The 121,896-nt window shown below is 39.8% G+C and overlaps 2 protein-coding genes and 1 pseudogene across 3 annotated transcripts; all 3 read left to right on the top strand.

Moving 5' to 3' along the window:
• The first annotated feature begins 225 nt into the window (after positions 1-225).
• LOC110197239 (uncharacterized) lies at positions 226-47,814 on the top strand (annotated as a pseudogene).
• Positions 47,815-57,730: 9,916 nt separating this feature from the next.
• Positions 57,731-67,955, top strand: RNF7 (ring finger protein 7). 2 transcript variants are annotated; one of them, XM_020970970.2, is made up of 3 exons: positions 57,731-58,065; positions 64,104-64,151; positions 66,341-66,461. In XM_020970970.2, the coding sequence occupies exons 1-3, from the start codon at positions 57,898-57,900 to the stop codon at positions 66,395-66,397; spliced, it is 273 nt and encodes a 90-aa protein (XP_020826629.1). In that variant the 5' UTR covers positions 57,731-57,897; the 3' UTR covers positions 66,398-66,461. The 2 variants fall into 2 exon arrangements, with proteins under 2 accessions (XP_020826629.1, XP_020826628.1); XM_020970969.2 differs by having other exon boundaries at positions 57,737-58,072; positions 66,341-67,955.
• A 6,621-nt stretch (positions 67,956-74,576) lies between these two features.
• Positions 74,577-118,843, top strand: GRK7 (G protein-coupled receptor kinase 7). The gene is made up of 4 exons (XM_020970940.2): positions 74,577-83,528; positions 84,237-84,674; positions 109,950-110,224; positions 116,173-118,843. The coding sequence occupies exons 1-4, from the start codon at positions 82,929-82,931 to the stop codon at positions 116,507-116,509; spliced, it is 1,650 nt and encodes a 549-aa protein (XP_020826599.1). The 5' UTR covers positions 74,577-82,928; the 3' UTR covers positions 116,510-118,843.
• Positions 118,844-121,896: the final 3,053 nt, after the last annotated feature.

Genomic DNA, 121,896 nt, shown 5'->3' with positions numbered 1-121,896 from the left:
GAAGGAAACGGCAGACCACTCCAGTAATTTTGTCAAGAAAACCCCTTAAGCAGTCACAAATAATTGGACATGACTGAACACCAACTACCTCTGATTCTAGATGTGATTGTTTCCCTTTGTTTAATGAATGTATAATTGAATTTAGTAATAGTAAATCTGCTACTCATATTTCAGGATGAGCAAATGCTTACAGCCATCAAGAAGATTCTCACAGAATTTTAGAACATGCCAAGGACAAAGAAAGAAAAATAAAAAATTAGAGGAGCTTTCTTATCTATTGTCTCTATTCTCACAAAGTTCCTGAAAACGTATGAAAAGCACTGTGTGCGGTCTCAGAGTTCTGTGTGCCCAGCTGTCGAGAAGGCTTTGAAAACCAGCATAGAGAATGAGCAGATTCTCAGGAAGGTAAAGGAGTGTTCCAGCTTGCCTCTTTCCTCTCTGAAAAGAATCGATTTTCCCAGAGTCCACCCCACTCAAGGACGTGCCCTTTCAGGTCTCCTGTCTCCAACCTCACCTACTCACGCATAACTAATTCAAGGCTACAGCTGATTGCACTCTGCATGATTCCATATTATTTCATTGCAATACTCCTCATTCTCACAACAAAATATACTCGGGAGGTTTTCTTTGTAGTGGCAGTATTTGTTTTTTTTCTTACCTTTCAGCTGATGCTCGTAAGCCCTGCCGTCTCCCCAACAGGCTTCCCAGAAGTTTCTCTTGAACCTTTGCTCAAGACAATTTGAGATGAGCGTTACATGCTGGGAAGAGAACTTTGCATCTGAGGGATGAAGCTGAAAAATTCAGATGCTGCAAGCCTAGTAAGTTATGGGTTTTAAAAATATTTATATAACTGGTATGCCAATTGGGCTGCAACCTCTGACGATAGGCAATAGGGTAATCTTGGGTGCCTCTCTCAATAACAATCTCTATGCCTCATGTCTATATTCAGGGCTTCATATGGAAGCACCATAATTTGACTTATATCTCTCTAAGTTGTCTCAGATCCTTTACAAGAATTTGGGCTAACAAGATATTGGGTACAGGACAGGTTTTATTAAAACACATACATGGCTTCATCCTGAAACCCCTCAACAGACAGAAAAATTTGTTTCCTTTTTCTGGAAGGTATCAAGGAAACCTCTCTTGTGACTCATGCTATTTGCCAAAGTTCAAGATGGCCCTCAGTTCCCACTGGGCCCAATTCTTTTTTCCTTTTAGGGCTACATGGATGGTATTGCCCTGTGGGCCTCGGTGCAGGTCTAAATGAGCCTGGATATTCCTGGATCCTCTCCCACATACTCTGATTTGGGGACTCTAAATCTTCCTTCTCCTCTTCCTTCTTCTGAAAAATTTGCCTGATATCTGTATAACCCCACTTTGGAGAAGGTTGACTGTGAAAGACAGCCCTGTGATGCCTGTGTCTCCTTATTGGGTGAGAGACCTCTAAGCCCGTGATATGGTATAGGAGATGTGACTTCTTATAGATAGGGGGACTTAGGAGGAAACAGAAGTATGTGTACATATCTTGGTGTGTATGTATATATATATATATACATGTGTGTATATGTATATACACATATTTCTTTTTTTCCCCTTAATAGTATTTTATTTTTTCCAATTACATGTAAAGATAGTTTTCAACATTCACTTCTATAAGATTTTGAGTTCCAGATTTTTTTCCAATCCTCCCTCCCTCCCTCCCCTCTGCTTTCCCCAAGATGGCAAGCAATCCGATATAGGTTATACATGTACGATCATATTAAACCTATTTCCACATTGGTCATGTTGTGAAAGAAGAACCAGAGCAAAAAGGAAAAAAAAACATGAAAAAGAAAAAAACAAAAAAAGTGAAAATAGTATGCTTTGATCTGCATTCAGACTCCATAGTTCTTTCTCTGGATGTGGACAGCATTTTCCTTCACGAGTCTTTTGTAATTGTCTTGGATCATTGCATTGCTGAGAAGAGTTTAGTCTCTCATAACTGATCATTGCACAATGTTACTGTCACTGTGTACAATACACACGTTTCTTAAGAGAGAAATGGTATCATGACAGGAAGCTGGTCCTGAAGCCAGAATCCTGCCTGATACATACTGGCTGTGTTTCCCTTGGCAAATCACTTAGACTCTCAGTATCCTAGGCTCTCTAGAATTTGTTGTTCTTTATACCAATGAAATCATAAGTCTAGTTCCTATCTCCTTATACTACTTAATAAACAATCTCTCTCTCTCTCTGTATGTATGTATATATATGTATGTATAAATACAAACTCACAATCTTCTTATATAATCTTCTTTGCTCTTTGTGTTTATTGATAATTATTAAATTCACAATAAAAAAGAACATTTTAAAGTTTGGAAGGAGTGAGGCCAAGGGAGAGAAGGCAGCATAGGTGATTGGGATTAGAATAACCAATTTCAGAATCCCCTGTCACAGAGACAAAAAAAGGTAAGGGTGATGATGAGACCAAAGGTATGAGCATCACTGCATTTGGCTGAGGTGCATTGAAGGTGCAGGTCCTGGGAGTCAAGCGGGTTAATGAGCTAAGAGGCCAAAGTATCTAAGCAGACAGTAATGTGTAGATTCAAATTCCCAACTATGAGGAAAGGAGTTGGGATCTGCATCACTGGAAGGAGAATCCATATAGAAAAGTTAGCAATCCCTTGAAGTAATGAAAAATCCCAATAATGAGAACTCTCTAAAGTAGAATGGACTTCCTAGAGGCTTCCCTCCATCGCTCAAGAATGACTCTACTGTAGAGGGGATTTCTATGCATGCCTATTTTGTCCTAGATGACCTCTGAGGTCCCTTCCATATCTGGCATTCTATTATTTTGACTGGCCGCTGGGGTCCCTGGAAACATTGGCACCTTCAAGGTCTTTTATTTGTGTCTTTTTTTATTTTTTTAAATAGATTTTTATTGACATCTCTTCTCCTTATGCCTTCTTAATCTAAATATTCCATATATCTTCCCTTCTCAGAGAGCCATCTCACATAACAAAGAAAATATCCTTTTTTAAGTTTTTCTGTATCTTTACGGCTTTTAATAATAAACATTATCTCTAAAAACAGCCTCCTTTACAAGTGGGATGCTGCCACGGATGCTGGTCCATTTCTGCAGTCCAAGTCTGTGAAACTGAGGCCACAGCAAGGATTTGACTACTGTTTCTGTGCAGTGTTCTCCACCCTGCTTTGGCTGCACCTGGCACTTGCCTGTCTGCTGACTAGGCTCTGTTGAACTCAGCTGGGTACATTTTGTGCATGGCAGGCTTTTAGCATCTGGAGCTGGTGTGCCACATCAGCTATTCCATCAAACAGAAATCCAATCTAGCACTCAACAACTGGGGATATCCTTTCATTAAAAAGCCCTCCTAGACCCACTCCATAGTTAAAGAGTTACAGGAGCCTTTTTTATTTCTGACCAAGTTATATTTCCAAACCCTATATCTAACCCACATATAATTTTCTCCCAAAAAACCCACCCCTCAATTCCCCCTACAAAGCCACAACCTCTTTTTCATTTCCAAAACTTCTGACTTGAAACAGCCTTTGGGTTTCTGTATCCCTAAGATGCTCAGAGAGGGTCTACATGCTCTTATGATTTGTGGTTTTAAATAACCTCCCATATCAGGATAGGGTGGTGATCTAACAATGGTGATTTTCTGTTACCACAATGTATTTCTTTACAAATTCTGCCCTTTTGTTCTGATCCCAGGAGATGGAAATATTTCCATACAAATACTCACAAAGCTATGTAGTACAGGGTTGAGGCAACAGGGTGTCATAGAAAGCATATTAGCTCTGGAATAGAATCCTGTTCCTGCTTCTTGGACCTTAGGCAAATGCTTAACCTCTCTAGCCCTCAGTTTCCTCATCTGTAAAATGAGCAGTTTGGATGCCTTGACCCTAATGATGATTGCTTTCAACTCTAACCCCAAGATCCTATTTTGCTACCACATGAATGTTATTGGTGCATTTTGATATTTCCATTTGGTCATCGTCCAGTGTTCTAAAGTCCTCTCTCTATTTCTACATCCTATTTCTTGTCTTCAAAAATGGCACTTCAATGTGTTTATAGGTATGCCCTCCACTTGCACAGATCTAAACCCACTAGAAACCTGCCTCTGACATTTATTATCTGTGTGACCTTGGGCAAATCATTTCACCTCTATAGGCCTCTCCATTTGTAAAATGAAAGATTGGACTAGATAAGGGTCTTTTCTAGTTCTAAACTTGTTATCCTATGACCCTTCTACCTCTATATACATGAAGGCTGTTTCCCCAGAACCTTCCTCTGCCATACCTCCTTGACCCACAGTTGGAGTAAAGATTTTTGAACAGTGATTGGGAAGCACATTTTTGCACTGGCATGAAAGATTAATTTTTTTAATGATTCAAAACACTGAGGTTTAAAAAAACCCCAATAGCAACAACATTATAAAGGCAAACAACCTTGAAAGACTTAAGAATTCTAATCAATGGTGGCACAGTGGATAGAGCACTGGCCCTGGAGTCAGGAGGACCTGAGTTCAAATCTGGCCTCACACAGTTACTAACTAGCTAGTTGTGTGACCCTGGGCATGTCACTTAACCCTCATTGCCTCTTTTAAAAAAATTTTTTTAAATTAAAAATAAATAAAAACAAAAGAATTCTAATCAACACAATGACCAATCATAATTCCAGGAGACCAACGATGAGGGAGGACACCTAATTTTTTGATTTTATTAAATTTTTTTCAATTATCAAATTTTATTTTCTCTTACTCCTACCTCACCACCATTGGAAAAAAAGAGAACATTTTTGTAATAAATGCAATTCTGCATAATCAAGCAATTGGCCATGTCCAGAAATAGGCTTCATTCTGCATCTTGTGTCCACCACCTCTCTGTCAGAAGCATCTTTCATCACTGATCTTCGGGGATCGTGGTTGGCCATTGCACTGATCAGAGTTCTTAAGGTTTTTTGTCTTTTTGTAAAAATTGTTCTCTTGGTTCTACTCACTTCACTTTGCATCAGTTCATACATGTCTTCCCAGATTCCTCTAAAATCACCCATTTTATCATTTCTATCCTCACATAATGTGATTTGTTCAGCTTTTCCCCAAGTGATTGATATCCCTTAGTGTGTAGTTCTTTGCTACTACAAAAAGAACTGCTGTAAATATTTTTGTATGGGAGGGGGGAGGCGGAGAGAGGAGAGCTTTTTCCTCTTGCTTTGATCTCTTTGGAATACATCTACTAAAGGTGTTACTGGGTCAAAGGATATGCACAGCTTGATAACTTTTGGGTCACAGTTCCAAATTATTTTCTAGAATGGCTGGACCTATTCATATCTCCACCAAAAGTGCATTAATATGCTTATTTTCCCATAGCAACTCCAACATTTGTAATCTTTTTTTTAATCAACTTTGCCAATCTGATAGGTATGAAGTAGCACTTCAGAATTGTTCTAATTTTCATTTTTTTCTAATTATTAGTAACTTGGAGCATTTTTTTTCATTTGGCCATTGAGGGTAAGTTAAAGTTTTTGAAAATCATAGAATCCTAGACCAAGACATGGCAACAGCTGAATCAATGGAGCTCTCCAACTCTGGGCAGAACCACAACTAAGCCACTAAAGTTAAATGAAAATTGGAACAATAATGTTGAAATAATGTACCTTTGAGTACCATATTTAAGCATTAGCTCTCTTTCAGTTGTTAAATATTCATTTCTTAATTTGTGTTCTTAGGCCATACTTCTAGAGCTTCGAGGACGTACCATGTACCCATTTTCTACCCTAGAAATAATTAACAGCCAAATGGACCTGTGGTCTGTGGAGAGACTGAGCAAGTCTCTTCTTTCCAGCAATTTGCTCTCAATTGTATTGGATTACAACAAGTAATGAAAAATATGAAAGCTATGTTCTGGCAGCTAATCAGACCTGTTAGCTCTCTTGCCAGATAGAGTCATGAGTGGAAGGTAAGGTGGCTAGGAGGCATCACCAATGTCCTAGGAGAGTGAATCTGTCACTCAAAACCATTAAAAGGAAAACTGCAATCCACGGAAATCTGGGTCCTTGGATTCACAAAGCAGGGCTTCCAATGCATTTGGAAACCTCTTGCTCTTCAAATAATTGCTCTGAATATCACCCAGAAAAGCTAAAAAGGAAAATATTTCAAAAAATCCATTTAGATCCCAAGTCAACAGTCCAGCTTCTTCCCTGATTGAAATGAATTGCAAGTAATGTTAAACCCTTAACAGGATGACCTCTCTTTGGGCTGGGCCAAGTCTTTTCAAGGGTGGAACAATCTTCTATTCTTTCATTTTGCTCATTTCAGCAAATTCTGTTTGGCCAAGCAGAGTAGCCTGAAGTAGTAAAAAGTGCACTGGACTCAAAGACTTGGGTTTGAATCCTGGCCGTATCACTTATTAGTTGTGTAACTTGGAGCTAGTCATTTAATCTCTATGAGCCCCAGTTTCCTCAGCTGGATAATGTTAGTGGCATGTGTAATGGGAATTAAATACCAGGGCTCTCTTGTCTGCTCTGGCTAGAGAACACCCCATGGAATGCTGAGCCCTAATTGGAAATACAGCAGCTCAAATCAAGAATTACACTTTTCTCTCCCTTCTAAGGAGAAGCTTAAAAAATCATCAGAAGGTAAGGGAGAGAGACATGTAGAGGGCAGGGTCATTCCCTACAAGGTCCATGGAGTGGGTCACCCCTCTTGGCTTAGTAGCTAATCCTCTCTGACTGTAGCTTTGCTTCAGCCTCTCCCTTTCAGTCAAAAGGAGGTGGAGGATAAGTGACCATCCGGGATTTGCTAAGTCATCCCAAATCAACAAGCCTTTCATCACTGATCCACATTTCTCTGGAAGAGGCTCAGCGTTGCATGGTATGTGCTCTAACTAGACCAGACTGAGGATGGGGTCAGGGAAAGGACAGCTGTTTGCCCTCTCCCCTCTCATTATCCCTCTATATATAGGCTTTAAGATTTAGAGGAGAGTCCCTAGCCAGCCAGAGTCAGGAAGATCTGCCTCTGATAACATGCTGGCTGTGGGATCCTGGGTAAATCACTTAATCTCATAGGTTTTGCCTTCATGCCATCTCATGTTTCTGATTACTTCTCTCCATTCTCGTGACCATCACCCTAGTCGAAATCCTTGTCAACTCTTGCCTGGATAATTGCAGTAGTTTCCAGACTGGTCTCCTGCGTCCAGCTTCTCCTTATCCTTTCTTTATGTTTCTGTCAAGATCTCTCGAAAACACTTGATTAGCACAGTTTCTGACACATAGTAGGTGCTTAATAAATGTCTGTTGACTGACAGGCCTGACCCTGTGATAGCTGTGCTCTAAAATCTTCAATGGCTCTCTATTGTCTCTAGGACAAAAATCAAGCTCTTTGGCATTTTAGAGATCTCCATAACCTGGCTCCAGCTTACTTTTCCAGGTTTTATTTCATTCTATTCTATTTCACATATTACATTTCAGACAAATTGGCATCTTTGCAGTTCCCTGAATAAGGCATTCCATCCATCCATTGACTTCATGCCTTTATACTGGCTGTCTTCCATGGATGGAATGTGCTTTCTTCTCAACTCCCCTCTTAAATTACTTAGTTTCCTTCAATTCTCCGTTCAACCTTTCCTGTCCCCTCCTCAATGTTATTAATCTCTTCCTTTTCAAATTTTGATGTATTTTTAAAATCTGTTTACTCCTCCAATAGATTGTAACCTCCTTGAGGGCAGACACTGTTTATTGTTTATTATCTCTGGAACCCCAGAGCCTACCACAGAGTCTAACCCATTTTTGTTTTGTTTTATTTTTGGAGATCAACCCTTCATCTGGAACTGAAAGCCTTACAGAGTTGTCTGGGGGCAGAGAAATGTTAAATGACTTTCCCTCTATTACACTGGTAGTATGTGTCAAAGGCAGGACTTGTACCTGGATCTTACTGACAGGGAGACTGCTTCCTTCCTTATACATATTTGATATTAGTACACATTTGTTGAATTGAATTATTAAGCTGGGAAGGGTCTGATGTGTACTATATTTCATGCGTAGATCTGTCCAGCTAAATTCATTTTTACAAATTACATTTCATTTTACAGTTGAGGAAATGGAGGCAGGTGGAGATTAAGTGACTTGCTCAGGCTCACACAGCTAGGAAGTATCAGGGGTGGGATTTGAACTGGGGTCTTTTTTACTCCTTGTCTAGTACTCTAGGCATTGTACCATTACCTAGCAGAAAAGCTTACAACCCTTAATTCCTCATCCGTTAAAACCCTAGTGGAGGTTAGTTTGCATAGACCACCGAGTTTCAGATCCTGGAGAAAGGGAAGAAAGCAGTTGAATATCTTGGCACAGAGGGATTGGGACAGTCAGTCACTTGGTCCAAACCTTTAATTTTACATGCAAGGAAACTGATCCCAAAGGACGCTCAACAAAGCAGTTATCAAATGGGAAACGTAGAATTCAGAAGTAAATTTGGAATCTAAGAATCTGGGTTCCAATCCCTCCTTTGTTCCTTTCCACCTAATTATAATTTTGGTCAAACTGCTTATGCCTGTAGATTGCAGCTTCAGGAGACCACAGATTTAGAGCCAGGACATCCAGCCTACTCCCTCACCCCTCCCCTTTTGCAAATGAGAGAACTGAAGCCCTGAGGTGCTGAAAGGCAGTGAGCAACAGAGCAAAATCTTGAACCCAAGACCTCAGATTCCAAATCCAGCACTCATTCCATGCCATCACACTAAAATGAAGGAATCGAATTAGATGATCTCTCCTTTCCTTATCTAAATCCAATGATAAGTAGCTGATTTGTTCTTTCTCTTTTAAGGTTTGGAAATGAGGGAGTTGCTATTCTTATGGCTGGCCTGGAAAAAAACCAAAAGCTTAAGATTCTCAGCCTCCGTTATTGCAATCTGGGACCAATTGTAGGCTCAAAGCTGGGATGGGCAATTAGCCAAAGTGCCATTTGGTAAGGACATCCATCTAATGGCTAGAATTATTGTAGCCAAAGCCTCCAAAAGTTTTTGTTAATTAATCTTTGTAGCTTTCTACTCCTTGTTTCCAAACTTGTTTTTGAGTCTGCCTAATTTTTCTTCATGATCTTATTTCCTGTTTCTAGACTAATGGTTTAGGCTGGCTTGTCTTGAAATCAAGTTTATCCTTTTAACAAGATCATATTTCATATAAATTCAAATGGATCTGTGATCTCATCAATTTGGGCTCTCCCTCCAATGGGTAGATTGCAATCCATCCATGAGTCTCTTCCCATGCTTCTCTTGTCCATGTCCTCCCAGAAGGTCATCCAATGTGCTGGAGACCTTCCTCACTTTTTCCTGACATTGTGAAAATGCCCATGGAGCATTTTGGCTGTCTCCCTGATCTCTCTAGCCCCTGCAATGTATCTATCATATATTTCTGTGGTATAATCCCTTATACCTCCATTTCCAAATATGCTCAAGTTACTATAGATATCAATCAGTCAATAAATATTTGTTAAGCACCTACTATGTGCCAGGCACTGTGCCGTAGATACAAAGAAAAGCAAAAGAAAATCTCTATCCTCAAAGAGTTCACAATCAGCAGAGAACAGGCAAACTATGTGCAGATTAAATACAAAATAATTAACAGAGATAAGACACGAGAATTCAGAGGGATTGGGAAAGGCTTCTTGTAGAGGGTAGAATTTTAGATAGGACTTGGAGAAAGCCAGAAAAGGCAGAGATGAGGAACAGAGAGCTAGCACAGATGAGATCTGCACTGGATGAGAAGGTGAGGATGGGTTGCAGTCTGCACCACTGGAGATCTTGGATCCACTAGAGTTTATACTGAAGTCTCTGTAACGTGAAAGTGTATTTAAAAAATCCTCCTTTTTAGTTAGACTGCAAATTTCAAGAAATAAATATTTCTCCAGGATAAAGTTTCTTTCCAGGCTAACCTAGAGGAAGGAAAGTTTATCAGTACTTAATTAAACTTCTCAACAAACAATGCCCTGCACTAAAATCCTTTTTCTCAGGCCTGACCCTTTCTTTTAGGGAACAGTGTGAACCTGTGTGAACATGAGACCTGAGACCCAGGAAGATGGATTAACACAGTAACTAAACTCAGAAAGAAAAATAATGTTGGCTAAGATCTTTGCCTTTCCCATGCCCTAAGGAGGGATTCTATGACCCCACATAACCTCAGTACCTTCTTTCCCTATTCTGAGGGGATTAGGGTATTGATCCAGGAAGGTCTTTTTGAAACTGAGAGGTTATAGAAGAAGATTAAGTGACTCTTATTTTATTAGATGTTCTATTAAATGCAAAGTACGGTATTAATATTTTTTTTACAATATTGCTACAAAAGAATTTGTTGAGATTCAATTCAATTCAGTTCAACAATCATTCACTAAATGCTTCCTCTGCTAATAAATAATATATATATGTATATATATATTTCTGCATATAGTTGGTGCTTAGAGAGACTGAAAATAATATCACTTAAAACTTTTATTTTGCCTCTTTACTCTAGTGAACTTTATCTTAGTGGTAATTACTTACAGTGTTCTGGGGCCATGGCTCTCATCAGACACATGGCAGAATTTGCAGAAACCCAGGAAAAAGACAAAGCAACAAAGGCCTTACAAGGCAGGAGAAGTCCATCTCAACAAAAGCTTCAAGGTAAATTGAAAGTGAAAGAATACCAGGTCACTCTGGCACAAACACTCGCATAAGGATTATTTCTTATTAAATGTACATATTCACTTGTAAAAAAATATTATTTCAGGGCAGCTAGATGGCGCAGTGGATAGAGCACTGGCCCTGAAGTCAGGAGGACCTGAGTTCAAATACGACCTCAGACCAAACACTTAACACTTAACTAGCTGTGTGACCCTAGGCAAGTCACTTAACCCCAATTGCCTAAAAAGCAAAATATATATATATATATATATAATTTCAATGAGTCAGAACAGCATTACGGAAAAGTCACTAATGATAGTCAAGACAAGACAACAAGCATTTCATAAGCTAATACTACACAGCCAGGTACTATGCTAAACCCTGAGGCTACCCCAAAAAGCAAAAATAGTCCCTGCCCTCAAGGTGCTTACATTCCAATGGGGAAGATAACAGGTAAACAACTAGGCGGATTCTGTGTAGATAGAAGGTTCTTTGAAAGCAGGAAGGCTTTAGCACCTGGAGGGGCTTGGAAAGGCCCCCCCCTGGATTGGTGGGATTTGATTTGAATCTTGCAGGAAGACAAAAAAGTTAAGGAATAGAGGAGAGGTAGTAGAGCATTTTAGGCATGGGGGACGGAGATCAGAGACAGAATGTTGTGAATGAGTTTCAGATGTTAATAGTTCATGCTTGTATGGTCCTTGCATCACCAGCACTTAGCACCGTATTTGCATATGGTAGTCACTTAATAAATTCTTATTAAGTTGGATTAGAGCTTTCTTTCCAGTGATTCTGTGACTAGGTGATGCGAGTAATAACCCCACGGTATGGGGGGGATGGTAGTTGAGCTTCACTGAGGGGAAGAATTTCTTGGTCCCAGCTCCCTCAGGCAAGATAACTAGGACTTGAAACCAGGTCCTCTGACTTCCTACCTATGGCTCTTTCCTCTATAACATGCTGCCTCCTAAGCACATATGAGGAGAAAACTGACCCAAGGACCTTATAGACAACAGGTATATGCTTAGAAGTCATCCTTCCAATGGGGATTTCTCTTTCTGGAAATGACAAGAACCCCAAGAAGGAGGGCTTCCTAAACAATTAAGATTGCCTAAGCTCAGGCTAAGCAGATCAACCAACCCTCTAATTAATCAATGCTAATCTCACCCAGTTTCCCAGGGGAGCAGAATTTTAGAGCTCTTTATTCAAAGGAATTGCTCCAATGTCAAGAGAAATGAAGATTAAGAAAAGTCAAGGGCTAGAGTAAAGGCTTTGTGGGAAAGATATAAATATCCCTAAAGCTAATGGAAACAGGCAAGTGTAGTATTAATGGCCCATCTAAAGGGTTTTCAGGGATTTCTTTGAGATGGATGCATTTGTTGATTCTGAATAGCAAGCTCAATCCTCTAAAAGAGAGGGAAGGGAATTGGAAGGCAGTGCTTTATAATCATTCCCTCCTTTTGCGATTATTTCCAACATCATCTTGTGCCATTTTCCCCCTTTCTGGGCTTGGCTGATATTTTGCATCTCACAAATGGACACAGTTCTCTTTGTGGGACAAGGGCTTCATCCATCACTTTGAAGCTGAATGATGTTTTATCCAATCCTTTAAATTCTTGGCCACAGTCCTAATACCTGATGGCTTCTGCTCGCCTTTAGGGACTGCAGCCAGCTCTCAGGGCCTTCAATTAGTTACCCCAAACAGCCTGAAAAATCTGGGAATAAAGCAGAGGCAGCAATTTTCAGTTGTGAAAATGATCCCCGGAAGTTGAAGGGATTAGTCCCAGGTCATACAGATGGTTTTCAAAAGGAGAAGAGCCACTAAAGCGTACAAAAAGATCACTGTGGAACCCAGAGAAGTATGCCTATTTATATATTTCTTTTTAAAATTAATGTCATATAATACATTTTATTAATATATCTGGTGCTTAGCACAGTGCCTGGCATATAGTAGGTTCTTGATGAATGTTTATTGATTGACTGGTTAATTAATATCATCACATTAAAATCGATTTAAAAAATACATTTTAATCAGGTTTGGGTTGTACTCAGGAGCTTGATACCTTGGAGAGGTGGGCTTGGAATCAAGAAGACCCAAGTTCAAATGCTACCTCATACCCTCTCCCAGGCTCAGTTTCACCATTAGTAAAATGGGGATAATAGTAGCACCTACTTCACAAAATCATTATGAAAACCAACTGAGTATATACGTAATTGTTTACTTATTCAGTCCTGTTGGACTCTTTGCGACCCTGTGGACCATTATTACTATCTATGGGGTTTTCTTGGCAAAAATACTTGAGTGGTTTGCCATTTCCTTTTACTCAATGGATCACCTTTTGTCAGAACTCTCCACTATGACCTGTCCATCTCGGGCAACCCTTTATGGCATAGCTCATAGTTTCATTGAACTATACAAGCTGCCATGACAAGGCAGTGATGAGGGGAGGAGGGTAACATTTGTAAAGTGCTTTGTAAATCTTATAGCAATTATATAAGTACTACCTTTGAAAAAGCAGCCAGGTGGCATAGTAGAGAGCTAGATTTGGAATAAAGAAAACCTGAGTTTAAATCTTGCCTCAGATACTTGTCAACTGTATGAATCTGGGAGAGTTACTTAACCTTTCTCAAACTTAGTTTCCTCATCTGTAAAATGGGGATAATAATAGCATTACCACAAAGAGTTGCTGCATGGCTCAGATGAGCTAATGTATGTGTAAAGTGCTTTGCAAACCCTAAAGTGCTATATCAATCCTAGCTATTATTACTATGTGATTTGTATATAATATAATATGAAAAGATAATCACATTTTTTTCTTTTTTTCTTTTCTTTTCTTTTTAAAAAATTTTATTAATTTATTTTAATTTATCAACAATCACTTCCATATGCTTTTGAGTTTGAAATTTTTCTCCCCCTTCCTCCCCACCACCCTCACCAAGATGGCACACAATCTGATATAGGCCATACATTTACCTTCCTATTAAACATATTTTCACATTAGTGGTGTTGTAAGTAAAAATTAAAACCAATAGGAGGAGCCATCAGAAAGTGGAAATAAAACTTAACAGAAGAGAAAAAAATAGCAATTCAACTTTCACAGTTCTTTCTTTGGAGGTGGATAGCATTTTCCATCACGAGGCCTCTGGAGATGTCTTAGATCATTGCATTGCTGGGAAGGGTTAAGTTTATCAATATTAGTCATCGCACAACGTGGTTGTTATTGTATACAGTGTTCTCTTGGTTCTGCTCATTTCACTCAGCATCAGACCATACAAGTCTTTCCAGGTTTTTCTGAAGACTGCCTGCTCATCATTTCTTATAGCACAATAGTATTCCAATACATTCATATACCACAACTTGTTCAGCCATTCCCCAATTGATGGGCATGCTCTCAATTTCCAATTCTTTGCCACCACAAAAAGAGCTGCTACGAATATTTTTGTACAGGTGGGTCCTTTTCCCATTTGTATGATCTCTTTGGAAATAATCATATTTTATATATAAATTTGAGCCATATAAATAACTAGGACTTGTCACAAGAATAAATTCTCATTAATATTGCCAAAATTTGTTGAAGGGACACCCATCACCAGCCAGAACTGGGGGAAGCAAATTTGTAATATGTCAAAGGTACCCTTTGTCCTGGGGTTTCTTTATTTTCGGTGGAGACATTTTTGACCTGGACCTATAATTTCATTGGGGTATGGAATTCTTGGTGAGGAAACTCCCTCTACCAATACAGACCTGACCTTGTTCTGTGATGTATGGTCTTAGAGAGTTGCTGGGGTTGGGGGTGAGGGATGGGGGAGAAGTAGGGCAATGAAAGTGATTTGCCCAGGGTAACCCAGCAAATGTTTTAGAGACAGAATTTGAATCTAGGTCTTCTGACTCTGAGGCTGATTTTCTCTCTCTTTCCACTATGACACCTTGCTTCTTACATTGCCTGTTATCCTCTTATCTCTTAGAAACCTGATGATATTTTTCAGCTCAATTGGCTTAACATTTGAATGAATAATATGAGACTTTAGTAATCAAATTATGAAAAACTTTAATGATATACATGAAAACAGTGAGTGCCTGCTGTTGGACATACCTATCATCCCTGCTACCCTGAAGCCTGAGGATGATGCATCTCTTGAGCTTAGGAGTTCTAAGCTTCAGTGGGCTAAGCCATTTGGGTGTCCACACTAAGTCTACCATCAATATGGTAGACTTTGGAAGATGGAGGCACTCTAAGTTGCCTAAAGAAGGATGAACCAGCTCAGGTAAAAAACAGAACAGGTCAACCATTTTGAGTCAATCAGTAGTGGGATAGCCCTGGGACCAGCCACTGCACTTTCAGCCTGCATGGAATAGGGAGATGCAATCTTTAAGAAAAAATTTAAAACAGTGCCCATGTTTTCCTGTCTATGATACACTTATTGCCACAAGAGTCAAGGAACATTCACACAAGCAGGGGCTGTGCAGTCTTGTGCACAATCGTATATAACAGTCCATAATAAAGAAAAGTAGGAAGAGGAGGTTTGGGAGAATTTTCAATTCTTCATTTGGTCTCAGAAATTTCTTTGGTGAATGAATATGTCTTTATCATATATTATCAAATATGTCTTTAATCAGTCTTTAAATAGGTCAGGCTTCTATTCAGCTTTTCCCAGAATTACTTCAAACAGAATAGGGTATGGCACCAAACTAGTCTCCAAAATATGGCATGAAAGGACCAAAGCAGAACCTGTAAAGACCCATCCAACCTGGAGACTCTTAAAAGGCTTTGTTTTTCCTTTCTACACAATTGGACAAAGAGTAAAGTCAGATTTTGACCCAATTACAAAAATGCCAAGATCTGTAAAGGTGAAAAACACTTCAGGAAAAAAGAAAGCAAATCCTCCGTGTGTGTGTGTGTGTGTGTGTGTGTGTGTGTGTGTGTGTGTGCACGTGCGCACGTGTGTGTGTGTTTGGTTTTAAGCTATTCTTTTCAATTACTCTTTTTCAAATTCCATCTCTCTTTCAAAGATGTTCTGACTACTGACCAATTACCATATTCCTAAAGAGGCTGGTGGGAAAAGACAACCCAGTGGCTTATGGGCGCTATTAAATCAAATCCAGAAAATAGCCTATTGTGTCAGCCATCACTATACATCTGCCAAGGCTAAGATAGACTTATGGCCGTCTTGAACATTTAGGGGCAGGAATGCCATTGCAATGCACAACCAGCAGGAAATAAATTAGAGTTGGAAACTGCTTTCCACAACAGTTCCTTGGAATCAGAAACTGTCTTAGAAAAGGAATTTTAAGAGTCCATCCCACTGCCTCTAAGACAGGCTAAAACTAAATCAGTCCACGCACTTGAGAATCAATTGTATTGCAAAAATGTGTTGCAGAAAGTGACCGGAGAGCCAACAAAACCGGTTTCTAGGAGTCCTGTCTGTCTTGCAAACCATCTGTATGACCTGGAACTAGTGCCTTCACCATCTGAGCATCATTTTCTTCATCTGTTAATGGAAAGGATTGGAGTAGGTGATCTCTCAGATTTTTTCTAGCTCCAGAGCCTATGAATGTATGATTTTAAGGCTTTTTCCAGGTCTAAAATTCTATAGTTCCAAAGAGAGCCAATAGCCTTTCTTAGTTTCTGTCTTAGAGTGCTGCAATCCCAGTTCTTCTTAAAACCAAAAAAAAAAAATCTGTTACTCTTGCTACACTTTAAGGCTACCTGTTTTGTTTTCATCTTAATGGAGATAGAAGGTATTGGGGTTTGGTCTTCCTGAAGGCCTTTGTTAGAAGTCACTTTTTGGATTTCTTATTTTCAGGCTGATTCCCTAGAGTCTTTCCCCAAAGGCCTCTTTTTCTTTTTCCCTAACCCTTGTCATTCAGTTTCTTTCTAAACCCTAACTGAAATGGAAAAATGTGGACTTGAGCAGAGCAAAAAAGCTAGATGAAATCCTAAAACAAGAAAAGTACAGTTGATAGGCAAGACCCTGTTAGCATTGGCACCCTTTCAATTTAATCAGAATTATTAACATTTTCTTCATCATTTTCACAAGTCTAAGCCAGGGGTTGGCAAATGTTTTTCTATAAAGAGCTAGAGAGTAAATACTTTAGGTCTGTAGGCCAAGAGGCATAATAGAAGAGATTATGTAGATATTTATATAGTAAGTGAGGGAAAAATTTGCTTAGATGTTTTAGTGATGAAATTGAAAATGTAGTAATGATTTAATACAATTTTTGTAACATAGATCTACTAATAAAAAAGTGAAATTCTTTTTGGGGGAGGATAATGTTTCACATAATTGAGATTCAAAGTTAGTACGTGGCATATAATAAGTGCTGTATAAATGCTGGTTTTTATTATTATTATTATTGACAGAGATAGATACTGCCAAATGTCGATATCAATCCACAAGCATATAATTTTAATTGAGCACATTCATCTCTTGGAATGCATTTATAGAATTACATTAGATCTTCTCTTGATATTTGCCTTTTAGGATATCATTATATTACAGATTAATTACTTTCAATTGAAGGCTAGGTGAAAGCTCTTCAATTGATCAGTAAAATGGATTCTGAAATATGGAAAGTTCTTATATGCTTTCGTTGAGATCTGAAAAAATGCTCCTGGAACTATAGTTTGAGCTCAGAAAATAATCTGCTACAAATTTACATGAGAATGGAGATCTTACTTCTTGTTTTGACTTTTTACAGCAGAAGAGCTGAGTAAAGCAGCTTGACATTACTTGTGATTCAAATGCTAGTTGTCAAATTGACTTTACTCCATCTTCCATCCATTCTGAACTGACTTTCCCTGAGACATTTTAATCCACCTTACTTTCTTCTAAGCCAGGGATTTTTAACCTGGAATTCATAAAATTATTTTCTTTTAACATTTTGAATATTGTATTTCAATAAAATTGGTTTCTTTTGTAATCCTACATATTTCATTCTATACATTGAAAAATGTATTCTTAGAAGAGATTCATAGGTTTCACCAGACTGCCTAAGAGATTCATGACATCAAAAAGGTTAAGAATTCCTATTCTAAACTTTTGAAATATGCTTTCCTAAAACCTAGGTCACATGTCTGATTATTCCCAGATTTCTTCTTCTCCATATACTCTAGGATGAAGTAGCCACTTATTAACCACAAGGTTCCTATAATTTCAACACCAGAAGCCAGCTTTTTCCTGTTAGTAGGGTCTGATCCAGAATAGAATCTCCCCTTGTTTCCTCTACCTTTTAAATCAAGTGAAGAACCTATTAGTTGTCTACTTTTGGCAGGGAGAGAGAACTCTAATGGATGTTTTGGTAACTGAAGTTCAACATCATCACCTTAACATGTCTCTGTGCTAGACTGTGGTGTTTTCTAAAGTCCTCATCTATTTCCTCTTTCTGTCCGGGTGGTCTATAGTATAGTCAAATGACAAAATGACTTCAGTTTCTACATCCATTGACTTTCACCCAAATACTCTCTATTATATTTCTCCCTTTTGAGTCTAGAATCTCCTCATATGAGTATACCTTCTTATGATACAATGCTACCTTCCCCATCCCCTTTTACCTGTCCTGTTTCTTTTGAATAAGGCATATCCACCCAGAGCCATGGTCTAGTCATGAGTTTCATTCAACTAAGTCTTATGATATCTATGAGGCTAAATTTGACCCTTTACATTAATACTCCTTGGTCCTGCTGTTTATTATCTAAACTTTGGGCATCTTTGCATAGGCCTTTGAGGCTCTGGGATTTATTTCTGACCCTTTCTTGGATTTTGTCTCCTATCAGTTTCTGGGTGTATCTTTTTGGCATTATCTATGGCTTGTGGGAACAAAATGGAGTGATTCTCAAAATGGAGTAGCTCTGGATCCATGATATCTAACTTCATGTATATACTGTTACATTTGAAAATTAAAGTAGACTGAAGCACAAAGTTCTAAGCACATTCAAATTATTGGGAAGGCTCCTCGGTCAAAAGACCACGAGGCAGGGCTTACTAGCCTTCCATAGTTTTGGGAAATACAAGAGCACAAAGAACAAGAAGCATAAAACAATATCATTAGGTGATGGAAAGCAATGATTGGATGGAAATCAGGAATGCAGGACCAGCAACAACCCCTCTTTCCATCTTGTTGCTGTGGAGAACTCATTGGTGGTGTCCACCTGCATGGTTAGAGTCACAATGGTAACAGTCAAACCTTTCCTAAAGGACTGCCAGTATTGCCGAGATAACAGACCTCTTGGAACCCACCTGCATCTTGCAAGGCTTGTTAGAGAGATAACAGTTCTCTCTTAATTGTACATGGGCAATAAGATGTAGAGAGATAGCATATTCCTTTGTATTAAGGTGATTTATGGGATAAGTTAGCTCAGAGAGGAAAGCTAAACTTCTGAACTTAACTCGGAGATAAATATGGCTTAGACAATCTTACAACCTATTGGGGGTGATACAGAATGGAATCAAATACAAAATGAAATCAGAATCAACTTTATTTTTTCAATATAGAAGCATTCCTCCCGCATTCTTATTAGTTTAAAACCCTTTTAATTAGATTTGTAAGACACCCAGCAAAAACTATTCTTATTAGCCTTTGTTAGATGTACTCTGTCTCTGGCCAAGAATCTGTCAACTCTGTTCTATAAGCTGTGATCAAGAAATCCACATCCCTTCTCTAACGCCACCTTCTTAGCCAGGTGCTCACTTCCCAGCTTAACTTCTCTCTTCTTCATTCTTGCCTTTAATGGGCAACAGTGAGGAAAATACATTCTGTGACCATTCGCTCTTTAGTTTCTCGCCCAGGACTTCATAATTATCAGCAGCATTTTGGGGGTTCCTCCAAGGAATGTCATTTGTGCCAATGTGGTTCACAATGTATATAGGTGCTTGTCATCTTTCTGATGTACCGTGAGAGGCTCTCTGTTTTGTCTTGGATGCAAGCTCAATGAAGACAACAGAATCAAGCGTCAGAGAGTTCCACTGGGTGGGCACTTGCTGCCCCTTCTTGGTCTAAGATTCTATGATCTTAACCAGTGGCACAGCTAGAGTTTTCCCTCCAGACTGGCTTACTCTCCCAATCCTTGTAAGCCCCAGGTGGGAAGGCAAGTGACCTGTGGCCAGGAGCAGAGCCCACTTGGGAGTCTCCATAATGGGACTCCTACTTTACTTTCTGCTCCTGGAACCAGTCTCATTTGTTCTTTAACTATTTGCAGATGGGCTTTGCAACCCTTAACCAGCAACAAGCGACAAGCAGCAACAATCTTATGAATGTGGTATTCAGCCAGGAGAGCTCACAAAGCCTAGTGGTCATTATTCTTACTTTTCTTTTTTAAAAATTTCTTTATTTTATTCTGAACTTAAGAAATAAAGCAAGCATTTCTATAACATAGTAAAATAGGGAAAAAAAGATGATTGTACATGAAATTGCAAATGTTGACATTGTTAGTTATTTTTAAATTTATTTATTATTTATTTAATTTAATTATTATTACTCTATACTATGATTATGGACAACTTGCTATTCCTTTTAAATATATAATAGTTATCATGTAACTTCTTTTTCCCCTTCCTCCCCCACCCTAGAGATGGCTACTTTTAGACCCAAATGTATATGTGTGTGTGTGTGTGTGTGTGTGTGTGTGTGTGTGTGTGTGTGTGTGTAAAACCATCCTATACATCTATTTATTAGTTCTTTCTCTGGATACAGATAGTGTCTTCATACATCCTTTATAGTTAATTTGGGCATTTTTAATAGTGAAAATGACTTAGTCACTCAAAGTTGTTCTTAAAACAGTATCGTTGTCACTGTGGACAATGTTCTCTTGCTTCTGCTCATTTCATCACTCTTAGGAATAGAGTACTTTTTGATTTAGTAGCATTTATGGCAGAGGTAGGGAAAAAAGGGCTGGATTTTTACATCTTTAAGGTATTTAGAGTCCTTTTTATATACTGCAATGCCATTATCAACAAAAACACAGGAGAACTTAGCAAGACTGATAAAGAACTCACCATCTGAGTTACAAGTGTTAATAATAGGTGTCCCTACTGATTAATTGCCCGTAGTGCTCTGAGATACAGAACATATTCCAAAAATATTTGTCTAGCTGATCAGGTTATCATTAATTGGGAAAGGAGGCTAACTTATGATCCTGATATTTGACAACAACAGCTCTTGCTGTTAGGCTGATGACATAAGAGCAGAAAATTTCCAAAAGCTGGAGTTGCATGAAGATGCCTGGGACACAGCTGCTATTTCTGCTTTCTCTTGCATATCTAACCATATTGCTCATTTAATTGACCTGATTCCCGACAAAGAATTCTATAATTGGGCAGAACGAATTATCTCAAGAGCATAGAAAATGTGTGCACTCACAATTCTGCTCTATTTGATTTGTGCATATTATTCTATGTCTATTAATGTTTTCCCCCTCAGTATGTAGTTCATATAAACAATTGAAAATAAAACAAGTTATTTTTTTTTAAAGTTTTTCCTCCATCTGTGGACCAGGAAGGGGGTCAGAGGAAGGTCCTGGGTAAAGAGCATTCATGAAGTATGGGGATTCAGACAAGAAGGATTTCTAACTTAGGTGGTTTAAAGCTGGAAGGGACCTTAGGCGATGTTTAACCAAGCCTCTCATTTTACAGATGAAGAAAGTGAGACCCAGAGAGAGTAAGTGACTTACCCAGTGTTATACGGATTTGAACCCAGATCCTCTGAGTTTAAACCACCACTCCATTCTGCTTTGAGAAGAGAGAAAGGACCTGGAGGGAGGAATCCAGCATCCAGGACATTCAGAGCAGGGAGTGAGGCAGTGTTAAGTACATTAGACAAGGAATTAGGAGACCTGAGTTCTAGCCCCATCTCTGCTGCTAATTAGCTGTGTGACCTTGAGCAAGTCACTTCTCTCCGAGTCTCAGTTTCTAAGCCCATACAAATAAAAGCAACAATCCCTGACCTGCCTGTCTCAAAATGTTGTTGTGAATATCTGATGGAAAGAAGAATAAAACATACTTTGTAATCTGTAAGGAATTATATGCATGGAAGTTATTATTATTATGAGGATGGGGAACAGAGAGGCAGGGGGTTGGGGTGGGGGGCCCTGTAAACCAGAATAGGACTTAGTCTGGGCTGTGGACATTTTTAAACAGGGGACAGAATGAGGTCAGGTCTGGAAGGGGAGAGGGACCTATTCTTGGCTTTATAATATAGGAAAGAGAAAGAAATAAAAATTATTCCATTGAAAGATGCCCATATTTGGAAAAATGAGAAATGAGAGAACTAGACTCCTGGCAGTGTGTGGAATTTGGAGTCAGAAGATCTGGGTTAGAATCTTGGCTCTGCTTCTTACTCCCTGGATGACCTTTGGGGCCCTTTCTGGTTCTTAATCCCATGATCTCTGATCTGTGACCTGCTGCGGTAAATCATTTACACTCTCTAGGCCTCAGTTGCTTTATCTGCAAAATCTAAAGGGTTGGACTAGATGAATGGCCAGGTTCTTCCTAGCATTACCTACCATGAGCTGGATAGGATCTCAGAGAGCCCTTTCCGCTCTGACATTCTGTTGTCTATGTTCTATAAACCCCGACCTGCTGTTTCTTTGTTCAATCAATCAGCAAGCATTGATTAAGTACTCACTGTGTAATGGGTACTGTGATAAGTGTTGGGGATGCAGATACAAAGAATGAAACCAAACGTTCTTCTCAGGAAGCTTCCATGGTAATTGGGAGATGACAAGCATAGACATACACAAGCATGTACATGTGAACACACACTTGTATATCTGTATACATACTTTTAGGTGAGGGTATATGTGTGTGTGTGTGTGTGCATTTCTTGTTGTTCAATCATTTTCAGTCACATCCGAAACCCCTATTTGGGGTTTTCTTGGCAATGGTACTGGAATGGTTTGCTATTTCCTTCATATGTGTATATGTATATGTGCCATTTCCTTCTCATATGTATGTATATATATATATATACATACATATACTTGTCTCCCAGTTAGAACATACATAGACACACACATAAAAATACATACATATATGTGTGTCTATATACATGCTCATATATATATATATATATACGTGTGTGTATATATATATACATATATATATATATATACATATATATATATATATATACAGGATAAATACATACAGATAATTTTTGTTGCAGTCATTTTTTAGTTACATCCAACTCTTCATGACCCCATTTGGGGTTTTCTTGGCAATCACGCTGGAGTGGTTTGCCTTCGTATGTATGTGTGTGTATATGTATGTTTGCTATTTCCTTCATATATATATATATATATATACATATATATACACTTGTCTCCCACTTATAATATATATACACATATATAGACACACATATGTGTATGTGTGTGTATATATATATATATATATATACACATACAAAATAAATATAAAGATATTTTTGTTGTACAGTCATTTTTCAGTCATGTCTGACCCTTTGTGACCCCATTTGGGGTTTTCTTGACAGAGGTACTGGAGTGGTTTGCCATTTTCTTCTCCAGCTCATTTTACAGATGAGGAAACTGAGGCAAACAGGGTTAAGTGACTTGCCCAGGGAGACACAGCTTGTAAGTGTCTAAGGCCAGGTTTGAACTCAGGAAGATGAGTCTTCCTGACTCCAGACTCAGTATGTATCCACTTTACCAGTTAGAAAAATACCAAGTACTTAAATACAAGGGAGGGAAAGAGGAAGGGGGAAGGAAATAAAGGAATAAGCATTTATTAAGTGCCTACTATGTGCCAGGCACTTTACAATTATTACATCGCTTGATCCTCACAACAACCCTAGAAAGGAGGTGCTATCACTTTTTTACATCACTTTTTTTTTCTATTTTACAAGTTGAGGAAACTGAGGCAAACAGCAATTAAGCAACTTGCCAAAGATCATACAGCTGATAAGTGACAGGATTTGAACTCGGGTTTTTCTGACTCTAGGCCCAGCACTTTATCCAAGGTACTAAGTAGCTTCCAGATCTAGCTTTAGGTACCTACTCAGAGTCACTATGCTAGCATGTGTCAGAGGTAGGGCTTGACCCCAAGTTTTCCTGACTCTAAGATTAGTCTGGATCAGTTGTGCTGATTTTTTTTCTCTAAAAAATACTATTTGTTATATGGGATACCTCTCTGGGAAGGGGAGTTGGAGGGATAACTATGATGATGTAAAAAACAAAAGATATCTATAAAAAATTTATGTATAAAAAGAAACTGGGGAAAAGGAAGAAAGAATGGAAAATGACATCAAGGGGTTTTGACACTGGTGACAACCAATTCATGAAGACAGAAGATGGAGTGGTCTATGAGAGGAATACAGAAGGCCTTTCCTCTGGTTCTCAGCATGAAGGAGGGAGAGTAATGTCTGATAAGGCTGGAAAGACAGGCTGCAAAGAGCTAAAGGCAATAGGGAGCCTCTGGAATTGGTTGAATAGAAGAATGACATGGTCAGATCAAAGGTTAAGGAAAATGATTTTGGTACCAGTATGGAGGAGGAACAGTGATGGGGAGAGACTTGTGGCGGAAAGACCAATCAGGGAAGGGTTTCAATAATCTAGAAAGGAAGTAAAGAAGACTGAAATAATTCCTCAGAATCACTTTCTTCTAGACCAGAGAAAGCTTTCTGCTCCAAGAATAAGCAGATAACAGAGATAAGCATTAGACTAGGAATGCTTAACTTTTTTTCTATGCATTGACAGCCTGGTGAAGCCTATGGACCTGTTCTCAGAATCATGTTTTTAAGTGCAGATATAGGAAAAGCAAGGAAAACTCTCATGTTGAAAAAATTATTATTATAAAGACAAATTTATATACCCTAGATTAGAGGTCCCATTCTAACTGCTAGCTTCAGAAGCAGATTTCCCTTTTCATAAGTGCCCATGGTCTTTCCAGTTTGGGACCAGCTCCCCCCCACCCCACATTCTCACAACCACAGAATGTTGTGGCTGGTGGCAACCTTAGAAGTTTTGCCCTGATTTTCTAGATGAGACTCAGTAGGGTTCCCTTAGTTTTACCACAAGTCACAGATGCTGCCATGTCCATGATTTGTACTGAGGAAGCTCTTTGCCTTTAATCTGTGTAGATATCTTAACCATCTAATTATTTTTTGCATCATAAATCCCTTTGGAAGTCTGGTCTTCATGCCTTTAAATTGGTTGTCATCAATGTCAAAATCCCTTGACATCATCATTTCCATTCTCTCCTCCTTTCCCTCAGTTTTTTTTTATGAATAAGTTTTATTGATATCTTCTGTTTTTTATATCATCATAGTCCTTCCAAGTATCTCTTCTCCGCCCCCTCCCAGAGAGCCATCCCAAATAGCATTTTTCAGAGAAAAAAGTCTTCCTTCCCTTTTCAAGAAAAAATATATGTGTACATATGTATACATCTATACATACATACTTACATACACACACACACACATACATTGGTGAGGCAATGGAGTGAAGTGACATGCCCAGGGTCACATAGCTAGTAAGTGTCAAGTGTCTGAGCTCAGATTTGAACTCAGGTCTTCCTGAATCCAAGGCCTGTGCTCTATCCACTGTGCCGTCTAGCTGCCCAAGAAAATATCTTAAGTGCTTTAAATAAAATACGTAAGATTTCAATTATGCTGAAATGCAGTTATCAAAATAATTTAAAAACAAACTGAAAAAAACAGGTAGGTGGTATAGTGGATAGTGCTAGACTTAGAGTCAGGAAGAGCTGAGTTCAAATCATACCTCAGATATTGACTTAGCTTTGTCTCTCTGGGCAAGTCACTTAACCATGCTTTGCCTCAGTTTCTTCATCTGTAAAATGGGGCACCTACCTCACAGGGTTGTTATGAGTGCTTTACATATGTTTTCTCATTTGAAATAACATATATATTATTTCACTTTGAAATAATATTTAAAAAGTCAATTAATTCAAGTAATCAGTTGAAAGCATTTTGCAAACCTTAAGGCACTATAGAAATTTAAGTTGTTATATTCGTGGACCCCAGGGTAAGAACCTCTGATCTAGATGGATTTGGAGTCAGCAGACCTGGGTTAGACTTCCAGCCCTGCCTCTTACTACACTGTATGATGTTGGGCAAAAATCCCTTCCTTCTCTGGGCCTCAGTTTCCTTATTTAAAGCATGAGAGTTGCTTCTAGTTCAGTCTTATGATCCTGTGAAATCCAAGACAATTTATCTTTTGGTTTATTAGGACCTTTTCAGCGTTCTCACAAAGGTTTAAAAATGCACAAACACGCAAACAAAAAAACCTTATTACTTACATGACTAAAACAATTGACTCTTACAATCACTGAATTGTTTGCTTCTCCCTTGGTTGAAGGCTTAAGAGTTCCACTTGTTTCAAAATAAAAGGGTCAGACTGAGGTGATTTGCATTAACCTTCTGAGCTAGAGGTCCAGATGTTTTCCATTTGGTCCCAACTGGAAACAGCCAAGCTATTTTTATTCTGTATTCTTTGTTGACCATCGGCTTTTGGCTTGCTGCTTGGAAAGCTGTCACAGTTTTACTGTTCCAGTTAAAACCTCTTCGTTCAAGATCCTCTCTTTCCTTATTACTGGTCCCCAAATACTTAATTATCTGCATTTGACATTTTTCCATAAACTAGCTATTTATAAATTGATGCAAGAAAAAAAAATCCCACTTCTACACTAACAGAAATTAAACATCTGTTTGCTGAAACCTCAGATCCTGCCTCAAATTGCCCTTGACTTGAATAATCTTTGTTGTAAAGTACAGATTAGACACTGGCATGAGAGCATAGAATAAGGCTCCTGCAGTTTTCCCCTTGAAATGGAAATCAAATAGGAGATCAGAGCCTAGACCACAATTACAGTACATATCATTGCAAGGCCTCCCTGTCACTTGCGGACCCAAGCTGGCCCATCCTCAAGTCCCATGGCTCTGGAGGTGGATGATGCTAGGCCTAGAAAATGACTACAAACCAGATTCAAGCTTGTATACCCTGGACCTATCCTCAAGTTCTTGTATTTCCATATTCAAAGGCTCCGTTACCCTAACCATGATTTAATCGTTGTGGATAGCCTTCTACAGTTGGAGATCACAAACTCTCTCTGCCTCAACAGAGAGTCTTCATGAGTTTCTGTGGCCAAAATAATTCATCCCCTAGTGGCCTCTCTTCTGATCCTAAGCCTTTACAGATTAGCCCCCTAATGCTAACTTTGGAATAGCTCTTTGGAAGGCCACTGTCCTTCTCCCACAAGTGAATTCTTCCTGACATCTCCATTTTGTGAAGGGACTCAGTTGATTTTGTCTCCATACCTCTCCCAACTCTATTCCTGACTTTTTGGATTTCAAAATCATACCTCCAAGGCTGGATTCCTTCATTTCTGTCCCACCGCCAAAACCCTGCTTATTTTGGGCTCCCTTTTGTGTGTGCCTTCCCTCATTAGAATGTAAGCTCATTGAGGGAAGGGGCTATCTTTTTGTTTGTATTTGTATCCCCATCTGTTAGTGCAGGACCTGGCACATAGCAAACACGTAATAAATCCTTGTTTCTTTCTATCTAGAACCAGGGTTTTTAACCTGGGATTCATAAACTTTATATATTTCAATTTAATTGGTTCCCTTGGTAATCCTCTGTAGTCTAGTTTATGCATTTTTAAAAACATGATTCTGAGAAGGGGTCCATGACACGAAAAAGGTAAAGAACTCCTGCGCTTAAATAAAATACAAATTCCACTGTCTGACATTTAAAGCCCTTGACATCAGGCCCACCCCGCCTTGTCAGGCTTATCACACATTTCTGCTTTCTCTCATGCACTCCATGTTCCAGTCAAACTGAATTACTTCCTGCAGTCCGTACCATCTCAATGATTTTGCAGACGCTGTTATTCCCTTGGCATGAAATTCAAGATCTCCTCACTGCTGTATCTTAAAAATCCGTAGCTTCCCATGAGATTGTGAGCTCCTCAAGGGCAGGCACTCATTTTACAGTTGAAGGAACTGAGGCCTAATGACATTAAGCCACTTGCCCAAGGTTACACCACCAATAAGGTGCAGCGGTGGAATTTGAACCCAAATGTTCTGACTCCGTGGCTAGTGCTCTGTCCTTGTCACCACTCTGTCTTTCTTGTACCATACTCCATCCAAAATATCACCGGTGTAAGAGTCAAGATGTGTCTTTTCAAAATAGATTTACTAGTTCCAAAACAGGAAGTGACTAGATTGAAATCTGAGATTCTTTTGCTGGGTATTTAATCCTTATAACCGCAGAACAATGGAAAACTTAATGAACAAACTTCCAAGAACCCAGTCATGAATCACCCTATCGGTCTGTACTTTGCCCCCCTAAAACCTGTTAACAGCACAAACCTCCTCTCTGTCTTGTAAAGCCACCTCCAGAGACAAGAAGGACATGCTTCATATCAAAGGAAGGAAGCCATAAAAACATCTCTTTACCTGTAAAGCCTCTTCAATATACTATAGGATCACAGAATTTTGGAGTTGGAATGGAACCCAGGGGTCATCTAGTCTAACCTATACCTGACAAAGAATTTCTCTACATTTGACAAGTAGTCATTCAGCCTTGGCTTTGAGTCACTCTTCTGATGGAGGAGCCACTTATCTCCTGAGGAATAGCACTCTGCTTTGGGATAGATCTCATCATTCAGAAGTTTGTCCTGACATCATGCCCAAATTTGCCAGAGTGGATAGACTGTCTGGCCTCAAGTCAGGAAGGCTCATATTTCTGAGTTCAAATCTGGCCTCAGACACTAGCTGGGTGACCCTGGGCAAGTCATTTAACTCTGTTTGCCTCAGTTTCCTCATCTGCAAAATGAACTGGAGAAGGAAATGGCAAACCACTTCAGTACCCTTGCCAAGAAAACACCAGATGGGGTTATGAAGAGTCAGACATGACTGAAATGATTGAACAACAACAACAAACCTTGACTCGTTACTCCTAGTACTAATTTCTGGGGCCAGGCAGAATAGATCTAATCATCTTCCGTACATCATGCCCCACTAAGTCTTCTCTTCTTCAGGGAAAGTACTCCTAACACCTTCAGTCAATCTTCATGTGGTATAGATATGAAGCCCTTGACCGTTCTGACTGTCTTCCTTTAGACTGTCCCTAGATTACTGATGTTCTTCCTAAAATATGGCACCCAGAACCAAATGTAATACTCCAGGTACAGCCTAAACAGGGTCTGGTATGAAAGGAGGGAACCAGCATTTATTAAACATCTACTGTGTGCCAGACACTGTACTAAGCCCTTTACAAATATTATCTCATTTGATCCTCACAACAACCCTGGTAATTGCTATTACTATCTTCATTTTACAGTTGGGGAAACCAAGGCAGACAGAGGCTAACTGACTAGTACAGTGAGATTATTGCCTCCTAATTCCTAGATGCTCTATACCTGTCAATGTAGCTGATTATGTTGGTTTTATTGGTTTTATTATGTTGGCTTTCTTGGTTGGTTGCCATATTATACTGTTGACTTACCCAATCCACTAAAACACCAAGATCTTCTCAAACAATCTGTAGTCTAATCACAGCTTCCCAATCTTGTACTTGCGTAGCTGACTTTTTGAACCCAATTTTAAAACTTTACATTTATTCCTATTGAATTCCATCTTACTCAGCTCAGCCCAATGTTCTAGCGCTGACCTTTCTGTATATAGGAACTAATTCAATGGACTAATCATCTAATTGTGTAGTATGAAAAGTAGACATTCTTCATCCATTTGATCTTTTATCGGATGTTATCTTGTAGCTCTACTTTTGGTTATGGCATTCACTATCATTCACATGCACAATATGTATGACTGAATCAGTTTAGATAGGGTAATCAAGGGGAATTGTGATGGCTTTCAACTGGAAAGAGGCAGGAGAATGGCTTAACTCTAGCCCAGTGTTGCAATGACTATATAAAATAAAATAAAAATAAAAGAGAAGAAGGAAGGAACAAAGGAATGAAGGAAGGAAAAAACTGGCTACACAGTGTTGTGTATGGTTTCATTTCAGCTGGAGTTTCTTGGGTGGGGAGAGAGGCACTAGGTAGTTTAATAGCACTTGAGAAGACAATTGAAAGTAAACCTTGTTTTCCTTTGAGATGAAGAAATATGAGAATAGGTAAAGTGGGTTTGAGGCTAGGAATGCAGCTGGGGATCATTAATTATAGCCAGGAGCTGGTCTTGTACTCCTCTTTACTCCAAGAAATTTCTTTTAAATCCTGAGGAAACTATTTGATTCTCCTTGAACTTTAGTTAAAACCCCATAGCAGGAAATCCCGGAAATAAACAACTTAAGACACCCAACTTAATAACTGCAGTGCTGTAGCTAATTGCGATAGCAAAATTCCCATGTTTGAATACTTTATGCAACAAATATTTTTGGAAAGGTTTGAATAGCTTACGTATAATATAACTATGGTTTTCAAGTTCCTCTTAAAAATTAATGTAATATACATACATAACTTTATGAGTCCAAAAAAAGATAGCCATCAAAGCAGTTTGATTTGGGGGACACTTGAAAGGCCTTTCCCCCTTAAATATCTCCCCAACATCCAGTAAGATGGCTAAGTAAGAAGCTGGGTCTCAACTCAGCTTCCTTTCATCAGAGTGAGAGAAAAAAGTGCTCTAAAGCAAAAGAACATTTCATCGCACTGCATTTACTTTGTATGTATTTTCCATTTATTTATCTGTGTTGTTATTCCCCCAGTAGAATGTAAGGTCCTTGAGGATAAGAACTGTTTCATCTCAGTCAGGCAGTCAATAAACGCTTATTAGATGCTAATGCATCAGACATTGCACTAAGTAATGGGGATGCAAAGAAAGGTAAGGCAGGCCTTGTCTTTGCAGACTCACAATCTAATTTCTACCACAGTTTCTGGCACATAGTAGGCATTGAATAAATACTCATTGGATGGATGGATGAATCACCAGAAAAACATGAGAGAAAAAACAGTGGAATAACTAAAAGAAAAATGAGTAAGCAACCAAAAAGAGGCCTCAATAAAATGAATAAATATTTTAGAGCAAAAGAAAGTGATCTTCTTTAAAATAGAGGTATAATACTGATATAATAACAAAATGCTCAGAAATTATCATGGATCAATTGCATGACTCTTGGGAGTGGTCTAGAAGATCTGTAAAATTATTTGAAGAGGAAATAATGATAGGACTTAGGTCAGAAACTGGAGCTCTTAAAGGAGAATTCAAAAAGGTCAACAAGAGAATAGTTTAGAACAGATCATGGAGAATCTCTCTGTAAAAGAGAGGCTCTCTGAGAAAGAGATGAGCAGATTTGGACTTCAAAAACACCAAGAAAGAAGCAAGACAAAACCAAAAAGACAGCAAAAGTGGAAGAACACCTAAGGTCTCTAATACCAAAGCAACTTATCTTGAATATAGAATCCAGTGAGATAATTTGAGAATTAGTGGTTTCCCAAGAAAATACAAATAAAACAAAAAACCCCTATATACTACTTCATGAAGTAATGCAAGAAAATTGCCTAGAAGTGTTGGAAATAAAGAGCAAAGTATAACTTAATAGAACTCACGCATCATGGATTGAAAGAAACCCCAAATTCAACTCAAGCAGAAACATTGTGGCCAAGCTCCAGGACCTGAAAAAAAGGATAAGAGAAGATATGAACAATTGCTTATTGTTCCCTTTCTCTCTGTGCTAATACTATTATAGGTTAGTTCTAGCTCAGCAGTTGTGAAAGCGCAGTCCAAGGACCCCCTTTTAGGGGTTCACAACATCAAAACTATTGTCATAATAATACAAATATGTTTTAACTTCTAATACAACAAATGTCAATAAATACAACCCACATAAAAACACTTGGGGGGGGGGTATTCTTCAATTTTTAAGAGTATAGAAAGGTCCCAAGACCAAAAAGCTTGAGAAAGCAGCTCTAGCTAATACCATTTTATAGCTTCCTGTTAGAGTCTATAATTTTTTTTATCATTTATATGCACTGTGGTTGCATCAAAATTAGTCAACTTCAACTTATTATAGGGAAACCAAGGCACAGACAAGTTAGGTCTCTGCCAGCTCTACTTTAAAAGAAAATAAAATATAAATTTTAGTGACTCCTTAGTACCTTGAGGGCAATGGCTCTTTAATTTTTGTCTTTGTGACTCCAGCCCAATGTGACTTGCATATAGTAAATTTTTGTTGAATTGAATTAAAAATAAATTCTATTCTTTGCTGAGTGGAGCTTAAGCAGAATAGACTCAGATCCAAAGAAAACAGTTAAAGAAAGTTAAAAAAAATACTCCCCAGATTTGGGGGGTTGGGGGATAAAAGAGAAGAAAAGTCTCATTTCCTGAGATGAAAGGAAAAGTTTTCATTTCTTTCATGGGAAAATCTCTTTTTTATTCAAAGGAAAGCCCTTTTTCCTGAGTTCAGACACCATATCCCCTGCAGACAGCCTCTGTATTGCTTCGAGGACGGGTGGAGGAACAAGGGAATTTTTACAGCAAATGTCACTTAAGAAAGTTGTGTGAAAAGTGAGCACTTAACTCTTGGCAAAAGAAAATAAATGGGGATTGATTTTTCTCTTCAGCCAAGGTGAACTTGGCCTGCTGCTGAATCCTAACCAAAAGGGATTTCCTTTAGTGCTTAGCAATTCTTGGCCCAATTTCATAGAGACTGAACAATCTCTTGCAATTAGGACGATGGCTCCTTAATTTTTGCCTATTTTAGTCATTAGCTAGATCTGCATTTCTCAAATTTTTCATCTCGAGACCTCTCTACACTCCTAAAATTATTAAGGACCCCCCCTTCACGTGCTTTTGTTTATGTACATTATATTTATTGATATTTGCTATATTAGAAATTAAAGCATATTAGTATCATTATGCAAATTGCATTTAGAAGTGCCATGAGTCTGCACCACAATATTTATCTACATGTATATATCATCTTAAAGTTTACAAAGTGTTTTCCCTGCAAGGGACCTATGAGATAAATAGGCAGTATAAGTATTATATCCCCATTTTACAGGTAACGAAAGTGAGTCTCAGAGAAATGTCAGTTAGTAATGATCCCAAATACAATGCTCCACATTGCTTGCTTAGAGAGGTTGAAGATGGGGCCAAAGGTCACACACAGCTAGTAAGTGACAAAACTAGGTCAAAAAAATATAGTCAATTAAGCTAGTGGGTAAACATGGAAATTACCACCTTAAAAAGAACCTCATTTTCCTTACAGGAATCAAGAAAAACAAAAAAGGATCTTCTGGAGCTGGTCCTTGGTTAATCAAGTTGCATTTGTCCGATAATGGCATAGATGGAAGAGGGAAAGAAGGAGAAAGAGGTGTATTGGAATTCACTCAACTTTTAACATAGTAAGTTTCAAGTAGGAGACATTAAGAAATTTCCTTCTTATATCTGGTTCAAGTTCATGCTCATGATTCATTGTGGCCATCATCTTCAATAGTTCTGGGTGAACTCTTCCATAATCATCTCCTTCTCTAAGGTGGAGTCTGGGGTGTCTCAGAGAATTACGAAGTTGGAGGAAACTCAAGCTCACACAGCCATGCGGAAACACCCAGAGAATTTTTCAAAGCCTGCTGGGTTGTGGCTGTTGACCACTCCCTGACCTGGACTAAGGTGGTAGTTATAGAATGTTAAGTGGAGAGGAGGGGACAGGTGTGAGCAACGTAGGTGCTAGAATCGACAAGACTTGGCAACTGACTGGGGACATGGGATGAGTGTGTAGGGAGGATCAGGAGAGACTCTGAGGTTGCAAACTGGCATGACTAGAACAGGGGTTCTTAACCTTTTTTGGGTCATGAACCCCTTCAACAATCTGGTAAAGCTTATGGATGCCTTCTCAGAAGCATGTTTTTAAATAATTGAAAGAAATGCTGACTTTAAGTTTAGAGATTGGTGAAAGTAAAGATGCAATTGTTTCCCATCTAAGTCCTAAAATCTATCCAAAGACCTGTTGTCATATCATAAATGCTAGGCAGCTAACTGGTGCCATGGATAGAGCGCAAGGCCTGGAATCAGGAAGACCCGAGTTCAAAACTGGCCTAAAACACTTACTAGCTTTGTGACCCTGGGCGAGTCACCTAACCTCTGTTTGCCTCAGTTTCTTTCTCTTTAAAATGGGGATAATAATAGCACCTCTCTCCCAGGGTTGTTGTGAAGATCAAATATTTGTGCTGCACTAAGAGCAGTGCCTGGCCCTTAGCAGACACGATATAAATGCTAGCTATTATTCTTATGAACTACATGGTATCCTTCCAAGGTCCTTTCCAGCTTTAAGATCTTATTCTATAATCATTTCTATTCTATGGATTAACAGGTGGGAGGGGGTGCATGTGTCATGTTCAGGGAAGAAGAGTCTCAAGAACTATCAGATAATCAACATTTGTTTATTCGGGTTGTTGTTTGTGGTATTGCTTTTTGTTTTGTTTTGTTTTGTTTTGTTTTTGTAGATCTGCTACATCTCCAATACCTCTGTCTTGTTTTCTGCTTTTCGGTCATTTGTCTACTTCTTGTCATCAAGGGGAAGGAACGTTTCTGAAATTCAGATCAGTCAAGTATTAGAAGCTCTATGAAAAATTCATTAAAATATGAGATAGAAAAAAAATGCCTAAAATGAGATTTTCTCTGGATTTATCTATACAATCTTTGCATTAACTTCAATTAGTTTTTAGCTGACTGTGCAAGGAAGCCCAAGCAGTATTTTTGAAGTAATATATAGATAATATGAATAAGTCACACAAAATAGTATCTTGCAAATATTTTACATTGGTTCCTTTGAACCAGTTTTGAAGGGGGAAAAAATCCCAGTAAAATGCTTTCCTATTTGATTTATGTACAACTTTTGAGGCCCAATAGCCTTTCAGCTGCTGATTAGTCGTCTTCTTCCTTGATGCTCTTTTGATGAGTCTGTGGTCTATTACCAAGGATACTCACTCCAGGGATGCTGATCACAGCCCTTCCGTGTCCTCTCATCATATACAAACTTTGTTCATACACTCTCTGATAGCCCCCATAAGGAATCTACCCAAGGTTCTAGGGGCCCTGTGTCTGGTTCTCTTAGCCTTATGCAGATGCCTGTGTAGTATACAGGCTATCATAGCCATTATCCATCCCTCATTCTTGCTGTGTGACGGGCCCCTCTTCTTTCCTAGTCATACATGTCTCTGACGCTATCCTTTACATGGCTTCTTGAGTGATTTTTTGATTCATGTGTGTTGTAACCTGCTCATGCCCACCATGTGTCTTTCTCTTCCTACTTTGGTTCACCCTCAACTTTGTTTCTTGGGCCACTGTGATATTCCCTGACTCACATCTCTCCAGCATCCCCCAAAGACTACGCATCTTATTATGCTAAACAAATGCGGTATTTTTTACTTAACATAGTTAACTGGCAGTCAGTCAACTAGTATTTATTAAGCACTGACTCTGCTAGGCACTGGGCTAAGCACAAGACCCCATATAGGGATTTCACATAGTCTCTGCTCTGTGCTTGATTCTCTGAGGTTTTTCTCTCACAGCTGTTTGCTGAAGTCTTTTAAAACAAGTTCTACATAACTTTGACCAGCAGATTCATGGCTAATGTGGAAGTATGTTTTGCATGACTTCATGAGTATAACAGGTATCGTATTTCTTGCCTTCTCAATGGATGGAAGGGAGTGAATTCACAACCAAATATAAAAATTTTTTAATTAAATTAAATTTTTGTCTAAAAAAAAAGAAAGAAAAAACTTTGACCAGGAGCACATATCTTGCGTTTGCTAACCTCTATGTTGTCAGCTATTCTGCTCCTCAAATGTGGATTGAAAGATGTGCTAACAAGAGTCTTTTTGCAACTTCTTTTTTTCTTTTTTTGAATTTAATAATGTAGTTAAAATATTTCATAGTATAATCAACCTGTTGCCAACATTGTCTGGAGGCCTTTTCAAGAATACGGACACAAATTTTTGTTGCTTCCTCTTTTTCATGCTCTTGTGTGGAAAAGACTTTCAATGGTGGGAACGGGGAGCAGTTTGTTTTCTTAAACCATTGTATATGGGCAAAGCTGTTGTACTCCTAATTCTTCCTGCTGCTCACTTTTAGAGAGAAATCATAAATGCTTGAAAATGGGACTTTATGGTGGAAATGCAAGGGGGCAAGAAATGCAGCTATATGGACAGCAGGCCCAGTGAAGGAAAATTTTGGATCTTCCCAAGTTCTGGGAAGAAGGCATTCATTGCTGTCATTCTCCCACCACTTTGGAAGGACACATTCCATGGGGTTGGCTGTGTCACACTGAATAGCAGAGATGGTTCTTGGGATTGTGGTTTAATTTACAGAAGCTCTAACAATTTGAGATGCTGTTTTTATCCCAGGACTGTTTGTCTTCATTGCTGCATTGTTTTTATTCTCTTTATTATGTACTCCTGGTCGATCAGTCACAGAAAAAGGTGAGGGGTTTTCATTTCCAAAGACTGGAGAACTCTTTAGTGATATTTGGTATTGTTGGAATATTGGTATTGTTAAAGGTATCTCCAGAAAATTCAATTTAAATTAGCAAACATTTATTAAAGGCCTATTGTGTGAAAAGCACAGGGTGGAATCTTGCCATTTAAAAGTGAAGCCATCAAGGTGGAAGGATGAGAGGTTTTTCCTTTCCCTTACCTTATACCTTTATAATAAACTCTCTCTTACCAATCCAATTTCCCCTTTCTTCAACTTTCTCCTCCCTCTCCCTACTTTCAAGTCTCAACCTGTTCACCTACCATTTCATAGTCTATAAGCTTAATGCTAATTAGTTCCACTTGTGGAAAGCTCTAACCATCCACTTTCACTGTCTACCTTTTAAGATGTGATAGGATATAATAGGATGAGATGGGATGGGATGGGATAGGAAAGGGCAGAAGATTATGGACTAGCTTGTTCAATGTTTTCATTGAACTAGGGAAGGAAGGAAGAAAAGCAGTATAATAACCCTCATTTCAACTGTCTATCTCACAGAGATTTACAGAGACTATTACTACCATTTTGAGAACCAGATAAGAGTTCAGATATCATTACTATAACTTCAAAAGATGAGGTAGACTGTTGGGAGTAAAAATAGTTTTGTATTAGAAATTTGGAAGAGTCCATTGAGAAATATTTTACTATAAATTTGGTTGAGAAAAGGGCTTAATTTGAAGTGCCTCTCCCTATCGAATCAGGAAATAAACAGTATATGCTTTATCTCTGATCCATGAGGATCTACCGATGAATTTGTGAAGAATAGAGAGGGAGAGTATGAAAGTGACAATTGAGAATATGGTTTGATATGAAGTATTTTTCTACAGGGAGTGATGAAGAATGTGTGTATTTTATCTGTGATCCATGAAGAAGTTAAGGCAGAGAGAAAGTGAGGCTAGATTTCTTTCTTGTGAGAACTATATTTAGGGTTATTTTAAGAAGAAAACCTAGGAAGAGAAGTTCTATGAACCTAGAAGAGCATTCTATAAAGAGCTTGAAGAAGCTAAAAGGCTGTGATTACTGAAGAGAAAACAATGATAAAGGACTAGTCCTAAGGAACATATTGGGAGGATGCTTAAAAGACTTTAATCATTATCTAGAATGAGTTGGATGATTTGAGTTTCCAGACAACTGAAGAGGAGTCGACTACTGATAATATGAGGGTTTGAGAAGGGTCAGGCTGTGACTAGCTATAATAGCCAAAATAGTTCAAAGTTGTGTATGACTTTATGTTTATTATTAATTCCATTTATTAGCAAATTAAATACGTATACACATATATAAAATATTATGTAATTTTAATGTTCAATTATACATGTTTTGTTTATTCACTCATGTTTGACTTTTTGTGACCCTATTTGGGGTTTTCTTGGCAAAGATCCTGTCGTGGCTTGCCTTGTCCTTCTCATTTTGCAGATAAGAAAACTGAGGCAAACAGGATTAAGTGATTTGCCCAGAGTCACACAGCTAGTAAGTGTCAGAGGCCATATCTGAACTTAGGAAGATGAGTCTTCCTGATTCTAAGCCAGGTGATCTACCTACTGTGCCACTTAGCTGCTCTTAATTATGGATAAGTAAAAGTAATTACTATTGGAGAATGTTTTTCCATTTCATTAAATAATTAATATTTAATTAATTGGAGTGCAGGCTCAAGGTAATTAGTTAATTGATGGCTTCCTTGTGACTCAACTAAGATCCTATCCTCTATAGGAAGACCTTCTCAAACCCTGTTAATTCCAGTGTCTTCCCTCTATTAATTATTTCCTCTTTGTCCTGTATATAGTTTGTTTGTGTATACTTGTTTGGTTTTTTGTCTTCTGTATTGGATTTTAAGCTCCTTGGAGGTAGGGATTATCTTTTGTTTCTTTTTGTGTCCCCAGTGCTTAATTCAATGCCTGGCACAGTAGGTGCTTAATAAATGTTTTTGATTGACTGATTGAGGTGACAAGTTTATTAATAATAAATAAAACATCATGACACACTCCAAAATTACTATAAAGTTCAAGAATATAAAAGCAACGAGTCAAGTGACAAGCTGAGACTGGGTGACCTATAAGTGAACACGATCACACTCCAAGCCCCATTTTAACTTGCTGTTAACTTGCTAAGGGTATTGCCTTCCTCTCAAGCTGGAAGGAAAGAAGGAGGGAAGGAAGGAGAAATTAATTTAAAGTAGATCCAAGAGAAGAAGCTTAAGGAAAATAAGAATTGTATCCAATCCACTTATCAACCAATCCACAAGCATTTCCCAAGTACTTTCTGTGTGCCAGGTACTCTTCTAGGCACTGAGGATAAGAAGACAAAAGTAAAATAATCTCTTGAGAGGCTTATGTTCTACCTGAGAAGAAACACAGAAGGTTATATAAAGTAACCACTAATAACTACAGGTAATTTGCAGTGCAATTGGAGGGGCTTCTAATTTGTAAGCCAGATTTGAAAGACACCAGCCTACGAATCTATTAGATTGTAAATCTGACCACATTCCATGATGTTTAGTTCCCAAAGTTGTATGTAAAACCTGTTTGCCCTCAGAAGAAAACATAAGGAAGAACAAGAGAGAAGCACAGACAAACAGGACAGCTTTGAAAGTTATAGGTGGAATTTATTACATAATTAAAAAGGAAAGCAAGTTGTAAATAATAGAGATTGCAGTGTCATGTACAATACTCTTTTTTGATTCTACTATGTATATGGAAATTTCAATTTTATTCAGTGTTTGTTAAGTTCTGGGATAACAAATCTTTTTTTTTTTTAAAGAAAAAAGAGGAAACAGCTCAAAGAGCAATTTGTCAAATGGAGGAAGAGGAGGAGGCCACTGTGGTGGTGTAGTGAATATGAAAAGGCAACACTTAAGAGGAATTAGACAGTATTCTTTGAATAACCGTGTTTTGATCTATAATGGTTCTTTTTCATTTTTAATACAGCTTTATAAAATATTCTGACCACTTAAAGGAAATAGATCTTGGCAATAATGTTCTGGGAGAAATTGCTGCTACTCATATACTGGAAGCATTAAAGGACAGAAACAAAGGTAAAGTATTTCTATTTCCTTATCCTACTAAATTCCTCTATTTTAAAAATTTTGCATTATTCACTGCTTTATAATCTTTTTTGCTTACAAAGCAATGGACTTAGACACAAGATAGTTCAAAAGGACCACCATGAACTGGCCCCCTTTTGCTTGATTTGCTTGTTGATTTGCAAAGTTGTACAATTTGTTAGTTTTATGTCTCTTTCATTTTTCAAAGGCATCTACCTATTCCATGCTCAATCTCCTCACAAGTATCTTGAAAAGACATAGTAAATTCATGTATATTTAGACACAAAACACCCAGAAAGCTAAAAAATAAACCAACTAGTGTTCTCATAATACATTAAATGAGAACCAAGGTTCATTTCTTATGGCCCCAAAATACCGTAAGGTGTTCCAGTACCCTCTGAATCATCAAAGAATGGTAAAATTGTGTTCAGCCTAGCTTGTGTTAAGTGTATTTTAGTAATGAATTCCACTTCTTTGAAAACTGATAATATACATGGATATAGCATACAGAGTAAGACAACTGCTATTTTTGTGAGGACAGGATTCTTCTTGACTCAGCTAAGTCAGGAAAGTAGCATAGAAGACAGAGGATATCACACTTGCCAGTGCAGGGTGGGAGCAAGGAACCTAAATATGGAAACTAAATGGCTACTGTTAAACTCTGAGAGATAACACAGCCTTGCACATAGTAGGCACTTGATACACGATTGTTTCCTTCCTTTGGAAAAGATGGATTAAATAGTCGGTTTCTTCACCTGGCCCTATATCTTATCTCCTGATCCACTAGCAATCTGTACTGACTATCCAGCTTAACTGTAAGGCACAATGTCTAAAGTCCAGGCATCCAATATGAGACCTGGGAGTCAAAAGTAGCGCAAATGTTCGAGGGTTACCTACTCAAGATATTTACCTCACTCCCCAAACTGTTTACTTAATTTGTAAACATGAGTTAGTAAGTCTGTCTGACTGGCTGTCTGCTGCTATCACTGCACAATCTCAGCTCCTGCTGGGTGTTATTCCAGTGGTCAGTTTTATAAGTATAATTGCTTAAAAAAAAATTCAGCCTGCATTCATTTGAATTTTTTATTTTGTGGCCCACGGATGAAAAACCTTTGTCTAGGCTTAGTTCTTTGAAGCACATTGTCTACATTTAGGACAATTTCTGGGGAGGAGAGAAGTGGTCCATGAAATAGCAGCATAGGCTCACAAATATTCTATGTGTGGATGACAAAGTAAAAGATTAATACACATGATCCACTTGTCTTGTTTTTTTCCTATAAAAACAAAACAAAAATAATAGTACATATACATATGTATGTATGTACGTAATAATATGTATACATACTATAGTGTGTATACATTATTTTTTATACCAAATTAAAGGGGGAAAAAAGCCCTTTGGAACAAAATCATGGTTTATTGGAAATTGGAAGTCATGAGACTTGAATTCTTCTCCTAGAAATGCCACTGGGCCACTCAATTCATATCTGGCTAACCTAGGAGTTAGGAAGAACTAGGTTCAAATCTGGCCTCTGATATTTACTAGTTTTATAATCTTGGGCTCTTAACCTCTCTGATGCTGTTTCTTCATCTGTAAAATGAGGAAGTTGGATAGGACGACTTCTAAGTCTACGACCCTATGAGCTTTAAAAATAAGTGTTTAAAATTGGCAAATTTCTATTCGACAAGTAAAAAACATGTACGTGTTTGACACGTACAACAAAAATGAATCCAGGTTCTCTGGCTCTTTTCCAGAAGGCTTTCCATTGTGCCATCCTGCTCCTTATAGTTTATTTTCACTTGGCATTGGGTTTGGGGTGGAATGGATGTGGAAATGCTCAGGCAGAGGGATTAGCCTTAGCAAGGAAGACGGAATGACAGAAAAAGAAGGGGGGAAAAGACAGTCAAAATGCTGACTAATTTTGAGAACTAGTGGTGGGTAATTAAGGTAGTGGCCAGTTAAAAAATGGTCTCAACTCCTTATCAAAATGGGAAGCTAGGTCATCTGGAGTAGGTATGGTTGGTGGGCTGTGGTGGCAGGCAAGAGGAGAGCAGAGTCTGGAATGGGTTGTCTAGAGCAGAAGAAAGGGAGAGAAGGGCAGAATAGGTGAATTATGCACTGTGGAGGGTTCCCCAGAGGTTATGTGCCATGAATTTATAGTGCAGCCAGCTATGACATCCATTTCAATTTAAGTTAAGTAAGTAAGTAGGAAAGTAGAAAAGTAGAAAAGGAAAGTAAGTAAATGGGAAAGTAAATCTTACACTCTTTCTCAGCCCTGAGGGATTTTTTTCATTAGGAACATCTTTATAATGTCAACTAATTGTGTGAAGTTTCACATGTGTTAACAGAAATTAACTGTAATGTGAGCCTTTGGAGTTGCAAAGTATTATGCTATTGTCTCAGTGTTTTAATCTACACAATGAAAGGATAATTACTGATTATTCAGCTATAAGCTGGAAATGCAAATTCAAAGTACTTAAAACTTTTTTAAAAATTTGTATAAATGTGTCTTTTTACACTCTTAAGTCCAGGGTGCCTACATAATCTTCCCTTGTAACAGAGAAAAACAGTTAAACAAAGCAGACTGGGGTTAAAACAAACAAACACTTAGTGTAGTCAACATTCTTCACTCATAGTTCTTTGTTGAAAAAAAATGTTTCATTATCTGTTTTCTGGGACCAAGATTAGTCTAGCTTAATTGTCTTTTAGGATTGTTTTTCTTTACATCATTAAGTTGTTTGGTCATTTCAGTCACATCGGACTTTTCGTGACCTCATTGGGGTTTTCTTGGCAAAGATCCTGTAGTGGTTTGCCATATCCTTCTCCAGATCATTTTACAGATGAGGAAACTGAGACAAACAAGGTTAAATGACTTGCCCAGGGTCACACAGCTGGTAAGTCTCTGAGGTTGGTTTTGAACTCAGGTCTTCCTGACTCCAGGCCCAGCACTCAATCTACTATGCCACCAGCTGCCCCATTACCTTATTATATTACTGTGCATATTGCTCTCCTGCTCTTTTACTTTGCTCTATACCAGTGGCACAATGAATAGAGAGCAGGACTTGGAGGCAGGAAGATGAGTGTTCAAATCTTTACTAGCTTATGACCCTGGATCAGTCACTTAGCCTCTGTCGCCTCAATTTCCTCCTATGTAAATGAGGATAATAATAGAACCAATCTACCACAGCTGTTGTGAGGATAAGATATTCTCATAGTTAATAATAATATCATTATTAGTCCTTCCTCTGGATTTTTCAGGTTCATTGTTTAATATGGTGAAAGAATATTCCATTCCATTCACTTAACACATTTTGTAAAGCTATTCCCCAGATGACAGATACCCTTTCTTTTTCTAGTTGTTGGATTTTTTTTTGCTACCAAAAAGAGCAAAGCATATTTTAAAAAACAATGGGAAATGTCTTATTTATCATCCAAGTGACTAAATATGGAATCACGTTGAATGAGTTTTTATCTTTCATCTATCTTATCTATTTTATCTTCCATCTTACCTTAGCCTGAAATGATTTCAGGCGCACTGAGGAGTCAAATGAAGCTGTACAAATAAACACAAAGAATTGGCTTCTCAAATGATGTTAATTAAATGGATTTTTATGGGTAAAATAGGCTGCCTTTTCCTTCTAATGGTACCATTTTCAATGCAAAATAATTAGGGATATCTTTGAAAATAAAAGTTTTGCTAAGAGAAGAGGGTCTGTGCTGCTGCTTTTCCATTTGGAAATAAACAGTTTCATTTACCAATTAACAAGCTAAATATAAAACGTATTATAAAGTCTAAATTAATAGAATGAAATTCCTTAATTGCCTACTAAGTACTCTTTAATAGCCTGCCTTTAATGAAAGAATATGCCCGAAAGCTGTTTTTTCAGAATCATGAGTGGTTTTACTTTATTGAAGGACATTAAGGAGAGTTGGAATAGCTCATACATTTACTTAGTGTCTTAAGTTATACAGAGCACTTAAGCAAACTCAGTTTTTAAGACATTCTTTTTGGGGTTAATAATAGGCAGTGTGGTGTAGCGAAACGAATTGGAGATTCAGAAGACAAGAGCTAAGATCCCAGACTCGCAACACCTTGAGCAAGAAGAGCTTCTCTTCTCCAGGGCTTAGTGTTTTCACGCCAGTAAAATTAAAGGGATTGAATTAGATCATCCTGGCCTCCAGTCCTGTTGCATTTTTTGAAGGGTACTCACAGATTTCCACAAAAGAAGAAAACCAGCAATAATGCTGCATACAATAGGATTTTTTATTTGAGTGCCTTTAGATCTCATTTAAGAGAAAGTACTTAACTTGAAGGGGTAAGGCAGCTTGAGGAGGGGAGGAAAAGGAAAGGGGAGCAAGGATAAAGTATCATCATTGTCATCAAAAGACAAAGATAGAACCAGATCTCTGGAGAGGATAGGAGATACAGGGTCCGGGCATGTCGGGAAGATAACGGGTATCAGAGATTCAGGCAAGAGATGCCCTCTTGCCAGTTTCTCCAACTCTCCTGCTATTCCACACAGCACAAATACATGGAAATGGAGAGGTTTTAAATGGAAGAGTGGGATCTTACTCTAGTGCATCTGATTGCTTTCCCATCTCTGACTGGGAAAGAGGAGGGGACATCAATTAGCAAAGCTGTATGTGGGATGTCTTCAGTAAGCAAGCTTCCAGATATGAGAAGATCCAAAGAAAGGAAAAGATGGGGAAGGGGGGAAAACCAGACGGGAAGAGGAAGCATAAACAGCTTGTACAGAGGACAGGTCTTCCTAAACCCCAATCTCGAAGAATCCTTCTAGCTTTAAATTACACAAACATATATAAACCAACTCCTCTTCAAATCTTCCCCATTACTAATACCCTTCCAGCCACCCAGGTTCAGAACCTAAAAGTAATTCTTCACTCTCAGTCACCCCACATAACCAATCGCTTGCCAAATCTTATTGTTTCTATCTTCATATTTCCCCTCTATGTCTCCTTCTTCCCACTTACTCAACCACTATCTTAGTTCCAGCCCACCTCAGTTCTTGGCTGAATTATTGCATTAACTTCCTAATTGGTCTCTATGGCTCTCCAAGTAGCTGCCAAAGTGTCCTTCCTAAAGTGTAGGTATGACCATGTCACCTCCACCCCACTTAGTCAATTCCGGTGGGTCCTTATTACCATGAGGATAAAATATAAATTCCTCTGTCAGTTAAAGCTTTTCACAACTTGGTCCTCTCTATCTTTCCAGTATCCTTATATTTTACTCCTGTCCATTGCAGTCATAGACCATACTGGGTCTATTTGCTGTTCCTAATGCTCCATTTCCCTTCTCTGTGCCTTTATATAAACTGTCCCACCCCTCTTCCTGTGCCTGGGATACTCTTGTTTCTCACCTTTGCCTTTAAGAATTCTTAGAGGAGCCCTTTCCTGGTTAATACCCCAGCTGCTAATGCCTTCTACTCTAAAGTTATCTTGAATCTATTTTTTTTTTATTTTTTAGGCAATTGGAGTTAAGCCACTTGTCCAGAGTCACACAGCCAGTAAGTGTCAAGCGTTTGGTCTGAGGCCAGATTTGAACTCAGGTCCTCCTGACTTCAGGGCCGGTGCTCTATCCACTGTGCCACCTAGCTGCCCCCTTGAATCTATTTTTTAATGTATCTTGTATATACCCATATACAGATATGTTGTCTTTTCCATTAGAATGTAAGCCCCTTGAGGGCAGGGACTGTTTTCAATTTTTCTTTGTATCCTCAGTAGCTAGAACAGTACCTGACTGGCACATAATCAAACCATTATCAGTCAACAGGTATTAAGTATCCACTATGTTCTAGGCACTGGACCAGGGGCTCCTGGGATACAAGTGCAGTGAATGAAACAATTTATATCAGCCAGTAGCTTATGTTATATGGGGTAAAAACACACACATGTATGGGTTTTCAGAATAAATACCAAGTAGTGAAATACAAGATAGCACACCAAATACAAGGAGTTTGAGAAGTAGGGCACTATTAGTTGAGGGGACCAAGACAGACTTTATATAGAAGGTGGTGATTCTTCAAGATAGAGTTGGGAGGAAGAGGTGCTTTCTAGGATAGAAAGAGATGGGAAATAAGGTGTCATGCATAAAGAACAGAGAGGAGGTTAGTTTAATCAGATTGCAGAGTGTGGGGAGGGAAACAAGGTTTAGTTAGTCTGGAAAGAGGTTGGGGCAAGGTTATGAAGGACTTTAAAAGCTAAACAGAGAAATTTCTATCCTATCCTAGAGGCAATAAGAAGCTGCCAGAGTTTACTGAGTATTGAATTTATTGAGTATGATGCTCATTCCCCCTGAGCTTAAGGAAGTATGAGCTTAAGGAAAATCATTTTGATACCAGTGGGGAGGATGGTTTGGGGTGATGAGAGAGTTGAGACAGAAAGTCTAATCAGAAGGCTGTCATAATAAATCAGGCAACAGGTGATGAGAGCTTGACGTAAGGTAATAGGCATGTGAGTGGAAGAAAGGGAAGATTGAGACATGTAAAAGTAGAAATGGCAAGATTTTGCAACTGATTGGATTGTAGAGTGAAGGAGAGTGAGAAGTCAAGGTCACAAACCTGGCAGACAAAAGAATTGTGATGACTTCAACAAAAAGAGGGAAGTTTGGATAAGGGGCAGGGTCAGAAAAAAGATGGTGAATTTGTTTTGGACTTGTTAAGTTCAAGATGTCTCCAGAATGTCTAGTTTGAAATTATGTTCCAGAAAGGAAGCTCTTGATACATGCTTGTTGATTGGTGGATTATTTGAATTGATAAGAGGACAGTATTAAGTTTTAGGTCAGCTAGGTGGCACAGTGGATAGAGTGCTGGAGTCCGGAAGACTCATCTTCCTGAGTTCAAATCTGGCCTCAGATGCATACTAATTGTGTGACCCTGGACAAGTCACTTAACTCTATTTGCCTCAGTTTCCTTATCTAAAAAGTGATCTGGAAAAGGACATGGCAAATCACTACAGTATCTTTGCCAAGAAAATCCCAAGTGGGATCATGAAAGAGTTGGATATACTCAATAACAATTAAGTTTTCTCTTTTAACTTAAAATGTGTTATTATTCATCTTGATGAAAATTGCTATGTTCCCTAAAACTGGAGAGTTCTATGAAAAGAAGGGCTATTATATGGAAGAGGAAATTATATGGAAATCTTCTGATTGATCACAGAGGGCAGAACTAGTAACAATGGGTGAAGGTCGTAGAGAATCAGGGTTCTAATGTAAAGGAAAACTTTGTCACCATTGGAGCTGTCCAAGGTAGGATGGGTTGGGCATTTACAAATGAATTATTATAAGAGCTAGAAATTATATAGCCCTTTGATATTTGCAATGTGTATTCTTTATGGATGCAATCTCATTAGATCCACACAAGAACTATTAGGCGCTATTATCATCCCCTTTTTAATTGGAGGTTGAGGAAGGTTAAGTGACTTGACCAGGGTCATATAAATAGTGCCTGAGGCAGAATTTGAACTCAGGTCTTCCAGACTCCAGTCTAAGACTTTATCCACTTTATCACCTAGTCACTTAGTCTGGATTCCCCTCATTGTAGGTCCTTGAAAGGAAACTTGATGACTACACACCAGGGATATAAGAAAGTTGATTTCTATTCAGATTCAAATTGGACCAGATCTTCTGTGAGACTCTCATTCAAGAAGGTCGGAATACCTCAGTCTTCAAGGATTTGAAGGGCTACCTGTGGAAAAAGAATTACTTTTGTTATGCTTGACTCCAGGGGACAAAGCTAATAGCAAAAGATAGAAGTCTCATAAAGCTAAATTTAGGCTAGATGTCCAGAAAAATTTGATAACAACAGAACCATCTTAAGTGGTAATGGGTCCTACATTCCTGGAAGTCTTTAAGCAAAGGATAGATGACCACCTGTCAACTGTGTTATAGAGGGGAATCTATGAGTCACAGGTTAAACTAGATGACCTATAGGCTGAATTTCCATCACTGAAATTCTATGATTCTGTAACTTACAAAAGGGAGGAAGAACACATAACTAGCAATAACACAGGAGGAAAATGTGTACACCTCACTTTCCTATCAGAGACAATAACTAGATGCTGTGCCAGAAGGAAAATGCACATCCTTTTTTCCTTTCTTTTTTCTGCAGGTAAACTGCCAAACTTACAAATTATAGTCATCCCACAGATTTCTTCAGATACCTTCACATCCATCTGGGAAAACAGCAAGAAGTTTGGCTCTGCCCATAAGAAAAAGAAGAAGGTAAGCAAAGAATAGTCTACCTGTTTGGGTAAGTGGATTATCATCAGGAAGGCCACATGAAAGTTAGGAAGTACAGCTGGTAACGACAACAGGGGTGAGATGTCAATATGCAATTATAAGAATAACAGCACTTGTTAGACCCAGACAGTCCTGCTTTCCATCTCTGGAGTTGGCATTCTCCCATCTTCTATTGGAAGGGCATAATGGCTCCCAAAGGTTAGGAGCATACCTCCAGGACATCCCAATTTCACAATAATCAACTATGGATCTATATCTATGAACTTATCTTAACTTTTTTGGATTTAGATTTATGAATTGAATTATTATGGTAATTAGTTCCATAAGTTGATTACCTGTCATGGGAAGGTAGCTTCTTTATATTAAGTTTATGTTTCTTTTTCATGATTTCACAGGCCAAAAAGTGAACTCCATTTATTCCCGTGGACAAACTGTTATGGATATGAAGACAAAATCAATGAGACATAATATTCCCAACTAAGAGTCATTTTATGAATGTGCAAGAATGCTTTATTCTTGAATCACACTGCTTTTGTCACTTTTATAAAAAGTTGCTTTTCCAAGGGAAGCTCAGCAAAACAGATTAAATCTTATTCTGTGATTTCTCCTTCTTTTGAGCAAGTGCAGTTTCTACTATTAGAAATTCTAAATTCTACTGTTAGAAATAATCATGCTGTTAACCTAGCTAAGTAAAAATGAATCTTATTTCCAAGGTCATATTGTTGTATAGGTATGTTTGAGAAGAGGAGCTATTCTCTAAATGCCACTTCCTCTCCAAAGGAGAGAACTTCCAGTCACCCTACTTCTTTATGAAATCCATGCAACCATGTATTCAACAAACATTTCTTAGGCGACTGTTATGTTCAAGGCATTGTGCTTAGGGTAGGAAAATAAATGAGCTACAGTACCAGTACTGGCAGAGGGCATAGGGGAGAAGAGCTTGGAATGAAGTTGATTTCCTGAAAAATGGTGAATAAGTTGAATAAGTTGAGATCTCTTTGTTCTTATAGTATACTACTTTGAATTTGAGGGGCTTTGTGCTGGGTAGAATATAGCCACGATGGGAAAAGAAAATCTGGGAAATTTCAAGTCTCCAGCAAGTTGAAGAACAAAATTGTTCCAGTCCTAGCAAGATAAAAATCTATCATGAAGTATTTATTGAACACTTACTATGTGCATAACACAGTGCTTGGTACTTATAAGAGCTATTCATTCATTTATTCAATAAGTACCTGTTTAATTCTTGAGATACATAAAAATATATATATACATATATATATTAATATATATATTATATATATACATATATAGCATTGTCCTTGAAGGTGGTAGAAGCCTAGTGGTTTGGATGGTGACTTATGGTCATTCAACTCATTTAATAAACATTTATTAAGTATCTTCTATATCCAGGTGCTGTGCTAAGTGTTGGAGATATAAAAAGAAATAGTCCCTGTGCTTAATAAGCTTGTTAGAAAGAACATGCAGACAAAAAAGCAAATATAGAATATATACAAAGTAAAGATAAGGTAATTTCTGGAGAGAAGAAACCAATGACTTGAGGGTCTGAGGGAAGGCTCATGTGGGAGATGGAACTTGAGCTGAGCCTGGAAGAAAATTTGGGATTCTATAAGGCAAAGGTGAAGACCAAATGTATTCTAGGCATGGGGCAAAAGGCATGGATCCAGAAGGTGGAATGTTATATATGAAAAACAGTAAGGAGATTGGTCTACAGGCTAGATTGAAAAGTGCATGAAAACCAGTAATGTGCCATCAGCAAGGAAAAGATAGGCTTGAATGAAATTGTGGAGGGTTATTAAAATGCAAACAAAAGGGTTTGTGATTTTATCCTGTGGGCAGAAGGGAAAAATACTAGAACTTCTTGAGAAGAAACATGATATAGTTGGACCTTTTGCTTTAGGAATATCAACTTAACAGCTACACCGAGGATGGATTAGAGAAGAGAGAGAGACCTAAAACAAGGAAGACCAACTAGAAAGCTGTCTCAGTAATCCAGATGAAAGGTGATGAGAGATTGGCCTTGGATGACCTTGGGTGGTGACTGTTGAGTATTGAGAAGGGGACAAATGCAAGAGATGATGCAGAGGTAGGATCAATGAGACTTGGCACCTGATTGGGGTGAGTAATCAAGGATAATTCCCAGATAATGAACCTAAGTGACTAGAAAGATGGGAGCAGAATTCTCAACAGAAATGGAGAAGTTAGGAAGATGGCTGGGAGGAAAGATGAGTGAGATAATAGCTGGATTTATATAGTGATTTATGTTTTTTGTATAGTCAATAAGCAATTGGTGATTTGGGGATAAAGTTCAGGGTAGAGATTAGGATTAGATATATAGATCTAGGCATTATCTGGGTAGAGAAGCTAGTTGAACTCAAGAGTATGAGAAGAAAGAAGAAAAAAGGTCTAGAATAGAGCCCTACCATAAACCCACACATGGGAGTAAGACATGGAAGATGATCCAGCAAAGAAGACTGAGAAAGAGTAGACAAATAGCTAAGAGAACCAGGAAAGAGCAGTGTCACAGAAACTGCCAAGGCGGTCAGCAGAGAGAGATCAAGAAAGATGAGGACTGAGAAAAGACCATTGGATTTGGCAATTACGACATCACTGGTAATCTTGAGAGGAGTTTCAGTTGAATGATGAGGTTGCAAGCAAGATGTTGATGGGTTGGGAGGGGAATGGGATTTAAGAAAGTTGAAGCAATCAGGAGAGACATCTCTTCCCCCTCACCCCATCCCCGCCAAATTTGGCTGTAAAAATGAGGGACATAGGACAATAGCTTAAGGGGATGGTAGAATCGAGTGAAGGTTTCTTAAAGGTGGAGGAGAGAATGAAGAGACATTGGGAATGATCATTCAAAAGGATTTGATGGTTAATTCAATATATGGGATGATGAAAAGAGCGAAAATCTGACTTCAAGGTTTCAAGCCAGGATAATTGTGAGAAAGACTATATAGTTATAAAGAAGCCAAGAGGGGGAGTTAATTTTATTGATAATTAGAGATTTTGTGAGTTGGAAGGGATTTCAGTGGCCATCTACTCTAACCCATCTTTTGAGAAGATACTCAAAAAATAGTTGTCCCACCTGTGCTTGAAGACCTCCAAGGAGAGAGAAATGACCTCTCAAGGCAGCCGATTCTATTTTTAGACAGAAAGGAAGTCTTCTTGATCTCAAATCTAAATCGGCCTCTTTGTAACTTCTACCCATGGCTCCTGGTTCTGCTTTATAGGGCCAAGCAAACCAAATCTAAAACCTCTTCTATTTTACAGCTCTTCAAATACTTGGAAACAGCTATTGTGTCTCCTCTGAGACTTCTTTCACCAGGTTAAACTATCCTCATATGACAAGGACTCAAGGCTATTCTCCATCTCGGTTGCCCTCATCTGGACACTCTCCAAGTCATCTATATCCTTAAAAAGAACTGAACACAACACAGCAAATGAGGTCTGATAAGGGTAGAGGAGTATAGTGAGATTATCACCTTATTTCTGGAAGCTATGTCTCTCAGTTTAATTTTTATTTAGCATTAGTTTTAAACTAATTAATTAGTAGTTTAATAAATTAAAACAGCATTAGCTTTTTGGCTGCCACATCACACTACTGACTCATATTGAGATTGCAGTCCAATGAAACTACTAGAACTTTTTCAAAACAACTTCTATCTAACCTTATCTTCCCCATCTTGAACTTGGAAAGTAGATTTTTTTAAACTATCCAATGGTAAAATTTTACATTTACCCCTATTCATTTTTACATCATTAGATTCAGTCCAGTTCTCTAGCCTGCCCTTGTCATTCTAGATCGTGACTGACATCTAGTTTCTTAGTTATCCTTCTCAACTTTGTGTCACCTGCATATTTGATGAGCCTACCCTATTGGTCGTTATCCAAGTCAATCATAACAATGTTAAACAGCACAGGCTCAAACACAATTCCAGGGTACACTGTAGGCAACCTTCTGCAGCACTGACATCCCATCAACCAGCTTTGAATCCATCTGATTATATGATCGTCTAGTCCATGTATATCCATCTTCCTGCCAAGAATAGTATGAGATACATTATTCGAAGCTTTGGTAGGCAAACTATATCCACAGCATTCTCCTCATCCACTGGCATAGTAATCTGATCAAAAAGGGAAATGGGGTTAGTCTGGCCTGATCTATTCTTGATGAAGCCTTCTGACTCTTGGTCTCCTGTTTTACAGATAAGGAAACGGAGATCCAGTATGACCTTAGGTAAGTCATTTAACCTCCCTGTGCCTCACAGTCCCCTCATCTATAAAATGAGGGGGTCAAACTAGATGAGCTCTAACGTCCCTTCCAGGATCTAAATTTATGATTCTTTGATTATAAATACAAAAAGGACAAAGGCTAAGAACTCAGTTTTGGGGACACCCATGAAACCCCACCAAGCTTGACCAGGTACAAGAGGAAGGAACCAGTTTTTTGGGGGTGGGATTGGCGGGGATGAGCCTGGGAGGGAGGGTGGGGGAGAGGAAGGCGAAAAGAAGAGCTTATCAACAAATGCAAAGAAGCAGAGATAAAAAGGCCTGTAGGTATTCAGAGCTATAATCAAAACAACTCAGGATCAACTCTTCTTAAGACTGGAGGGAGGCTAATTTGTATGCACAGCAGAGTTTGTTTACCAAACAGCAAACTGCCCGGAAGAAGGATTTAGGCCAAATTAGGGTCCTGGTGCCAATAGGTTAATAACCTGAAGATTAAGTCCAGGATCAAAGGGCAGACCTTAAGGGGGCAGCAGAGAAGCACATCCAGGGTCTCACAGTCCATATCAACTGTCCTTGTCCTCCTTAAAGTTACAATTTTATTGAGATTCATTTACTTTAGATTCCTTTAACAAAATTGTTTAAATGTTTATTTTTTTTTAAAAGAATGTCACCAGTCTTCTAAAGAAAAGAACTTTCAGAAGACTTTTTTCACCCATAAAAGAAAAATAGTTTTATAGAGATGAAGGAAAAGGGAAAAGCAAGAATGAGAACAGACTTGAGTAAAGAAAAAGAGCAAAAATGGTCACATTTACTGCCCTGGAAGGCCTTGTAAAAGGATTTTTTGAAGGGATGAAACTACTTTGCTTAATAAAAAATACAACAGGAAAATCACCACAGTACAGTAATACAATTACCTACCTCCTGAACAGGAACAGTTGCAATAATATAACCAAGTAAAAAATAATGTAACCAACCAGCAGAGCTCAGATCTCAATTTCGAAGACAGGTGCTCACTTGGTTAAGAAATGGTTCTTGGGCTCCCTTCTGCACAGGCTTTAGAAAGTGATGGGATGTAGGGAAAGTAGTCAAAGGATAGGGCGGAGTCAAAGATGACTGAGGTTTTGTGCTTGGGTGAGACTGCAAGGCTGTGGTGCTACTACCAGAAGAAGGAAAGCTGGACTAATCCTAGGATTTAGGGATGGGTTAAGCTTTAGAGGTTATGTAATCCAACTCCTTCCTTTTACGGATAAGGAAACTGAGACCCCGGGAAATAAAGTGCTTTGCCTAAGGTCCCATGTAAGCAACACAGATAATGTGGAGCCAGTTTTAGAGAGATGATAATGAATTCAGTTTGGACTTACTGAGTTTGAAGTAATGTCAGGACACCTAGGTGGAAAAGAGTAGTAGATGGTCTGTCATTCAGGAAAAAAGAATCAGGAATGGTTATATAGATTTAGGAATCATCCGCATAGGGGTGATACTTGAAATCATGACAATGGATCCTCTCACCAAGGGAGAAAATATAAAGAGAAAAAGCAAGGGGGGCAAAGCCTTGGAGGATACTTCATCTTCCTTTTCTCCTGGGGTGGACATGTGAAATATTAAAATATGGAAAGTGGGTGTAAATAGAATTCCCAATAGATATTCTTCTCAATAAAATAGAAAGTAAGGTCATTTGTGGGTCCAGATGTAAAGTGACTGTTTGCAAAAGCCACTGTGGAAAGTGTGATAAGGTGTTTATCAGAGATGAATAAAAAAAGCATTGAGGTTCATGATGGAAAATGCTACCCATCTAGAGAAAGAACTATGGAATCTGAATGCAGATCAAAGCATAGTATTTTCTCTCTTTTTTTTTCTTTCTCATGGTTTTTCCTTTTGTTCTGATTCTTCTTTCACAACAGGACTGATGTGGACATATGTTTAATATGATTGTGTATATATAGCCTATATCAGATTGCATGCTGTCCTGGGGAGGGAAAAAATTTAGAACTCAAAATCTTATAAAAGTGAATGTTGAAAACTAAAAATAAAAAAGTCAATAAAAAGATTAAAGAATAATTTCTAGCATCACTATCCTATCAGTGCCTAGGCAGACATAAGATGTCCTGAGCCTTCCAGAGCTTGGTGTTGCATTTGGGGGTAGATGGCACACTGGAGTAAGTTTCAGAGCCTGAAAATTTTTAAACTGGGAGGATAATGTAGTGCATATTCAGTAAACTTTTCTGCTCTCATTTGGGTAAGCTCCTTTTCTGCCATTTGTAGGGGACTTCCGGTGGCAGGGGGAGAACATATACAAAAAGAGCTATAAAGGAACATTTGGATTGTGGGAAAAGAGATAGAACCTTGTTCACATAGCCCCTAAAGGGAACCACACCCTCTGAGAAGCTAATGCCAGACACACTGAAATGGAAACAAGTGCCACAATTAGGAGAAACAAGCCCTCAAGGCTTTGCCCTGGCTGATAATAGAGATCACGGCATAGCAAAGCTACATTCACAAAGCACCAAACTTACCCCTTTGTTGACACTGAGTCACGTGAACTGCATAGGCATGGAGAAAGGGTGTGATTCACCACCAGGGAGAAGGGTTGCTTGTTACCCTCCAGAAAGAGGAGGAGATTCCTGATAGTGGAGGAGTTTCTTGAATTTTTGACCAGGTTCAACAAATTTTGTTCTATATTTAATGTCTTGTAAGCCTACGAGTGCTTGCAGATGGGCTGAGGGAGAACAAAACAAGGCATAGCCTGATGTTCCCAGGGTTCCCCTGGGGATGACATCAGCCAAAGTGTTTTTTTTTCTTTTTTAAAATTTTTTAATTTATTTTTTAAACATTCTTTTCAAGTTTTGAGTTCTATATTCTCTCCCTCCCTGACACCCTTCCCCACCCACTGAGAAGGCAAACTGTATCAATTATATATGTGAAATAATGCAAAACGTATTTTCTTATTAGTCACATTGCCAAAAAAAAGCAAAAAATATAAAGAAAGTGAGAAAATTATACTTCAATTTGTACCCAAGAGTTCATCAGTTCTCTCTCTGGATGTGGAGAGCATTTTTTTCATCATGAGTCCTTTGGAATTGTCTCGGATCATTGTATTGATCAGAGTAGCCAAGGCTTTCATGGTTGACCATCATTACAACATTGATGTTACTGTATACAATGATCTCCCAGTTTTTCTCAATTCACTTTGCATCAGTTCATACAGGTCTTGCCATGTTTTTTTTAAACCTTGTCCTTTGTCATTTCTTATAGCACAATAGTATTCCATCACCACCATATGTCACAACTTGTTCATCCATTTCCTCAATTGATGAGCATCCCCTCAATTTCCAATTCTTTGCCACCACAAAAAGAGCTGCTACGAATATTTTTGTACATATGGTCCTTTTCCTTTTTTTGTGTGATCTCTTTGGGATACAGACCTAGTAGTGGTATTGCTGGGTCAGGCAGCAGAACCAGAGTGTTTTGACACAAGTACTCAGGAACCACTTTAAGAATACCTCTAACCAAGGGGAAGCTAGGTGGCACAGTGGATAGAGTGCCAGCCCTGGATTCAGGAGGACCTGAGTTCAAATCTGGCCTCAGACCAAACACTTGACACTCACTAGCACTTACTAGCTATGTGACCCTGGGCAAGTCACTTAACCCCAATTGCCAAAAAAAAAAAAATACCTCTAACCCAAGGAAACTTCAGTATGTATTTGGCTTCCCAAAAAAGGGCCTTCAGCTTTGCTGAAAGTACTCTGTCTAAAGAGACCGTTAGATGTTGAAAATTACTTTCTTACATAAACGGTAGACTATATCCCCAAGCCCACAGTTACAGTCTTTCTGCCTTAAAAATAGTACCCACGTAGCTCGTAATTTCAAAGAAGTCAACCCTCCACAGCTGCACAGTCCATATGACTCACAGTACCAGTGAAAGGCAAGGTCTTGGTTTGCTGGTTCACATCATGGCTCTGTGCCTCATTGCTCCTCCATTCTCTGTCACTCTGGTCTGGCCCCCTGCTTTGATATGCTTCTGGCCCATTGCTGGTTCTGCACTCTCAGACACCAGTTGCTTCCATGGGAGGGGGGGAAATGGGCTGCATGGATTGCAAAGTGTCACAAGTTCACTAATGCCAGTCATGAGGACAGAAAGACAATGGTAAGGATCTTTGCCCCCACCATTTGATCACAACACTGTACAAACAAGTTACTCAGCCTCTCCTTAGCCTCAGACATGGGAGCAAAGACAGGGAGGAGGCCATTATGCACAATGTCCCTCTTACCCATGAGGTCAGTGGGCCACTTTTTTTTTAATTTCCCTTAGTGCCTCCCACTGTGCTATGAATATACTTACTACTCACAGATATTCATTGCATGAATGAGTTCCAAATATAGTGAGGGCTGTGCTCATCTTTGAGTACTTAGTAAATATTTGACTCACTTCTTTACAAACAACCACAAATAATTGTCATGTTCAAATATCATGATTTCCCAGTCTATATTTTTAGCATTGACCTATCAAAAGTTCCCCAATTCTGTATTTTTCCCCATTCCCCCCAAATCCCCTGATATTGAATGAGTCTAATTCATTTTCCCCCCAATCCCTCTTTACACTCAAATTACCCCATCATAGTCTGTCCCCATGGTACTCAGCCAGCACTACTACACCTCAAATTCTTCCTTTCCCTTAACTTTTAATGTATAATGAAGCCCTCCTGGACTCCTCTCTGTTTCCACTTCAGTCAGACAAATTTAATGTTTCCAGGAATATTTCTCCGACCTCCCAACTGTGGTTCTACATGCCATTCCTTCTGCCTCCGTCTTTCAACCAATCTATCATCCTTTCCTTTTTCAAACTGCTCATTTATAACCAGCCACCTTTTTAGACCTAGTCTGGTTTGACTCCAGATTCTCTAAGTAATCCCACTGTGATCTTCACCTTTCCCACTGCCTCAGCTATCTAGCATTTACAGGTACCCAATAATTAAGTATAAATGATATTTATGCTCAGAGATAGCCTCCTGAGGAATGTTCCTTCCCCCTTCCTTCCCCCCTTTGCCCACTGCTGACTTAAGAAAATAGCAACAGGCTGAGGGCTGCCATGGAGTAGGCAAACAAGCTTGCCAGAGAGATGGCAAAAGGTCAGAGAGAGAGCGTAGGGAGGAGAAAAGAATAATAGCTGGTATTTATACAGCACTGTAAGGTTTAAAAAGCAGTTTATACATTTTATTTCACTGGATCCTTACAACAAACCCCTACGCCGGATACTATCTCCCCACTTCACAGATGAGGAAAGCGAGGCTAGAGTGATTAAACAATCATTTATTAAGCACCTAATGTCAGGCATTATGCGAATCCATTTACAAATATTATCTAATTTGATCCTCACAAGGACTCCGGGAAGTAGATGCTTTTATTATCCTGGTTTGAGAAAATTAAAGCAGAGGAAGGAAATAAATTTACTAAGCACCCGCTAAGTGCCACACACAGCACCAAGTGCTTTACAAATATAATCTCATTTAATGCTCACTGCAGCCCCGGAAGTTGGGTAGGATTATTATGATGCCCATTTTACAGATTAAGGAAATTGAGGCAGCCAGCGGTGAAGTGCCTTGCCTAAGCCCACACAGCTGGAGGCATCATTTGAACTCGGGTCTTGCACAGATCTAGGGATTCTCATACGTCCTATTTCACCCCACGGTGTCATCGGATGTGTTCTGATCCCCAGCCCTAGCACACTGCATCTTTTAAGAAGTGACTTAAGGCACTGGGGGCTCAGAAGACCTTGGCTTAAGCTCGGCATCTGGCCCAGGCCCTGCTCACAACCGGGCCTTAGGGATGCGGACCGCTGGTGCCCGGCCGAGGGCGTCGCCTTCAGGGGCGACAGACACCCAGTACCGCACGCTGCATAAGCAGAAGTGCGAGCAGAAGCGCAAGCGCACGCGCCGAGCGAAGGGAGAGGGGGCGGAGCCCGGCCCGCTCTCTGTGACGTCACGTCGAGCCCGAGGCGGAGCCCTCCAATCCCGGGCTGCGGTGCCGCGCCGGGGGGGGCGACGTCAGCGTCCTCAGCGGCGTGGGCGACGTCGGCGTCCGCGGCGGGCTCGGTAGCGAACGGTCCGCCGGCTCTTCCCCGCGGCCGCCTCTGGAGGGAGCTGCAGCCTCTCCCGAGGAGGCTCGGCCCCGCCGCCATAGCTCCCCGCCGCGCTCGCCCCAAGCCTTTTCCCCGCCGGCCGGCCGGGCCCGCCCGCGCCGCCATGGCCGACGTGGAGGACGGAGAGGAGCCGGGCGCGCCGGCCTCGCACTCGGGCAGCTCGGGCTCCAAGGCCGCCGGCGACAAGATGTTCTCCCTCAAGAAGTGGAACGCGGTGGCCATGTGGAGCTGGGACGTGGAGTGCGACACGTGCGCCATCTGCCGGGTCCAGGTGATGGGTAAGCGCTGCCACGCGAGCCCGGGGCTGCCGCGCGGCCTCCGCGGCCCGGCCCGCGCGCGGTGCCCCCCCCCGCCACGCACGCGCGCTCCTCCCCCGCCCCCCGCGGGGGTCCGGCCTCTGTGGTGGGCCTCCCCCGGGCCCTGCGTTCTGAGTGAAACGAGCACAGGCGAGCGAAAACACTCACACGTGTGTCCGCAGGCCCGCCCACCCGGGGCGGCTTGGAGCGGGGAGCGATGCCCTCTCCCCAGCGCGAGCCCCCCATCGCCCGGGGTCCCCACCCTCGAGGGGCTCCCAGGCCAGGTTTAGACCAGCCGGAACGGCCCGGGTGTGGCAGACGGGGAAAATGAGGCTGGTCACAGTGGTGACTTTTGGCCGCCGCCGAGCTGGACCCACTCAGCATCCCACCCGCGTGGGAGAATAATACTGAGCGCCCAGAGGGCAGGACGGAGGGAGAGCCCCCGGCCAGACCCTTCCGAGGCACTTGGAGTCACCAAGCAGTCTTCCTCTGTGTGTACATACGTGCGCGCCTCCATGCATACCTCCATGCATGCCGTGTCCTGACCCAGAGGTGCCCAGGATCGGACATATGATACCGGGCAGACCCGGCTGATCCGGAGGCCGCTCTCCGTAACACTGCACACTAAAGCTGGTAGAGAAAGCGCCGGTGACACGGCTAAAGACTTTGGTCACGCAAGCTTAGCCCCAATAGCATGAGAAGGTAGTTTAGTGGAGGTTAAGGGGAATCCCAGGTGAGTAAAAAAGGCGTTGGTGCTGCCCCAAGTAAATCGATTTCAGCCTTTCAGCGAGGGATGGTCACCTTATCGATCCCAGTTTATCACGGCAGTTACGTGGTCCGCATTGTGGTGGTACCGTTTTAAGGAGGAAGCATACCAAATGAAGTCTAGTTTTTGCTTTTGCTGAAAATTGTTTTAGGTTTTTTAAACTTCGGTTAATGTTTATCATACTTAGAATAAAAGAATCATAGAATGTTTATAATTAATGAAGCAGTTTAATAGAGTCTTATGTGCAAGTTTGTCTTTTGGGATCTAAAAGTGGAAGGGGAAAGATGATCTAGTTTACTTTTTATAGATCAGAAGACTGAAGCCCAGACAGGTGAAGTTATTTGCTCTCAAACCTCCTTGGAAGAATACTATTTAAATACGAATTATGATAAAGAATGGAGCACTTAAAAATCATTTTCTAAATATCTTAAATTTTGGGTTTTTTTAAATTATGAGGTAAAGAAAAATTCATGCTAAAAAAATAAAACTTTATACTTTGGAAACTAAAATAAGAGCTTTAGAGTCATTGGAGGAGGGGAAGCAAATTTTAGGCAAGATTTTCTGCCTAAGGGATGAGATTTTTAAGCATATTTGATTTTCAGTATCCTGTGTCTTTTGTTCTTTCAAGATTCGAAATACATATATTTTAATTTTTTTAAATCATTTTCTGTAGAATTGCATTAGAACTTAATGTTGATTCTTTTCATGTTAGGTATATAGTTTAATTTTCCCTCTGACATGAGAAATACAATCTCAAGCTTTAAATTTGGGTGCTGTTTTTTAGTTGAGAGGGAAAAAGCCTTTATTTTATTTAAAAGATTTCTAGTGTTACTTTTCTTACATAGAGCTGTAAAAGAACTTACTGTGAATGAGCAAAAGTTCTGGTTTTTAAAAACAAACATTTCAGTTTGTAGGTTAGACGTTGTTTTCATTTATGGCATATCTTTAATATGAAAGCCGACTTCCCTAAATTTTATGTTTTGTTTAAAAGTAGAAACATTTTCAACTTCCATTCTGCATTTTGAAGGGTTAGTGTTCAGAAAGTCATTTCTTTCTTTACCAAGTTTATTAATTCAAACACTAAATAGAAATGCAGAAACCTATAATGGCAGATGATATTATAAACAAAAATACTTGAAAGGAGGTGTCAAGTGCATACAGAATTCAAATGGCTGTAATTCTGTCATCTTAGTTTTAACATTTATTCCACAGTTACCGCATTGATGATAGAGATTTAGAGCAGTTAGGTTTTTTCCAGTCCAGAAGTATTCTGAAATGCATATTACATATAAACTTGTATTTTATTTATGGGCTGCTAAAATCTAGTGAATAGTCAGTCAGGTAACAATAGTGAGAGGTTCATTTTTAAACAAACCACTTCTGTCCTAAATTACTAATTAATAATCTTAAGATTATTACAGATTTACAGACAAAGTGAATGACAGTAATAATACCTTAAGTATAAAGAAGTAAATAATATCCTACTTAGGCATGTATGAGCATCATGAAAGCTCAGGCAGATTTTATGGTAAAAAGATAAAAGTAGGATTTTATGCTTTTGTCAAATATTAGATCTCTTTCAGAGTTTTGATACTGAATCTAAACCAAGTGTTTGGGAGGAAAGTACAGATGTTTGTGGCCTTAATGAAGAAAATTTTTTGTTCAAGTTCAATATCCTATAGAATGCATTGCTCATTTGAATAAAATGTGCATTGACTAGACTGGGCCATAGTTCTTGAATGATTCATTCTAGTAATCAATAATTTTTTGTGATATCCTTGCCCCAAAATTTGTCTGTCTCCCAGTCAGCTGGTTTCCGTTCGATCTTTTCTGCTGCTAATTAGGAAGGTGACGCAGTTACCAAAGGAGATGGTCAGGAAGAAGAGGCATGCTATCTATGCTACTGGAGTACAGGGATGAACCAGCAAGGGAGTGCTCCTAAGGTTCCTTTTAGGATTTCTGTACAAAGTAATGATGTTTGAGGGGAACGTGGCTGAGAATAGTGGAGGCGATACGTTATGTGCTACAGTCAAGAGGAGGAGTAGAGTGATAAGGAATATGAGAAGGCAACTGGTGGGTGCCATAGGCTTTCAGGTGTACCAAGAATTTTAGATGTGGCCTAGTGAAGAGAATATCAGACTGGGTTAGAATACCAGCTGTATGACCCTGGACATGCGAGTCATTTACCTCCTTGTTCCTAGTTTCTTTGTGCAAAATCAGAGGTGAGCTTGGGAAGAGGTAGGGAATTAATTTGCTTCATCTTTCTTAAATTTCATGAGGCTATGATTTCTGTCTACCTAGAATAGGCCAAACATTTTAAATTTACTTTTCTTTATGAAAGAGCAAAAGCATAATGAGTGGCTCTCTTCAGCAAAGTATATCTTAAAGGAAAAAAAATCTATAGCATGTCATTACTCTTTGTAGAACAACTAATAAAAGCATTGAGAAGGAAAATAAATGTGAATTATAGTATATTTCATTTTACAGAAACATGTTTTCTACCTTCAGCATTAAAAACTATTCTACTACTTTTGTCTTCCTTTTAGCTTATTTTCTGGTAACTATATTCAAAATCTTTGTTTTAAATGAAGTACAATGGAGAAATTTTTATATTATAATAAGTGTAACCTGTCACTTGAAATTTAGATGGTATATATATCTCTTATATTTAATGGACCTTCCTAGACTCTTTTTATTTCACAGTGGCTTTTTAAAAGCCAAAACACTGGGCACAGGAACAAATGAAAATGAGAGTCAGCTAAGTGTCATAGTAGACAGAGCCCTGGATCTCAGTTCACATGCTGCCTCAGAGATGACTCTGAGAAACTCTGGGCAAGTTACTTGACCTGTCTCATCTGTAAAATGGTGACAGAGTAATAAAGTTGTCGTGAGAATCAAATGAGGTATGAAGTGCTTTGCAAACCTTAAACTCTCTGTAAATGCTAGTTTTGTTGTTGTTATATGGTACTTAGGTGAGGAAACTTTCCCTGATTACCAAAAAAATTCTGTTTCAAAAACATAGATTTCAAAAATTATTTTCTTGATATTTGAAACTACAGAAATCATGTACTTTTCCATCATGTACATTTAAGTCAAATATTATTAAGCACCTGCTCTTTCCTGTCTGTGTGCTAAATGACATAGAAAGGATTGTAGATTTAGAAGGTGGAAAGGACCTTTGAGTCCCTGTCTCTCTAACCCTTGAAGTGAAGATACTGAGAAGAGAGAAGCAAAGGGACTGCAGGTCACACAGGTAGCAAGTGACAGAAAGTATTTGAAACCATGTTTTCTGACTTCAGATCCAGAAGACATAGCATCCTGGCCCTTGAACATCTTACTGACCTAGTGCAGAGATAAAATGTGAATGGTCTCTGGAGTAAATTTAAATCATAGGAGTTCATTCTAGTCAAGGAAAATTAGTGGACACTCTGAGCCTTGTGCTTAGCCTACAAGGAGTTGTAGGATTGGTTTCCTGTAGCAGAGGAGGGAAACTGAGCCTAGTGTGATGGTGAGAGAAAAGGAGACCTGCTTGTTGTTGGGAACATTAGGAGACAGGGTTGGTCAGGGAGACACGGCCTGAAATGAAATGCCTGTCTAATTTTAGAGCTGGAGAGACCTTAGAAAACTAATCCACTCCCTTTTACAAATCAGGACACTGAAGCCTAGAAAGGTCAAGGATTAAAGGTCAGACTGCTATAGTTCAAGGGAGAACCTGGTTCTGCTAGCACCTACTCCAGTGCTTTTTCCTCTTGGTGGCCCTCTTGTTATTAATCTTTTTAACAGAGGCAGCTAGATAGCCCAGTGGATAGTGTGCTGGACCTAGAGGCAGGAACACGTGAGTTCAAATGCAGTCTCAGAGACTTACTGGGTGACCCTGGGCAAGTCATTTAACTCCTGTCTGCCTCAGTTTCCTCACCTGTAAAATGGGGGTGATAATAATAGCACCTACCTCCCAGGGTTGTTGCAAGGGAAAAAATGAGGTAATATTTGTGAAGCACTTTTTAATCCTTAAAGCACTATATAAATGCTAGCAATTATAATTATTGTTATCAAAATAATTGTTGTTATTAACAGCTGTTTACTCAAAGGTAACCTAATATATCTGTGATAGTAGGTAGGCACCCTTAACTTCAAATCTTTGTACACATTAGGCTCTCGTTAAATGGGGCATACTGGGAATCCTTCCACAGCCAGGGAGCTAGTTAATTTCCAAGGTGCCCAGAATGCTTAATACCTCCCTCTCTCTGTTTTCCTGTTCCCAAGGTTTTCTACTTTGAAAAATAACTTCAGTTTTTACAAGTTATTCATAGTTAGGTGATTACTTACATTTCAAATAGGTAAGCCATGGAAGGACAACAACATGGCATAGTCCAATGGGGAAGTGTTAGATTTGCAGTCAGAGGATTGCTATCTATGTGACCTTAGATGTCAGTGGACCTGAGTAAAATGTGTGAGTTCAGCTAGAAAGACCACTAATAACTCTTCAGTCCTACATCTCTGCTGCTATATCTATCTAGTGAAGAGAAAAAAATTTTAAAAGAAAGAAAAATCCTGATATTCATGAATGAAATAGTAAGTAAAGACTAGAAGCATTCAAATAAGTGTATTTTACATGTTTTCTGAATCACCATATGCAAAAAACTAAAAAGTGACTAAGAATAAGAAAGACTCCTACACCAAAGAATGAATAAATTAATCACGTGTGCTTGTGGAAAAAATCAGAGGGTTTGGGAAAAGAGTAAACAGATTGTGAATGATTTCTTTAAAAGGATTATGTTTCAAAAATAAATTACTCCTTATGTTGGTGTTTATGGATGTGCTCTCAGATGTTATTTAAACTTTAACTTGTTGAAATTTTTTTGGCATACTTTTCCCACGGGTCATATATATGTATATATGTATGTATGTATGTGTATATGTGTGAGTGTGTGTGTGTGTGTGTGTGTGTGTACACACACACACACTCAGTCAGGGATCTTTTAATCTGAGTCTGTAAAAATGCAAGGTGGGGTGGGATGTTCAGTACACTTTCTGAAACTGCTCCTGGTCATAACTGATAAATACTGTACTTTAAATTTGTACTTTAAATGTTCATCTTAAAATGTTTAAATCCAGATGAAAAATTGGATATTAAATGTTTTGTCTTCGTTATTAAGCTGTAGGGCTTTTATTTGTCTTTGAAGTATAAGGGTTTTTAAAATTGCATTCTGGGCATCAGATTGAGAATTGCTGTTTGTTTGCTTTTAGATGCCTGTCTTAGATGTCAAGCTGAAAACAAACAAGAAGACTGTGTTGGTATGTTGTAATTTTGTTCTTAGTTTTTCAACTGAATCTTTTTTCTCAGTGGGAATGTTTGCAATTAAGATGAAATTTATCAATATACAACAGTATACTGTAAAGCAATGATCTATTATTAATGTAAAATCATATGTATTCAAAAGTACTTACTATGATCTGCTTTGTTATAGCCACAAAGAATTACTATATTAGAAGTGGAAATTGTTGGCATCTTAGTATAAGTAGGAAGTAGTTATGTCTTCTACCAAGAAAGTTATAAAAGAGAAAATTGTTAAAACATCATTTAACTTTATAGTAGAATTTTTACTAAGTTTTGATTAGCTTTTTCAGAAATCTTTTATGGTTTTATTATTTGATCGCATTGTTTTGCTTTAGTGGTATTTGTGCATACACATACATTTGATCTTAGCTTGGAGAGGCCTAAAAGGGATAATATTAGATATTCTTTCTGGATTAACTCTTAAATATAAGTAATGACATAATGTTAGTACAAGTATCTTAACCTAAATATTTAAGTATTTTTAAACATTTTATATATATATCAGCTTTAAAAATGCTCTTTTAGCACATTTATGGTGCAAAATATTTTACAATATTTAAGAAATAAAAGGTTGACTTTTCCATAAGTCATAACTCTTATTATGAGTCTTAGTGTGGTATCCTTGGTATCATTTCCCCCACCTCCACTCTTAATTTTGGCTCTAAAAGATACCATTTTTCTGTTCTTTCTCAATCCCCCACATTTAATTCCTGGGATTCTTTACCTTTGGTCTTTGCTTTACTTGACTGCATGCTAACACAGTCTGGAAACACCTTACGTTACCAGCCTTATTCATGTTATTTATATACTCTGTGCCCCCAGCCAGACTGAACTACTTACTGCTCCTAGAACTTCTTCCCTACCATGTTTAATATTTAAAATACCTTTGGCTTGCTGCTGCTTATTGTGTTTGTTCAGCCCTTAATTAATGTTTGTTGAATGAATGCCCTTCCTAGCCGCTCTGTTTTGTATTCCTGTTGTCCTTTAAATTGCAACCCAAATGCCACCTCCTCCATGAAACCTTCTCTGATTATCTCTCTCCCCTTCAACCTTTTCTCTTTTATCTTTTATGTTACTATGGTGAACTGAGAAACCATACCTAAAATATGCTTCCCCCTAAAAAAAATACACAAACTGATACTGAAAGCATCCCGGGAGGCCTAGGACCTGACAGTATACTCTGCATGTTATAGGTGTTCAGTACATTTTTTATTGACTTGATAAATGCCATTTTGACACACACAAAAAAGGGCTGAGAATATGGGTGATTGGCATAGTCCCATCACTAATGGAAAGAGAACTGTTTGCATGCTGTGCTGATGGCTGGTCACTAGGATCATCTTTCAGTATTAAACAACACTAAGAAAGGAAAGGATTAAAATTATATATATTATCATTTTAATTAGGAGTCATGTGGAAACTTCCAGCAAAATATAACATAAGACATTTCTAAAATCAAGACATAATTGGAAGGACTTTAGGACAGTCAGGAAAATGAGTGCTTTTAACAAAGTTGCCTTTTTAAGAGATCAGAGCATCTTGACAATTATATATTGATAGAAAAACTTCATTTAAAATTAATTTTTCCTTGAAAGAATCCATATAGTTACAATTTCTAAAAACTGAAAACTTTTTGGGGCAGCTGTGTGGCAGAGTGGATAGAGCACTGGCCCTGAAGTCAGGAGGACCCGAGTTCAAATCCGGCCTCAGACCAAACACTTGACACTTACTAGCTGTGTGACCCTGGGCAAGTCACTTAACCCCAATTGCCAAAAAAAATAAAAACCTGAAATTTTTCTGTAAGCAATATAATTTAAATTTAGTATTAATTAATATAGTATTACTATGTGTTGAGTAAAATGATAGGAGCTCCCGACATACATAGGCTTTGGCATTTATAAAGCATCATCTGCCCGTGTTTATTTAGCATATTTTGGGCATAGTCATCTACCTATGGTATTAGACCTCTATGCTGTTGACCTTTTTCATAACATTTTGAGGGAAATTTTGAAATGCTTATTTCCTTTTCAGATAACAGTACATTCAAGTAATGTGCAGTATCAGTGGCTAGATAAAATGGCTTTAAGTTTGAGTTCAGTAATTTAAGTTGAAAAATGCATTAAGTATATTTTTGTTTTTCTTTCAGTGGTCTGGGGAGAGTGTAACCATTCCTTCCATAATTGCTGCATGTCCCTGTGGGTGAAACAGAACAATCGATGCCCTCTGTGCCAGCAGGACTGGGTGGTCCAGAGAATAGGCAAATGAAAGCCCAGGGCATCATTGAGTGCCATGGCCTGAGGCCCTGGGTGTGTCGAGTAAGGGGTAAAGCCCTCCAAAGATGGCGTCACTTCACTTGTCTTTCCTTGATAAAAGGAATGAGTCGGACACTCGATGAAGTTAGGGTGCGGCATTTGGTCCCCTTTCTTTTTAGACCTTCTCTACAAGTAAGAACAGTGTGTTACAGATGACAGTCTTTTCTCTTTCTTTGGTGTGAATTGTAGATTCTGCTTAGAAATGCCATGTTAGAGAAAGTAGCTTCAATGTGAATGACTTTCCTAATCTAATTAAAGTCTAGGATAAAGGAAATCAGGAGAGTGAGTTCCATTCAGACAGGAGGGTTTTGCATGTTCATAGCTAATCATTAAAAATTATTGACATGAATGAAAGAGCATTCAAATCTGATCTGTGTAAGGTATGGTTTGATACTAATGGTATTTTTTCCCTGAAAATAACTGATTTCAGTTAGCTAGGACTTTGGCTTCTTTTTTAACCTTTTGTTAAAAACAAGATAAAAAAATTTTTGGCTAACTACTAGTGACCAGGACAACCGAAAATCATATTTCTCTCTTTCTGAGAAATTGAATCTTGATCGTCTTATAAGGCTGTATCTTTGATTCTTAAGTGAAATCTATACCCAGAACTCTATAAAGCTCTATAAAGTCATTGGGTTATGGACGCATAAGTGTTTCTAGATCACACTTTGATTTTTACTATGTTATATTGCTTTAATGGTGATTTATATTGAATACCTACAAGGAAAAGATGTTTAATTCACTTCTTAGATCTTTAATGAAAAAATTACAATCACATAACACTATTTGATATATGATTAAGGATTCTATTAAATTGTTTAATTACTTGAACTATGCCATAATAAATATTAAAGTAATGTGATTTATTTTGTGAATGTTTATATTTATTTTAGAAAACCATGCATATGGTCATTTTAACTGAAATCAAAGTTTTAAAATATATTATTTGAATGCTTGCTACCATTAAAGTAGGTACTGCCCATAGCTTAACCTAAACTTGTTTACGTTTGGGGAAGATGTTTTATGGAACTTGATGAACAGCCTGGAGAAATTTGGGATGTTAGACAATTTCAGAGTAGTTAAAGAATTCTCCATTTGGAAATTAACTGTCTTTTTTTTCCCCCCTTTGGTGAGGCAGTCAGGGTTAAGTGACTTGCCCAGGGTCACAGAGCTAATACATGTCAAGTTACTGTCTTTTCTAACCTAAGTACCAAAATACCAATTGACTGTGAGTGCTCAAGAATAAATATATATGCGCGTGTATGTGTATACGTACATATGTGTGCATATACATGCATATATACATACATACATATGTGTGTATGTGTGTGTATCTTAAAATTTCAAAGAAAAAAACAACTATTTATTTCTCTGTATTCAGAAGTCAGCAGTCCAAAAAGGAATAGAAAACCTGAAGGATTTTGAGTAATAAAAAATTTTTTAAATTAACTACTATGGGTTTTTTTTTGATGTATTGACTTCATTTTATCAATCAAGAGTTTATCAGATTTCTCTATAAACAGGCTGCTTTATTATAGAGTTGCTTTCTATGATTCCTGTAGGCCTATCTATTTGATACACAAGCCTGTCCGAGCATCACAGTATAGCAGAAAGAGCCCAAACTGGAGGCAGAGAGCCTATTTTTGTATCCTGGCCCTGGTTACTTATCCATCTCCTGTGAGGCCCCAGACAAGTCTTTCATCTCTCTGCAAAGTAAGGAGTTTGATTTGAATGAACCTTGTAAGGTCCCTTCCAGCTCAAAATGCTACAATCCTGTCCTTTGGCAGTACTTAACAATTTGGATGTTTTTAACCATTGCAAAATAAACTTTTAGCAGTTTTTGCAGATTTTTCTAGAGGGTTGAATATCCTTAAAATGTGACCTAAGTATTTGGTATTACAGTGAAGGAGAAAATAGTAAGAATTTTAAGTTATTTTAGTCAAAGGAGTGGCAGTATGTAGGTGAATTGTGGAGGAGGATGGTAATTGGCTGACTGACCGCTGCTATGGCAATCCCATAGCAAAAGATATTACAGTCCAGCTACCTAACAATGCACTATTTGTATGTGAGCATCTGAGGGTAGGAGAGGAGGAGGAAATCAGACAAAGAAGGACTGATCATACCCATCCTGGGGTGACATCAGCCAATCTTCATAGTCATCTGAAAATGGAGTGCATGTTGTTGGATCAAAAAGAGCATAGTGTGTTAGTTAATGTTTCTCGCACAAAAAGTAAACGGTGAACGTGTTTTTCACCCATCTGACCAAAGTAATGCTAAAATAATATTGAATTTTATTGTACATATATTGAAAAAGTGATTTATAAGTCAACCTTACTTTTTAAAACTTTATGTGCAGCTAATATTTTTTAAAAATTTTAATTATCTTTCGTCATATAGCTAAGGTCCATAACTTTTAGTGTATCCATGTAACTAATACAGTCTAAAATTTTCTAGTGAAGATTGTTCTTACGATAATAACTTTTCGTGTCTTCATAAAGGAATTCTCATTTTAAAGTCACTATCCTGACATACAAAGCCAGTGGATAAGCTAGTCATTCTTCGTTTAAATTAAGCACTTTGAAGGTTTATTATCTCTTTCAGTTTTAAATCCCTAGAGAACACCCAGTGAACGATTTGTTCACTTAGTCCAGAGCACTCAAATAAACGTCCTTTGGGGCAGCTAGGTGGCACAGTGGATAGAGCACCGGCCCTGGATTCAGGAGGACCTGAGTTCAAATCTGGCCTCAGACACATAACACTTACTAGCTGTGTGACCCTGGGCAAGTCACTTAACCCCATTGCCTAGCTAAATAAATAAATAAATAAACAAACAAACAAATAAATAAATAAATAGATGTACTTTGTCATTTGAATGTTCAGGAAAAGGCTAGATGTTACTTTTGTGTGCCAATAACTACCATTGACTTGAAAATTTGTTCCATTCTGAGCATTTAGGTGCTCAATAAATGCTTGTTTGATAGAGACTCTTAGAACTGAAAAATGTGAAGCTCAGAGTTCTTATATTAACTTAATTGGACTCTAAAGTTATATAACTGAGAAAAAGTATTAAAATGTGTTCATGTACGAATCCTAAGGATATACAGAAAGTGAACTATGTGAGAGATATTGAAGTGCTTTCGATGTTGTTTAGATGGTTCATAAACGTTGGAAAGTTAAGTTTTGTACCCTCTAAAATGAAAGTTGTCAGTTTTTGCAAGCCTTTGAGTAAAAGATATGCTTACCAAGTTTGGAAAGTTGGGATGAAATGTAAATGTTTTTAAAAAATTTTGAGCCATTTGTCTGAATGTACAATTGATGCAATAATAGTTGACATAACACTTTTTAAAAAAATGTTTTAACTAATTTTTCCTTTTCAATTAACAAGTATTTTTCCTTAATCTGTCATTTTTGCTACCCTCATCTCATCAAGAAAATTCAAAATAAATCCCTCAATACATATCTATATAGTCTAGCAAAACAAATTCCCCCATGAGCCATGACTGAAAAGGTGTGTTTCTTTACATTTAATTTTAAGTTCATCACTTCTCTATGAAGAAATGGGTGACTTCTTCAGTGTTTTGGACTCGGGCTTTATCAGTATGTTGTTCAGAGTTCTAAAGTCTTTCAAAATTGTCTTTCTCTGTAATATTCTTCTTGATGTAGAATTTGTTCTCCTAGTTCTGTTCACTTCACTTTCCATCAGTTCATAAAGTTCTCCCCAGTTGCCTCTGAAATTGTCCATTTCATCATACTTGTAGTACAGTGATGCTCCGTTACGTTCACGTACAATTTGTTTAGCCATTTCCCCAAAGGACAGCTCTTCAGTTTCCCTTTTTTCCCCCTACAACGAAAGGCATTTGGTATGAATATTTTTGTATATACAGATCCTCTTCCCCTTTGTTTAATTTCACTGGGGTAAGGTATAGGCCTAGTCATGGGACAGCAGGGTCAGAGGGTACCCACAGTTTGTTAACTTTCTGGGCATTATTCCAAATGCTGGACTGATTCATATTTTCTCCAGCCCTGCACTTGGATTCCTGCTTCCCATAGTCCCTCCAACATTTGTGATTTTTTTCTTTTGTCACCTTTTGCTGGTCTAATAGTGTGAGGTAGAACTTCAAGGTTGCTTTGATTTGCATTTCCTTAATTATTAGTGATTGAGAGCATTTTTTCATATGATTGTTGATAGCTTAGATTTGTTCTTTTGAAAACTTCTTGTTCATATCCTTTGACTAGACATAGCACTTTAAGGTTTGAGAAATGCTTTTCATACATTACTCATTTGGTCTTCACAACAGTGCTGGGAAGCATAGGCATTATTATCCATATTTCCCAGAAGGAAACTAAGGCTCAGAAGTCACATAGCTAATATCAGAGGTAAGATTGAAGCTAGGTTTTCTCTTGACTGTCTGCACTCTGTCCTCCACAACGGAAGCATCCAAGTGTGGGGAAAAGGACACTGAGTTTGTTATCAGAAGACTTGGGTTTTAATTCTAGCTGTTTGGCCTGAGCCAGTTTCCCCAGTCATGTTTGGCTATTTTAAAATTTTTTTAGTTATTACCACATTCATACAAAAGTAATTATCTTACTAGAAGAAGAATTCTGGGCTCTATCTAGACTTTGAAATCTTTGTTTAGTTTCTTATCACTATGGAGTCACTTTACTAGAAATCTGACTTTTAAAAAACAATTTAAAGAATGAAAAGCTCATGAAATTACATTCTCAGTAAGTAATTTATAGAAAAAAAAGTTCACTGAGAAAATTGCCTGTATATTTTTTGTTGGCTTAAGTAACACTTTGGTGAGTGGGGGAAATGGACTGAATTGATTTACATATCACTTATTCTGACCATAAACTATTCACAATTCACAATTTTCAAGTTCAAAGTTTTATAGTAGAGTAGAATGCAGTTGGTATATTGCAATATATGAGTTGTGTGTATGTGTGTGTACTGAATTTTAAAGAGTTCTAATTGCAAAGTTTAGAAATTTTCTTCTCAACCTTCACTCGTAATTTCCACTCTGAGCTGTTATAAAAAAAAGATCAGGATTCACAGCTCAGACTCCTTTCTTTTCATCAGTATAGTTAGATTAAATAAGCAGAGGTATTGGGACCTGTGCTTCCAAAATTAATTGTTGGAGAGAGAACCTTCCTTTAATATTATTTGCTGCTATGGTCAGACCAAGCTTTCTTTGTTCAGTAATTTTAATTATACTACAGAGATTGGAATTTAACTAAGATAACTTTCCTATCAAAATACATAGTCTAAAACAAGATTCTTTTCACTGTTTAATAATAATAAATATAGCTAACATTTATGTAGTGCTTACAATCTGCCAGGCAGTATACCAGACACTTTACAAATATTATTTGAATGACCCTGGGGAGTTGGTGCTGTTGTTAACACCTATTTTGCACGTCAGGAAACTGAGGCAGACAACAGTTGAGTGACTGGCCCACGATCACACAGCTAGGAAGTGTCTGAGGCCGGATTTGAACTCAGGAAGATGAGCCTATAATGTATAAGTCAGGGAGGGGAGACCTGCAGCCTCGAGGCTACGTGTGGCCTTCAAGTAGTGTGGTCCTTTGACTGAATCCAAACTTCACAGAACAAATGCCCTTAAAAAAGGATTTGTTCTATAAAACATGGACTCAGTTAAGAGGCCGTACCCAAGGATCTAGAAGTCCGCAGGTTCTCCACCCCTGGTGTAAGGTAGTGGGGACACAAAGACAAAATGAAACCTTTTTTTTTGCCCTCAAAGGACTTAACATTCTACTAGAGGATGCAAAATGTACACAGATAAGGGAATACAGGGTACTTTGAGGAAGGAGAAGATATTAACAACTTAGGGGTTCTGGAGGACCTGGCACCTGTGCTGAGCTTTGAAGGGAGCTAATGTTTCTAAGAGGCAAAGAATTTGAGTGAGTTTTGTATAAAGTTATAGGATTCAAAACATTTTGATATATTACAATGTACTCTCTCCTATAAAACAAATATCTACTTGTTCTCTGCAAAGTCTTTTCTTCTCCAAGCAAAACATCCCCGGTTCCTCACATGATTTAAGACCCTTCACCTGAGGAGCCCTTGTCTGGACACTCCTTGTAAATGTCCTTCCCAGCATGGAGCACTAAGACCTGAACACATTATTCTAAGTGTGGTGTGACCAGGGCAGAGTATGAGACTGTCTTTTATCCCTGAAAATTGTGCTTCTCTGTAGCCTAACAACACATTAACTTTCTTGCCTATGGTATCATATACACGGATGTACATCTAAGTCTTCTTCAGACAAACTGCCATCTAGCCATATCGTTTGTGAAACTGATCTTTTTTTAAAATACTAGTGGTCATCCAGTGTGTTAGTAATCCCTTGAAGCTTTGTATCATTTACCCCTCAGAGCATTGCATTCCTATCCATATCATTTATAAAAAGTTGAACAGCTACGGTCCAAGCACAAATTTTGGGAGCCCCTCACTGGAGACATCACTGAAATTGATCTCAAAACATTAATGACCTTTTTGGTTCAGCTATTCACCCCCATTAACTGTTTTATCAGCTAGCCCTTGTCTCTAGAACGACGTGAGATTATCAATATTTTGCTAAAATCTAGGTAAACTATACAGTATCCCCCTATCTACCACTGTAGTAACCTTAACAGAAGAGGAAATAAGGGTATCTGACATGACGTTTTCTTGATGAAGTTGTGCTGCTGGCTCGTGGGGATTGCTATTTCTTCTAAGTCTTCACTAACCATTCTAGAACATATTCTAGAATTTCTTTCTCAAGAATAAAAGTCAAACTCATTGGCCTCGAAAAAGTTTTCAAAATAACATTTCATTGATTCTTTGAGGAAAAAAAAACACATTGCCATTTCCCAGTTACACAGCCTATACCCATGGAGCCATCCCTCTCGACAAAGAAGTATAGCTCAGCCAAACAAACTGACATACTGGCTGTGTCTGATAGCATAAGCCCACCAGGGTTTTGCCACCTCTATGCTGAAAAGGGTATGATTCCCTCTGTTTAAGGAATTCTTGCTATGGAAACCCCTATGAGGCTGGTCTGTAGCTCCTCTGTAAATCGAGCTTAGTTCCCTAGGACACTGTTGTCTCTTGACTAAAGCCAGTTTTGTCCATGATCATACAACTAGTATATCAAATTTGAATCTAGGCCTTCCTGATTTGAGCTTGGCTCTGTAGCCGTTAATATGGTATTGTGTCTGCAATTATAACAGGTTTGGTGTAGGTGGAACCTTTCCCTTCTATCTTTCACCTCCTTGGGGTATCTGCCAATAATGCTTTTCCTGGGATAGAGTATGAAGAGTTTAATCAGTTTTTTCAAAATTCTAAATTACCCTGCAACACAGACTATTTTCATCTTTGTCGACCTTAACCAGTTTGCTGACTAGGAGGTAGTAGGCTTAAATTTGCATTTCTGTTATGATTTGTGGTGTTTTTTTCATTTGGTTGTTGGTCATTTACATTTCTTCTGAAAACTATTTTTATCCCCTTATGTATGAGTAATAGCGATCAGTCATGTATTTTTATTAATTCCTTGTATACCTTAGATATCAAGCCTTTATCAGTTATTTTTGATGCAAAGTACCCACGCCCCGATACATTGGTATTTAATTCTAGTTGTGTCAGCTTTGTTCATGCAAAGGCATGAATTATATAATTGTATAATTAAAATTGGCTATTTTACTTTTCGTGATCTGTTATGAATTTTCTCCAAAACTATAGATCCAAAAGGTACTTCCTCCTCCTTACCTCTTTATTTTGGTTCAATTTTGTTTTAATGACGTGGCCCAGTGGTATTAAACTTAAATAGAAATTGATCCCCACATCTGCATATTAGCTTAGAAAGCCACACATTAACATTACCTAAGTCATACTGTATTTTTACTTATTTTGTTCAACATTTCCTAATTGTATTTTGATCTGGTTTGGATTAAAATGGGAGTTTTCACACTTGAAAGTTGTCTGTTGAATTTGATGTCTCTGATGTGACCTTTTATAGTAAGTTTGTTCATCTGTTTGGAGCTTATTTTAGTATCTACTGTAATGTATTGGTCTAAAGCAAATTTTTACTAAGCTACTTTTCAGTATTTGTTGAATAGGTAGTTCTACCAAAAGATTTATATTCATTGACCTGTAGTTAGAGAGTCTATTTTCCTCCCCACACCCTTTCCCTTCTAAAAAAAATTAAGACATTTGCCCTCTCTAAATCCTTGATACCACTTCTGGTTTTTCACGATTTTTCACCAAGAAACAGCTCAGGTGGCACAGTGGGTAGGATGTTGGACCTGGAGTCAAGAAGATGTGAGTTCAGATACGGTCTCAGACAGTTACTAGCTGTGCAACTCCTGGGCAAGTCATTTAACCTGTTTGCCTCAGTTTATTCAGCTGTAAAATAGGGATGGTAAAAGCACCTGCCTCCCAGGGTGATTGTGAGGATCAAATGGGATAATATCATCATTAAAGTGCTTAGCATAGTAGGTGCTGTATAAACACTAGATGATATAACTTTTGGAGATTGCTGATAGTGCTTTAGAATGCATATCCATCAGCTCTAAGAATGAAGTTGATGAGAGCCTGTTGATCAAGCTTATCAAGAGGAGCTAGATGTTATCTCCTTACTTATCTGGGGTATCAACTCCCTGTTATATTCCATCCATTCTAGTGAAGTCAACCAGCATTTAGTAAGCTCCTGCTGTGTGCCCCACACCACTGGAGGATGCAAGGAAAGGCAGTTCAAAGATTACTGTCTTTGGCAGAGAAGACAGGAGCACAATAACAGTTGATCAGCTCTGCCATCAATCCCCCATGTCCTTCATGCAAAAAGGCTGTAGGTGGCCTCAGACTTCACCAAAGCACTGGCCATGAAACCACCTGAAAATGTCTCCACCACAAGCATTTTCTCCAGCTGATAGTTCATGCTTATCAGCGTATATAACAGAAAAAGTAGCCCTTCAATGAAAATAAGATTTTCAATTTAAATTTTGTCATGACACCCATCTGCATTGAACATTTTTTAAACATAGCCATCATTTCTTCATTTGCCTCAGCATATCAAAAACCAAAACATCTTCATAGGCTGATTTCTCAGGTGTTGTCAGTAAGAAGATTTCAAATTAATAGGATTTCTGTGCTCTTCATTTTCAATGCAATGAAGTATTAAGATCCAAAATGAACTTAGAAGAGTGATAGAAATCTGAGTTGGAAAGATTAAGTTTTTTTTTTTCAATCAACATAGCCAGCCTAGACTACAGTTATCCCTACCATATCATCGGGGTTAGGTGCACAGGGCAGCCTCTCCCCCCGTGATCTGGAGAATCCACATAAAATCTTTTGGCCCTCTCTTCATACCAGAGAAGAAGTCTAAACTTTTTCTTTTTTGTTTATGAGGCGTTTACCTTATGGATTAAGTATTTGGTCATAGGCTCTGTGTGGTCTGCTGGCCTTCCTGTGTCATCTGTGCTTTCTGCAAAACTCCAAAAAAAAAAAGTCCCATTTAATGTCTTATGCCAATCCGCAATATATCGAAACATGATGGGGAAAGTCAAGATATAGAAGGGATAACTACTTCTGGAGCATTCTGTATTTCAAATGTGCAGTGTCTTGAATCTGCTGCCATTTCCAAAGAAAGGCAGTTGCTTAAGCTGGTTGTTTTCTGTGATGGAATTTTCTCTCAGATTTCTGGTATATGCTTATGTTTTCTGTTATGTTTGGATCTTGCTTTTTTTTTTTGTAGCCCTGTTTCACCTAGTGCCATGAATTTTTGTTTCACCTGAACAGCCGTAAATCAAAGTTTCTACATGAGTGTGAGGCTAGACCTCTGTAGAGTTTGTGATTGCAGTGGTTTCTTCCACCACCTTCATATTCACACTTTACACATTATCTCTTTGGCAACAGAGTAGAAAGTGACCACTTCTGCAGTCTGCTGCCAGCAATGGAATCTGACCACTAGCTGTGCCCCCAGCTTCCATTTCTGCCAGAAGTCAGGGTGATTGTATTGTAAGTAGCAGAGTATTAAGCTAAAACTCAACATGTCTACCAGGAAGTCATCTCAAAAGATGGTCACCAGATCTATCCAAGGAAGAAATCTCACTTTCACTGCTATGTGGTATCAAGTATGTAGCATCATAGGTGGTTCCTTTGCAAAATTGTCTCATCAAATTCCAGTCATGGTCTGCTTTCGGTGCGTGGATTCACTGTCTCATTTGCCATTGCAGAAATAGTCTAAGGGATATTGCCCTCATTTAACTCTTACCTTCAGTGTTTACTTACTTTAAAATATTTTCAGGTTGACCCCACCCCACCCCTAAAGGTCATTTGGCTAGATTCTACATGCTTATTGCTCTTAATCCTTACACAAATTTCTTTGGTCTCCTAATTATTTTTATTCTTCATTGAATGTGAAAGTTGAAAATAGTTTTCTAGTGGAAACTTTGCCAAAATTGTGTAGCAAGGACCTATTATTTCCCCATTCCATAACAGAAATCTTTTATGTTCAATCCAAAATAGCAATGACTCCTTCCTAACTCGCCTTACCTCTGCCCCATTCTGCTTTTCATAATTACCCCAAGATCTTTTTCAAACTAATCAGGTCCCGGGTATTCTTACCTATTAAATATTTTTCATGGAATTTTATTAGATTTTTCTCCAAGTTGTTTATTGTGTTTTTTTGAAAAACAACTTTTCTTTTGAACGTCATGTATTTTTACTTTCAAGACTCATTGTGTGAACATTGAATTTTCTTTTTTATTTGTAAATGTTTGCAGTAGGTTTCTTGTCCTTTGCATATACTGATTACTCAGCTTTCTCATCAGTCTTACTCCTTACTCGTAAACAGTGCCCGCTGTGGCTGTTTAGTTTTGCTAATCATGATTGAAGTCACTTCTTTTAGAGTTGCCTTGGAATGAAGAATGTTGATGCTATGCTCATTGGTCTGGATGGTCAGTACTTTGTTTTTTTTAATATGAGAAACTCTAAGGGAAAACATTGAAATTTTTTTCATCGTCATTAGAATATATAAGCATTATTTCAAGTTGTAGCTTTTTACAGCTGCTCCACTAAAATAGAGTCGCATTCTGAATTCTTGCCTCCTGTTTATCATGTAACTTCTGTGGCAGATCAGAATTCCTGTTGAAGGATGAATTGTTGTCATATGTGGCGATCGATGCTGACAGCTGACACAGTAGATGTGGCGGTATGGACCTGATATCATAACATGAGAGCAAGCTGTCTTCATAGGGTTCGGAGGCGTGGAGCTGAGAGGGACCTTGTCGGGTCATCGTGTCCAGCTCTCTCATGTTGCAGATGAGGAAACTGAAGTTCGGAGGGGTTTGTGGCCTGCTCAAGTTTACACTGGTAGTAACAGCAGAGGCCAAAGCTCTGTCCTGTGACTCCAAAGCTAGGGCTGCCTCATTAATATATGACATGCTAATTTGATTAGAAATGAAGTAAGATACAACATAGTCTTTAAATACAATTCCAGTTTCCTCAGTGGATTGTAAGCTTTTTAGGGCAGCAACCACAGGTTGTTTAGCTGTATATATCACCCTCCATGGGTAGCACAGTGCTTGGCGTGAAGTAGGGTCTTAATCAATGTTTGTTAATTGAATTATTGGAAGAACATTGGATGTAGTCCCTTAGACAGCTTCTGTGTTTCCTCAAGGATGGATGTGATAGAGTGGAAAGAACACTAAACATGTACATTGGAGACCTAAGCATTCTCTACCTGGGCCTGACTTTGGTATTAACTAGTTATGCCATTTTTGACAATTTGCTTGAGAATAAAATTCTCCACTGAAATAATTTTTTAAATAATAATTTGAACTTTGCCTAATTTAACTGTTTCTCCATTTAGTGTTCTTCAAACCAATAAAATATCCTTGATCACTTTTTTATTTTTAGGAGTGGCTTGTGTGAAAGATCCATTGCATGAAGTTCTTTGTTACTGCTTTCTAGAAGGCTGAGGTAATATGAAGTTACCTTCAGTGAAGGGCCACTGATGGTTTTGGAGCAGAGGAGTGACATCATCAGACTTGTGTCTTAGGAACCTAAAAATCCTTCCCGTGGAAATAGTCAAGGCTATACACATCTTTCCCAGGTCCCTTTGGGTTTGAACGTTCCATAATCATAGACCATTTTGAAGTTAGGAATGTGCACATTCACATTTTAAAGCTCATTTTTTCTCATAAGAATAGAAAACCTGTAGAGTACAAATTTCTATTTCCCTGCCACAGAATTAATCGCAGCATCATAATAAGCAATTGTTTCTGCTTTTTGCTAACAATTAAAGCTAATGATCTAGAAACATATTTTCTTTTATAATGAAATGGCACAAATGAATTTTAGCTCTTGCCTGACCGAGTATTCTGAACCTCTCTAGTTTATGTTACTGGGTTCTAATGTAAAATTTATAAACATGATGAATGAACTCCACTGAGTGCATATAAATCATCTGTTGTCTGGCTTCTGTTGGTGGTTAAGAAAGAAGTTTAAAAAAAAAAACAAACAACTTGGAGCAAAATCTAATAAAATTCCATGAAACAAAATATTTAATAGGTAAGAATGCCTGGGACCTGATTAGTTTGAAAAAGATCTTGGGGTAATTATGTAAAGCAGAATGGGGCAGAGGTAAGGGGGGTTAGGGAGGAGTCATTGGTATTTTGGATTGAACATAAAAGATTTCTATTATGGAATGGGGAAATAATAGGTCCTTGCTACACAATTTTGGCAAAGTTTCCACTAGAAAACTATTCAATTTTCACATTCAATGAAGAATAAAAAAAATTTCTCACCCCCACCAACATCATCTTTGCCTACTATCTCAATCCACAGGTCACAGGATCAGGAGGAGTTGTTTGGATCACATTTCTCATTTTTAGAACATTACTGAAAAATATCCAAGTCTGGAAAACAGGAATTCTTCATGGCATCTGTCTCCAGTATAAAACGATCCAGTTCTTCAATGCGTAGCATTTCTTTTATGTCTTTGAAGTTAAAGGATTTCACTGTAATTTTTAAAAGAGCTGAAATATACTTTAAAAAAACTAGGTTAGGTGGGGAGAGCCCAGATGTTGTAGACAGCAAGTCTGTAAAGTGCTCTTTTTCTAAACTGACTAGCTTATTTAGTTAACATAGACATAGCTTGAAGACAATGCAGCTTTGCTGAAAATCACCAGCAAGTGGACATTTAACCCCACAAAGGAGTTACATTTACTCTGTACTACTCTGACATTCTTTTGTTCAAATAGTATTAAATTCTCAGCAGGTAGTTTAGGACTACAAGAGGATTCTTCTTAGCTCAGTGAAACCTAGTCTTAAGTCTTTTCCCCTAAGCGGCTTGTCTTTTTATGTATGGGAAAATTTCACAAAGAGGAGTTGAAAGATTAATATAAGGCTAGAAGAAAGTTAAAGCTGAGATTGGAAATGAGTTCCTGGCATGTTTGCATCAGTGCAATGTACTTTTTTTGGTGAGGGGTGAGGCTCAGCCATCTGTGACATTCTTCCATTTTCTTTTTAAAAAAAAGTTATTGCATTGCACCGTAATTATTACAACTGTAGAGAAAGACACTTATTAATAGGAAATGGACATCTAGGTTAATTCAACACCCTAACTCCCCCAGATAGATGGTATTTTAGGGCTGAAAACTGTCCCTCTTTGCTGTCCTGGTTTCTCCTGGGCAAAATACATAAAGAGAAAGCAAAGATGCAGTCTATATATGTTCCAAAAGCAAGAGTAGGAAATTCTTGAAGCTTTGTTGGAGGTCTCTCATCCCTGAAGTGGAAATGATTTGTCTTTTGCAATGAAAAGGCAAGAAGCAACCATGATTTTATTATAATAGTATTTGATAAAGTAAGACCAAGCACTGTTTTGAGGGGTTGATCTGATGTTGGTTTGATGATGTGTGGCCAAACTAATACCATGACATTTTGAATAAATGTGCACTTTTGTTTTGGAAAAGTCTAACAAGCTTTAAAAAAAATACTCTAACAGGCATAATATTAAGTGTTTGGGGGTTTAAAATACTTTTGCCTCTTTCATAAAGGGGAGGAAGATAGGGGACAAACAGAGACCATTTACTTTTAAGATGGGGATCGTTATTTTTGGGATGACAGTGCTTAGGCTGAGCTTTGTCTAAACCTATTTCTGTTCTTAAATGGTAGCAGTCTGTGACAGCAGAGACTATTGTTCTACCACAAGAGCTTTTAGTTAGAAAAGAGAGGGAATGGAGAATGTGGAATGACTCTTAGACTTACTTTAAATGCCCACTATGGGTGTTACACCCAGCAGATGATTAGGAAATGTAGGTCTGTCATGACTCACAATGTTACTGTCTTATAACAGTGGTTCCTTACTCCTCAGACTTAGATATACATGCCACTAAACCAATCTTGTTCCTTGAAGCATGATTTTGGCACCAGATGTCATGTGCTACCTTGTGTGACCTTGGACAAATCACTTCCCTGAGCCTCAGTTTCCTTCATCCATAAGATGAAGGCTTAAGAGTTCAGTAACTAGAGATGGCTTCTAAGGTCACTTCCAGCTCTAAGTCTGTGAACCTATGATCATAAAGGGACCATACTATGATTAATAACATGGGCTGTAAAATTGCCCTGAGTCAAGACTTACAAAGGGTTCCATTGTAATCAAGGTACATATTTCAGCTTGACTTCCTTCACCTCTCTGTGTTAGAATCTGTTTCTTCGTTTGTCATCTTTCCTGCTTCCATAGGTATTCTTATGTGGTATATCTTTTTGTTCAATTCAGTAGACATTAAGTGTTTACTGTATGCAAGGTGCTATGCTAGGCATTGAAGACACAAAGAAAACTATCTCCTGCAAGGAACTTAAAGTCTAATACAGGATGAGGGGTGGTTGTCTGTGGAAATACAACGTTTACACAAATAAATTATGGTACAGGACAGGAAGTGATAGGAGCGAAGAGGAGATGCAAAATGCTCCAGGAAAATTTAAGGTCAGTAGTCTAGTCACTTCAGACAGTGGGGAAGGCAATGAGCCAAACAAACCGAGAGTTAAGTTTGATGTCATTCACTCTCTTTCCTAAGAAAAGGCCTTTTGTTCTACTACTTTCCTAAAAGGGGAAAATCTAGGCAAGTTTTTAGACTGGAAAAAAATAATTATTTATTAATACTTTCAGTTGGACTAAAAATGGTTTTTATTATGCTTCCACATGAGACAGCAAAGGAAATGGAGAAGTTGTATAACTAGGAAAAAAGCAATGTCATGAAAAGAAAAAAAGGGCTTCTGAAGCATCATGCTGCCAGTTATATGTATGGGTGTGTGGATGCATATATATTATGTATATATGTATCAAAGAAAATAAGGACTGAGAAATTGCCACTGGATTTGGGAGTTAGGAGGATTGGAATATAAGTCAAAGATTGATTTTTTTCTGTAATAATTTACTTTTGCTACAGAGTCCTAAAAACCAGTGTGCCATTGGTTAGGAGATATTTCTGGAAAAATGCACACAGTTCTGTTGGCTTTATGGAATGGCAACAAAAACAATAATAAAAAGCCAAAATGTGTGTAGAACTTCAAAGTTTGTAAAGTGCTTTCCTCCCAGCAAACCTGTTAAGTAAGCTTCATTATCCTTATTGTACAGATGAAGAAATGGAGATGCTAAGAAGTTAAAGGACTTAGCCAAAGGTCATATGACTAATGTATTGAGACGGGCTTCTAACCCAGGTCTCCTGCACTCTCACAACTGTGCCGAGCTCTCCTGTGCCGTGGGAGAGGGGGAGCATGTCAGACAATATCTCAGAGTTCAGGTGCTTAGGATGACCAAGAGGGAAGGCTTCTGGAGAGGTCACTTTCAGCTGAGGGAATGAGGAAGGCTTCATAAAGGAGGAATCACCTAAATTGGCCCTTGAAAGCAGAGATGAAGAGGTAATGCCTTTACAGGAATGGAGGTTGGTCCTTGCAAATGTATAGAAGCAGGAGAATGTGAGGTAGGATGTCTGCAGTGTCCTGGAGTGCTAAGATATAGACAAGGAGAAAGTCTTTTTTCCTCCCTCCTCTTCCCTTTAATCCCATAACTATTCTATTTAGGATTGTTTATAATTTGAGATTTTCAGGGACTGCAGTTTCTGCTACAGGGAGGGAATAGGGCGGTTGTTTGAAATGCCATCTTTCCCTCAAGCTATAGATAGCCAGACCCAAAGCTCCTTACTTGAGAAACCTCATACTTTCCATAAAGACTTCTCCCTCCCCCTCCCTCTCCAAGAGATTTAGTGCAAATCCCCCCAGAGGTTATTTAACATTAGCATTGGCTAGCAACCCTTTCCCCCAAACCTGCCAACTCACCGTCAGACATAACTGCCGGCCCTGTCCTCATTCTTCAGCACCTTCCTTCTTTCCCTTGGGGAGCACACTACAGTCCTGGAGCCATGGTTGACATGGGGGGCCTAGACAACCTTATTGCAAATACAGCTTATCTACAAGCCCGCGATGGAGACACCAAGGACATGCAGAAACGGCGACGCAGCCTGGCACTGCCAGCCCCTGAGCATTGTGCAGAGCTGCGTCAAGCCTTGCCCACTCACTTTGAGAGTTTGTGTGAGCAGCAGCCCATCGGCCGCCGTCTCTTCCATGACTTCTTGGCCACCGTGCCTGCCTACAAAGGGGCTGTGGACTTCCTCACTGAGGTGTCTAGCTGGGAACTAGCTGAAGAGGATAGTACCAAGGACAGCACTCAGAGGAGGCTGGTGAATGCTTGTGCACAGGCCAGCACCCCCACGGGCCAGCTCCCGTTCCTCAGCCCAGGCCTGGCCACCAAATGCCAGGTTGCCTCTGAGAAGGAGCACGCATCCCTAGTGGAGCTGGCCAAGGCTGAGACGATGGCCTTCCTTCAGGATGGGCCTTTCCGGGACTTCCAAGCTAGCCCCTTCTTTGACAGGTTTTTACAGTGGAAAGCCTTTGAACAGCAGCCAGTAACAGAAAAATATTTCGATGAATTCCGAGTGCTGGGGAAGGGGGGTTTCGGGGAGGTAAGTGTTTCGGAAGGGTCAAAGTAAGAAGGAACTTGCAAAGCATGAAGGTTATTGTTACCAAAGAAATTTACTGTGAGCAAGAAGGAAAACTAATTTCCGTGCCTCACCTGGAGAATTTCATGCCACACTCCATCCATCTAGTTAATATCCTTAACAGAACAATGGCATAGGAAGAAGAAATTAGACTAGATAATTGGGTCACAGTGTTTCCCATGCAGTCTATTTATTGCCCTCACTTTAAATATATCTGTAGAGGTTAGGAAAGGAGGCTTGAGAGCATGTATTTCATAGCATTTTCCCCCATATTTGGGGTGGGAGCAGGGGTTCTGAATCAGTGTAGAAAATCTTTTTAGAGAAAAGATGAGAAATTAACCCTAAAGTATTGTAAGATAGCTCATTCCCATTAGCCCCCCCTTGCATTTATATTCCCTTTTTCCATTAACTTGTCATCTATTTAATATTTTTTACAAATTTATATCATATATATAACCTATATATGTACTAAATGTACAGAAATTAAAAACTGTACACAAATTTATTTTAAAAAGATTAAATGGATGATAAATTTATGAATAAAAATAAAATCTTTACTCTTTATCCATCCCCTCTACTTTCTATCTCTTCCTTTCCTTTCCCTTACCTCCCACCTTACACATATGGACCCAGTCACACTTATGAGCTCTCTCTGTCTCTCATTCTTTTAAGGTGTGTGCCATTCAAGTGAAAAATACTGGCAAAATGTATGCCTGTAAGAAGTTGGACAAGAAGCGGCTGAAGAAGAAAAAGGGGGAGCAGATGGCTCTTCTAGAGAAGGAAATCTTGGAAAAAGTCAACAGCCCTTTCATCGTGACCCTGGCCTATGCCTTTGAAAGTAAGGCCCACCTGTGCCTGGTCATGAGCCTGATGAATGGTGGGGACCTCAAGTACCACATCTACCATGTGGGTGAGCGGGGCCTGGAGACCAACAGGGTCATCTTCTACTCTGCGCAGATCACGTGTGGAATATTGCACCTCCACTCCATCGGCATTGTCTATCGGGACATGAAGCCTGAGAATGTCCTTCTGGATGACCGTGGCAACTGTCGGCTGTCTGACCTGGGATTGGCTGTCCAGATCAAAGATGGCAAGCCCATCACCCAGAGGGTGAGTCTGCCTCTCTACCTCAGGGATAGATGGGGCAAATGGGAGGAAGGAGTCAGAGAGCAGGAGGAGCAGAGCTGTGGCTGTTTCCAATGCAAACTGAGCCCAGGTCTTAATTCCTCCAGTTTGCTAAAGCCCTTATGTGGTCATTTCATCCTAAGTGACAAGGGGTAATAAGAGGATTTGGTTCATTAACCTTTTGATTAATTACATTGTGCTGACCTCTCAGAAAGCCGGGGGTGTGGGGAGGGGCGGTGTGTGTGGGGGTGTTTTTTCTTTGGTTTGTTTTCCGTGAATTTTAAACTGTATGGCTCTGAAGGAGATAGTATATAATGGACAGATCATTGAGGCCAATCCTGACCTCTGAGGACAGATGGTGAAATGTGCCTCTTTCCTCTTGGCAGAGAGGTGGTGGACTCTAGATGTAGAATGAGTCATACATTTTTAGACATGAACAACATTTATTTCTTTTGCTTAACTGTATTTGTTTGTTATGAGGGAAGGTTTCATGGATGTGAGGGGGAGTCTTGGGGAAGTGAATTATGGGAGGGAACAAAGAGCTTTTTTCAGAGCACTGAACTCTGGGAGCTGGGAGGCCTGGATATTAGTCTTGAGCTCTGCTGTTACTTATCTGTGGGAGCCCAAGGTTGGCCTTTTAAACATTCTGGGCCTCAGTTTACTCTCCAGGATCCTTTCTGGCTCTGAAGTTCTGTCCCACTTCAATATATACTTCCATAGAAAAAAGATTACAGCCAGTGATAGAGGTATGGATGGGACTGTGATTTCATTGGTAAAGGGAACTCATGGAGAAGGAAATGCCCTCTGCTGATACAGGTCGGCCACTTCCTTGGTGCTTCCATGACTGAGAAGTTGATGGTTTACCAGCATCACACAAAGTATGTGCCAAAGATGGAACCTGAGTGCAGTCTTCCTGGCTCCCAAGGTCAGGGCTCTCTTCATTCACTGGGCCAGGGCTCCCCATCAGCTAGTAACAGCTGAGGCTTACCTAGTGCTTGAAGGGGGGTTGCAGAGCACTTTACATATCTTATAATAGCCCTGTGAGGCGGATACTGTTATTCCCACTATGTAGATGAGGAAAGTGGGGGGATGGAAAATAAGGACAGTCGATGCTTTTCTTCATCTTTAAATTAGAATTAGGTTAATTTCCTAGGTCAGGACTTTTAAATTTCCTGATTAAGGACACTAACAACACCAGTTAGGAAGTAAGGATGAGATTCAGCTTTCTGTCTTTTGCTACTGACCTTGAAGAGGGCTTCTTGGACCAAACCTGAGACCTGGAGTGTGCATGCACAGTGCACAGCCGCACCTACTGGGACCATGACTTTGTATTTGTGTTGGCTTTACATTTGTCTTTTTAATCCTCCATAAAGCCTTACTTAAAGTGCTCCATAAATATCAGTTGAGTGAATAATAGAACCTCAAAATGGGAAGATCCCTCAAAGATAAGTGTGAATGGGAATGTCCTTTACAAAGTGCCATCAAGCCTTTCATTGAAGACCTGCAGTCTTGAGGAACTTAAGGTAGCCCATTTCATTTTTCAAGTAGCACGACTCATAGGCAGTTTTCCTAATGTTGAGTCAAAAATCTAGCTCTCTGTCGCTTCTACCCATTGCTTCTAGGTCTGCCCCCAGATAACTCCTATCTCTCTTCCACATGATATCCCTTCGAATACTTGAAGAGCTTTCATGTCCCCAGTGTATTTTCATGTTTCCAGGCTAAATGTCCCCAATTCCACCAACCAGTTCTCTTTTTGTTGCATGCTTTTAAGTCTCTGAAATTTTTTTTTTTTGTTTTCATTTTTTTTTTCTCTTAAAGACCTAACCTTACCTGGTCACTGTTTGGGCCCTGATTGGCCCAGAATGAATGTAAATAACAATTGTTTCTGTCTTGGCAGGAAACCCTGAGGCTCTTCCCCTCACAGATCTATGTTTTTTTAAAGAGGCCATTGTTTGATTCATTTTTATTAAGCCATAATCACTGAATGGGCCCTGCCTCAGTCAAACTGAGACCTGTTAAAGACCTTAGCTTGAAAAGGCCAGGGTCCCCCACTGCACCCTGGGCCATCTCCAGTTGTCCCAGTCTGTATCTGGCCACTGGACCCAGAGGGCTCCAGAGGAGAGTGAAGCTGGTGACTGCACAGCTCTTCCTCCCTTAAATCCAGTGCACTTTCATGTCATGGCACCACCTCCCTGATGTCATGGTCCTCTTGGAGAACGAAAGACAAACGGAGTACACAAGCAAGTTCACTCACTTGCCTGGTTACCCTCCTTATCACATCTGCAACTGAAAATGAGAGTCCAGATATGGTCTGACCAGGGCAGAGTCTGTGAGGACTCTCACATCCTTGGTTCTGGATATTCTGCTTGTATTATTGTTGTTGTTAATAAGGTAGTTGTTATTAGGTACCATGACAACTGTTGGCTCATCTTGAGCTTGTAGTTCCTCTAAAACTCTCCAGTCTGTTTTATACAACTGTGATACTGACGTCTCCACCATGCTACCCTGGCAGAGCTGATTTTTCTGAACCCAGATGTTTGACTTCACATTGCTAGTTTCAGCTGTTCAGCCTGTCAAAATATCTTTGGATCTTCATTCTCTCCATTGTATAGGCTGTTCATCTAAGCTTTGGGTCATTTGCACATTTGATAAGAATGCCATATAAACTTTTATCCTAATCATTAATGAAAAGTGTTGAAAAAAATAGAGCCAAGGACAGATGCCTGGGAATATTCCAGTAGAGTCCTCTTCCAGAGACCCCATCTGTCACACCTTAGTATGTCTGGTTATGAACTAGAATCCCATAATGTTAAAACTGGTCTCTCATGTATTTACAGGTCATGAAACCAAAACCCAGAGAGGCTGAGTGATTTTCTCACACAGCTGATTGCTGGCTAAGGTGGAACTGGATCTCTGGTTCAAAGCTCCTTCCATGATAAAATGGGGATTTTTGAGGTCTCTTCCAAATTCATTTTAGTTTTTCCTTGAGGATGGGAAGTTGCCCACACACAGTCATTTGTAACCCTTTATTAAATCCTATTAGATTATTAGATTATAGCTTAGTAGCTGTCTTTAATGTGAAAGAGATGGTTTGTAATAAGCTGATAATTTGGAAGAAGAATTGATTTATCTTTTTTTTGAAGCTTGCAAATTATTAGCTGTATCAATTGAATTAGTTACTTGAGAAACTGCCTTCTATACTATTCAAGGAAATAATTTTTTCCTTTAAAAAATTATTTTGTCACACAGTTCATTTAAATTTGTATTAAATTCACTAGCACTGGCTGTTAGTGGATGGTAAATAGTGAAATTTTAAACAAATTGATTAAGAAATAAGAAAAGCCAAAAGCAATTAAAATCTATTCACTGCACACAGCAGGACAAGCTTTTCCCTGAACAAATATGTACACCCCAGGGCTTACTACAGAGCTGTGCACCTGTGGACACCCATTAAATACTTGTTGATTAAGTAACTGACAGATGGGGCCCATGTCAAGTTGGGCAGCTTGCTAGCAAAGCATGTCTTCATCTCAGAGTTCACATGCTGCTATAATTGAATGTGTTTTTTTTAAATGTACTTAAGTTTTCACACATTTGTCTAAATGTTTAATGTTTATGTTTACCAGGGCATTGAAATGAGTGATTTATTTTCTTTTAAGAACTAATAATAAACAACATTCCCTTATCTGAGGACAGGATTTGTCATTTTTAGGTCAGGAGAGATTTAATTCCTTAGACCACAGGCTGTTTCTAATGCTTTGGGGGAAATAAAAGTCTAATATATTGACTGGTGTCATGGGGCCATTTTTAAATGGAGAGGAACTTGTCTGTGAATTTATGACTGAAGTTTAAGGCATTCTTACGCTTTTGGACTGAACCAAACTTGTTAGTTTCCATAAGCTTAACCAGAGGTTATAGCTATCAGTGGCATCCTCCCTTTTTTAATTCAGTGGGCTGGCACAGTAATTGGCACAAAGTGAATTTGTGTGCTTGCTTCCTCTAAAACTGTGGCTTTCCAACACCACTGTTGGCATCTTCTTTTGTACTCTGAGATGAGATAGTAACTAAATAATGAATGAAAAGCAGTTCTTAAGCTTTGGCTATGTGGCATGGACTGGAGATAACAAACACAACAGCAAGTCAGTGCTTTCCTTCAAATAACTTACATTCTTATGGGAGACCCAATACTTGTAGGAGAGTGGTGGCCAGGAAATGGAAGTGTAGTCTGGGTAGAGCGATAGGGAGGTCAACTAACGTGCTCTTTGCAGGGGCAATGGTAATTTTCATTTGACTTCAGTTCTCAGGGCAAGAGGTTTGGAATGACAGTAAGTGAATCAAATCAAATACCATCCCATCATTAGAGGTGCATTGCAGTCCAGGGTGATAGACAACAGTGACTTCAGCTGTGGAGCCTGGCAGGAATAGCGAAGTGCTGGTGAATTGAGCCCTGGCAGTGTCCCTGATTGGGTTAGCATTGTGGTCAGTGGGATGCCACTGCTCCTAAGAGCTATAGAAATAGAATGGCAGAGAGCTGTAGGCTGGACTTACTCATAACTGTCCCGATGAGCTGCTTGACTCTGAGGGTGATGGAGCAAATGCTACCACTTTCGTGTTCTGGTCCCCCACTAGATGTACTGGGATATACCAGAGACCTCTTTGCTGGAAGCACTTCAGTTTAATGCTGTGAAATGAACTGAAGATAGGATGCCTTTATTTTGTGCCAGTTCTTTTACCATGAGAAAATTGGAAACAGATCCTACTAATTACAGGCAAGGGCTTCATACTGCTCCTTGTCAATGGCACCCGCAGGTTCAATTCACACAACACGTTGCAGACCAATGCAGGACAATCATAAGAGATATCTTGACCCCTAAACCCAGAGAAAAACTAAGTAAGAACTGAAATTGAAGAGGTATTACAATCTGAGGAGGAAAAAAATGAGATCCCAGGGTCAAGGAAAATCTTTACTTTGTGTAAATTCTAGAAATTAATTCTACCTAATTAACAGAGCAGGTGACAAAAACAGCACTGATGTCTCAAATGATTGCAAAGAGGTGATGGATGTGTTTATATTGGAATTTCAAGAAGCTCCTTTTTAGTTTGATGGCACAAATCCAAGTAACAGACAGGTTTTGCTAGAATAGAACGATTTTTAAAAGCTGACTTTTGTTACAATCATCCTAAATGAATGCGTTTTCCCACAATACAAGATAGAAAGTGTGAACATTTCAGGACCTGCTAACAATATTATGTGAGGCAGCCTTTGCCCCAGTAAGAAACACAGGAGCAAAGGTGGAGTTGTTAAGAATATTCTTAAAGACAGATAGTCACCGTGGCAGAAGCAGTTTGAGAAAGTTGTTGAAGGGGCAGTTAGGTGGTGCAGTGGATAGAGCACCGGCCCTGAAGTGAGGAGGACCTGAGTTCAGTCCAGCCTCAGACACAACACTTACTACCTGTGTGACCCTGAGCAAGTCACTTAACCCCCATTGCTCAACCGAAAAGAAAAAAAAGAAAGTTGTTGAAGATGTGTGGAAAGGTATTTGAAGATTACGTCACTATCTATGTGCAAGAGAAAACTCAAACCACCATATTGCTTGCTTAGAGATAGCTACAATAAAAACCACTGGTCATTAGCACAGTGTGTGCTCAAGCTTTTGCTGGCTAAGCAGTTTCTAGGCTTTGCTTACTATGGCAGTTGAGTCGTATTAGCAGCAACGTGGTATAGTGGATAGAGGGCTGAGCTTGGAACCAGTACGACCTAGGTACAAATTATACATATGACTCTGGGAAAGTCATTTAACTTTTCTGTGCTGTAGACAACTCCCTGGGTGTTGCCTGCTAAGTCAGAGACGAGTTGGAACGTCTCCTACATCGGACAGTCCCCACAGTCACATCTTGGGATAAGCTTCTATGGTAAATTGTCCTAGTGAGTGTCACTGTACTATCATCCATTCATTTTGCATTTTAAGTATCAATGACTTGTTTGAATAGGTCAGTTGGAGTTATTTTAATTCAACTTTGATTCAATTTTTAAGCTTCTTGAGGACAAGGATTAGTATTACTTTCTCTTTGTATTCTCGATATTTTGTACAGTGCCTGACTCATAGTAAGCACCTGATATTGATTGATTGATTTTTATTCTGATTTTGTGTCAGTTTTGGTCTTTGCTTCATCAGGTCAGTTATATTGAACTCATTATGTTCAAAATAGTTACTCATTATCTTCCCCACCTGCAAACCCACACTTCTTCTGAATTTCCCTGTTATTATTATTAAGGGCGCTGATATCATTTCAGGCCCCCAGGTCTGCAACCTCAGCATTGTCCTCACTCCTCACTCACCCTATCCAGTGCAGTGCTGAGTCTTGTCCTTTTTTCTGTTCAGACGGCTACAGCCATAGGCCAGGGCCCTCCTCATTTCTCACCTAGATTATTTTAATAGCCTTCTAATTAGTCTCCCTGTCGCTCCAGTCCATTGTCCATTCAGTTGTAAACCCAACAGTAGGTCAGCCCATGTCAACTCACTGCTCAATAAACTCTAATGCATGGGTTCTTGGCCTTTTTTCTCTTAATTATCAAGCATTTTTCTTCTCCCTCCCCCTACGACGAGGAAAAAAGAAATAAAACTCTTATATAAGCATAGTCAAGCCAAACAAATTCCCACATGGCCACATCCAAAAACAGGTTTTTCATTCTGCCTGTTAGACTACATCAGCCCCTTTGGTGGTCTGGTGAGCCTGTGGACCTCTTAGAATAAAGTTTTTAAATCCATAAAGTAAAATACACAGTATTGTAAAGGAAATCAATTATATTGAAACGCAGTCATAAAAACCCCTTTTTTAAAAAGTTTGTAGATCCCAGGCTTAGAACCCCTGCTTTCATCATTTCCTGTTACCCCCAGCATCAAATAGAAGGTCCTCTGTCATTTAAAACTCTTTATAAAGAGGGGGAAATTTCTACCTTCTGTATCTTCTTACACTTCACTCCTCTCACCATACTCAGTCTCGCTGCAGATCTGGTCTATTTGCTGTTCTTCCCGGAAGACAGTCCTTTCTCCCCATCTTTGCACTCACCATCTCCCATGCCTAGAATAGTCTTCTTTCTCACCTCCACCTGCTGATTTCCCTCATTTCTTCAAGTGTCAGCACAGCTCCCACCTTCTTTGGGAGGCCTTTATAGTGACCCCAGCTGCTACGGCCTTCTCCCCTCTGATGACCTCTGTTCAACTCTGTATATAATATGTATGTGCCAGTTATTTTCATGTTGTTTCCTCCGTTAGAATATGAGCTGCTTGAGGGTTGAGATTATTTTTACCTTTCTTTGTACGCCCTTATGCCTGGCAAGTAAGTAGTAAGTGCTTAATTATTGATTAATTGATCTGACTATACGCAGGCAACTGATTCATAAATGACAGTATCAGTGATGGGTCAATTCCTATCAGTTTATTTTTTTGTAATATTATTTAGAGTTCACCATGATAAGCAGCTATTAGGTTTCTTATTTTCTTTTTAAAAATCAGATTAGCTAATGATTGGTTTGATTTCTCCCTCCCCCCCAAAAAAAGTTCCTAGTTTTATTTATTAATGCAAAAGTGGTACCTTGAACAGAAATAGGAAAGTCTGGATGGATCAGCATATTTAGGGAGAAAGACAAAGCATTCCATTATGGACATATTTTACTGAGTCACCTGGGAAGATCCAGGCAACAACCAGCTTTGCAGGGACTGAAGTCCCAGAGAGAGGTGAGAGCTGTACACACATACAGCTTTGGGAGCCAGCGAGGTGGAGGTGATCACTGAGCCTGCCGTTTTCTTAGATTCGGAGTGCGAATAATTAAAAATTTTCTCTAGGATCTTTGTCAGCAGACTGGATTGGACTTTTGACCTTATCTGTGCTTTTCTTGTTGTTTTTAACATTTTATTCTTTTTTAAAAAATCTCTGATCATTGGCATGTTTTGACCTTTAGAGGTCTTTTTCATGGGAATAGTGATGTCATTTAACGCAGGTATGTAGTAATGGAGAAGAAAGCTAATACTTATTATTTCAAGATTTGAAAGGGATTCTGTGATTTCTGGAATGTAGTTTTTCGGGATGAATATTCTTAATCTTTGGGGGGGTATGTGACTGAGAAGACATCATAAGCTCTTTCATGTAAATTTGTTCTAAACTGCTCTTAGGCCCTTTTTACATGTTTGAGGGCTGTCCCTTCTTGAGTGATTGTCATCTCCCTAAGGTGTTTTAGTAACCTCCAAGGAAACTCTTTGTGGGGGCGGGGGGGAGGGGGGAGAACCTTCTTATCAGTATCTTACTCAAAATCCACAAATGAATCAGCCTTTGACAAGAAGGTCAAAGCAGTGGATCAGGCCTATGAGTGGCCACTGCCCTTTCATCCTGGGCAAGATAGGGAGACCCAATCTCAATCAGTCAATTAATCAATAAATAAAATTAACAGAAGGAAGTCCAGAAGGGGACACAGACAAGTCAGACAGTGTTGGAATTGCCAGGTTACAGTTGAAATACACACAAACAACACTGTATGTAATAGAGATTCACAGTTTCTTGTACAGCCCTCTTGTTCAGTTTTGAGTTATGTTTTGTTTGTTTTTGGCAGAGGGAAATGTTTGCTTGTTGATTTTAACCAAATTCATAATAAAAAGAAAAAAATTTTTTGAAAGAATGCTTTATAAACAGCTACACACCTATAGCTCCCATCTTTTGGATTTTGGCCACAAATGGATTCTGAGACCATAGTTATTTTACCCATTAACAGATAGAAAGCAATATACAAAATTAATGGGACTTTTATTCAACAGCATCAAAACATCGAAATGTATAGCTTATAAGATAATTACCTAACACAGTTGGAAAATTTAAGCAGAAGAAGTGACACAGTTAAATCCTGTAGTCTGCTGATTCCTTCCAGAATTCTATAGGCCTCTCAGGGCTTTGGAAAGTGCCCATCTTTTCTGTTAACATAGTCCAGCAGGTGGTTCCATCTGTTTGTCTTCACTGTTCCCATGGAACAGAGGGAAAAATGTCAGGGAATTCTACTCCCTCACTTACTAACACAAACAATAGTGATTAATAGAGAAGAACAATTAGAGGAAAGCGTCTCCTCTGGGCAAAAGCCAAACACGGATGTGGAGGTCTTGAAGAGTGAAGACTTGAAGAGGGTCGTTGGTGATGAGGCCATCAGAACCCTGACCTGGCCCTTGAGTGCACCTTGTAACTGCCATGCTCAGAATCTGTTTTCAGCCCAGTGAGGAAGCCAGTCCTTGGCTCTGAGTTAGGCCTTCTCAGAGGTGCATCCGTCCATTACTATTGGGGTTGTTGGGTGACAGGAGCGAGACAGACTTTGGGAAGATGCTTAGAAAAAGATACTATTGAAAACCAATGGCATGGAATAATAGCAGTACATTAATCTGATATTAGCTGAGGAGGTCTAACAAGAATTCCTGCTGTTTCTTCGCTGTTGGCTCAGGCCTGGGGTTTGGTTTGGTTTGTTAGATGCTCTACTCAGTAACAAAGATCTGGCAGGTTTTAAAGCAGGTATTGTGTCCCAACCCTGTGTGACTTCTTTGTCACAAACCACAAGCCTGGCAAAAGTGCTGACGTTGTTGTAAAAGGTAGGAGGGGGGTAGGCATGGGGGAAATTTGTAGGCATTGTCATCATGCTGATTCAGAGCTGAAAGGGACCTTAGGCCTCATTTTACAACAGGAGAAAAAATAAAGGAAAGATTTACCTGCGTGGAACATAATGTATGTCCTGATGTCTATGACTGTCTCCCACCCACCATACATACACGCGCGCACACACTGTAATTAAATACAGTCTGAACCACTGTTTGTGTTGATTTTTAAGCTCAATAAAACATAGTCTAGAATCCTTTCTTAAAGCTCACGGTGGAAACTGTTGGCTCTGCTAGTGGCAAAATTAGCTAAATATCTTTCAAAAACTAGAGAACAATCCTTCTCTTACGTAAGCTTATATTCCTCTCTCTTCCCCATATTCCCAGGACCCAGCTAAGATGCTCCTGTTATCCTTCCATATGGCATGGCTCCTACAACATGCTGGGTTAGCTTTAGTGGGCACCACTGTGCATTTTATAGGAAAACTGGCCCTGGTGGGCGTAGGTTTGCCATCATTGAGGAGGGTAAAAAACTGGGCTCTAGGCTCTGAAGGCAATTTCAAAAGAGTTTTTTAAAAATGCTAGTATTGGTAAAACTGGGTGATGATACCTAGCAGGGCTACCTCATGGGAATAAGTGTCTACTTCTGGAGACCCCTCATTAGAGAGGACAGTGCTTGTTTGAATGTATACATTCTGATGGGTAAAAGAGCATAGGGTTGCTTAGTAGTCCTGTTGAGTACCACAGTGCCTGGCACACAATAAATAACCTGAGTAAATGAAGGCAAGGTAGCAGTACTTAAATACAGGGGTCGCAGGATCTTAGATCTAGAAGGCTCCTTTAAGGCTCAGGAAGAATAAGGATTTGCTCAAGGTCATACGGGTAGTAAAAGAGGTTGGATTTGAACCCAGGTCCTCTGAGTCCCAAATAAGTGTTATATTGTCTCTCCCCCCCTTTCAGCAAAGGGCACAGTGTTGCATACGTTGTTCAGTGTAGACCGTCGGTCTCTCAGCTGTGCTTAAAGGTTTTCCTTGTTACAGGGGAAGGTTTGATTCTGGGATCAGGAGAGCTGAAAAGGGGTACATTCAGAAACGACAATAATGTAAAAAACATGCACTGATTTAAAAAAAAAAAAAAGCAAAAACCTAAGGTAAAGGATGACAGAATTTAGAGCTTAGAAACCCTAGAAATAATCCTCTAGTCTAAGCTTCTTATTCTATAGATGAGAAACCTTTGGCCTAGCCTCACCTGGCTAATCACATCAGATGCCTGGAAAGAGCAGGCCTTCAGCAGACAGTAACACGGGCATGAAGGCTGCTCAGGGATTTACCTCTAAAGGAGTCGATTCCACATGCAGATCCAGGTCATGGGACTCTCCATCTCGTGGGTGTTCTTTCCGCTAGTAATCATTGACATTTATAGAACTTCAGAGTTTTACAGAGAGCTTTACCTACCTTGTGTCTTGGGAGTTGCATAACATCCTGTGAAGTAGGGATTAACTGTTTTCCTTGCTTAATTCTGGCATCGGGGATAAAGGCATTTCAGGAATGACAGTATTATAACCCCTGTTTTACAGTTGAGGAAGCTGAGGCTAGGAGTCAGGCCATTGTTCATGATTGCACAGCTAGTAAATGCCAGAGGTAAGATTTGAACCCTGGTCTGACAGAGTCTAAGTCCAGCACACCCGCTCCACCCCCCTTCGAGGAGCCTCTTACTACACCAACCTGTCTCAGGTACTTTGGTAAGCTGTAACCATTCTTAAAAGGCCTGTGGTTACCACTAGTTATTTATTATGAGTCAGAGACTTGGGTAAAGGGTAGGGAGTGTTGCAATGGAAAGAGGAGGAAGGCCATGAGGCAAGGTTGGCACATAAGCAGAGACTGCCCTGAAGTGAGCACCTCGAAACCCATGAAGGTACAGAAGTGGCCAGTAGGAATAACAGGGTACCCCAGATACCTTTGAGTGTAAGTGGCAGAAGAGTCTCTGGATCGGAGCTGTCAGACTCTCAGCCACAGCCTGAGTGTTGCCCTAACCAGATGGAAATGCAGTTGGGAAATGCTTAACAGAATAAATAAAACTACAGCACAGATCGTGGAACTTGTGATTATCTAAGTTGATTGGAGTCTGACGCCACTGCTCTAGACCACCTCTGGATTTCACAAATGGGCAGAAGGGGCTAATAACTGAGTAAGAGAGGAAGCCCAGGGCATCAGCAACAACCTTCTCTCTGCCTTGTGGGGTCTGTACACGGAGGATGAGCAAGCAGGCAATGAGGGGCTAGTGGGGCCAGCTTTGAAGCCCTGGCTTTTTTGTGCCTACAGCCCATAGGCACTGCTTCAGTTTGTTGGTACCTCTGTCATTTTCATCAACAGACATTTATTAAGCACCTATTATGTGCAGGCCACTGTGCTATGTACAAATAAACACAGAGAACTGTTACAAGACCCGGCCCTCCAAGAGTTTACAATTTAGCTGGGGAGAGAGGCCAGGTGCTCCTGTACCTGGAGAATCTCACCCTCTACAGAGCATTCCTCTTCAGTTTTTACTCTGTACAAAACATCTTCCATGGTAGTATTGAATACCTTTGGTGAACATAAGTATCCCAACCCTAACCTCTTTCTTGACCTCCAGTGTCTCTCCAACTGCCTCTTAGACATCTTCAGCTGGATATCTTATACTTGACATGTCCAAAACTGAACTCTTTCTCTTCCCTCAAAAAAAATCCCCTCTCCTCTTCCTGACTTCCCTATTACTGTCCAGGACACCACCATCCTCCCAGTCATCGCAGCTCACATTCCCACATCCAGTCATCTGCCAAGCCCTACCTTTTCCCCATTGGTAACATCTCTGGTATTTATACCCCCTTCGCTCCCCTGACACTGCCACCGCCCTGGAACAGGTCTTCGTCACATTATCCCTGGACTGCTGCAGAGTCTGCAAGCCAAGGCCTTCTCCCCACTCTGGTCTCTTAGATGTCAAATTGATCTTCCCTCGATGCACGTCTAGCTGTGTTACCCCCCATTCAGGGAACTGCAGGGGCTCCTTATTACCTCTAGGATCAGATATAAAATCCTGGTTTTCATTTAAAACCATAACCCTTCCCATCTCTTTACATCTCATTTGACATTGGTCTCCTTATGGTCCCCCAAACAAGACATGCCCTCTCAGGACGCCAGGCATTTTCTCTGACTGTCCCCCACGTCTGGAATGCTTTTCCTCCTCATCTCTGCCTTCTGGCTTCCCTGGCTTCCTTCAGATCTCAGATAAAATCTCACCTTCTACAAGAAGCTTATCCCAGTCCTCCTTAATCTTAGTGCCTCTGAGATTAGAGGTCAGGGGGTCATTAGGCTTAGGGAAAAATGAAATGGTAATCGATTCTGATCAGGTAAAGGCATTTCAGAGTTCAAGAGCATAGAAATGGAACAGTTGTGGGTGATGGCAGGGATTGTTTCTTTTGTCTTTGCTTCCCCAATGTCAATACCATGTACACAATGTTTAATAAATGCCTGATGAATCAAATGTAATCCCAATTCTGCTACCTCTAAAACCCTAGGCCTCCTCTGTTTCCTTCTCTATAAAGTGAGGTTGAAATAGATGATCGCTAAGATTCCTGTGCAGCACTGGATCCTGTGGGAGAATTAGGAGAAATAAATTTGTAGGAACAGAAGGCTAGAGTGCTTTGAAGGACAAAGGGGTTCATTCCTCAAACAGCCATTCATTGGTGCCTACCACTTGTGAAGCACTGCTTTAAATTCTGGGGGAGAGCCTGGATTTTGTTCTTTGTGGGGAACCTCCCTGAACAGGAGGGAAAAAGGTCGTGTGGTTTCTGACGGTCTCTGCCTTGTAGGCAGCAAAGTGAACTTTGTGCTTGAAGAACGTAATAGAATTGTACCTTGAGATGGGCCATAAGCAGCGTCAGTTACTTTGGGTCTCCCAAGTCTGATGCTTTTTACTAGTTAATTATGATCCAATAGAATTGCCTCTAGGATAAGTGCTGGGTACGTAAACAATTACAGAGATACATAGAGGATGGCAGAGAGATTCTAGTCCACATTCACTATTTCAAGAAATATTTTTCAGAATTTTTTTAAGTTGGGGGAAGGGGTAGTAAGAAGAGGATGGTGTGGAATCCTAATCTATGATATTATCATTATTGTGGGGAACTCCCCTAAGGAAACTCTGCCAATGAGAGTCAGCATGTGCTCTGCAATTTATAATCTTGACTTACCAAGAGTCACAAAGCCAGTATGAGTCAGAAGCAGGACATAAACCCAAGTTTTCCTGAAGTTAAGGCTAGTTCTCTGTCCAGTCCACCAAGCTGCCTTCTCTTGTAGTTTATGTAGCATAAATGACTCTTTCTAAAATGTTTGCTACAATGCTTTCAAAGATCTGTGGCTTAATCAACATGGGTACTAACTTCATTGATGCAAACATCCCACACTTTCTTCTGAGTACCTCCACTAAAGCCCTACTCTGATGCCCATCATGATGTGGAGATGACTCTGGGGTGATGAAGGCTGTGCTGGCAGGGCTCAAGCTCTACCAGTTTCTACCACACTGGAAAGGCTTTAATGTGGGAGCCAAAAATAGTCCATGACCCTTTTGCCTAAGAACCATCCTAGCTAAATATGGAGATTCTTATTACGTGAAGGTTGGCCACCAAGTGAAATTGGGGATGGGATTGGGCATAGCAACTCATGAAATAGTAAAAAATGTAAAATGGCCCATGGTCCCCCATCCATTGTGTAAATTGGGGTAGAGTGGGTAGAAAGGGAGGCAATTAATTCATTACTTTTTGACCATCGCCCAACAATTCAGTTCAATAAACCTCTTAAGTGTCTACTGTGTGCAGAAGGCTTTGGAAGAAGATACGAAGTTTAAGTAAGAGATAGCCTCTGTCCTCATGGAAATTACTGTCTTAGCACTGAATGTTTGTCAGTATCCAATGGCATAACACACTAGTAGAGAAGTAGGACTATCCTTATGAGTTACTACAGACATCAGCAGTATATGTGATAAGCTATGGAATAGCCACAGAGTTTCTCACCCTATGCTACCCCTATAGATCATAGATCCTATCTTGATTCCTGGGCATGTGATGAGGCAAAGTGGTGTTGCTGAACAAAATACAGGCAGATTAGGCTTACAAGCAGCCGCTTGTAAACTAAGCTGTATAAGAAAAACACCGGTGGTCTAACTTGCATATTTCATGAGCTCCCTCTTCTGTTTTATTTCCCAACTCAGAACTCCTGACCATCATCATATATTCAGTCTTCTTTTGCTTTAGTTTCTGTGGAAAAAGTGGTCCCTCTTCCTGACAAGGCCAACTTTCTCAGACCTCTATAGTTTTCAGTACTGCTGCCTGCCATTTTTGCCCTCTTATTGTCATTTTCCTACTCATTCTGACTGATCCTTCTCAGTCTCCTTTGCTAGGTCATCATTGATCTTCTGCTTAACGAGCATTGTTGGTATCCCCCATCTGTCCTGTACCCTCTTCTCTTCTCTGTTCACACATTCTCTCTTGTTGATTTCATTTCATCATCTCCCCCTGAATTCGATTATCTTCTCTTTTCAAGTGGCTGTAGATCCAGCCTTGATCTCTTCTGAACTCGAACCCCACATCACTAGCTTGCCCGCTGGACAACTCTACCTGGATGTCCCATTGACATTACAAACTCACTGTGTCCAAAATGGAACGCACGGTCTTTCCCCTTAAACTCATCCCTGCCCTAAACTTATCTATTTCTGCCAAGGACACTACCATCTTTCTAGTCACCCCATTCTTATGTCTGCTCCTACAATCCCTAGTTTGTTTCAAGGCTTAATCAGGTACCACGTCCTACAAAAAGCCTTTCTTTACTAGAGGGAGACAGAATGGTACAAAGAGAAGGGCCCTGGCTCTAGACTCTGAAGACATGGGTTGAGATGCTCCCGGTGATACCGCCTGTGTGATTATGGCCAAGACATTCAGTCTTCTTGGGCCCCAGTTTCCTCAATTGTAGAAGAAGGGAGTTAGATGGTCTCTGATGTTTCTTCTAGCTCCGTATCTATGCTTATCCTTCCCCAGAGTGTATGTGTTCCATCTCCCCAACCACCACATGTTTATTTTTTTCTGTATATATCCATATATGTAATAGGTATATCACATTTTCTATACCTACTGTACATGTGTACATACATACACATACTACATGCATATTACACACATGTGTGTATACACAAGTCCCCTTCAATAGAATGTAAACTTCTTGAGATCAGAAACCGATTAGTTTTTTTTTCTTTTTTTAATCCCAAGCTCCTAGCTTAGCGCCTTGTACGTTCTTGGTGCTTAATTGATGTTTATTGAATTGAACGAAGTTTTGTGCTTAGTCTGATTTGTCCTGGACATCCTGGGGGATGCAGTTAGAAAACATGTTTTCATCAGCTGGCCACACCACATAGCAGTCAGACAAACCCACTGACCTGAAAGGCTGACAGGCCTGGGGAGAGCTAAGCAGTAACCACAGTCACACCAAATTTGTCTCAGTTTGCAAGAACAAGACAGCAAAGGGAAACTTTGAGTAATTAAAGGACCCTACCCCTTTACCCCCACCCCCATCCACCCCACACCATTCCTAGGTGATTCCTGATGGAGCCTGGGCACTGTGACATCACAGTAGGGACCTTGGAAGGTGGGGCTTTCACAGAGGTCACAAGATACTGGGAAGGAGTGGCTCCCCCCAGGCCCAATCCCTCCTCCCGTGGAAGAAAATGAGTAAGCAACCAAAACAATACAAGATGTCGAGACAAAGAGCAAAGTCAGGCCACCTTTTCAACCATCTGTCCCCTAGGCTGAAGCCCAGGAACTAGCATGCATGAAGAGGGGGTAAAAAAAAAAAGCCCTAAACACTTAAAGCGATGTCCAGGGTCCTGGGGTCTGATAGCAGCATTCCTCCAAGGTCTGCAAAGGCCACTGCTTAAAGGGGCAGAAGGACAGCTGGGAAAGAGAACAAAGCAGGCAGTGGCACCCCTAGGAGGAAGGATGGACGGAGCCCCAGGAAACAGCTGAGAGAGCTCAGCTCAGCATGCCGTTTTCCTCTGTTCAACAGTTCTTGTGCCACGGCAAACAAAAGATGTACACTCTGATTCCCTGGTCTGTTTGGATTATGATGTTGGATGATCTGTGGGAGGGAGTGGGGGGAGGAGGGGAGACAGTGAGGAGAGAGAGAGAAGGAAAGAGGGAGCGAGAAAGAAGAGGAGAGGGAAAGAGACAGAGAAAAGGAAAAGGTGAGGGCAGAAAAGGAGGAAGGGAAGGAGAGGAGAGAGACAAGGGAAGAGAAAGAGGGAGACAGTGAGGAAAGAGAAAAGGAGAGAGGGAGGGAGAAAGAAAAGGAGAGGGAAAGATGAAGGTAGGGAGAAGAGGAGAGGGGCAGAGAGAGGAAGAGAGACAGAGAAAGGAAAAAAGTGAGGACAAAAAAGAAAGAGGAAGGGAGGGAGAGGAGAAAGACAAGGGAAAAGAAAGAGGGAGACAGTGAGGAAAGAAAAGGAGAGAGGGAGGAAAGGAGAGAGACAAGAGAAAGAAAGGGAAGGGGGATAAACAGAAAGATCACAGGCAGAGTTTCTTCAGTTTCCCCTTTTGTGCAAAGGAGAAGGCCAGGGAGGTTGTTTCACCCCTGCTCACCAAGGTCCAACATAGCAAAGTGAATCAAGTAAAGGCAACTAGAACATAGAGGGCCCTGACTCTTTTAGTTCAGTGATAAAATTACAAATGGACCATTTCACATGTGGAGGGTCAAGTTGGAACTTGAGGTCTTTGTCCTATGTTCTGGCCGAGAACATAAACAACAAGATTTTCCATGAACATCATATTCACTGATAAAGTGTATCTTTGGACTGTGCCTCTCCCTCCCACCCGATGCTAAATGCCCCAATCTCTTCATTGGTTACTGTCCACTTTGCTGTGTCCAGGTCCATACCCAAAATTAGGAATGCCAGGAGAACAGGACTCTGACTTTCTCCTCTGTCACCTACCTCCATGGCAGTAATAATGCTAGCAACTCTCATTTCTATAGCAATTAAAGTTTTGCCAAGCACTTTCTGAAGTAGATAGGCATGGATGTGGGGCTAACAGAAAAAGTCTATGGGAGTCAATCTCCAACTAGGACTTCTGGCTAATTAGTGGGGTGGGACCTGTAAAAGCTTCAATCTTCTCCCCCCAACATCTCAGTAAAGGGGGGAGGGGGAAGCATTATGAGGAATAATGATAAAGAAAATAAAAGAGAAGCTGCTATAAGCTACCTAACTCAGCCCATGACTGCACGACTATCAGAGTTGAGACAAGCCAAGATAGGTGGGAGATATAGCATCCAAGCAGCCCAGATCCACAGCAGAAGACAGGGCCAGGCTAGTGCCCAGACCACTGCCCAGACAGCCCTACCTGAGTAGTTTTGATATTGAGCAAAGGAGACAGGTAAGGGGCCAAGGCCAGAACCTAAGTCGGGTCGCTGGGAGACTGAGCCAAACCCTAGGAATTCCTGGGAAGTGTTGGGGATGGTTTTGGCCGTAACATCCAGACCCAAGCTGGACTTGTCTCCAAGAATTTGGAAAGTATCAGAGTCCAATGCAAGCACACATCCCCAATACAGAAACTGAGGCTGGAGATAGGAGTGAAAAGAAGAAAGTGTCAGACACATTTTATGAAGTAATACTATGGAGACCCAAGAGAAGAGAGAGGAGTCCATAGATCCTAGTGGACAATCAGGGAAAAGGGTGATTTGGCTGTAAGGACTGCAGGATAAGCTGGGAGAAATGAATCCTGAGATACAAAATGTACTGTTAAATGAATCCAGAGTTAGGGAGGGAAGATCAGAAAGACGAATTCGTAGTTTAGACTAGAAGGTGGTAATCTTTATCAAGAATTAGACTTTCTGAAAGCTAAAATGGGTCAGACAAAGCAGTGATACTAGGAGACAAGAAAAAATTAAAACCCAACATATGATAATGATACCTACACTTACACTGAATCTACTATGTGCCAGGCATTTATGCTAAGCAGTTCACAAATATTGTCTTGATTCTCACAACAACCGTGAAAGGTTATTATCTGCATTTTACAAAGGAGGAAACGGAGGCATAAGAAGTTAGGTGACTTGCCCCTGGTCACACAGTAAGTATCTGAAGACCAGTTTTGAACTCAGAGGGCCTGGTGCTCTATCCACTATCCTTTCACCCACATACTTACACATCCGGAAAACCTTGGAGATGACTGATGGAACTGCTTGAGAACCCACCCAAGATGACAGTGTGGACCTACTTGTTGCTGCCCCATGCAGCCTCTCCTGCCGTTTTCTATGCCCTTTGTTCTGGAGCTGTCTGTGAGGCACCCCAAAAAGATGTGGTTATCAAGTTCGCAGGTCAGTCTGTTGTTATGTGCCCATGGGATGTAGGCAGCCTGTGTGTGAGGGCAGGCTGGAAGCAAGTGTGAGAATGGGTGGGATGTAGAAGAACCGTAGGAAGACCAAGCTTTGCTCATGTTTCCAGCAGCAAGGTTCTCTCCCACGCCTGTTCTTCCATGGACAAGCAGTGAGGACCCGTACGTGCACAGCCACGGACCTGCAAGTCCTTACTGAAGGCTGGGGGACCAGCCTGGGTATCAGGCAAGTTCTTATTCACGTTCAGGTGGGTGCCCGAGGTTCCTTCTGACTCTGACGTGATAGGGAAAGCCCGAGTTTTAAGACCATCTCTGCCATTTATTTAGCCAGATAAACCCTTTGAATGAAGGTTTCCTCACCTGTAAGATAGAGGCAATAACAATATGTACTCTGCCTACACCCACCAGGAGATAGTGCGTTTGTGTTTTGAAAATTAGCATTTGCTTTACAAATAGAAGATTGTTTGATTATAGAAGGCTAGTAAGTGGGGAATGGTAGGATGGTGAGTAATGGCCTTGAAGCAGAGGGACAAGGGATTGATTTCTGGCCCTGAGGTTTACTGCCTTTTGTGAGCGTGGACAAGTGTCTTAATGCAGTCGAGCCTCAGTTTCCTCATCTGTAAAGTGGGAATGATAATCCTTACACTACCAAGTCACTGAGGTCTCAGGATCATAGATGCAGAATGGAAGAGGCCTCAAAGAACATCTCATTTCATACCTTCATTTTATGAATGAAGAAACTGAGGCCCTCTGAGGTTAAATGACTAGCCCAAGGGGATGCAGTTCTTAAGGGTCCTCTGACTCCAGATCCAGGCCCCTCTGCTGCCTCCCAAATGTGCTGGGGAAAGTGCTTTGTGAACCTTAAAGCCTGTAGAAATGTTAGGGGTGTGGTGGGTCTGGTTTTTGGGTTGGTTTGTTTTTGTTTTTGTTTTTTACTGCTACTTACCTGGAGTTTTTGGTGCCCATAGAATGTTATAGGTCTGCCTGTATGGAAAGATGTCTCTTATCAGCTTTGACCTTGAGGTCAAGGACCTGAAAAAAATTAAACCAACTGAAGGGATACAACAATGTGTTGATTGCAAGGAGTGTTCTCTAATTTTCTGCAAGTGGTTGCACCAGGAGAGTAGAGAGAAGCAGAGGGGTAGGGACAGGGGCCTTAAGTCAGGTATAATTAATGAGACTCATTCATTCCCATGTTCTCCGTTTGTTAGACTGAGCCCATAACACCAGCCCTGAACGTCTCCCAAATGGCCCCAAGGAAAGCTCCAGGAGGGCTTATTGACGCAGCCTTGCAGGTGGCTATTTTCCTGTATTCTTGAACCCAAAGGGCTAACAGTAAAGCTCCAGATGCCACGGGGAGTCTGTGGCCCATGCGAACTGCCGTATGCAAAGCATCATCACCCTGACCCACACAATCCTATTAGTTGTGTTCTCCCAGTCCTTTCAAAGGAAAGAATTGGAAAGTGGTCTCTAGATTTACGTCAGAGGGCCTGGATTCAGATTTGACCCTGTTGCTTCTAATAGGTCCGTAAATTTAGTGCTAAAAGGGACCTTGAGGTCCAACCCTTCCCTTTATCCCCTTTATCTTACAGATGAGAAGAATGGACATCCAGAGAAGTTATTTGTCCAAGGCCAGAGATAATCAGTGGCTGGATGTGCTGGGATTTGAACCCAGGGGCTCCCACTCCAAAATCCAGCATTCATTTTGCACAACCTGGGTCACCTAGGATGAGTCCCTTAGTTCATCTGCAAAGTGGGTTGAACTCCAGTGATTCCTAAAGCCTGTTCCAGCTCTCGATCCCTGCAGTAATTAGTATGAAGTCAATAAAGAACACAGTGACCAGGAAGATTTTTTTTTCCAGCAGGAACTAGAATTAAAAGCAGGCTACGAGTTTTAGATGAACCTTTCATCTTATTCCACTTCATCATGAAATGCGTCCTGTGTCCTGTGTGCACTGGATGCCATCCAACGCCAGGGGGTGCCCTGAGTTTCAACCAATCCGAGCGACCCAAACCACCCAGTTGCCAATCACTGCTAAACCCACACCCCTGTTGGGGGTGGCCCCTGAGTCTTAGGGGTGTGTGAGGATGTGAGAGGGTGTGTCCTCCAGTCAAATCTCTGGCCCCCAGGTGCTTGGCTCTTTCTTCCTTTCCTTCACAGCTGTCCAAGACTTATGCACGAAGCATTATTTAGAGAAAGAAGCGTTTCATGAAAGGCAGCGTGGTTCTCAAAACTGTGGTCCAGGAGCCCTCGAGTTCTCTGAGACCCTCTTCACAATACTACTAAGGTGCTGTCTGCCTTCTAAAATCATCCTCCCTTCCCTCTGTCTGTGAGACTGGATTTTCTTCATATACTTTAACCAAAGCAATATCACAGCACAGAAGTAGAGAGGAAAATTCAGCTGTCTTCTATCAAGCCAGATGTTAAAGAGATTTGCAAAAATAAGTCAAACAATACCACTGTCCTCACTAATTTTCTTTTTGTTTTGGAAAATATAATTATTTTCCTTTAAAATGTTATTTATGTTAGCATATAATGGTATTTTAAATGAATTAGTATTTTTAAATTTTATCAGTTTTAATTTCTAATATGGTAAATATTGATAGATGTAGCCCAAATAAACACAAGTTCTTGGGGCCATCAATAATTTTTTAGAGTGTATAGGAGTCTTCAATTTTAAGAATATCAAAGGGTCCTGAATCCAAAAAGTTAGAGAACTGCTGGTCAGAAGGATAAAAGAATATTTTTTTGGTTTATTTTGGTCTGGATCTGTGATTTTATTAATAAAGAGAACTTCCAGTGAGAAAACTCCCTCTACCAATGCAAATCAATAGCTATTCTGTACCTTAGGACAGTGGCATAGTCAGAGGACCCAGGGCCAACTCTTAACTTACCTGTGTGATTTTGGGTGTGTCACTTAACGTTCCTCGACCTCATTTTTCTTAATTATGTCTGTTGTCACCCCTAGATCTTTCTTTCCTGTATTTGCTACTTAATCCTGACTCATCTTCCTGAATTGACCCTTACTAGCCGTATGACCCTGGACAAGTCACTTCACCCTGTTTGCCTCACTTTCTCATCTGTAAAATGATCTGGAGAAGGAAATGGCCAACCACTCCAATATCTCTACCAAGAAAACCCCAAGTGGGGTCGTGGGGAGTGAGATGACTGAAATGATGGAACAACAACAACATTTGTGTTTGTTTGATTTCTGTTTGTGCTGGCCATTAGGCCTCATTAATGGCCAGCTGCAGACTGACAGTTGGGGGATAGTCTTGTCACTTTAAATTCTTTACCTTATTTTTATTGATGTCTTTTGTTTTTACATCACAGTCATTTCCAAATATATCCCCCCGAAGTCTCTTGAAAAAAAGATTTCTAAAGAAACCACACAGCTCAGGAAAATTAACCAACAGGTTGGCTGTGTCTGACAGTATCTGAAATATTCCATAGACGTAGCCTCCCGCCTCTGCAGTAAGGGAGGTAGATTGTCTTAACTCTTCTCTCAGACCGAGCATGGTCATTGTGCCGCATTCCGCTTCTTCAGATTATTCTTTTTGTTAACATTCGAGTCATTATGTATATTATTTTCCTGGTTCTGCTTTCTTCTGTTTGCATCAGTTCATCAACATCTTCCCTGAATTCTTCACATTTATCATGTCAGTAATATTCTATTACATTTAAGCACCGCATTTTATTTTCTAATTTCCCAATCAGTGAGCGCCTACTTTGTTTCCTCCCAGTTCTTTACTCTAAAAAAGAGCACTGCAGTGGTCATAGGGGCCCCTTCCATCTTTGATTTCCTTGGGCTGTCACTTAGTCACTTTCTTAGCATAACCGGAGATTGCTTTCCAGAACTGTGAGACCAGTTCAAACCTCCACCAACAGTACATGAGGGTGACTGTCCTTCCACAGCCCCTCCAACATAGGACATTTCCGTAGATGGTCATCTTTTCCAATTTACTGGGCATGAGGTGAAATCATGGAGTTGTGGTTTTTTGCATGAGAATATTCTTCTCAGTACCTAGATTCCAAATTCTTCCCAAAGTCTCTTTTACTCTTGTTTTTAAGCTTATCACTGTCTTCCTGGGACTGTCCATATGTCAGTTTACTTCTACATGCCCACGCTCTGTGCCCCCTCTCTCTAAATCCTCTGGTAATAGGTAGGAATAACTGCAAAATAATAATGAAATGCTGCACTTTTAAAATAATGGAAGGACCTTCTCTTCCTGCTGTTTTTTTTCCCTTTGCATGTATTTCTGAGTCTAAAGTTATACTCTAATCCTTCGCTTTGGGGTGGAAGTGATTGAGTTTTCAAAAGCTCTACCACACTGGAAAGGCTTTAATAGAAAGGCCAGAAGCAAACCACGGATCTCTTATATGAGGCTCTGCCAAGCTAAGTTTGCAGAGGGGTCATGATCTGACTGCACTGCTTTACTTTGCTTAAAGAAGTTATAACCAAGGTAACTACTGGTAAACGTTTAACAATTGACTCTCAAAAACTAATAACAATAAGTTTGACACACTTTAAAGTTTAATCTATCTGTATTATTAACGTTTTTCCCCTTCACTTTCTTAAGTCTAGAAATCACAAAACAATAAAATCAAGCCCTGATTTCTATCATTTACCTATTTCCAAAATGTACATGCTCATGCTGGAAATTTAACAATCAGCTCTCAAGTGCTTGCTCCAGCATATAATCCAGTCATTAAATGTATCATGCTAAATGCATTACTTGTACCATGCATTTTTATAAAGGGAAGGTGGTGGTTGTATTGTCATTATTTACACCTTTCTTTGGGACCTAGATAGAAGCTGTCACAGAGGGTTTTTGTCTGCCCCCCAGAATTTTATATATGGTACTGGTGAAAACACAGTATTGAGTATATTTTATAATTAAAACATGATCATCACTCATGACATAGCTATCCGGGGGAAACCATTTTTAAAAAAAACAACCACAAAAATCAAACACACCCAGACAAAACCTGAAGATATAACCACTTAATCTGCACCCTTAAGCTCCAGAATTACACGGATCAAGTTTAGTTTTAAGGAGCAGCCCCAATAAAACATGTCTTTCTAATTCTGGAAAATCTCAGAAAAGCTCATGTTATCAGGATTGGATTCAAATCCTGGCCCCACCGCTGGCTGCTAGCTGCATGGCGGTAGACAGGTTATTCACCCTTTCTGATCCTACATTTCCTCCTCTCTAAAACGAGGGGTTTAAATTACATGGTCTCCCAGCTATGACCCCATGTGGTGAAATCAAGGGATAGCAGATGGGCAGCTGTTCATCCTTCCCCACTATAAGCAAAATATTGAAATACTCCCAAGGTGCTCTGTGGGACACTGCGTAAGTCTTCTCTGGAGAGGCAGCCTGGTACATGGAAAAGAGAATATTAGACTAGATGGCCTGAGAGCTTTTCTACTTCTGGATCTATGACTCTGTGATCCTTTGATTTATGTCAAGGAACAAGATTTTACTAAGCCCCTACTACAGCCAGAGACTAGGTTCAGATCATAACCCTGACATTAGCTTTGTAACCTTAAAACAATCGCTTAACCCGATGTCTGCCTCAGTTTCCTCATCTGTAAAATGAGAGGTTTGGACTAGCTGACCTGAGAGCCCTTCCAGTTCTGGATGTATGACCCTGTGATCCTTTGATTTATAGAAAAGGAACAAGACTTTATTAAGCCCCTACTATGTGCCAGGCATTGTGCTGTTTTAGAACTATTATCTCATTAGATACAATGTGTGGTCCCCATTTTACACTCACATTAGCTGTGTGAAAAGCTTTGAGCCTCTCTGACCTTAGCTAAGTTTGGTCTTTGGACAACAGACATGCAGCCCATCACCAAGCTGGTACTGGAAGTCTTAAGGTTGGCAGGAGTCAGCAGAACTGTGGCCCAAGTTATTTTTGTGGCATAGAGTTGAAGAAACTAGGATCCCTCCCAAACCACCATCGGATATCAAATGAGGATTTTCCTGGAGGAGAACCACCAAAGGTAGTAAAATTAGCTGCTTTAAGTTTCATCTCTTGGGGAATATGATGAACCAGCAACTGCCTCAAATTTGGGCAACAAAAGGGGAGAGGTGGCAAGTACCGGGAGAATCCACAGATTGGATGATTAGTCCTAGAGTAATCAAGAGTTGACTATAATCATAATTTTCAAAAATTAACCAAACTGTAAAACTTTCCCCATCCCCCTTTCATTACAGGCTGGAACCAGTGGTTACATGGCTCCAGAAATCCTGAAGGAAGAAGAAAGTTATTCCTATCCTGTGGACTGGTTTGCAATGGGGTGTAGCATTTATGAAATGGTAGCTGGGCGAACGCCATTCAAAGATTACAAAGAAAAGGTCAGCAAAGAAGATTTAAAGCAGAGAACCTTGAAACAAGAAGTCAAATTCCAACACCCAGGCTTCACAGAAGAAGCCAAAGACATATGTCGTCTCTTCCTAGCCAAAAAAGCAGAACAACGCTTAGGAAGCAGGTAAACATAGGTAGGCTGTGTAACTAGTGTTAGTCTTATTAACAGTGATTACTTAGGCTGCTTTGGATCAATGAAAATGCTTTGTCATTGAACAGTGATGCGTTTCTGATGTTGAACCGTTTTACAGTGCCAAGGAATTTGGTGGCAAGAACCTTCTTTTTGGGGCCTTCAGCACCGGTGGCCAAAGCCCCTGGAGTTGTAGTGGTTACGTTGCATCTCCAAAAGGGTTATTCCCCGGGGTGACGGCTGTGGACATCACAGAAGCATTGCTATACCCAAGGCTTTTGGGCTCTCTGGTGGTCAAGGTGGTGACGGTAGTTTGGCTTGCCAGGCACAGGCTACCTCTTGTCCCTCTCTCTCATTAGAACGTAAGCACCTTATGGAGAGGCGTTATGTTCATTTTTCTTCTCGCTCCAGCACTTAGCACAATGCCTGACCCTTAGTAGCAAATACCTGTTGGTTGATTGATTGGTGCTTGTCATTCTAACCATCTGTATACTATATAAATACCAAACTATATTGTCAGTCAGGTAACAAGTATGCTACTGGGTTGGGGTATAGAGGATGTGTCAGTTTTATTGCTTCTCAAAATGAAAAAGTAAACTCAAGTTACCTTGCAAAAAAAAAAAGTAAAGTTTAAAACAGAAACAAAATTGGTGGTATGTTGCAGGTTCCCTATTTAGGAAATCATGCTGAGATAAAATCAGTCCCTTTATACAAAACATGGTTTGATTAAACTGTTTTCTCTCTACTGTTAGGATTAGTTTTGAGACTCTGAATGAATATGTATTATAAAAGATTTAGAACTGGAGGGGCTCCTGAAGGTCATCTCATCCAACCTCTTCTATTTACCAGTGAAGAAACCAGAAGCCAGAGAGATTTAGTGACTCAGCCAATGTTACATGGATATATAGTACCGGAGCCAGGATTCAAATCCAGGTCCTTTGTTTCCAAATCCAATGCCCTTCATACTCAACATACAGTTTCCTTAAAGTTTTACTGGGTTGTTGTGTTATTTTTCTGCCAACTACATTTTTGTGCTCCATTCAGCCCATTCTGTTCTTTAATCTACTTCTTGATTAAAATTTCCCCCCAGATTTCATAAGCTTTCAAGGTTTATGTCCATCTTTTTGAGTTCTTTTGATGCTTTTATGGATTTAGTTCATTAAAGTCATGTGACTGATTTTTAAACAAACACAGCCGTGCTTTCACCCCCAAGGCTGTATAGTTGTCTTTGAAGTAGTCACCTTGGGAGGCTTATTCCTTATTTCACCCATGCTGCTGTTGCTCCAGATATGCTTGGTGTTGCCTCCCTAGGCTGCAGTATTTTCTTCTAGATATCCTTAGTGACCGATCTTTGCCCCTTGAGAATGGACTTTAAAAGTAGGAAAGCTATCTGGAGGCAAGTCTAACGAATAGGGTTGGTGATCAAGCTGGGTTATACTGGTTTGGGTCAAAAAATCAGGGTGTGATTAGACTAGTTTCCTCATTGTGGGTGTTAATAATTAGCTAACTTGATTCTGAAAGCCATTCCAAACCTAGAGCTTACAAAGGTGATGAAGATAATACTTGATTGTCCACCCTGAACCTTGCTTTTCTTAAAACCTATCTCATGAGGGCGCTTCCAGCGGTAAAAATCTCATAATTCTCAATTGGATGTCCGAATTCTATGGTTCGCCTTAGTTGAAAGTCATGTGGTATGCTTTTTAAAAATAGAAAATGGATGAAAGGCCCAAGGAAAATGCTGTCGTAAAGCATGGTTTTTGCCCCAAACTTTATACTACAAAGCATCTGTTGTCGTGATTTTCTTGAATAACTGTTTGTGAAGTTAGGGAGCACAGCATATAAATAACAGCTGTTCAGTAACACATCCTCCAAGGTTTTCATTCCAACTCCTCATTGATTCTTTTAAAAAAAAAGTTTCATTCAAATAACAAAACACAAGCGAATGTTTTTCTAAAACCTGAACACATTCCAAGATTACAGATGGCTCAGCCCAGGGTCCAAGTGTCCTTTTCTGGGCTGTGTTTGGACGTTTAAAATAAAGATAAAAATCCAGGTCCTTGGAAAGTCTTTTTCTCTAAAGCTGATTCTACCTCAGTCCCTGTTCCTGCTTTGTGACCTGTCTGTTATTATTCCTGACGAGCCAGGAATATTTCCTAACACCATACTCAGCTACCTCATGGGGTTAAATGAGGTATGTTCTTATCAAAGACAAGATGGCAAGCCTTTAAGCTTGGAGCCGGGCTTACCCTGACATTCGTGTGTATCTTTTTATCACGTGGCTCCTAAGTGCAGCAGGAAAGGACAACATGAAGCTCTGAGGTGTCTGATAGAAGTGCTTCCAAAAGACACAGCCCTCCCAGATGATCCCGACATCTGGGCTGGGCTTGACTGACCACACATTATACCCAAGCAGAGGCTTCATACATAAGCAGGTGCTTTCCGGCCTCAGTTAATATAAAGGGACTGCTTCCCATCTCAGTGTGATTTCTGAAATGGGGAGAGAGCTCCTGTCAGTTCCCTGAAACCTGTTCCACTGCATTAATGAGCAGAAGTCTTCTCTCTCTGGCTCCCTGGATAATGAGCAAGATGCTGCCTCTCTTGAGAGCTTCTCCTCTGTATGCCAAACCAAACTTCAGGGTGATGGGTAAAAAAACACACACACCGCTAGCTGCCGGGGGCCCGGTCCAAAAGTAACAAAGTCCCCGAGTACTACCTAATAACAGAATGGTGGTGAGCATCTCTAAGGCAGCTTTAATGTTCCCAGCTCAGCAATGACTGGGACACATGAGGTGGGGGTGAGACAAGGGGGGTCGTTTTCTGGCTCCATCCTCATCTTCAGCAATCATTTATCAGGTAGCTACTGGCCTACCTGTGGGAGAGAGGGAGAGGTTTGAAGCATAGACCCTACCCCCAGCAGGTTTGAACATTTTGGGAAAGGTAATGGAACCTCAGAGTAGCTTGTGATTTCCCCTAATTTGGTGGGAATGTGGATTTAGAAGTGAAGAGGCTATAGCTAGCCACATCAGAAGGAGAAGGCTGGCCCATCTGTGCCTTGTTTTGCCAGAGTGTGCTATTAAAGACCGGCTGTCCCTGATGTAAAAATTAGTCTTGTAAGGCTCCCTGAGGTTGCTAAGCCTCTCAGCTATCTCTAGCTGCATCAGTTAAAGCTCCTCAGAGCTAGTTTTCTTGTGTACTTTTGACCTCTGCAAGAATGTACTCCTTCCTGCAGTCAGGAGGCGGGGGGGGGGGGGACGGGACTCGTCTCCAGCTCCTCCAGAATAGCATTGCTGGCCTTCCCTGGCCAGAGTCCAGCGGACCTACCATGCCCTGGTAGATTCATTGCTCTCTTGTGGTCTACATGCTGACTTGTTCCCGTGGGACTCAAGACCCTCCACTTTAATTGCAGCAAAGCAAAAATCATCTGAGAGGCTTACCCTGAGCCACAGAAGGAAGGTCTCAGAGGTACAGGACCCCAAGCTCCAGGCTGGGAACTAGAAGAGCTTCATATTAGTAGGTTCCAGTAGATGGCAACCCTGCTGCTCTCTTGGTCCAGCGACGCTGACGGGGGTGGTTTCAGAAGAAAATATGCAAAATATTAGAGCATTGCGTTCTGGAGCTCCTGATTTGGGTTCATCCCACGGTGGAAGTGTTTGAATAGATACTGCAAGAGCGCTTTGGGATGGCCCTGAGCGAAGAATCCAGAAGGAAGCCGTCTGTGGATGCCCACTGCACAGCAAACAGCTTGCCTTAAAGCCTTATTAAAGCCCCTATTTTCTATAACATGATCCAGTTATACCCTTTCCTTTAAAGCATGTGTGTGTAGAGGGTAGAGTTTGGCTGAGACCTGAGATTTCATTAGTGAATTCTCAAAGTAGAAATTCCCTCCACTGAGGTAGATTAGTATCTCATCTGCTGTGCGGGGCGCTGAAATAGAGAGGAAGGAAGGAAGAAAGGAAGCATTTCTTAAGCATTTGCTATGTACCAGGCACCACAACGTGCTTTACGGTTTTTCACCCACAACAACCCTGAGGGGTAGGTGCTGTTATTACCCCCATCTTACTGAGGCAGCCAGAGGCTAAGTGACTTGCTAGTGAGTGTGTGAAGTTGAATTGGAGCTCGAGTCTTCCTGATTTTATCCACTGGTCCATTTAGCTGCCAAGCCTAGCTCAAGGTACTTGCCCAGCTAGCACGTGAACTAGGGGGCACTTGAACCCAAGTCTGCCTGACACTAAAATTAGTCCTTGATTATAACATGCTACCTCTCTACTGCTGTAAAGATGTGGATACATATGAGACCTTTCTCTTTGTGATTGAGTTCCTTGAAGTGTATGTCTAATAGTGGTATTACTGGGTCAGAGAGGTAAATAGTTCAGTCGCTTTTCCCATGTAGTTCCAAATTGTTTTCCAAAGCATTTGGATCCATTCACAGGCCCACCAATAGTGTGTTAGCATACCTGCCTTACCACAGCCCCTCCAGCATTGACTTTACATGTTATCATCTTTGCCAGTTTTCTGGGTATGAGGTGAGAAGTCAGCTTTAGAACAGGCTGTGTAGGAGAGAGTGAACTCTCAGGGATTCAGGTAGAGCCTGGTGATTGTCTGTCACCATAGTAGCTGAGAAAGAGTGAACTAGATAATGTCTGAAGAGTGTATGTTACTCTAATCTTTACCATCCCATTACTTGGAGTTTAAGTCTGACAGAAAGGGACCCACAATCAACATTATCATCACCCCCATCATGAAGATAGACAGACATATAGACTGACACATACATAGATAGGTAGATACACACAGAGAGACATACATAGAAAGACACAGATAGACAGATATAAATAGACACATACATAGATAGGTAGAGACAGAGATAGACATACATAGACAGATACATAGACAAGTAGATAGACAGACAGACATAGACAGACTGATAGATATTAGCAATTTTTTAGTAAGAGGAAGAGTGGCATGGTGAACAAAGGGCCAGTCATGCAGTCAAGACCTACAGTCCAGTCCTGCTCTGAAACATGTCAGCTTTGTGATCCTGGGTAAATCAGTCAACTTCTCTGTGCCCTACAGTGATCAATCAATAAATATTTGTTAAGTGCCTCCTATGCCATACCCCTGTGAAATGTGTCTGTGCATCAGTGGAGGGAGTTTCCATAGCAGGAGTTCTTTGTACAGAGGAAATCACACACAGGCCCAGACCAAAATGATGATAATAATAACTTGATTTGTTACATTCAATAAATGTTGTTGATACGATGACTCAGAGCTGAGTGGCCATGATGAAAGTGACTTTCAAAGACCATTTTATCTCTTCCCCCAGTCTCCAGGGAGAACGGCACCAAAAAGACGTTAGACATGTCTCCATTCTGTCATTAAATAGCCCAAATCTTGTAAAGAACGTAATTGGTTGCATGGTCTGGTGCCATCCTGACAGATAAGAAAGCAGAAAGTAATCTTGTGTTTACTCCCAGGCCTCCATCATCTAAGCTAACGGGGTCTGGGAATAGGAGGAGGACAGTCGGGAACAAGGAACTCTACAGTCTTGCTTGGAGCCTCGGGTATGATAATTGCCTGTCCATGACTCACTGCTTCTGTGGCCATGCCTCATAGACACAAACAACATCCTAGAATTGCTGCTTAGAAAAAAAAATAATATACCAAGCAGCATTCATTATTTTTACCATCCATCTTTTAACCCTTCACTCACTTAGGAGTTTGTGCACTAAAGCTGTGTCTGCCTCAGAGGCTCCTGTTCTCAGCTTCTCTTACTCCCTTACAGTAAGAAGGAAGGTGGAAGGTCTGTCTCCAGCCTCTGGGTTACAGGAGACTCAGTCTGTGTTGATGGAAGATCAGGTCACTCATTGAATGCACTGATTTTTCAAAACTGCTGCTTTGTGTTGGCTTGTTAAATTTCAGCTGCCTGTCTCCTGTCTTTACAGAGAAGAAGGAGATGATCCCAGGAAACACGCTTTCTTCAAAACAATCAACTTTTTCCGACTGGAGGCTGGCCTCATCGAACCCCCCTTTGTGCCAGACCCAAATGTGGTGTATGCCAAAGACATCGCTGATATTGAAGATTTCTCTGAGGTCAAGGGCATCGAATTTGATGAAAAAGATAGAAAGTTCTTTAAAAAATTTGCAACAGGTGCCGTTCCTATAGCCTGGCAAGAAGAAATTATAGAAACAGGACTCTTTGAGGAACTCAATGACCCCAACAGATTGTCAGACTGTGTAAACGGCAGCACAGCCAAGTCTGGGGTGTGTATGTTACTGTAAGCCTTGACCTGATTGTGGAACACTTCAAACACTTGGAAAATCTCTTGGATAGGGTTTGATCAATCAGAAGCATTTCACAGACTGTGAAACTGGACTAACAGTAAGGTTCCATTTATAAATGCAAAATGCTTCCTAGCAGCCCTGCAAGGTGGGTAGAGCAGCTACAGTAGTCATATTTTACAAATATCTGAGAGCTTAGCAGTTTGTCCATAGTGATGTAGCCAATAGTGTCTGAGGCACAATTCGAACCCAGGTCTTCCAAATCAAAGTCTGGCACTCATACCCTTCATTTTACAAATGAGGAAAGGAGGCTGAGGCCAAGTTATAAGTGCTTATAAGGCACAGTGCCTGGCACACAGGAGGCACTACATAAATGCTTTTTCCCTTCCTCCACTAAAGAGATTACTTTTTTTTTTTATTTTGGGTTGACAAAGTCAGATGATGTGTCAATTTTTAGTGAAGACTAGGAAAAGGAACACTTGGGTTTATTTTGATAAACTGAAAGTATGAGCACTTCACCGTCATGTCCCTATGAATTACGCAAAGTCCCTGAGACAGAGAATGGAACTCTGTGGTGTGTTCTGAAAATGACCATTTGCAATTCTTGGTAAACAGTCATTTTTATTTTGTTTCCCCTCTTCATCTTTCACTTTTTCTTATTCTGAGTAGTTTAAATAAAAGACTTTAAGGGAGGAAAAATTGTTGACTTTGCCTTTTAAAAAGAGAAATTATGACTTTTTGATAATATTACAGATTATAGAATACTTTTCAATTGCATTGACGGATCTCTTTATAATCCTTTAAATAATTAACTATTTTAACTTAAAATTCTCTTAAAGGCAAAAATGTTTTCATGCAGTAGGTCTATGGCTTGAGCAAATACTAAGAGATTAAATTTTTCCCACAAAAGCAAATTCAGATCCTGTATCATGTAATGATACTAAAAATAGCAGCTAATATTTACCTAGCGCCTACTGTGTGCCCAAGCACTGCGCTAGGAACGTTACAAATGTTATCTCGTTTGGCCCTCGCAGCGACCCTCGCAGGTGAGGCGTGTGATCCGTTGTTTTGGCTACTTAATTAAATCTCCAGTCCAGAATTTAGACCATGAATTCTGAATTTCTAAAAGAATTTTGTTTTAAAAAATTATAGGCCAAGTGAAAATGAACATAATTGATATGTAGCTAGTACAGTCTCTTTCCCTTGAATATTTTCCCAGTGTAGTGACCTCTGTGATTTCGAGGGAGTAAAAAAAAAGTGGAGGAGCTTGGAATCTGACAACACAGGATCAAGAATCAGATGGTAAATGACAGTTCTCTGTACATTATACGCACCCTCATAGCATTGTATGGCGGTCTCCAGACTCCACGCTTTAAATTAAATGTTTTTGGACTCACATCAGGATCTGGGGAGATACAGAAAATGTGTCCACACATACCAACATACACCCACACACAGATTTTTCTAGAAATGCCCGAATTATGAGAATAGATCAAAGAAACTTTTTAAAGCTTGACCCTGTTTAAGACTTTCAAAAAATACAGCCTTAGAATCTTGATTAACTTAAATCCAACTAACCAGAACCTTAATACTGTACTTTTTTCACACTTGATCTTTATGGAAAAGAAGCAAATGACAAGGAAATGCCAACCCTTATCGGGTACGTAATAAAAAAAAAAAACCAGAACAGGTTTCAGGGCATATCCTGGGAGTCAATACACATTCGGCGCAGTTTCTTCCATTATCTAAATTGGCAGACCTGTGGCAGAGTGATAACTTGGATGTTCTGTAAGAGCCTAGATCACCAAAGGATGATTACTGTGTTGTTCCGTGTTGGTCAAGAAGACCTGAATTTTTAATTCAGCCTCTTTACTAGCTGTGTGATCCTGGAAAAATCATTTAATCTGTGTCAGCCTCAGTTTCCTCACTTATAAAATGGAGATTATAATAGCACCTGTCTCATAGGATTGTTGTGAGGATCAAGGTACATAAAGAGCTTTGCAAACCATGAAGTGTAAGCAGTTATCATTAGGAAAGTGGACATGTACATTTTTAGGAAGATTTCCACCTAAAGAATTGGGGGGATGAGAGTGTTTTCTGCTTAGAACTTGATTAAATTTAGCCAGAATATCCCATTAATAGAGGGTTCCAGGTTTAGCTTTATGCAAATATAAAAAAAATCATCAATATATGTCAATTAGACCCTTCATGTATGCTTTTATTGGTTTTGTAAAGTTCATGTGTAAGTCTGTGCGCAGTGTCCTAGAATTTCTGTTTCATGAGCAGCGGAATTAAATAAACGGAATCAACCCATTAAAAATTCATTTTATTAAATCCGCTTTGTATTCTAAGCTGTACCTAGGTGCTCTGTGAAGCCAAATACCTCAGAAATACCTATTTCATCCACAGTTACCCCTCCATTCAGACAGCCACCATCATACTGTCAGTGAGTATTCATTAAGCACCTACTGTGTACCAGACAGTGTGCTAAGGGATGGGAATGCGAAGAAAGGCAAAAAACAGACTCTGCTCCCCGGGAACTCGTAGTCTAATGAGGAAGATCACATGAATGTGGTAAACTGGGTGTAATCTCAGAGGGAAGGCACAGAGGTTCAGCAGGACTGAGAAAGGCTTCCTGTAGGAGGTGGGAGTTGAATTGAGATTTGAAGGAAGGCAGGGAAGCCTGGAGGTAGAGATGGGGAGGAAGAGAATTCCAGGCATAGGGAACCGCCGGTGGAAATGCCCAGAGCTGAGAGATGGAGTGTTTTGATTGAGGTTCAGTAAAAGAGGCTAGTGTCATTGAATCTCAGAGCACTTGGCAAGAGGGTAGGTAGGAGAAGAGTAAGGTATAAGAAGACTGGAAAGGTGGGAGGGGGCCAGGTTGATAAGGGCTTCGAATGCCAAGCAGAAGATTTATTATTGATCTCGGAGGTGACAGGGAGCCACCTCCCATTAGCCAACTGTCGGGATGAGCGTCTCCAAACTTGACTAGATTGGTCTTGGCATAACCAACATGCATTTCATCACCAGGCCCATGCTCTTAGTTTTGCCAACTTGGTAGGGCTTTGTCAGAGCTTGCCCTTCAATGGCATAACCTCAAAAAACTCAAGGTCACCTCAGGTCACAATAAAGTATCAGAGTAGGATTTTGGCAGATGACACAGATGCAATATGAAACATAATACCAGTTCTTGGGAACTAACATTTTACCTGGGGAAACAAACCAGTCCTGCCCCTCGTGTTTTTGTTGACCTGGCCACGTATCATTACTTTGTTTCTTGCTAGGATCTTCACAGCCTGGTCTGGGAAAGACCTTCGCTTTTAAAAAGGCCAAGGTCTTCCACTGCATCTGGGGCCATCACCGGTCCTCCTGACCTGTGTCTTGTCACTGGACTCCTATAACTCCGGAGGACAGACTGAGGCTGATGACTTCGCACAGCCCTGCCTCACTTAAATCCAACTGAGTCGCAAGTCAAGACATTATTCTCCTGATGTCATTGGGCCCCTTCTGAGAACAAAGGATGAACAGCAACAAATAACCTCATATTATTGGAAATAACTTCACACCTGCGTGCAAAGCTTTATATGCAAAGAGTGGGCTGCCCACTTTTCAGAGAAAAACTAATCTTTAATCAGGGATGGCCAACCTATTAACACACACACAGAAAGCCAGCCAACAAGCATTTATTAAGAAAGATGCCTCCTTAATCTAGTGCTCTGATTTATTGTTATCCTCTTTCTCCAAGACTCATTATTCTGGCTGGGACTCAGTAATAAAGGGATGAGTTATTATGTCCTATGTTCTAAGTAGCAGGAAAGCATCAAAATGTCAGGCAATAATTATGATACTACCAAAGAGGCTAAGACTTCAGGCTGCTACCAAAGGAGCTAAAAGTAAGTACCCTATCCTTATCACAATTTGTGGACTCAGAGACCATATTACAAAAGAATTAGGCAGAGAAGTATGCCTAGCATAAGACTTCTTAATGTTTTTGTGCATCAAAGACATTGCCCCTTGGCAGTTTATAGAAGCCTAAAGATTCCTCCAAACCATATTTTTAAATTGCACAAGATAAAATACATAATTACATTGAAAAATAGTACTAAAATATTTTTAAAGGCTACAGCCCCAAGGTGAGTTACAGGCCCTAAAAACCAAACTGGGGTAGGAAGCATCAGGGAACAAGGACGTTGGGAGGATACAATTGGCAACCTTAGGTACGACGGTCATTACCATGGCAGGAGAAAGAAGGGTGCCTTAGGATTTGGGCACCATCCTTTTTCTAACCCCTTCCATTTGGTGCTCAGGATGCCTGGGTTACAATCACCTTCACACCAGGGCAGCTCACCAAGGCAACGGAAGGTCAAGGGTTTTGTAGGGAAGGGACAGTTCCCAATCAGATGTGTATGATTGGTTTCCCTATCTCTGATCTCAGAGGTATTGAAGGCCCCAACAGAATCAACTTGGGAATACAAGCACGGTGTTTGGAAGTTTCCAAAAAGATCAGGAAAACGGCATGTGCCCAGGGTCTAAAGTATAGAAGCAGCCTGCCACAAATGAGCCTTACGGATCTCAAGAGCTCCATCATTTCCTGTTTTATGGGCTATCAGAGTAAGGTTTTATGGGCATGGCTGTTTGTAGTATATGCCTAATAATAATAGCTCCTACATAGAGAACATTTGAAGGTTTACGAAGGACTTTCCTCCTAAAAACCTGTGAGGTGGGTAACACAAAGATTATTACAACCATTTTGTAGATGGGCGACTGAAACTTATTCTAATCTAGAGGCAAGGTTTTATTGTAAGTCACACAGCTAAATCTAAGGCAAGATTTGAAGCCATGTCTTCTGAATCTAAGTTTCCAGTTGCCTTTCCCCCTTTGTCATAGTATCTCACTACAAAAACATTTCAAAGCCAAATAGAAGTATTTTTGGCGTGATACACTATTTTTAAGTCCCAGAATGGTAGATCTGGAAAGGACCTTGTTTATTTGTTTTTTGCAAGAATTTATTATTTCTCCCTCTCCTGGTCCCTGCCAATTGAATAATAAAAAAAATTAAAATCCTTTGTAACAAAAGTACATAATCCAGCAAAATAAGTTCCCTCATTAGCCGTATCCAAAAAATGTGTGCCTCAGTCTATATTTTGAGTTCATTGTCTTCCTGGGGTGATCTATCAAGTCCTTTGGACTTGTGATTAATAATTGCATTGATGAGAGTTCTAAAAGATCTTTCAAAAGTATTTTTTTCCATAATGTTGTCATTGTATAAATTTCCTGTTTCTGTTTATTTCACTCTGCATCAGTTCATGGAATTCTTCTCAGTTTCCTCTCAAATGGTCCATTTCATCAATTCTTAGTTCAGTTGTTTTTCAGTCATGTACAACTCC

The sequence above is a fragment of the Phascolarctos cinereus genome, unplaced genomic scaffold (assembly GCF_003287225.1).
Source record: "Phascolarctos cinereus isolate Bilbo 61053 unplaced genomic scaffold, phaCin_HiC Scaffold_7;HRSCAF=346, whole genome shotgun sequence".
NCBI classification, from domain to species: domain Eukaryota; kingdom Metazoa; phylum Chordata; class Mammalia; order Diprotodontia; family Phascolarctidae; genus Phascolarctos; species Phascolarctos cinereus.
Note: the sequence above shows the minus strand (reverse complement) of the source record. Positions and strands in the feature narration are given on the sequence as shown.

Coding starts and splice junctions, on each gene's coding strand:
- RNF7 (XM_020970969.2), top strand. CDS start 57,898: ATGGCCGACGTGGAGGACGGAGAGGAGCCGGGCGCGCCGGCCTCGCAC. Junction 58,073..64,103: donor CTGCCGGGTCCAGGTGATGG/GTAAGCGCTGCC, acceptor GTTTGCTTTTAG/ATGCCTGTCTTAGATGTCAA. Junction 64,152..66,340: donor CAAACAAGAAGACTGTGTTG/GTATGTTGTAAT, acceptor TTTTTCTTTCAG/TGGTCTGGGGAGAGTGTAAC.
- GRK7 (XM_020970940.2), top strand. CDS start 82,929: ATGGTTGACATGGGGGGCCTAGACAACCTTATTGCAAATACAGCTTAT. Junction 84,675..109,949: donor GCAAGCCCATCACCCAGAGG/GTGAGTCTGCCT, acceptor CTTTCATTACAG/GCTGGAACCAGTGGTTACAT. Junction 110,225..116,172: donor GAACAACGCTTAGGAAGCAG/GTAAACATAGGT, acceptor CTGTCTTTACAG/AGAAGAAGGAGATGATCCCA.